The 143,523-nt window shown below is 48.7% G+C and overlaps 2 protein-coding genes, 1 long non-coding RNA gene and 2 pseudogenes across 5 annotated transcripts; 1 reads left to right on the top strand and 4 right to left on the bottom strand.

The window, feature by feature from the left end:
• Positions 1–10,041: 10,041 nt before the first annotated feature.
• Positions 10,042–12,178, bottom strand: LOC101108390 (MORF4 family-associated protein 1). Its single transcript, XM_027971225.3, has 3 exons — positions 12,119–12,178; positions 11,566–11,999; positions 10,042–11,067 (listed from the first exon to the last, which is right to left on the bottom strand). The coding sequence occupies exon 2, from the start codon at positions 11,960–11,962 to the stop codon at positions 11,579–11,581; it is 384 nt and encodes a 127-aa protein (XP_027827026.1). The 5' UTR covers positions 11,963–11,999; positions 12,119–12,178; the 3' UTR covers positions 10,042–11,067; positions 11,566–11,578.
• Positions 12,179–24,358: 12,180 nt separating this feature from the next.
• LOC101117335 (epididymis-specific alpha-mannosidase-like) lies at positions 24,359–82,307 on the bottom strand (annotated as a pseudogene).
• On the bottom strand, positions 79,115–79,858 carry LOC114115426 (large ribosomal subunit protein uL22-like; annotated as a pseudogene).
• A 5,911-nt stretch (positions 82,308–88,218) lies between the features above and the next one.
• LOC101117846 (epididymis-specific alpha-mannosidase) lies at positions 88,219–128,893 on the bottom strand. 3 transcript variants are annotated; one of them, XM_042251663.1, is made up of 19 exons: positions 128,679–128,893; positions 127,072–127,218; positions 125,647–125,752; positions 104,956–105,128; positions 104,490–104,578; positions 103,716–103,893; positions 102,837–103,215; positions 101,792–101,982; positions 100,615–100,753; positions 98,656–98,789; positions 96,696–96,970; positions 95,870–96,061; positions 95,123–95,375; positions 93,894–94,004; positions 93,624–93,816; positions 92,000–92,137; positions 90,124–90,236; positions 89,661–89,781; positions 88,219–88,461 (listed from the first exon to the last, which is right to left on the bottom strand). In XM_042251663.1, the coding sequence occupies exons 1-19, from the start codon at positions 128,814–128,816 to the stop codon at positions 88,364–88,366; spliced, it is 3,168 nt and encodes a 1,055-aa protein (XP_042107597.1). In that variant the 5' UTR covers positions 128,817–128,893; the 3' UTR covers positions 88,219–88,363. The 3 variants fall into 3 exon arrangements, with proteins under 3 accessions (XP_042107597.1, XP_042107598.1, XP_027827024.2); XM_042251664.1 differs by having other exon boundaries at positions 95,870–95,956; XM_027971223.2 differs by having other exon boundaries at positions 102,837–103,035; positions 128,679–128,892.
• On the top strand, positions 125,563–126,411 carry LOC132660026 (uncharacterized). The gene is made up of 2 exons (XR_009601177.1): positions 125,563–125,972; positions 126,074–126,411. It is a non-coding gene; the product is annotated as an uncharacterized LOC132660026 (long non-coding RNA).
• Positions 128,894–143,523: the final 14,630 nt, after the last annotated feature.

Genomic DNA, 143,523 nt, shown 5'->3' with positions numbered 1-143,523 from the left:
ATTTATATCCCCACTAACAGTGTAGGAGGCTTCCTTTTTCTCCACGCACTGTCCAACTTTTCTTATTTGTAGACTTATTTTTAATGATGACAACTAAATTAGCTTTATGGTAGGTATTGATATCTGGTTAAGTATGGCAAGTTCCTTTCCTGGTTCTTCCTTAGAAATGTCCTGACTTTTAAAAGGTTAAGTGATTATTTTCTGGCTGCAATGGGTCTTCATAGCTGCATGGGCTTTTCTCTACTTGCGACAACAACAACAATGTATTTTCATAGCATTTTATAATTTTATGCATGAAGATGTTACATCCGTTTGGTTAAAATTTCCTAGTTACTATTTGTGCTGGATTGATTAGTGATCTTTCCCCAAATTCATATCCTCTCTGACCCTCAGAATGTGACTGTGTTGAAAAGAGGTCTTTGCAGATGTAATGAGGCAAGATGAGATCTTACCGGCTTAGGGTGGGCCCTCAGTCCATGATGTGTGTCCAATGTGAAGGCCAAGCAAAAAGACACAGAAACACTGGGAAGGTGGCCACGTGACAACAGAGGCAGAGATGGGGCTGAGGCAGCACAAGTCAAGGGAGGCCACAGAGTGCCAGTGTCACCAGAAGCTGAGGGGGCACGGAGAGATTCTCTCCTAGATCCTTCAGAGGGAGCATGGCCCTGCCAGCATCTTTACTTCTGATTTCTGCCTTGCAGAACTGTGAGAGAACCAATGACTATTATTATTACTATTTGAAATTAATTAACTAATTTTTGGCTGTGGTGAGTCTTCATTGCTGCACGTGAGCTTTTCCTCTAGGTGCGTGCACAGGCTCCCCACTGCGGTGGCTGCTCTTGCGGCAGAGCATGGGCTCTAGGGCGCTCAGGCTTCAGTAGTTGGGTCATGTGCGCTCAGCAGTTATGCCTCCTGGGCTCTAGAGCACAGGCTCAAACCCGTGGTGCACTGGCTTAGCCGCTTCAAGGCATGTGGGGTCTTCCCGGGTCACAGATAGAACCAGAGTCTCCTGTGTTGGCAGGCAGACTCTTCACCACTGAGCCACAGGGAAGCCCCAATCTGTACTATTTTAAGCCACTCAGTTTGTGGCAATTATGGTATCCAAAGGAAAATAATATAGTGTTAAAAATGGTTTTGAATAAGCATGTGGGACCTTATCAAATCTGAAAGGTTTTTCACAGCAAAGGAAACCATAAGCAAAATGAAAAGGCAACTTACAGACTGGGAGAAAATATTCACAAATGAAGTGGCTGTCAGGGATTGATTTCCAAAATATACAGATAGCTCATGCAGCTCAATATCAGAAAATCAAAGAACCCAGGCAAAACATGGGTAGAAGACATAGATATGTCTGCAAAGGAGACGTACAGGTGGCCAACAGGTACATGAAAAGATGCTCAACATCCCTAATTGCTGGAGAAATGCAAATCAAAACTACAGTGAGGTATCACTTTATGCCAGTCAGAATGGCCATCATCCAAAGATCTATAAACAAGAAATGCTGGAGAGAGGGTCGAAATAAGGGAAAACTCCTACCTTGTTAGTGGGAGTGTAAATTGGTGCAGCCACTGGTGGCTCAGATGGTAAAGCGTCTGCCTGGAATGCGGGAGACCCGGGTTCGATTCCTGGGTTGGGAAGATCCCCTGGAGAAGGAAATGGCAATCCACTCCAGCACTCTTGCCTTGGAAAATCCCATGGACAAAGGAGCCTGAAAGGCTACAGTCTGTGGGGTTGCAAAGAGTCGGACACGACTGAGCGACTTCACTCACTCACTCATAGTCCAGCAATCCCATTCCTGGTGTATATAAATAGACAACTCTAATTTAAAAAGATACATGTACCTCAATGCTCATAGCAGCACTATTTAAAATAGCCAGGACATGGAAGTAACCTAAATGCCCAACAACAGATGAAGGGATAAAAAAGATATCGTACAATATGTAAAATAGGTAGCCAACGGGAATTTGCTGTATGGCTCAGGAAACTCAGACAGGGGCTCTGAATCAACCTAGAGGGGTGGGATGGGGAGGGAGGTGGGAGGGGGGTTCAGGAGGGAGGGGATGTATGTATACCTATGACTGGTTCATGTCGAGGTTTGACAGAAAACAGCAAAATTCTGTAAAGCAATTATCCTTCAATAAAAAAATAAATTTAAAAAGAAAGAAAAGAGATGTGGTTCCTATATACAATGAAACATGACCCAGCTATAAAAAAATAAAGGAATAATGCCATTTGCAGCAACATGGTTGCAACTAGAGATTATCATACTGAGTGAAACAAATCAGACAGAAAGACAAATATCACTTATATGTGGAATCTAAAAAATAATATAACTGCATTTATTTATGAAACAGAAACAGACTCACAGACATAGAAAACCAACATAGACACAGAAAACCAAAGGGAAAATGTGGCGAGAGGAGAGGGATAAATTACGAGTGTGGGATTAACAGATACACACCACTACATATACAATATGTAAACAATATGCTGTATAGTACAAGGAACTATTTTTAATAACTTATAGTGGGAAAAATCTGAAAAAGTTATATATAACTGAATCACTTTGCTGTACATCTGAAGCTAACACAGTATTATAAATCAATTATACTTGAATAAAAATTTTAAAAAAGTGTTTTTGGATTTTTTTTTTTACACACAATACCTTTCAGAAAATATATTTCTTTGAGAATTCCCTGGCTGTCCAGTAGTTATGGCCCCACAGTTTTCACTGCTGAGGGCCTGCATTCAAGATCCCACAAGCCATGCAGCGTGGCCAAAAAAGAGAAAAAAGAAAAGAAAGTATATTTTCTCTTTGTTCGTGGTGAATAGAAACACTACTTACTTTTAAATAGTGATTTTGTTTCTAGAAAACTTGAAAACTTGCTACTTGCTAAGTACTAAACTCTACTACTAATGCTGATAATTTATCTCTAGGCTCTTTCAAATCTATGATGTCTTAAAAACATTTAATCAGATTGTAATGATAATAGGTGCGGTGGTTTTAATGAGTCCACAAATTCCTTGCTATTTCCCTTGTTGAGGGGTGGAACTTTTTTTTCTGGCCGTGCCATGTAGCTTGTGGGATCTTCATTCCCTGACCAGGGATTGAACCCCAGCCCACAGTAATGGAAGCTCTGAGTCCTAACCAGTGGACCATAAGGGAATTCCCCAGAGGTGAAACTTGATTCCCCTTTCCTTGGAATGTTGTTCTGGCCTGTTGCTGACAGAGCAAAGCAGAACCGATGGTATATTTCACTTGTGATACTGAGTTGTCAAAAGACTGCAGCTTTGGGGGAATTTCTGGCAATCCAGGGGTTAGGACTCTGTGCTCTGACTGCTCAGGTGTTGTTATTGTTCTGTCGCTAAGACCTGTTTGATTCTTTGCAACCCCATGGACTGCAGCATGCCAGGCTTCCCTGTCCTTCACCATTTCCCGGAGTTTACTCATACTCATGTCCATTGAGTCAATGATGCCATTCAACCATCTCACCCTCTGTCGCCCCCTTCTCCTGCCTTCAATCTTTCCCAGCATCAGGGTCTTTTCCAATGAATTGGCTCTTCGCATCAGGTGGACAAAGTATTGGAGTTTCAGCTTCAGCATCAGTTCTTCCAAAGAATATTCAGGATTGATTTCTTTTAGGATGGACTGGTTTGATCTCCTTGGGTTCCATCCCTGGTTGGGGAACTAAGATCCCAGGAGTTCCCGAGGTGCTGTTACAAACAAATAAAAGACTGCGATTTTCACCTGTGCTTTCTCCTTGTCTCTCGGATCACTCCCTTTGGGGGAAACCTGCTGCCTCGGAGTTGGTAAAAGACCACTGATTACAAGTTCCATTCAGGAAAGGGAAGAATGTTCAGCACACAGCCACCAGAGTCCACAGGAGGAGGGCAAAGCCCCAGCTCAGCCATCGAGTGCCTCCTGCTTTGCTGTGTAAGAGGACCTATGCAGGGAGGCTCTTCCTTGTCTTTTGCCTTCTCAGGCCACAGATGAAATACACCCTGGGGGAGTGCACCCTTTTGGGGGGTAATGTAGCTTTGGAAGCCTGCTTCTTGCTGCTGCAAGTGCCAGACTCAGGAGTTCCTCCAGGGTTTAGCACACCTGGTCTGGAATTTCTTTGGCGATGTCATGTCTTCAATACCCAGGGATGCTTCCTGTTTACTTCCGGTCAGGTCAATTCTAATGGGAAGGTAATCACAGACAAAAATCTCATGAAGACGCTTGGGCTTTGTTTAGGGGTCTCTGTGCCCTGTCCCTCCCGACTCTTTCAGCCCCTTGATGTCTGTGTGAAGCAGTGGCCTTGATAGGAAGGAGACAGTAATCCTTTGGTCTTTGTTGCTTGGCAGGCATTCACCATCTGGGGAAGCACCTTTAAAGGAGACACTTGAAAAAAATCTTGGGGCCTCGGTCTCATCTCATCTGGAAGACAACTTCTTCTGGAGCCATCTCTTATAGCTGTTTCAGGTTGGGGTGCAGAAATCCTTGCCCTTGTCCACCCCAAATGACAGTGGTGGTGGCCTCCTGGACCTCCTTCATACTATTCACTGGGCTTCCCCAGTGGCTCAGTGGTAAAAAGTCCACCTACCAAGCAGGAGACTCAAGTTTGATCCCTGGGCTGGGAAGATTCCCTGGAGGAGGAAATGGTAACCCATTCCATATTTTTTAACTTTTAAAAAATTTTATTTATTTTTAATTGGAGGATGATTGGGGCTTCCATGGTGGCTCAGATGGTAAGGAATCTGCCTGTAGTACAGGAGACTGGGGTTCCATACCTGGGTTGGAAAGATCCCCTGGAGAAGGGAATGGCTACCCACTCCAGTATTCCTGCCTGGAGAATCCCATGGACAGAGGAACCTGGCTACAGTTCATGAGGTCACAAAGAGTCAGACGTGACAGAGCGACTAACACGTTCACTTTCTGCTTTACCATAATGTGTTGGTTTCTGCCGTACATCAACATGAATCAGCCACAGGTATACATATGCCCCTCCCTCCCGAACCTCCCTCCCACTTCCCACTCCAACCCATGCCAGTATTCTTGCCTGGGAAGTCCCAGGGACAGAGGAGCCTGGCAGGCTACAGCCCATGGGGCCCCAAAGAGTTGGGGCATGACTTAGTGACTAAACAACAATAGGGTTCACACCAAGGACATACCCTCCTTCCTGAGGGAGACAGAGTTCAGGACTGCCTGTCACCCCTGTTTCTCCTGTGGATGATGCAGGTAGATGTCAGCCCCGGGTGCTATTCTTCTGACAAGTTTCCCATAAAGCTCTCCTCCCCCAAACCCTCTCCTGGGCTTGTCGGAGCTGGTGAGCCACAGCTTGCATGTACCTGGCTCTGCCCACCCCCACCTCCGTCTTGCCCCTGGCTGGACTGTCCATGGAGAATTGTGCCAGCTCTGTACTCAGGCCCATGGAGGGAAAGCTGCTCAGTTCCCTGTGTCCTCGTGTGTGCCCCTCCCCTGGCTGTGGCTACACGGCTGCTATCTTCCCCTGTCTAATGGGACAGACATGCCTTTGGAGTGCTTGCTGCTCATCTGACAGTCCTCTTACTTTGTCACCCTCCAAGCCCCCTCCCCCACTGCCCTGGATCCCCCACTCACTGCAGGTTTCCCACCTGGCCCTGGCCCTCTTCCCCACCCCATACCCTGCCGCCATCATCCTAGCTGAGTTGCATGCTCACATGGCCACCATCCCACACCTCGGGCCCCAGGTCCTCAGTCTCTTCGTATCCAATAAGCAGTTCCCACTAGCTCAGGTCATTGTCCAAAAACAAAAACAAGAACAGAAACAAAACCCAACCCAACAAAAACTCTCTCTTTCTTTCCTTTGTAGCTGTTTGCTCTCCCCAAGGCAAATCCATCCTCCCCCTTCCAGGCAGCAGATAAACATATTTTCACCATCTTCCAAAAACAAGTGGGGATTTGTTATCTGCTTAACGCTGTGGCCAGAAAAATCTAAGTCCAAACAGGGCTTGCTTCTGTCACTCACTCCTAAGCGTGACTTAAGGCTTGGTACTGCCCCCAAACCTGCTTAGTACCTGCTCAGTCCTTTCTGATCACAACCCTGTCCTTTCCACCATTTCCACTATGGCGTCATTTTACCTTATTTATTTGACTGCCTTGGGTGTTAGTTGGGACACTTGGGATCTTGGTTGCCTCATGCAGGATCTTTCGTTGTGGTGCAAGGACTCAGTAGTTGCGGTGAGCAGGCACTTGGGATTTTAGTTCCCCAACCAGAGATCAAACCCATGTCCCCTGCATTGCAAGCCAGATTCTTAACCACTGGACCACCAGCGAAGTCCCCACCAGCACCCTTTTTAAACCTCACCAGGCCCTCAGCTCACTTAAACAGCTTTCTCCCCCGCTCATCCACTTAGTGTGCATGGTCATGGTTGAAATAACACCCTTGTCGTAACCTCAACCTCTTACTCCCCTTTTCTCTTTTTGCCCTTCACTTCTCTCTGTTGAAAAAATGCAGCCCTTGACTGATTGGATGTTGGAACCATCACCAGTGGGGCTGCAGGAAAGCCCAAGGCTTGGGGGGAGGTGGGGGAGTCCAGTCTCAGCTGTTACACGTGGTATAGAAACTTTGTTTGAAGAGTCAAAGAATATGGATGAGTCTGGCAATAACAGAATGGAGGATTTTATGAGTCACAGAGAGCTTGAAGGAAGAAGGAATGGGGATATAAATCAGGAGAAAAGAGCTACAGAGAAAGGGAAACAGAAAGGATCAGGGGTGGGGCTTACTTCCAGCAGCAGCAGAAGCAAGCCCTGTTTGGACTTAGATTTTTCTGGCCGCAGCGTTAAGCAGATAACAAATCCCCACTTGTTTCTGGAAGATGGTGAAAACTCATGTTTATCTGCTGCCTGGGAGGGGGAGGATGGATTTTCCTTGGTGTCATTAGAGAGCAGAGGAGAGCAAACAGCTACAAAGGAAAGAAAGAGAAAGATAATTTTTTTTTCTTTTTCTGGACAATGCCCTGAGCTAGTGGGAGATGTGAGGATAAGTGAATACACGGGCCTCAGAGAGAAGGACAAGGCTTTCATAAAAACACAGGAAAGGAAAATAATGAAAGTATCAGTCATCTCAGTCTAGACTGTGTCATCCTAACAATTTCCAAATCTCAGTGGCTTAAAACAAGCAAAGTTTTTCCTTGTTTGTGTGACATGTTCATCGTTGGCTGGCAAGGAACACAGGCTGACCGTCAACCACCATCTGGAAAGTTGTGTCCCTGAGCCAGAAGAAAGAGTTCTGGAGGGTCTCATGTTGGAGGATTTGGCTTGGATGTTTCCCTCACAACTCACACACACACACACACACACACATACACACCCTCACAACTCTCACACACACACACACACACACACACACACACACACAGAGCCCGACATAACTGCCGGGGGCCAGATGCATGCAAGGTGAAGAACTGGAATGTATTTCAACAGTACTCAGGACCTCTATGCATTTTTACCTCAGATGAGCTTTATGCCAAAGAATTTATGTTTTCTAATTGTGGTGCTGGAGAAGACTCTTGAGAGTCCCTTGGACAACAAGATCAAAACAGTCAATCCTAAAGGAAATCAACGCTGAACATTTATAGGAAGGACTGATGCTGAAGCTAACTCCAATACTTTGTCCACCTGATGTGAAGAGCCGATTTACTGGAAAAGACCCTGCTGCCGGGAAAGGGTGAGGGTAAAAGAAGAGGGCAGCAGAGGATGAGATGGCATCATTGACTCAATGAACATGAATCTGAACAGACTCTGGGAGACAGTGGAGGACAGGGGAGCTTGGAGTGCTGCTGCCCATGGAGTCACAGAGTTGGACATGACTGAGCGACTGAATGACGAAAGGGAGTCACACAGAAACCCGGGGCTGGAGACCTCAGAGACAAGCCAGTACTCGCCCAAGATCACAGAGAGCGGCAGCGGGCTGACTGGGAGCCAGGTCTCCTGTCCTCCAGCCCCCGGATTCCGAGCTTTTATCTTTGGCAAGGTTAGAAACACCTGACCCACCTTCCTTCACCTGGAGTCAGACTTTCACTCATGCTCCCCACACACCCTGCCTCAGAGTTGATAGTGTCCTTGGCTATTGCCAGTACTTCTGTAGTGTCCACTAGAATGAAATTTTCTTTCGTCCCTGGGGCCATCTCAGCTGATGAAACCAGATGTCAAAGCCTCTGTAGCACGACTTTTTGATCTCCCCAGCCTGACTGTGATCAAGTAGGACCAGCAGACTTTGAACATTCTGCACCTCCCATCAGATGTTCTATTACGAAACAACCATGTTTATCTCCTTCTGAATGCCTCTCCAGACCCCATGCTCCCACAGCCCTCATGCTTCTTTCTGTAATAGCACTTTGATAAAAAAGGTCACTTGTCTCATCTGAGTAAAGATAGGTTCCAGCTTCAGTGGGCCTCTGCAAACAGGAACCTGTCCAAGGACTCCAACAAGCCTTTTTGCACAGCTGTCTATGACCTACCTCTGAACAGCCTGGGGCCCAGGACGGACATATGGATCCATGGTAAAAATTCTGGCAACCCTAGTTAGACTCAGTCTAACATTATACAGCCGTATCAGACTGCCCGTCAGGATGGCTTCTTACCATTCTTTGCTTAGAAAAAGCAAGATTGAATTGCTCCAGTTGCTAGCAAGCCAGGACTGATTTCAGCAACCGGGGAAATTGGGAATTATTGGCTGTACTCTGTTAGTGAAATCACAGTAAAGACGAATTAAGGATTGAAAATAATCTAGGACAATTCTCAAACTTCTGGGTATGTAAGAAACCACCTCTGACTTCATAGTTCAGTGAACAAAATCCAGTCTTTAAAAAAAGAATGCAGGCCTGAACGTTTGGCTAGGGTTAACTGCCAAACTAGTTTTAGGTGGAAAAAGTCAAAGGACAGTCATAGATCAGTGTGTTCCTATTTATGCAAAATAAAACGGTTGGAGAGCTATATATGTTCAGACACACACATTTGGAAGGCTACACAAGACCCTGATGCTGGGAAAGGCACTGAAGGAGGAGAAGGGGCCGACAGAGGACGAGATGGTTGGATGGCACCACCGACTCAATGGACATGAGTTTGAGCAAGCTCTGGGAGTTGGTGATGGATAGGGAAGCCTGACGTGCTGCTGTCCATGGGGTTGCAAAGAGTCGGACGTGACTGAGTGACTGAACTGAACTGAACTGACTGATAAAAGACACTAGTGAATGGTCATCTTCAAGGGGAACTGGGAAGCTAAGGAGAGGGTCACTTTTCTTTTGAATTCTGGGCCATTTATATTACCTTTTTTAAAAATAAATCACCAAATACAATGTGATATCCTGACAGAAAAAAGTGTTAGTGGGAAACCAGTCAAATTAGAGTAAGGTGTAGTCTAGTTAGCAGTGCTGTACAGCGTTAACGTCCTAGTTTTGGCAGATATACCAAATGCAGATTTTTTGGCGACTCTTTTTCCTGGTTCTTTATTCATCATGCCCACGCTTCCCCACTCCTAGAACTCTGGCTTTTTCTCATGCTATTCCGTGTATGTGGGATGTTCTCATTCTCTCCTCCTTGGACACTGCACCCATCCTTCAAGGCCAAGTTCACCAGTTACTTGCTCCGAAGTGCTTTCCTCACCTTCCTTCCCTCAGTGCTCTAAGGCACCATATCTGGCTGTGACCCTTGGTTTACTACTGTTTCATACTTGCCATCAACTGGATTCCCCAGGAATGAGACTTTAAGGTGAAGACTGGAGTGCGGCTAAGTTCTGCAGGATGCAGAATCATGGGTACTGAGGGTTGGAGGGCCGACTGTGCTGTCACCTAACAAGGACCTTGAGAAGCCCTGGATTTGGACCCGTGGGAAGGTGGGGGTCCCAGAACCACGCCCTCCACCCGCTAGAGTGACAACTGCACTCTTTTGTGTCACACGAAGCGATGAACCTTCCCTATGAGCCAGGATTACTGAGAGCCTCAAAAACCGTAAGCAATGATAACATTATATTTCATTCTTAAAGAAACAAAACTTCTTAGTCAATAATCTTTCAGGTCTTTTGTCTTTCCAAGCAAATGAATACTTTTATTAACATGGTAAATTTTTTTTAAACACACGGTAGGGTTTTGACCTCAAATGCTTGTCAGGTCTGCTACTGAAATGAACTTACAGCTAGACAATTTACGAATCTTGAAGATACCTAGTCCCTGTCCAGTTTAGGGTCCAAAACAGCCCTTGCTTTTCTTCCCCAGACCCTTAAGGGCCTTTGCAAATATCGCTTTCATGTCCAGAACCCCCTGAAATGTATCAGGGTATCACAACCATTACAGAGAATACGGAGACCTAGCTTGTGTCCTATTCTAGGTTCCGTGTCACATAAAGCTGAGTTACCTTTTCCAAACGAGCTGACCAGACAGGTTACATCAGACGGTGTGCCGCATAAAACTTAAAACTTTGAACAAAATACACTTCTCCTCCTTTGGTCTCACACAGAAATCAAAGTCCCCAAACATAATATCATCCTCCAGCCCTTCTTCTGGTTCATCAGTCCCAGCCAGATCAGCTCCAGTCACATTCCCAGTTGAAGTCTGGTCCCTTCTTCAGCTTCTTCAGCGATTGCTGCATGGACTCATCTTCCAGAAATAATGTAGTTCCTTCAGGACCTTCAGAGCTGGAGAACCCCAACTCTTGAGTCTCATCTGTCACACACAGACCCAAAGTTCCAGGGAGCTATCAGGTCACACAAGAAAGAGCAAAGCACCTCAAAACTTAGGAACAACGAAAGCCCAGGAACAAATGTGGCTGCTGCAAGAGCTTACAATCTAGGCCCTAACTCTTGTGAGTGCATTTTCCAAATAAAAGATACCTCCCAAACAAAAACATTTAACAGTCAAAACTGAAATTGAGGTCATTAACCACAGACCATAGCAGAAACGTAGTGTAAGTGAGAACAGAGTATAGACAGAAGGGGTGGTGGGGTGGGGTGGGGAGAAAGAAAAAGAAAACAAAAGGCTCTCTGGTTTCAGCTTCTCCAGGGTGTCAGCCAATCTCCATCAGTTGACCAGAATCCATTGGCTGTACATCTAAAGTGAAAGTGGGAGAAACTCACCATTAACAGGTTAATCCGAAGTGGGGAAAAAACAACCTAATAACATTATGAATTCAGCCTCGCAGGAAACCATCTCTTCCGGAGGCCATTTGACTCCTTCCAGCAAAATCTGGGACCGTCCAATAATGGCCTTCTCTCTGCTAATTCTGTTATCTCTATCCCCGTCTGCTTGATGGCCTATACTGTGATTTTTGTTGTTTATTACCCTAGTGGTTATCCTAATGACCGTGATTTTAACTTTCAACCACTTACTAAGTCAAAACCAACCAACCGGCTTTCCCCCTATTTGCCAATTTAAGAGTAAACAAACGGTACGCCCTAACACCTCCTAACGTAAAAACTTGAGTAGAATTCTATTCTCTTCTCCCAACTCCCACCCGCCGGGCATCCCCTGTAAACAAACGTCCTCGAGGCCGACCCAACCGTCGGGCAACCGCAGGGACCCCCGTGCCGCCCCCACCCCCCGCCTTACCGCCGACCCTCCTTCAGGACGACTCGCTCTTCTCTATCCGCCGCACCAGCTCCACCAGCATCTCTGCCATCTTCGCGATCTCCTTGGCCTTCTCCTCCGCCTTCTCGCACCGTTTGGTCCCCCGGCCCTCGACTCCGTCGTCCGGATTCTGCAGATGGTTGAGCGCGCTCTCCTCCGAGGCCTCCACCTGCGTCTTTATCTGGATGAGCATATTGTCCATCTCCCACAGCTTGCTCCGGTTCCGCAGGTAGGCCCGCCCGTGCTCGCGGGAGAGTGCCGCGATGTCCTCGCGCATCTCGTTGATGACCGGCAGCAGGAACTGCTCGAAGTCCTCCTCGGGCTCCAGCACCTCCACCTCCTCCGGTTCCGCCAGCTCCACGATGTCCAAGGGCCGCATCTTCCCCGCTCTTCCCGAACCACAGGACGCGAGGCGGCTGCAGAGAGAAAATGGAGACCCGCGGGGCTTACCAACACACTTCCAGAATATTCTTTAAAACTTTCACCCCTTTTAAACTTTTCGCCTCACAGAAGCCACGGAAGACGAGCGACTTACGAGCAGAGAAGCGGAGGACAAAATGGAGGCTCAGCCGTCAACCAGCGCCCTGCGTGTTGCGGCCCCTTTCACGACACCGCCGTGCCTCTTTACGGTCACGCCGCTGGTGGAACGAGCTGCGGGCTCGCGCACGTCAGTAGAGGGCGACGCAACCCGCTTTACTGCGGCCTCCCGCGCGCACACCAAGCTCTCTCTACCCCTTCGCCTCCGGGCTGCGTCCTTCTGTTACACACGGACGCGCAGACGCACACGCACGAGCTCCCTTCTCTCCCTCCCCCTTCACCCCGTGCGGCCCGCCGCTGCTAACCCACGCAGTGTGCACGTGGGCTCTCGTCTTCTCCCCACCGTTACCCTCGTGCTGCGTTCGCCTCCGCAACCCACGCAGGGGCCGGCAAACTCCGTCTTGTCTTCGCTCCGCTTTCATCCCCAAACCTCCATCCGGCGGCTACTTTGGGCCTGGGTCCAAAGTGTGTCTCCTGAAGGGGTGGTGGGGTGGTGTGTGTGTGTGTGTGTGTGTGTGCAAAGTGTGTCTCCTGAAGGGGTGGTGTGTGTGTGTTATTGTTTACTCCCTAAGTCGTGTCTAACTCTTTTGTGACCCCCCCTTTGGACTGTACTCCCTGGTGGCTCAGATGGTAAAGCGTCTGCCTACAATGCAGGAGACCCGGATTCAGTCCCTGGATCGGGAAGATCTCCTGGAGAAGGAAATGGCAACCCACTCCAATATTATTGCCTGGAAAATCCCATGGACAGAGGAGCCTAGTAGACAACAGTCCAAAGAGTCGGACACGACTGAGCGACTTCACTTTCGCTTTGGACTGTAGCCAGCCAGGTTCCTCTGTCCATGGACTTCTCCAGGCAAGAATACTGGAGTGGGTTGCCATTCCCTTCTCCAGGGGATCCTCCTGACCCAGGGATTGAAACCCGGTCTCCTGCATTGCAGGCTGATTCTTTACTATCTGAGCCACCAGGAAGCCCCTTTTATTCATAATTGCTGAAAGTTGGAAGTGACCAAGATAGGCAACATCCGCTGTATCATTGAAAAAGCAAGAGAGTTCCAGAAAAAAAAAAAAAATCTATTTCTGCTTTATTGGCTATGCAGAAGCCTTTGACTGTGTGGATCACAATAAACTGTGGAAAATTCTGAAAGAGATGGGAATACCAGAACACCTGACCTGCCTCTTGAGAAACCTATATACAGGTCAGGAAGCAAACAGTTAGGACTGGACATGGAACAACAGACTGGTTCCAAATAGGAAAAGGAGTCCGTCAAGGCTGTATATTGTCACCCTGCTTATTTAACTTCTGTGCAGAGTACATCATGAGAAACGCTGGGCTGGAAGAAGCACAAGCTGAAATCAAGCCGGAATCAAGCTGGGAGAAATATCAATAACCTCAGATATGCAGATGACATCACCCTTACGGCAGAAAGTGAAGAGGAACTAAGAGCCTCTTGATGAAGGTGAAAGAGGACAGTGCAAAAGTTGGCTTAAAGCTCGACATTCAGAAAACGAAGATCATGGCATCTGGTCCCATCACTTCATGGGAAATAGATGGGGAAACAGTGGGAACAGTGTCAGACTTTATTTTTTTGGGCTCCAAAATCACTGCAGATGGTGACTGCAGCCATGAAATCAAAAGACGCTTACTCCTTGGAAGGAAAGTTATGACCAACCTAGATAGTATATTGAAAAGCAGAGACATTACTTTGCCAACAAAGGTGCGTCTAGTCAAGGCTATGGTTTTTCCAGTGATCATGTATGGATGTGAGAGTTGGACTGTGAAGAAAGCTGAGCCCCGAAGAATTGATGCTTTTGAACTGTAGTGTTGGAGAAGACTCTTGAGAGTCCCTTGGACTGCAAGGAGATCCAACCAGTCCATTCTGAAGATCAGCCCTGGGATTTCTTTGGAAGGAATGTTGCTAAAGCTGAACCCCAGTAGTTTGGCCACCTCATGTGATGAGTTGACTTATCAGAAAAGACTCTGATGCTGGGAGGGATTGCATACAGGAGGAGAAGGGGATGACAGAGGATGAGATGGTTGCATGGCATCACTGATGGACATGGATTTGGGTGAACTCTGGGAGTTGGTGATGGACAGAGGGAGGCCTGGCGTGCTGCAGTTCATGGGGTCGCAAAGAGTTGGACACGACTGACTGAACTGAACTGAAGATAGCCTTCAAAAGGTGGATGGAAAAGTGTGGTATACAAGAGGATGGCATATCAGTCCAGTTCAGCTCAGTCACTCAGTCGTGTCTGACTCTTTGCGACCCCATGAACTGCAGCACGCCAGGCCTCCCTCTGTCCATCACCAACTCCCAGAGTTCACCCAAACCCATGTCCATCAAGTCAGTGATGCCATGCAACCATCTCATCCTCTGTCGTCTCCTTCTCCTCCTGCCCTCAATCTTTCCCAGCATCAGGGTCTTTTAAAAATATAAATTTATTTATTTTAATTGGAGGTTAATTACTTTACAATGTTGTATCGGTTTTGCCATACATCAACCTGAATCCGCAAAGAGTATACACGTGTTCCTCATCCTGAACCTGCCTCCCACCTCCCTCCCCGTACCATCCCTCTGGGTTATCCCAGTGCACCAGCCCCAAGCATCCTGTATCATGCATCAAACCTGGACTGGTGATTCGTTTCATATATGATATTATACATGTTTCAGTGCCAGTCTCCCAAATCATCCTGCCCTCTCCCACAAAGTTGAAAAGACTGTTCTGTACATCTGTGTCTCTTTTGCTGTCTCGAATACAAGGTTATCGCTACCATCTTTCTAAATTCCATTTTTATGCATTAGTATACTGTATTGGTGTTTTTCTTTCTGGCTTACTTCACTCTGTATAATAGGCTCCAGTTTCATCCACCTCATTAGAACTGGTTCAAATGTATTCTTTTTAATGGCTGAGTAATACTCCATTGTGTATAGGTACAACAGCTTATCCATTCGTCTGCTGCTGGACATCTAGGTTGCTTCCATGTCCTGGCTATTATAAACAGTGCTGCGATGAACATTGGGGTACACGTGTCTCTATCAATTCTGGTTTCCTTGGTGTGTATGCCCAGTAGTGGAATTGCTGGGTCATAAGGTGGTTCTAAATAAGGAGTTCATGATCTGAGCCACAGTTACCTCCTGGTCTTGTTTTTGTTGACTGTATAGAGCTTCTCCATCTTTGGCTGCAAAGAATATAATCTGATTTCATTGTTGACCATCTGGTGATGTCCATGTGTAGCGTCTTCCCTTGTGTTGTTGGAAGAGGGTGTTTGCTATGACCAGCGCATTTTCTTGGCAAAACTCTATTAGTCTTTGCCCTGCTTCATTCCGCATTCCAAGACCAAATTTGCCTGTTACTCCAGGTGTTTCTTGACTTCCTACTTTTGCATTCCAGTCCCCTATAATGAAAAGGACATCTTTTTTGGGTGTTCGCTCTAAAAGGTTTTGTAGGTCTTCATAGAACCATTCAAATTCAGGTTCCTTAGCATTACTGATTGGGGCATAGACTTGGATAACTGTGATATTGAATGGTTTGCCTTGGAAAGGAACAGAGATCATTCTGCGTTTTTGAGATTGCATCCAAGTACTGCATTTCGGACTCATGATGGCTACAAGGTGATGACTCTACACATGGACATAACCAGATGGTCAACAGTGAAATCAGATTGATTATATTCTTTGCAGCCAAAGATGGAGAAGCTCTATACAGTCAACAAAAACAAGACTAGGAACTGACTGTGGCTCAGATCATGAACTCCTTATTACCAAATTCAGACTTAAATTGAAGAAAGTAGAGAAAACCGCTAGACCATTCAGGTATGACCTCAATCAAATCCCTTATGATTATACAGTGGAAGTGAGAAATAGATTTAAGAACCTAGATCTGATAGACAGGGTGCCTGATGACTTTGGACTGAGGTTCGTGACATTGTACAGGAGACAGGGATCAAGACCAGCCCCGTGGAAAAGAAATGCAAACAAGCAAAATGGCTGTCTGGGGAGGCCTTACAAATAGCTGTGAAAAGAAGAGAGGCGAAAAGCCAAGGAGAAAAGGAAAGATATAAGTATCTGAATGCAGAGTTCCAAAGAATAGCAAGAAGAGATAAGAAAGCCTTCTTCAGTGATCAATGCAAAGAAATGGAGGAAAAGAACAGAATGGGAAAGACTAGAGATCTCAAGAAAATTACAGATACCAGGGGAGCATTTCATGCAAAGATGGGCTTGATAAAGGACAGAAATGGTATGGACCTAAAGAAGAGGTGGCAAGAATACATAGAATAACTGTACAAAAAAGATCTTCATGACCAATATAATCACGATGGTGTAATCACTCTCTAGAGCCAGACATTCTGGAATGTGAAGTCAAGTGGGCCTTAGAAAGCATCACTACAAACAAAGTTAGTGGAGGTGATGGAATTCCAGTTGAGATATTTCAAATCCTGAAAGATGATGCTGTGAAAGTGCTGCACTCAATATGCCAGCAAATTTGGAAAACTCAGCAGTGGCCACAGGACTGGAAAAGGTCCGTTTTCATTCCAGTCCCAAAGAAAGGCAATGCCAAAGAATGCTCAAACTACCGCTCAATTGCACTCATCTCACATGCTAGTAAAGTAATGCTCAAAATTCTCCAAGCCAGGCTTCAGCAATATGTGAACCGTGAAGTTCCTGATGTTCAAGCTGGTTTTAGAAAAGGCAGAGGAATCTGAGATCAAATTGCCAACATCTGCTTGATCACTGAAAAAGCAAGAGAGTTGCAGAAAATCATCTATTTCTGCTTTATTGACTATGCCAAAGCCGTTGACTGTGTGAATCACAATCAACTGTGGAAAATTCTGAAAGAGATGGGAATACAGACCACCTGACCTGCCTCTCGAGAAATCTGTATGCAGGTCAGGAAGCCACAGTTAGAACTGGACATGGAACAACAGACTGGTTCCAAATAGGAAAAGGAGTACGTCAAGGCTGTATATTGTCACCCAGCTTCTTTAACTTCTATGCAGAGTACAATGTGAGAAACGCTGGGCTGGAAGAAGCACAAACTGGAATCAAGATTGTCAGGAGAAATATCAATAACCTCAGATATGCAGATGACACCACCCTTATGGCAGAAAGTGAAGAGGAACTAAAGAGCCTCTTGATGAAAGTGAAAGAGGAGAATGAAAAAGTTGGCTTAAAGCTCAACATTCAGAAAACGAAGACTATGGCATCTGGTCTCATCACTTCATGGGAAATAGATGCGGAAACAGTGGAAGAAATGATGCTAAAGCTGAAGCTCCAGTACTTTGGCCACCTCATGCGAAGAGTTGACTCACTGGAAAAGACTCTGACGCTGGGAGGGATTGGGGGCAGGAGGAGACGGGGACGACCGAGGATGAGACGGCTGGATGGCATCACGGACTCGATGGATGTGAGTCTGAGTGAACTCCAGGAGATGGTGAGGGACAGGGAGGCCTGGCGTGCTGTGATTCATGGGATTGCAAAGAGTCGGACACGACTGAGCGACTGAACTGAACTGAACTGAACTGAACCTCTGGTTTTTAGTCTTATTGTTACAGTAGCCTCAAGACTTCTCCATCCATACAGCACCAATTATAAAACATCTAGTTTAATGGTGAAAAGACTCTCCACAGTTTGGAACACTCAGAAAGGTTTGCTGAGTTACATGGAGAAGAGAAGAGGGAGGAGGGAGATAGAGATGACCATTAGGAGGAGAGTGGGGTGGTCAAAAGGAGAGAGACAGAGTTAGCCAATGATCAGTTCTCAAAGTGTTTTCCACAGCCTGGAACAGCCAAAGAGATCACAGAGTTGGGTAGAGAAGAGAAGGGGGAGGGAGGAGATAGAGGTGACCTAGAGGAGAAAAAGGAGAGTCAAAAGGGGGAGAGGGCAATCAAGCCAGTAATCAAACTCCTAGGTAAAAATGGGTACTGAAAATTGGATTTTTAAAGGTAGCAAATTGATATCAAATACCAAAAAGCAAAGATAAAAAATCTAGAGTAGAGGATAGACTCTCAAAAACACAATATTAAAAAAAAATCACAAAAATTATAAAAAATATATATGAAATTTGCTTTTAAAATAAGTTTTTTTTCTTGCAAGTTAACAATAGGTTATAAAAATGAAAATTAAAGAAGTAACAAAGGACTTAATAAAAAAATTAAAAACTAAAAAAAATGATAATAGTAAAAATATATCTAGGAATTTCTCTGGAGCTGTTGGGGGCAATGTTAGATCAGCTTAGTTTCAGATGGGTCCTTGTTCCAGCTTATACTTCTCAAGGTCTATAGGCCCCTTCCAATGTAGTCAGTGCTAACTACAGGGTTTTAATCTGTTGCGCCTGTCACTTCCAAAGTGGTTCTCTGTGCTTATTTTGGCTTCTGCTGTTTGCAAGTCTCTTCAGTGTCTAATTTCCCCCGTGACACAAGGGGGTGAAGGTGGTCACTTATTAGGGCTCACTTGTTCAGTCGTGCTGTGGGGAGGGAGGAACACTGCAAACAAATGTCACTGGCGTGTGTGGGGAGTGCTCGCAGTGTCTGGGCCACACTGGGTTTGCCCCTGCTCACGGTGTGTGTGCTTTCCCAGTCTACACTGCTAAGGCTCCAGGTTGCTTTGCAGGGGAACTGTCTAAAGTGGACCCTGGGTTGTGCGCACTTCCCAGGTCTAAGCCACTCAGGTTCAGGTTCTCGGGTACTCCACAAAGGCACAGACTCAGTTGGGCCTGCGTTTCATGCCCTTTCCAGGTTTGAGCAGCTCAGGTGACCAGGTCCTTGGCGCGTGCACTCTCCTCAGGTGGGGCGGTGTGTCTTATCACCTTCCCAGTCACAGCCGCTCGGTTTCCTGGCTGCGCAGTGGGAGCGCTATCTCAGGAGAGCCATATGTCTCCTCTGGGGAGCTGATCTCTGTGACCCTCCCTGTGGATGTCAACCATCCAGGATCCTAGGAAGACTTGGTTAGCAACTGGGAGCCTGCTCACAGTTTGGTAGAGGATGCTGTCTCTGGGGCCGAGATTGCCCCTTTCTGGCTCTGGCTGTAGGCCGCCTGCCTCTCTGCCTCCAGCGGGGGAAGGGCTGGTCCGCAGCTGGCTAGCTCTCCTCTGGGATTCGCTCAGTCCTTTCTTCTGTGAGCAGGCCCGCCAGTGCCTTAGTTTATAGCTTTTCGTGGGAAAGTTCTCTCTCTCTCTCTCTCTTTTTTTTCTCTCTCTGGCTATCCCACAGTTTAGATTGCTATGTCACATTAGCTCCCTCAGATTGTCCTCAGGGCATTCAGGCCCGGTCCCTTCCCTAAGCAATGCAGCCCGCGCCTCCTTGTTCAGCCCCCGCTTGCTGGTGGCGGGTGCGAGTGTCTGGGTTACTTCTCCACTGGGAGTTGCCGTTAGGCACATAATCTGTGGGTTTTTAAATTTATTTTTCCTCCCAGTTATGTTGCCTCTGAGATTCCAAAACTCCCCACAGACCCGCTGGTGAGAGGATTTCCTGGTGTTTGGAAACTTCTCTTTAACGACTCCCTCCCCGGATGGGTCTCCGTCCCTAACTCTTTTGTCTCTTTATCTTTTATCTTTTCCTATCTCCTTTTGAAGACCATGGGCTGCCTTTCCGGGTGCCTGGTGTCCTCTGCCAGCGTTCAGAAGTTGTTTTGTGGAATTTGCTCAGCGTTCAAAGGATCTTTTGATGAATTTGTGGGGGAGAAAGTGGTCTCCCCGTCCTATTCCTCTGCCATCTTAGGACCGCCCCCCTTGAGGGTCACTCTTTTTTGCAGCACAGATTTCTCACTGCAGTGGCTTATCTTGTTGCCAAGCATGGACTTTAGAGTGGGAGGGCTTCTGTAGTTGTGGTGCACAGGCTTAGCTGCTCTGAGGCATGCGGGATCTTCCTGGATCAAGGGTTGAACTCCTGTCCCCTGCACTGGCAGGTGGATTCTCAACCACTGGGCCACCAGGGAAGTCATGAGACAGCTCTTCTTCATCCAGCCCTCCCACTCCCCATTAGAGATAACCCCTTTTGTGACTTTTGGTTATTTATTTATTTTTGGCTTTTCTTTATTGTTTTATCAGCTATAAATGTAATCATAAATAATATGGTATAGTTTTCCCCCCATGTTTGAACTTTATATAAGTGGAATCATAATTGTTTGTTTGTATCTTGCTTCTTTTACCAGTTTTATATATAAGACTTACCTGTGTTGATGTGGGTAGGTATGTGCGTGTGTGCATGTGTGCTAAGTTGATTCAGTTGTGTCTGACTCCTTGTGACCCTTTGGACTCTAGTCCACCAGCCTCCTCTGTCCATGGGATTCTTCAGACAAGAACACTCGAGTGCGTTGCCATGCCCACCTCCAGGGGATCTTCCTGACCCAGGGATCCAACTCCGAGTCTCTTATGTCTCCCGCACTGACAGAGGAGTTCTTTACCACTAGCGCCACCATGGTGGGGAGTGTTCTCTGGCAGCAGTTCTCAGATTTGAGTGTGCATCAGAAAAACTGGTAGAACTTGTTGAAACACACATTTTTGGGCCCAAACCCTAGAGTTTTGGATTTATTTGATCTGGGGTAGGGTCTGATGGTTTGTATTTCTCACAGCTTCCCAGGCAATGCTGGTACTGCTGGTCTTGGGGTCACACTTTGAGACCAACTGCACACTTTCCTCATCTGGCTGTCAAGGGATCTTTGGGTTATTCACAATTTACAGCTGTCACAAACAATGCCACAACTTGCTCAAAAACAAATACCATGATCTGTTAGTCCCATCTGTTCCTGAAAAACAGGTCTTGGGCATGTCTTGGAAATTTTCACTAGGCTCTCCCAGAATATTTTGGTGCTTGGAAATCTCTCCACACCCACAGGGACACAAACTTTACCATGTAGGGTTGCAGTTCTTTGAATTGTATCTCCCCAGAGATTTGCTGAAGCTCTAATGCTCTGTGTATGTGAACAGCACCTTATCTGGGAATAGAATCTTTGTGGATGTAATCTAGTTAAAATGAGGTCCTGATGGCACAGGGCAGGGCCCTAATCCCATATGACTGCTTTTATGTCCTTTAAGGGGGGGTGGTGCACAAAGGGAAGATGGCTATGTGAAAATAGGGGAAGAATGGGAAGTGACGTAAGAATTGCCGGAAGTCACCAGAAGCTGGAATTGGTGAGAAACAACCTTTCCCATGAGCCTCAGAGAATCTGGCCCCACAGACACCGTAATTTCAGACTCCTGGCCTCCAGAACTGTGATAGAATAAATTACATTTTTTCTTTTTTTAAAACCACCTAGTTTGAAGTACTCTGTTACAGTAGCCCTAAGAAAACTAATATGAGGGTGTTCTTGACATGGAGCCAGGCCCTATGGCCCCCCTCCCTATATGTCCTCCGTTTGCCTTTTGCCTGTGGAAACACTTAGCCAAGTTTAATCACAGAAGTGAGAAGATGCAGAAACAAAGGAAGATAGTCCAATAAGACTAAATAATTACAGTTTTGTCATTAAGCAGAGCCAGGGACCATTAGTTCCTTCTTAAGGACTAATATTCTGAGCCATATTCTGTGAGCTTTCTCGTAGATACTGAAACCCCCACCGGGTGGAAGAAGGTAACTACATGACCAGACTGTAGCTATGGCATAGGCGGCCACAATTCCAGGAACTGGCCTCAAGGAAATGGGAACAAACCACTGCAAGAACTGAAGATTAACTGTGCTTAAAACAATCAAGCTGATGCTAAAGAATGAATTTCACAATGATGGTCAGAGCTGACTGTGCTGTTTCTTCATGTAGCCCCTTCCCTCTGTCTATAAAAGCTTTTGCCCACTGATTGTCAGTGGCAGGGGGTCAGCCTTTGGACAGGCATCTGTCCTCCCCCTACCCCTCTGGTTGTGGGGCTCCAAAATAAAGCAAGTTTTACTTTCCACTATCCTTGCTTCTTTATTGGCTTTTGAGCATCAGGCAGCTGGATCTTTGTTTTGGTTACACTCGGATTCACTTTTTCTTTCAACGATGTGTGAAGCACATTTTTCTAAGCCAATCAGTGGGTCCCTCCCCGCAGGGTCCATCGGAGCCTGATGCTCAGAATACCCTCCTCCCAGGTCTTCCCCTGGAGATTTATCATGGATATGAATAAGTTCAAGGCTCCTGTGTCCCTCTGGTGTCTGCCCTTCCTTGGTGATACTTGGAGGGATTTGTTAACTAAATCCTCTAAAATTTATATAAGTAGAAACTGAGAATTGACTTTAGGTTAATAAGTACATTTTATGATTTAACAGTTATTCTAAATTGATTATGAGTTTACAGTGGTCCACACCTGCTCAGCTGTAGTTCTGAAACCTAAAAAAGCTCTGAAAATGAAACATTGCTTTTTAACTTCTTTGCTGGTAAACATGGCCTGATGGGTGTGCGGGCATTCGTAGCACTTATTCACGCTACTTCCTGTGTATGTCATGTCCTCACTGTGTAAATGCAAGTGTTCGTGTGACTTTGCCAGGGTCAACATAACAAAGTAACAGGGACTGGGTGGGCCAGTCAACAGGATTTTGTTATCTCACAGTTCTGGAGGCTGGAAGTCCAAGACCAAGACGTGGACAGAGTTGGTTTCCTTCCGAGGCCTCTCTCCTGGATGTGTAGATGACCATCTTCTCACTGTGTCTTCACAGTCATTTCTCTGTGCATCTGTGTCCTAGTCTTCTTTTCTCACAAGGACACCAGTCAGCCTGGCTTGGGACCCATCCTAATATCTCATTGAAAGAGCTGACTCATTGGACAAAACCCTGATGCTGGGAAAGGTTGAAGGCAAAAGGAGAAAGGGTGGCAGAGGATGAGATGATTGGACAGCATCACGGATTCGATGGACATGAACTTGGGCAAACCCCGGGAGATGGTGAAGGATAGGGAGACCTGGAGTGCTGCAGTCCATGGGGTCGCAAAGAGTTGGACATAATTTAGCGACTGAACAACAACAACAAGATAACTTCTTTTATGTTAATTGCCTCTTTAAAGACCATATCTCCAAGTATAACCACATTCTAAGGTGCTAGGGGTTAGGACTTCGGCATACAAATTTTGGGGAGACACATTGAGCCTGTGATCATGGGTGCTGCCCTAGATCCACTGTTGGGTGCTCTGTGATACAGGACAGGTACCACTGATCTCTTTCTAAGATCTGAAGAAGCTCTAGGATCTGGGACACCTGGCTGGTCCCAGACTCTGTGTGAGGACCTCTGTTGCAAACAGATCCTGACAGCCTGTGGGCTGTGATCTGGTGTCATCCCCAGGTGCCCCTCCAAGGGTCCAGGTGAGGTGTCCTGTTAGAAGTGACCTGGTTAGATATCTCCTGAGAGCCCCCTACAATCCTGACATCCCCTGAACCTGGGAGTTTGGCTCCACCAACAGCCCAGATGGGAGTTTTGGGGGTTTTCTTGGAATGACCCCCAAAGGCTCTGCTTGGCCACCCCACCTCTTGCCATTCCAGGTCAAGGCAGCAAAAGATCAGAGGGCCCCTTGACTTCAGCCAGCCCCATGAGTGCTCATGGACATCACCCTTCCCAACAATTCATAATGCTGAAACAGGCTTAGCACCCATCGCAGCTGCCTGCCTCACCTCCCAGAGGATAGTGCCCAGTGGTCTCTTTTCTCAACCATCCTCAACTTTTTCAAGACTCCTCTGGAAGAGGAGACTGGAAACACCTTCCTGCATGTAGCTGCTGTGTTTCCCTTGTTCTGTTTAGGGAAAAAAATCCAACCTGAGAGAGCATTGGGGCCACCACAAGAAGCCCTCTGCTGGGTGCCTGCGTCACCCTGAACAGACTCCTCAATATGTATGCCCCAGCTCAGTGATAGATTTCCTGTCTGCATTTCTTTTTTGCAGGGAGTGCAGATGATATTTCCCAGTGCAGGATGCAGGGGACCCTACAGGAAGAGGGGGCCTCAAGCTGTATCTGTGAGGTGTTTCTACAGCTCCAGCCATGACTAACCTTTCCACAGCTTTCCCAACACAGAAACCATGGGCTGTGAAGTCCTCTTGTCCCCACCGTGCTGGCTCCTGGCACCTCAGGTCACTAGTCACACAGCAGGGCCACTGTTAACACTGGTGCACTTGCTGAGATCTAGCAAGGCTGCAGGCATTTTGGTATCACTGGAGATTATTTCCTTCTGTCTTTGGGAGAACTTCCTGGCTTTGATTCTTGCAGGTGAAGCAGGAGTGTGAGCGTGTGTGAAGCTCCCGCCTGTGATAGGAGAGGAGAGAGAGGGCTGGCTCCAGTGGGCAGGGGAAGACATAGGTCCTTAATGCAATTTTATTGAAGAAGTCAGGACACCCCCATCCATCCATTTCCTGCCCTTAGCCCACCAGATTGGCAGCGTCCCAGTCATCCCTCTAGGCTGCTTTTCTGTGTCCTGGGAGCAAGAGTCTGCCAAGGGCTCAGTGCTCTTGAAAGTGAATGAAGAACGTCTGGATCTCCTTCGGGTAGATGGTGACCTCGGGGCCTCCTGGCGGTGGCGAGGGCCGACTGGAGTTTCCTGGGAGCAGAGAGGGTCTGTCCAGCATGGCCCCTGGACCTCCCGCTTCGTCAGGTCCCCTCCTTCCGCATCCCCCTGGCAACACGGCTCCTGCTGTGTCTGTGGCTCCCACGGTGGTTATAACCCTCAGCTGACCTCTCTTGACAGGACTGCACTGCCGGGGGGACTCTTTCATTTCTGGCCTCCTCTGAGGGACAGCACAGTGAAGGCATGTACAGGGGGTCCTGGCCCCACTTGGCCTCATATCTCCATGGGTTGTGGCCCTGTATATGTGCATAAGAGCTTTCTCACTGAGGCCATGAGGGGGCCCTGGTCCCTCTTGGCCTTCTATTCCCATAGGGTGTGGAACTCAGTTCCTAAGAGCTTTATCAGTAAGGCCATTAGTGGGCCCTGCCCTTGATCTCAATGGACTCCCCTGGGGGGTCACACCCTGGGGTTTAGGCCTCCTCCTTGGGCTGAAACATGGTCGTCCATCCATCCTTCCATCCATGCATCAATCCATCCATCAAAACATTCATCATTTAATCACCCATCCATTCCCCATCTACTCAACAGTCCATCTTCTATCTTCTTTCCTTCCTTCCATCGTTCCTTTCCTCATCCATCCACCCATCCACCCATCCATTACCCATCCATTACCCATCCATCCACCCATCCATCACCCATCCATCACCCATCCATCACCCATCCATCACCCATCCATCACCCACCCATCACCCATCCATCACCCATCCATCTTCTTTTCTTCCTTCCTTTCATCCTTCCAACCATCTATCACTCAATCACCCACCTGTCCAGCATTCACTTACCTTCCACCCTTCTTTATACCCTTTTTTTCCCAACTAACCAGCCTTCTATCAATCCGTCTCTCAAGACTGACAAAGTGTCTACCTATGTAGCCAGACTATGCCGTGTGCAGTAGACAAAGAGGAGCTAAATGGGTCAGAACAAACTAAGGGAGAGGGGAGAGCAGAGGAGGCCCTGGATTCAGCCCTGGACCTGGAAGAGCCCCATTAGGAGATGCCCACATAAAGGGGACAAGGGCATTCTAGGTAGAGGGAACAGCACAGATAGAGTAGTAAAGCAGGTGGTGGTTTGCAGGAGCTAACTGTGTGTCACAGTGCAATGCACAGCAGGACAAATGTCAGAACTCCTGAGGGTATGCTTGCAAGATGCTGCTGCTGCTGCTAAGTTGCTTCAGTCATGTCCGACTCTGTGCGACCCTATACACGGCAGCCCACCAGGCTCCTCCGTCCCTGGGATTCTCCAGGCAAGAACACTGGAGTGGGTTGCCATTTCCTTCTCCAATGCATGAAAGTGAAAAGTGAAAGTGAAGACACTGAGACGTGTCCAACTCTCAGCGACCCCATGGACTGCAGCCCACCAGGCTCCTCCATACATGGGATTTTCCAAGCAAGAGTACTGGAGTGGGGTGCCATTGCCTTCTCCAGCTTGCAAGATGAGGCTCACCTAAAAAAAAGATGAGACTCACCCAAGGCAGGGAGAGCGTGTGTGGCCTTGGACTCATGCACACACAACTTGCATACATAGTCTGTGTGATGACTCTTCTGAAGACTTCGTGAATCTTCTGTGGTAGATGCAGGAAGACCTAGACTTGGGGCAGGAGGGCACCACTTCAAGGTCACACAGGCCTTAGGGGCAGAGTTGGGGTCTGGCTGGGGGTCAGCTGGGGACCCGGGGCGTGGTCAGGACCAGGGCGTCCGAACCTCTGTGGTGGTGAGGGTCCCTCGTGCTCCAGGTCCAGCGGCTCATCATCTTCATGTCCCACGTCCCTGTTAGTGAGCGCTCCTCCACGGACACCACGGAGCCCAGTCCCCCCAGCACAGACTGCAGGACAGAGCACAGGGAGGGGTGAGCACCCGGACACCAGATCTGAGCAGAGAACCCGATGAAGAAGGGCAGCCACACCAGGGCCCGGGCCCAGCATCCCCTACATTCATTGTAGTGGAAGTCCCATGGGAGGAGGGGCAGTCCCATTTTACAGATGAGGAACTGAGGCCGAAAGGAGCTGCTCCGAAGCGCCTAGCTGGATCAGCACTTCCAGAAGGTGGCAGGCAGGTGTGGCTGCCCCAGCAAACACCCAGTCACCAGGGTTTGTCTCCCAAGGGTGCCTCCTCCTGGGGGCCTGACTCAGTGATGTCACAGTACATGGGAGGGGCAGGTTACCCTCAGGTTCACTGTCACAGGCTGAGACAGCACGGGGTCCTGGTCCACCTCATACAGGTGCTGGAGCCGCAGCAGGACACGGCGGAGGTCTGCCTTGGCCTCGTGCTTTCGGTCTTGGGGACAGAAGAAGGTGGCATGAGGACACAGTCTCGGCCTGGCACTTTACACTCTCAGCTCCCTTTCACATCTTCACCCTCCCTCGGAGGCAGCTAACACAGCCCCACTTTTCAGATGACCAAACAAGGCTCAGAGAGGGGCCGGCACTTGCCCAGGCACGCAGCTGGTGTGCATAAAGAAGGAAGGGGCAGGATTCCACCTGAGGTGCACCAAAGTGACCACCTCCCACCACCCACACTGAAGCTGGCACTGATTCTTATTCACTGATGGGGTCTTCGCTGGGCTCGTCCTTCCACCTTCCAGTTTTCTGGAAGATTCTCTCTGGCTTGGCCACTGTGAAGGGTGGTATGGCCTCATAACCCTGAAGATGAGGCGCCATCTTCAGGGTTAATGTGTCAGGTCATTGCCACCAAGCCCTAGGAAATGTGTTGTAATACAGCTTCCACCTGCTGGGTCCTTGGTGACCAAATGAGAAGACCCATGCTGCCGACCCCATTGAGCACAGGGACGAAATGACCTGTGCTGTGTGAGGACTGAGAGCGTGTGGGCTCCTTGTTACTGCAGCCCAAGAGGTCTGTAATGTCTCTTGTCTCCATTCAAATGCTGAGATTAGGAACTGGAGCTCTAGAATCAGGGAAGGACTTCTCAGAGCTGAACATGAAGTTGACCAGGATAATGGTGATGAAGATGGTGATGTTGGTGATGATGGCAGTGACGGTGATGATGGTGATGGTGCTGATGGTGTGATGGTAGTGATGATGACCGTGATGATGATAATGATGGTGGTGATTGTGGTGATGGTGGTGATTGTGGTGATGGTGGTGATTGTGTTGATGGTGATGATGATGATGGTCCTGATGGTGTGATGGTGGTGGTGGTGATGATGGTGATGGTAATAATGTTGGTGATGGCAGTGATGGTGATGATGGTGGTGATGGTGATTGTAGTGATGGTGATGATAGTGATGATGGTGTGGTGATGATGGTGATGGTGACACTGATGGCGATTGTGGTGATGGCAATTGTGATGGTGATGATGATAGTGGTGACGCTGATAGTGATGATGGCGGTGATGGTGATGATGGTGGTGATGGTGATGCTGATGGTGATGATGGTGATGGCGATTGTGGTGATGATGGTGATGGTGGTGATGGCAATTGTGATGGTGATGATGATAGTGGTGACGCTGATAGTGATGATGGCGGTGATGGTGATGATGGTGTGGTGATGGTGGTGATGGTGGTGATGGTCCTGATGGTTGTGGTGATGCTGATGGTGATGATGGTGATGGCGACTGTAGTGATGGTGATGATGGTGGTGATTGTGGTAATGATGGTGATGATGGCGGTGATGGTGATTGTGGTGATGGTGATGATGATGGTGATGGTGACACTGATGGCGATTGTGGTGATGGCAATTGTGATGGTGATGATGGTGTGGTGATTGTGGTGATGGTGGTGATGGTCCTGATGGTGATGGTGATGCTGATGGTGATGGTGGTGGTGATGGTGATGGTGATGATGGTGATGATGGTGTGCTGATGATGGTGATGGTGACACTGATGGTGATGATGGTGGTGATGGTGATGATGGAGTGGTGATTGTGGTGATGGTGGTGATGGTCCTGATGGTGATGGTGATGGTGATGGTGATGGTGATGGTGGCGGTGATGGCGAATGTGGTGATGGTGATGATGGTGTGGTGGTTGTGACTGTGATGGTGATGACAATAATGGTGAAGACAATGGTCATGATGGCAATGATCATGCTGGTGGAGATTCCTTGAGCATTCAAGCATCATGAGAGGCAGCAGGCCTCACGCCATCCCCTGTGGCTCCCTTGATTCAGTCTCTACCGATGTCTCTCTAGGAGGATGGACTTGCCCAGCCCAGCCCCCTTGGCCTCCTCTTTGGCACAAGCTGCCCCCGGAAGACGCGTTCTCAGTGCACTTAGCCTGACACACGTAACAGTAGAGGAGGCTCTGTCACCACAGGTGAGGCTCCCCCATCTCACCTTCTGCGACAAGTGGAGATGCTGTGGGTCAGTGTTAGAATTCTCATATCTACAGAGTTGAGCCACAGTTGGCAACACCCCTCTATCAGGTACAAAGATAACCTTTGGCCTCTGCCTTTTTCCACCTTCTCATTTCACAGATACTTGGAGTGTGCCAGCCCTTGGTGGGTCTCTTGGAGCAGGGGAGTGGCTGAGGCACAGTCAGTCCATCTTTTGAGAAGCATGGAGTTAAGGGAGCAGATAAGGTGCAGCAACCTCAGTATGAATAATGGGTTCCTGGCAGTTGTTTCCTCCTCCAGGAAGCCCTCCCTGATCCCTTGCTGGGGGCTTCCCTCTGTACACAGTCACAGCATCTGACGTCATCCAGATGCACCTTGTTCCTGCTTGCTGAGTGACCTGCCTCCCTGAGGGCCTCAGATTCTTCTTTGGGCAGAAGGGAACCAGGTGAACTCACAGAGCCTGGACGACTCTGAGGAGAGTCCTTTGTATGGTGAAGGGCTGGGGACTGGCTGACATGGGGAGGCAGGAGTGAGTCTGGACACCTGAACACCTGCCTCACCTTTCTGGAGAGTCCGCAGGTGCTCTGTGTGGTTCGAGCTGTATTTCCAGCCGGGGATGCTGAGGATCTGCAGGTGGACACTTGAGGGGAGTGTCACAGCCTCTTGCTTCCAAGAACCATTCCAACTGCCTCTGTGGGCAGTTTCTGCAAGGCAGGTGGACAACAAGGAGAGGCTTTGGGCCAAACTCTCCTCTCAGCATTCTTAGCTCTCCACACTAAGGCCCCCATTTAATCTGATCTCTTTCCCTCAACCACACCGCAGGCACCTGGAAGCACCTGCTGGTGCAAATGCCCAAAGTGCCCTGAATCTCTAGTCCAGCTCTTTCAAAACTGCAGACGGGGAGCCTGAGACCAGAGAGAAGATGCCATTTCTTCCAGAAAATGCAGCGAGTTTACACAGAGACCTGCTCTGTGAACAATTCTGGGAAGCCAGCTCCCGTGCTGCCATCTATCACTGCCTCTGCCCAGAGGGACTGAGCCCTTCTCTTCCAGGAGATGCTCTGTTCAACCCTGGTTTCCATCTGGAGGTGCCATCCCCTTTCAGTTCCCAGGCCACAGGGATTCGTCAGGCTCGGGTCACATGATTCGATTGGGGCCAATCAGAACCTTTCTCTGAGATCTCTGCTCTTGAAAGAGGAGTTTCATTTCCTCATACTAGCTGTATGACCTTGAGCAAGTCACTGAAACTTCTTTAACCTCAGGATGCCCATGTTTACAAGGAGGGGCTTAGATCTGAGGTCCCTGGTCACTTTCTGCCCCATAGTAGCCCAGATCCCTGTAGGCACCAGCTCAGCTCCAGCGCTAGATAGGTCACCTCACCCTGGGCAGTGATGACAGGTGCACTGAAAGGACCCCCCACCTCACCGTTCATCTCTCTGAGCATCACGACGGGCCGGTGCTGCAGCGCCAGCCCGCTCCTCTGGCTCAGGCCACTGGTGAGGGTCTTGGGTCCCAGCAGGAGCCAGAGCACTGGGTGGACAACCGAGGAGTCGTTCAGTGTGAGGTCATTGTCCAGGGCCCACTTGTCATTGTTCCACAGCCGCCGGTGGAGCATGACCTGCAGGGGACAACTATCTGACTGGGCCTGCCTGGGCCCTGGGATCCCCTAGTGTGACCAGAGGGGTCTCCTCCTACCTCCACCTGCCCATTCCCTTGGCTGGAGACGCCATGCGCTTGCTCGGACAGCAGCACCAGCCTGCTTGGTAAGTCCTCAATGAAAGCCGATTGGACCATGGGGTAGTAATTCTGTGGACAGAAACATTGGCAGGCTGGTGGTGGGAGCAGAGGGCCAGGTCAGCCAGCAGGTCTGGGGTCTCCCTCTGGCCCCAGGCAGCCTCCTGCATGGGCACAGAAGCAGCCCTGGGTGGCACAGTAGTGATGGGATGGGCTCTGACTTTTGAGATGGACACACTGGGTTTCAAATCCAGCTCCACTGCCCTTATGCCCTGGGGGACCCAGCCCGGCCAAGCCTCGGTTTCCCCATCTATAAAATGTGCCCAAAAGGTCTCCCTGGTGCAGGGAGACAATGAGGCATCTGTTCCAGTCCAGTCAGGGATGGCCCCCAGCCAGGGGTTCCAAATAGAAAGGGGCTGGTGTCTGGGCAGGAAAGTGCTCATACAACCTTTTTTTCTATTTGTTTGTTCTACTGCAGCAAGATGTCCTGGGCTGATTTCCCCAGACTCTCTGGAGCCCAGGCCACAGTGGGTGAGGAACAGCTGCAGAGTTGAAGGGACAGAGGTTCAAGGAAGACAGAGCAGGGAGGAACCACACCCATTCTCAGGGCCCCAGTGGAAGGAGAGACAACTAACAGGGACGGAGGCTCAGGGGGTGGTCAGCACGGCCCTGCTCCCTGGATCATCCCAGCACTCAGCACACTTCACTTCCCAGGAGAGCACTGAGGCCCAGGGACACCCAGGGACTCAGCCGAGGTCACGCTTTTGGAGGGCGAGGCCCTGGGAGCTGACTGATTTTGGAGCCCTGCTCAGCAGCCCTGGCTCAGCCCCTCAGGCCTAGCAGATACCAGGCTTTGGGGCCCCACTGACTGAGTAGAGCAGACAGAAAGGGTCACAGCCCCATCTGAGACCAGGTCTGAACATGCCGTGCTTAATCCTCAAGCAACCCCCAGTGGGTCACCCACTGACTGAGTAGGACCTGCAGTGGACATAGGAAACCTCAGGGACACACCTCACACACGGCGGCCCCAGACTCTGAGACCAGGTCTGAACATGCCTGGGCCGCAACCCCTAGGGACAGACACAGGGCAGCGGGGTTCTGGGAGATGCTCTAGACCTAAGGGGGCTCTCATGCCTTCTAGAAAATGGCCACCAGGACTGGATCTGTGGCTGCCACACCCCAGGACAGCTCAGGGTGTACCCGAGCGATGGTGTTCCACATGTTCTGCCGGTAGGGCCTGCGCTGCATCTGGTAGCCGTTGTTGTCCGAGTGGAGGACCCGGCCCGTGTTCAGATCAGTGCTTGTCCTCAGGATGGCCTCGCGGTTCAGCTCCAAGGGGCCCGCCCGGTACTCCTGCTCTATGCGATGGCAGAGCAGCTCCCCGTCAGAGCCCTGGGGCCCGCGGGCCAGCCGGGAGTAGATGGCGAATGTGGGCTCACTGTCATTCACCTCCCTGGAGGAGGAGCAGGAGAGGTGGGTCAAGACTTGGGAGCCTTCTGGACTCCCCGCCCTTCTCCTTTCTTCCTTCCTCTCCTTCTGCTTCCCTCCCTCCATCCTTCCTGCCGCCAGGGATACAGGGAGCTTGCTTAGGCAATAGAACAGGAGGGACCCAGTTCTCGGAAGGTTCTGATGACCCAGTCATACCCGGGCGGCTCTATCTGTCCTGCTCATGAAAACACAAGAACTGCTCTCATCTCTGCCACTGTGGGCCCCTGTCCCGCCTCTGGACTTAGGTCCCACCAAGGTGACACAGCTCAGGCAAGCAGAGCAGGACGGCAGAGACTGGAGCAGCTCATGACTTCATCGAACTTCCATGGAGGAAGGAGCGTGTGCCAAGCCCAGGTCCAGGAGCTGGGTGTCTGAAGCATGACGGGCCCTCATTTCCTCATTCCCCTGCCTGTGAGCACCTCCATGAGCTGAGCACAACCAGGGGGCCGCCCTCACCTGTAGAAGTACTGCCGGATCTCAGTCACCAGCGGCCCCTCCACGATCTCCATCCTCACAGCCTCCCACGCTGGCTCCGCTGCACCACTGGGTGTAAACACATAATTGTCTGAAACAGAGCCATGATCGACATCACTCTTCACATGATACTCCATGAAACTCTGGGTCACCCGTACTGTTCGGTTACTCCCCCTGCATAGAAAGGAAAGAGAAAAGAGTGTCATCGTCATGGCCATCTCATCCTCATTCTGGGACCCAGGCTGATAGAGCCTGTGGAGATGCCAGCCTGGGCCAGGGGGGGAACACAAACAACCTCCTAAGTGCAGCAGTGACATTTGTGAGCTCACTCAGTGAAGCTCATGCACTTGGTTTGGAGAAGAGTGGTATGGACCCACCTGAGCTCACATGACATCAGATCCTGTCCCTTTCCTGGTTGTTGCTGTTGTTCAGTTGCTAAGTCATGTCTGAATCTTCTGACCCCATGCACTAAAGCACACAAGGTTTCCCTGCCCTTCACTATCTTCTGGAGTTTGCTCAAATTCATGTCCATTGAGTTGGTGACGCTATCTGACCGTCTCACCCTCTGCTGTCCCCTTCTCCTTTTGCCTTCCATCTTTCCCAGCATCAAGATATTTTCCAATTAATGGGCTCTTCCCATCACATGCTCAAAGTATTTGAGCTTCAGCTTAAGCATCAGTCTTTCCAATGGATATCAGGGGTTAATTTCCTTTTAGATTGACTAGTTTGATCTCCTTGCAGTCCAATGAACTCTCAAGAGTCTTTTGCAGTACCACACTTCAAAAACATCAATTTTTCAGCACTCAGTTTTCTTTATGGTCCAACTCTCAAACCCTCACAAGACTACTGCAAAGACCAAAGCTTTAAGGATACGGATATTTGTTGGTAAAATGATATCTCTATTTTTTAATATACTGTGCAGATTTCACATAGCTTTTTTTGCCGTGGAACAAGGATCTTTAATTTCATGTTACCTCATGACCTGCTGCAGTAATTTTTGAAGCCCAAGAAAATAAAATCTGTCACTCTCTCCATTTTTCCTGTTTTTATTTGCCAAGACATGATGGGATCCGATGCCATAATCTTAGTGTTTTGAATGTTGAGTTTTAGGCCAACTTTTTCACTCTCCTCTTTCACCTTCATCAAGAGGCTCTTAGGTTCCTCCTTCACTTTCTGCCCTTATAGTAGTATCATCTGCATATCTGAGATTGTTGATATTTCTCCCGGCAATCTAGATTCCCCCTTGTGATTCATTCAGCCTGGCATTTCATGGGATGCACTGTGCATATAAGTTAAATAGTCAAAGTGACACTATATAGCCATGAGGAGCTCCTTCCCCAATTTTGAACCAGTTGCTTATTCCACGTCCAGTTCTAACTGTTGCTTCTTGAGTTGTATACAGTTTTCTCATGAGATAGGTAAGGTGGTCTGCTGTTCCTATTTCTTTAAGAGTTCTCCACAGTTTCTTCTGATGCAAATCCAAGGCTTTAGTATAATTAATGAAGCAGAAGTAGATGTTTTTCTGGAATTCCCTTGCTTTTTCCCTGATCCGACGTAAGTTGGCAATTTGACCTCTGGATACGGGAAGTTCTCAGTTCACATACCACTGAAGCCTAGCTTAAAGGACTTTGAATACATCCTTGCCAGCATGTGAAATGAGAGCAACTGTACAGTAGTTGGAACATTCTCTGGCATTGCCCCTCTTTGGGACTGGAATGAAAGCTGACCTTTTAAGGTCCTATGGCCTCTGCTGAGTTTTTCAAATTTGCTAACATACTGACTGCAGCACTATAACAACATCATCTTTTAGGATTTTAAATTGATCAGCTGGAGTTCCATCACCTTCACGAGGTTTGTTCACGGTAATTTTTCCTAAGTTGAAAGAACTCTTACAACTCCACAGTAAAGAACGGCCAAGTTTTGAGATGGGCAAAGCATCTAAAAAGACATTTCACCAGAGAAGATGCACAAATGGCCAAGAGGCCCATGAATGGATGCTTAACATCTACAGTCCATAGGGCTGGAAATCAAAGCCACAATGAAATAGCACATCACAAGCACTAGGGTAGCTATATGGAACGGGCAGCTAATACAAATGTAGGGGGGATATGGGGAAATCAGACCCTCCTAGTTTTGGATAAGATGGAAAAATGGTGCAGCTGGGTGGGACACAGGCCAACAATTTCTCAAAGTGTTAAACATAGAGTTTCCTGTGACCAAACAATTTCACTCCTAGGAAATGACCCAAGAGAAAGGAAAGCTTTTGTCAACACAAAATCTTATACATGCACGTTCACAGTGGACTTATTCTCAAAAGCCCCAGAATGAAAACCACCCACATGTCCATGAGGTGAGGACTGGATAAATGAACCCAGGAATATCTGTCAATGGAATATAAATCAGCCCCACAGAGGAACTGGGTCTCACTCACACTGCAATGTGAGTGAAACTTGGAAATATGATGCTGCGTGGAGGAGTACATCATGCAAAACGTCAGGCTGGATGAACCGCAAGCTGGAATCAAGACTGCCATCAGAACAACAATCTGAGATATGCAGATGAAAGTGGAAGTGAAAATCCCTAGCTGTGTCCGACCGTTTGCAACCCCATGTACTTTACAGTCCATGGAATTCTCCAGGCCAGAGTCCTGGAGTGAGTAGTTTTCCCCTTCTCCAGGGGATCTTCCAAAACCAGAGATTACACCCAGGTCTCCTGCATTTCAGGTGGATTCTTTACCTGCTGAGCCACAAGGGAAGCCCAAGAATATTGGAGTGGGTAGCCTATTCCTTCGCCAGGGTATCTTCTCGACCTAGGAATTGAACTTGGGTCTCCTGCATTGCAGGTGGACTCTTTACAAACTGACCTATCAGGGAAGCCCTACATATGTAGCTGATACCACTCTAACGGTAGAGAATGAAGAGGAACTAAAGACCCTTTTGATAAGGGTGAAAGACGAGAGTGAAAAAGATGGCTTAAATCTGAACATTCAAAAACTAAGGTTATGGCATCTGTTCTCATCACGTCATGGCAAATAGAAGAGAGAAAAATGGAAACAGTGACAGACTTAATTTCTACCTCCAAAATCACTGCAGATGGTGACTGCTGCCAAGAATTTAAATACACTTGTTCCTTGGAAGGAAAGCTATGACAAACCTAGACAGCATACTGAAAAAGCAGAGATAGCACTTTGCCGACAAAGGTCTGTATAGTCAAAGCTATGGTTTTCCCAATAGTCATGCAAAGATGGGAGAAGTGGACCATAAAGACATAGATTTGATGCTTTCAAATTGTGGTGCTTGGGAAGACTCTTGAGAGTCCCTTGGACCGCAAGGAGATCAAACCGCAAATCAACCCTGAATATGCATTGGAAGGACTGATGCTAAAGTTGAAGCTTCAGTACGTTGGCCATCTGATGAGAAGTGTAGACTCATTGGAAGAGACTCTGATGCTGAGAAAGATTGACGGTAGGAGGAGAAGGGGGTTACAGAGGATGAGATGGTTGGATGGCATCACTGACTCAGTGGACATGAATATGAGTGAACTCCCGGAGGGAGTTGAGGACAGAGGAGCCTGGGGCACCGCAATTGATAGGGTCACAAAGTTGGACACGCGGTGGCAACAGAACAGCAACAACCGTGTGAAGGCTACCAGGCTCCAAAGGGCCCCAGAGGGTGCGATTCCATTGAATGAAATCTCTTAACTAAGCAAGTCCAGGAGATTCCACTAGCTGGGTAGCCCTGTGTGTCTGCTTAGTTGCTCAGTGGTGTCGGACTCTTTGCATCCCCATGGACTCTAGCCTGTCAGGCTCCTTTGTCCATGGGATTTTCCAGGCAAGATTACTGGGGTGAGTTGCCATGTCCTTCGGGGGATCTTCCCAATCCAGGGATTGAACCCAGTTCTCTTGCATTGCAGCTGGATTCTTTACCATCTGAGCCAGCAGGGAAGCCAGGTCCCTGAAGGAGGTGAAAAGACGACATGTGAGGATTCTCTTGGGGGTGATGTAAATGTCCCAATCTGTGTGGAGATGCCTGTACAACGCTATGATCACAGGGAACAGCACAGATGTGTACAGTGTAAAGTGATGACCCGGACAGTATGCGAATTTCAGCAACACCCTTGATGTATATAAAAGAACAAAGGCCCTCCTCCTGCAAAACTGCCCTGGGGTGGTCTGTGCACATGCTGGCTCCCTGCCTTAGGCTTTGCACATGTGGGTCCTTCCCAGGAACCACTGCCCCCTCCTCTGACCCACAGACTCCCTCCTGCCCTTCGGCCTCACATCTGGCTCCAGGGGCCTCATCCCTGCCATGCCCACTCTGCACCACCCTTTCTCAGTCCCCGCAGCCTCCCCTCTTTGACTCTGCAGCGGGCACTGGTGGTTCCCCTAGTGGGATGTGGAGTGGCCCCATAAGGAACACGCTGTCCTCCCCAGAGACAAAAGCACCTGAAGACAAACAGGGTAAAGAAGGTGGCCAGCAGGACATGTGCCCTCCCCCTGGGGAGCGCCATGTGGGGTCCTGGCTTAGGGACAGGGTTCCTGAGGGAGGGAAGAATGGGGTGGCGAGGTGGACCTGGCTGTTCAGGGGTGTTGCAGAAGGGGCATGGGGCCTGAGCGATGACAGAGCTTAAGCTGGCCTGCAGACTCCACCTTTCAAAGCATGACCCCTCGGAGGAGGGGGGGCAGTCACTCACAGCCTGCTGGGGTGACAGCCCATTTCTTCTGCTCCACCACACTCTCTGCAGTCAGCCCTGACTATGTGCCTCATGCCCTCTCAAGAAGGACCTGTGGGCTGACTGGAGGAGGGAGCCCCAAGTCCAGGTCTGTGCTTGCAGACTGCTGACAGATGACAGGGCTGAGCTGCAGGTGACACTCGCCTCAGACCAATGTGCCCTGTCTTCCTCCCTTTCTCTGGCTGCCTCTTCCTTCTCTTTCCTTACCTCTCTTTCTGCCCAGTGCCCGGCCCCCCACCCCAGTTTCCTTGCCCCTCTCCCTGGCAAACTTCTGCTCCTGTTAGGAGATCACATCAAGAAACAGAAGTAGGTGCATTGGACAAAGAGCTGAAGAGGTATCGAAACCGCCTATGGTGTGACCGCACCATGGACAGTGCTGACTTCAAACTCTGGGGGCCTTTCCCGGGGCTCAGCTGCCCTCTCTGCTCCCAACGAATAGCTTGTGGTGAGTGAATAGTTCAGTGGATGGGTGGACGGACAGATGGATGGATGGATGATGCATGGCTGGCTGGATGGTTGGGTGGATGGAGGATGGATGGATGAGGGATGGAAACCAGGAAGGTTAGGTGCGTAGATAAGTGGTTGTGTCAGTGCATAGTGGATGGGACCATGGGTGAATAGATGGGTTTCATGTGGCTCTCAGTTTTAAAAAAGGTGATCTCATGATTAGTATATTTTCCCAGGGTGTATTAGTAAATACCCCATTTTCTGAGGATTAAAATCTTTGGAATAAACAAGTTCAAGAAAGGCTGTATGGACCTGGCTTAGATTTCCACAACTAGACATAAACCTGTTTGCACTGCAGGGAGCTCCCCCACCATCACACCCTCGCCCTGCAGCTGAGGAAATGGAGACCCATGTGGGGCATCACCTGCCCAGGTCCAGGGTCCTCCTGGCCTCAGAGGCAGCAATGACTGCACCTCACCTCTCCCAGATGCTGTGCATCAGGTTGGTATCTGTGTCCAAGAACACGGTGTAGCAGTCATTCTCCACAGGTACCAGGTGGCAGCCCACTTGTCCGCCATGTCTCCTGAGTCTGTGTCCAAAATGCTGGGTGCTGGCCACAAAGGGTGCAGTCTCCCCAGTGGCCTCCTGGGAACTCCTGCTGGGCCGGATGCTGTAGTGCTGGTAACTGAGTCCTGGGATCGTGGTCAGCACGTGCAAGTCATAGGCAGAGGGCATCTCCTTTGAACTCTGGACCTGAAAGGCCTGAGGGACAAGATGAATGATAGATGTCAGGGACGGAAGGTGCCTCAGTCTCCTTGGAAATCCTGGGCTTACACACCTGGCGGATGGAGTGCTTGCTCTGCACAGAGACAGTTGTGTCACTCAACATGGGGCTGAGCTGGCTCCCCTCCTGCACCCTCCCTGCTCAAAAGGGTTCAACCTCTTCTCCCTCCTTCCTCTTTCTCCATCGGGGCTGCAAACCACCTGTCCTGTTTGCACATTCCCTCCTGTTCCTGCCTCTGAGCCATTGTTCATGCTGTTCCCTTGACCTCTTTGAAAGGGGCTCCCTTGTCTCTTAATCCTCCAATTTTCCCCAGGAGGGAGGTTTCCAGATTATCCTGCAGGACTTTCTCCATCTCCATGTCATCTGATTCAAGAAAGGGAGTTGGATGAGGACACTGGGTCCATGCAGCAGGTCCTTCACTTTCTAGGGAACACATGTCATTTCTGAGTCCTGTGCAGAGGGTTTGGGGGAATCTATGAAGAAACTCATGTTCACTTCACAGTCTCCAGCACAGCCTTTCTCTGAGCTAAAGAAGACACCTGTTGCCACCTCACACCCCAAACCTGTCCTGAAGGATTTCCTCCACCACAGTTGTCACCTGTCACTCTTACACATTCTTATTTTCTTCTTTCCTGTATCCCCCCACTGGACTAGAAGCCCCATGAGAGCAGGGATCATTGTCTACGTGATTATTAAAGTTTCTCTGGTGCCTAGAGTAATGCCTGGCACATATTAGGTGTTCAGTAGTATTTAAGAGCATTTAGAGCATTTAATGGGTGGTGTCTTTGGGTGGGCAGGGGGATGTTATGTGTTGGGTCTACTCAACCCAGCACCCTCATGTCTCCCAACCCTGGCATAGAGGAATCTTCCTCCTCTGTCTCAGCTAAGGATCACTGCCCTGCCTGCCAGGTCATCACCCCACACCTTAACTGTCCATTTCTGTATCTGTTTCTTGAATCCCAGGACGGTTCCAGAGTCCAGGGGTGAGCATTCATCTGGGGCCGGGCCTGGAATGATGGACTGATGGCATTGCCTCTCTCACCTCTTCAAGAAATGGCTGGCTTGGTAACAGTAGGGTCACCTCTAGAACCAAGTCTAGCTCCAGGTCTGGGAAGGAGATGAGGAGGGACCACACAGGATGTGGGTGTCATAGCTGGGGACTTCCCCTATGACAGTATCTCCATAAAGATGTACAATGAAGACTATTGCTGGCTTCCCCATGAGAAGTAGAAATGTACACAGGAACACACACATATATATATATATATATTCCCAATGGGAGGCTGGACAGTGGATGGATGCCTCCCATGGAGCTGAAGATACCATAAGACCTTCCAAGGCAGGAAAGGTAGAGCAGACTTCTGGTCAACTCAGATGCCCAAAGCCCAGGGTCAGTCCTCGGGTGGATCCACTGACCCTGATGGTGACTCAGCCATTGGACACTCCTCACAGTGAGGGTAGCGTGTCACCTCTTCCCTTTAGATGCCCACTTCTGGGGGCCCCGCGCAGAGCAGGGGCAGCAACAGGGCATGTACCATAGACGGGATGTCCCTCTTACCTGTGCAGGCACAGGGTGGCCTGAGTCGTCTGTGATGCTGACATTAGGGAAGCCCACAGTCAGGGTGATGATGGTGGTGACCGTCCAGGCCAGTGGGTTGTAGACCACCGCAAAGTGACCCCCAGGCTCTGGGCATGCACACAGAGAACAGGCTCTACTGCTGCCGCCTAACCCACCCCTCACCCCTGGTGCCCCTCAGAACAAGAGAAACTGAGGCAGATGGGACTAGCTCTGCAGAATCCAAGGGGAAGGACAAGCAGAAACATGGGCTCTGATGTCCAACCCCCTCCTCATCTGTTCAAGCTGGGTCCTGGTTCCCAGGATGGGTGGGAGAGTGTCCACCCAGAGATGAGGGTCCATGAGCTCCTCACTCATCTCTTCCTGTCAGCCCACTTTACTGGTGCAGACACTGAGGTGCAGAGAGAAGGGTCAGCTGTCCAAGATGACCCATGTTCTAAGGTCTGGTTCCAAAGCTAGAGAGCTTGGAAATGTATAGCAAGTTCTCTGGAGCTTGAAGGGTCAAGGTCAATCACCAAGGTCAGCACTGGAGGTCTCTTTGGTATGAACCGGGATTCTCTTTCTGCTCCGTCCTCCACCAGATGTGCCCCAGGATGAGAGCATGTCCAGTGACTCCCAGATCCCTGAACACCGCACACACTGTCCAGTCCCCAGCCTCTGCCCAGGCAGCTCCCATGGCTGGATGCCTTTCTGGGGTCTCCACCTACACCTTGCTTGGGGAGTCAGTCACTCGTCTGAGCTCATGGGAATAGCCAGCCCCACTAGGAACCGGAAGAACCCAGTTCTAAGTCCCTTACTGAGAAAGTCTTCCCCTCCCAACACCAGTCTGCATGGGCAGAGTTCCTAGATGCTGCACCCCTGGTCCCCAGGGCCCTTCCAGACTCTGAAGGTAGGATGGGACTGCACACAGACACAGAGCGGAGGGCAGAGCTGGGCAGCGCAACCGGGCAGATGCCTGCCATGGCCCACTGTGCCCCCAGGGACCTCGCGTACCTGAGTTTGCTGGAGACCTGTCCTGGATGATGGAGGCCATCAGCTTGTGCACCCCTTCCATCCCGGTGCTCAGGTGCTCCACAAACATGTCACCAACCTTGACGGCGTGAGTCCCGGTGATGGCGTCATGGTGCTGGACCTGGACCCCCCCAGGAACAGGACAAGAGTGGGGTCAGGCCGGCCTCTGCTCAGCACCTGCTGTCCTGACACCCACTGGGCCCTGACTCCCCTTCCCTCTCAGCGGCTGCTGCTGGAGAATTGGGGGTTCCTCCCACTTTACAGGAGAGGAAACTGAAGTCAGAGAGGTCGATGCACTTGCCCAAGTGTTTTTGACCTTGGGAAAACACATAACTGTGTCCCTGACTCTGGACAGAAAACTGACTTCCAAAAAGGACCATCCCCAGCTTCCCTCCATGACCCAGTCATCCCATAATGAGAGGGTAACAAGCAGGAAGGCCAGGGGTCTCCAAACGGAGGAGTGTCAAACATTTTTATCTCTCTCTTAAGGGGCAGGAGGAAACAAACTAGTGTTATATTTTTTCCCCTTCTCTATACAAATTTAAAAAGAGGTTTCTCTTAAAATTCTGTATTTCCATGATGACACCTGGTTCCACCTGAACTTAACTTTTCTCCAACCTTGAGCTAACCAATGCATTTTTCTTATGGAAATGTTTGTCTTAAACTATGTTAATGTACTGTGCATTTACCCTAGACTCTGTCTTCAAGTTGGTTCCCCCTAAAGACTCAGAACCCACTCGACAAACCAGTACGTTATACTCATACATTGTTCTCCTAATCTATGTTAATGAAACTGTATACATGTATGAAAATCTGCCTTTCTTCAAGATTCATGTCAATTGTTTTATGGCCCGGGGTGACTCACCTGGTGCTAATGTTATCTCAATGAATGTTGTGGGTGAGGGGCCTGGTGCCATTCTCTGAGTTTTGAGACATTTCCTTTCTCTAATTAGCAGATTTCTAGTAGCTATATAACATCCAGCTAAAGACTGGCAGGGGGTTGCTCTTTCTGCCCACTTCTGATCTCTATCTCTTTTATACTTTTATAAAAATTTATTACACAAAAGCTCTGAGTGATCAAGCCTCATCTCTGGCCCCAGATTGAATTCTCCTCCAGAGGCCAAGAAACCAGTGTTTTTCATATTTCAGCAACAACCTTTCAATAAGTGCTGATAACCTGCTCCAGAAAAGCCCCATACACGGCCTATTACTTGTCTGCACCATGTAGGGTTGGATGACCTCCTCTTCACAGAAGGGAAACTTGAGTCCCGGTGAGGTGAAGCCACATGGCCACCCACTCTGATGGATGCTAAAGTCAATCCCCTTCACCCTCCGCACAATGACTAGTCCTGGCAGCAATTCTTTTTAGTGACTATGAATGTCATGAGCAGTGTGGCCCATTTCTGACTAGTGAAGAGACAAGTTGTAGGAGATCTTCAGCCTCGGTTTTCCCATCTGTACAGTGGGGACAAGTAAGATGCAGAGTTACAAACAACTTCCTTTGTGGCAGCACAGAGCCCAACAACTTATGTGTATTATTGATTTGGATATAGGGTTCTTATTTTCCAAGGAGGAAATTAGAGCTCAGAGAGGGCAAGTCAATAGCCTGAGCTCACAGAACTGAGCTGAGATTTGAGCCCAGGATTGGCTTGCTGGACATCAATGCTACTCCACTTTGCCCTTTTCTCTCTGTGGCAATCTGGCTGTATATCTTCCTTAACCACAAGCTTGACCCAGGCAGGCCATGGTCCTAGCCTTGGGGCAGCTTCATCATGCATGTGTCTTGTGATCAAAGGCGACCTTTGTGCTCTCATCTATAAAGTGGACGTGTAGTGACCAGGGACTGGGAGGTGTGCTGACCTAGGGGAAGAGGAAAAGTTTAAATTTTACATAACCTCCTGCTCCTTCTGCCTCTGTAACTCAGCATGCTCCTTGCAAAGTCTGGATTATTTAGGTCATGTAGTCTCAGAAAGTGGGGACTCACAACACTAGGAACTGGATCATATTTCACTCACTTTTGTCCTGCTCTTTGCAATCACCCAGCCCCCTGCAAATGCACTTAACCATCACTGTGTATAAAAACTCTGTATGCCCCGTGTTCGGGGCTCAGAGCTTTGAGTGTTAACTCCTCTGGAAAACCTGAGTTCTCCAAATCTCTGAGTGTGGTGCTTGGTTTCTCGAGTACTGGTTTCTGCAACATTTCTGGAGGCCCCAGCAAGATTGCAACCATTCCATCCCCTGAGCCACCAGACTGGGTGCTCGGCTGGGTTGGAGTAGAGAAGCCCTGAAACGGACGAGGTGGCACACCACTTGATGGCATTCTGGGTTCTCTTTCGGACCAGTGTTCTGACTCTCCAGGTGGCTGAGCCCTGTCCAGACTCATTGGAGGAATGGACCAACTCACCAAGAACGGCCACAGGATTAAGTAAGGCCCCGCAGCCAGTGCCCAGTCAGGCCCTACCCTAATGGGGAGAAGAGGAGACTGATCACCTCCTTGGAGATCCCAGGAAGGGAGCATCAGATAGGGAGACCTGGGGACTCAGGAGAAGGGAGGTATTGTGATAACCTTTTGAATTGCTGTCTATGCATGATTGCTGATTGAAGGAAGTGGAAGTGAGCTACGCAGTCCTCGGACTACAGAGCCTGAGAGCATCCAAAACCTGCAGTTCTGTGACGGCCTCACAAGGCTGAAAGGCAGGGCCAGCCTGTGGGGGATTTGATCCCTCCCTGTGGGGCTGGTCTGGGTCGGTAGTTTATACCAACCTGCCAAAATTCAGAGGCATCTTAAATCTCCCTCAAGAGAGCAGCCAGGAGGATGAGACAGGAATGTGAATGAATGTGATTTGCTTGTGCTTCCGGCTCAATTGCGTGGCTTCACGGCCTTCATGGCTACGGAGTCCGTGTGGGCCCTAACTTGCGGTTCCATGGTGACCTCATGTGGCTCAAGGCGGTGTCTGCTCTGAGGGACCCAGTTCCTCATTGTGAGACAGAACTGGATCAGGGGCGTATACTGATCTGCCAATGCTAAGAGGCACCTAGGTTCCCCCCAAGGACGCAGCCAAGCAGTCACCTGAATGGTATTCTCTTTTGATGGGCCACCCACCCTTGCTTGTCTTTGCACCACTGACTCAGGGAGGGATATACAGTGAGGGGGAAATTATTGGTTACTGGTTTTTCTTCTGTCGACTGACTCCTTGAGCTGACAGGTAAGAGATTAGGTTTTCCTCAAAATCCTGCCAGGTAGATTACACTTGTCAACATAGGTGGCAGTTCCTCTAAAGCAACAGTATTAGATTGCATGATAAAGAACTTTAAGAAGGGCTTTGCAGGAGATTACAGAGTCAAGATGACCCCCAGGAAACTTAATTTATGTGAGCTCAGTTGGCTATGCTTTGATGTTGGATGGCTGCCAGAGGGCAATCCTGATCTTCCCACTGTCCAAGCAGTGAACCAGGAGGTCACTGGGACTCCAGGCTTCTCTATCCATGGGATTTTACAGGAAGGGTACCAAAGTGGGTTGCCATTTCCTTCTCCAGAGGATCTTCCTGATCCAGGGATCGAACCCAGGTCTCCTGCATTGCCGGCAGATGCTTTACCCTCTGAGCCACCAAGGAAGCCCCCATACATAGAACCCTGGCTTCTAATAGCACAGATCCTGCCCCCATGGGCAAGATTTTGCATGAACGGATAGGGACAGAGTAGGGTATTTGTTCCCCAACCAGAACTCAGAAAAAGAAAGAAGAAGAGAAAAAACATATATTCCAGGGAGATCCAGTGAAAGACCCACAGCTGCCCCTGCCATACATTCCTCTGACTCCAGATGCCCCGGCACAGTCAGCGCCAGACCCATTGCCAGACAGTGCACCTCCCTCCACGTCCTCCGCACCACCTCATGAGCACAACACCAGCCCTGAGCCAGTAGGGAAGCGGCTCCGTTTGGCCAAACAAACTAACCAGCTGCCCACAGCCCACGAGACACCACTGCAAGAAACTCAGTGTCCTCAACAAGTGGATGAGGCTCAGTCCAGCCTGGACGCTCCCTCCTGTATCACCAGCCTTTCAGCCCTACTGATCTCCTCAACTGGAAACACCATAACCCAGCATACTCTGATAAACCACTGGCTATGACTGACCTCCTAGGGTCCATTTTCCACACCCGTCAGCCTACATGGGATGACTGTCACCAGCCCCTTCTGTCTCTCTTCACCACTGAAGAAAGGTGACTCATCTCAACAGACACCCAAAAATGGCTCCGAGGACAAGTATCCACAGAGGTCTCAGATCCAGAAGGGTGGGCACGAGAATTGATGCCAGAGATGAGGCCTAGTTGGGATTTCAATTTCAGAGAAGGATAAGAAACCCTGGGTCACTACTGTGATACCTTTCTACATGGATTTCAAGCAGGAGCCAAAAAGCCCACTACTATGTCCAAAATTACAACACCCGTCAAAAAAAGCAGATGAAATTCCCACCAATTTCTACGAAAAACATGTGTGAAGCATTCCAGACATACAACCTGTTCGTCCCCCAGACAATAGAGAATCAACCGATGATTAACGCTGCCCTTGTGGCTCAATCCTGTGCAGACACCCAGCGAAAGCTCCAAAAGCTGGAAGGCTTCACTGGGATGAATCCCTCACACCTACTGGAGGTAGCAAATAAAGTCTTTGTGAACCTAGACCATGAAGCCCAACGAGAATCAGATAAATTAATGAAACAGAAAGCAGCCCTGCTAGCAGCATCATTGAGGAGCTCAGATCAAGCGAAACAGAATGTTCCCTCATGGAAAGGGGAAACTAAGAAGAGACCAGCTCCACACCACGACCAGTGCATTGCAAAGAGACTGGCCTCTGCAGGATTGAGTGCCGCAGTCACAGAGGACATCTAAAGGGTCAAAGAAGTTTGGTCAATCCAAAAAGAAAGGTACCAGCCTGAGCTGGCTCTCCAAAACCTTGTTGGCCTGGCTGGAGCAGAATCAGACTAAGGAAGACTGGGCTCGCTAATCCTGGTCATGATGAAAGTAGGAAGCCAATCAATGACTTTTATGGTGGATACTGGAGCTGAACGCGCCATGGTAACCACACCTCTGGCTCCCCTCACAGGCCGAACAGCAGCTATTGCTGGGGCTACAGGGACACGGCAGCCTGCTCATTTTGCAAGGCCCCATTCGTGTCAGCTAGGGGGCCATCTGGTGACTCATGAATTTCTCTACTTACCTGAACGCCCCATTCCCTGGCTGGGTAGAGACTTACTGACAAACCTGGGGGCACAAATCACCTTTGCCTCTGGAAAGCCTGCGAGCCTCACTCTGGGGAGCCAGTCAGCTCTGATGAAGGCCGTGACTATGCCCAGGGAAGATGAATGGAATCTCTGCAACTTATGGAGGGAAAAAATAAATCCCACCAGCTTGCTAATAGAATTCTCTGATGTCTGGGAAGAGAAGAAATCCCCAGGTTTGGCTACAAACCATGTCCCCATTGTAGTGGACCTGAGGCCAGGAGCCGCTCTTGTTAGAAATAATATCCAGTACCTACAGGAGGCATGCCTGGGAATTCGGGACCACATCCAGTGCCTACAAGGTACCGAGATCCTAACGGAATGTCAGTGTCCCTGGAACACCCCGCTCTTACCAGTCAAAGAGTCTGGAAGGAATGACTACCGCCCCGTCCAGGGCCTCTGTGACATCACCAGTGCAGTGGTCACCGTCCATCCAGTGGTCCCAGATCCCTACCTTCTCCTGCGTCTCTTGCCCTCTCACACAGGCTGGTTCACCTGCCTCGATCACAAGGCTACATCCTTCTGGCTCTGGCTCTTGCCAGCCTGCCAGCCAGCCCTTCTTTGCCTTTGAAAGGGAAGACCCACCTACTGGGAGGAAGACACAGCTGACTTGGACCCGACTGCCGCAAGGCTTCAAAAACTCACCTACCCTGTTTGGTAAAGCCCTGGCTGAAGACCTTGCTGCCTTTTACAGAGAAACTTTCAATTGCACCCTGCTCCAGTATGTGGATGTCCTGTGGCTAGCCAGTCCCACCCAGGGGATTGCTGGAAAGGCACCAAATCCCTGTTGACTTTTCTTTCCAGCGCAGGGTACAAGGTGTCATGGAAAAGGTCACATCTGTATATAGGAAGTCAAGTACCTGGGGATTGCCATCTGAAAAGGGCATCAGGCACTGGGACCGGAGAGGAAGCAGGCCATCTGCTCACTACCTCGGCAGAACACCAAGAAAGAAGTCCGTGAGTTCCTCGGGCTGGATTCTGCTGGATCTGAATACTGAGTTTCTCTGAAATTGCCAAGCCTTTGTTGAAAGCCACAACAGAGTGGTAAGGACCCCCTGGAGTGGCAACCTTAACAGGAAAAGGCCTTCAAGGAGATAAAGAGACTCTAGACCACTGTTCCTGCATCAGGGCTGCCAAATGTGACACAGGACTTTAACCTCCTTGTACATGAGAAAATTGCACCGCAGTGGGGCTCCTCACACAAACAGGCCACGGCAGCGCCCGGCCACATACCTGTCAAAGTGACTGGGTCCAGTGGCTGTGGGATGGCCACCATGCCTCCGGGCATTAGCTGCCACTGTGATTTTGGCCAGAGAAGCAGATAAGCTTACTCTAGGACAAAATATGAAAGTAAAGGTTCCCCATGTTGTTACTGCCCTGATGAACAGCCAGGGCCATAAGCGGCTGACCAGCTCTAGGATGATTCACTATGAAGGACAGCTCTGGGAAAACAAACAGGTGCAACTCGAGACTGTGCGGACGCTGAGCTCTGCCACCATTTCACCCGTGTAAGTGGGAACCCCCGACCATAACTAAAAGGAGGTCACAGATGAAATTCACTCGAGCAGGTCAGACCTCATGGACCTTCCCCTCCAGAACCCAGAACTGGAACTTCTCACTGACAAAAGCAGTTTCATCCAAGAAAGGCCAGCACAAAGAAGGCTCTGCCATAACAACAACTGCTGAGAAAGTGAAGGCTGAGGCCTTGCCACAAGGGTGGTCAGCACAACGGGCTGAGCTACGGGCATTTGCCCAGGTGCTAAGGCACACCAAAGGGAGACGAGTCAGCATCTATACTGATACAAGGTATGCCTTGGATATTCTACGTGTACATGAAGCCATTTATAAAGAAAGGGGACTATTGACAGCAGGGGAAAAGAGATTAAAAACAGAAAAGAAATCCTTTAGTTGTTAGACGCAGTCTGGAAGCCTTTCCAAATAGCAGTCATCCATTGTAAAGGCCGTCAGCGAGGAACTGATCCAATCAGCAAAGGAAAATTGGTCGGCTGACCAGGCAGTCAGGGAGGCAGCGACCCAGCCGATCCCCAGAGTCAGCCCTGAGGCCACCTTTAAGGTCTTCTTGGCACCAGAATTGCCTCTGTCCCTGAGATACATGAAGAAAGAAGACCAATGGGCTCTAAATGATGGAGGAATGAAAGAAAAGGCGGGCTGGTGGACGCTCCCAGACCACAGACTCGTCCCCAGCAATCATGCAGTCCAGCTGGTAAAACAACATCATGAGACAACTCATTCAGGAAAAACTGTGCTGGAGAGCTTACTGAGCTGCTACTGTTTCATTTTTAAGCTCCCGATCCTGTGTGCCCAGATCAGTACTAGAGGTGTGATTTGTACACAAAACAACATCAGCCAAGGACCAAGACCTAACCCAGAGGTGGAGACTGTTGGGACTCTGCCCTTTGAAGACCTAGAAGTGGACTTTACTGAAGTCAAGTGGTATAGGGGCTATTAGTACTTACTTGTGGTAGTCTGCACCTACTAGGAATGGGCTGAAGCCTACCCCACATGCACTGGACAGACACAAGAAGTGTCCAAGGCCCTACTAAGAGACATAATCCTGAGATACAGGCTGCCTCGCTCCATAGGGTCTGACGATGGGCCAGCTTTTGTGTCTGATAATGCAAACTTTATCCAGGACACTGGGAATCGAATGGAAGGGTCCCACCACTTACAGGCCACAGAGCTCAGGGAAAGCTGAGCGCATGAATCGGACCCTCAGGACTACATTAGCCAAACACTGTCAGGAGACTCAGTTATCTAGGGTCGACACATCGCCGCTAGCCTTAGTCTCAGTCAGATGTATCTTGTGGTCCTCAGGCAATTCTCTCCTTGAGATCTTATACGGGAAAATGCCCCCAGTGATGGGAAAACTCAAGGGAAACCCCCAACAACCAGCGGACCTGGAGGTGTACTGACATGTCCAGGCTCTGGGAAAAGTCTTCCACCATATAGCCCAAGAAAGCTTAGAAAGGACCCCCATTCCTTTGGGCAATTGGATTCATCTCTATCAGCCCAAAGATGAGCTATGGGTTAAAGACTGGAAAAAGAACCACTTCCACAAGATCGGACAGGCCGTCCCACTGTCGTCCTGGCAACCCTTACCACTCTTAAAGTTACAGACTTCATCCCTTGGATCCGCCACACCAGAGTCAAGAAGGTGGTGGCTTCCTGTGATGAGGACATCTGGAAAGCAGTCCAGGACTCTGAAAATCCCCTCAAGGTCGGTTCCAAATACAGTGGCCCTCACCCACAAAGGGCGCTGAGCTCTGCTCTAGCTGCTTCAGAAGCTGACTAGTCAACGCACAGCAGAAGCTTGAGGATTGTTCCAGCCACACTCCGACAGCTGACTGGTCATCCCCTGGTGAAAGCTTGAGGATCTGGCTATCAAAATATCAATGGATTTTCACTGTCAACCTTGGTCTTTATCCCTGATTGGAGTTATTGCTGTGCTCTTCACTCCAGGACTAGCTTCAGTCGCACTCCAGGACTGGGATTTGGGTCAGAAGCTGCAGTTAGCTGTCTGTTATCTCACTGAGTGGGAAGCCTCAGAGATCACGTCTCTTAGGATCAATTCTCCCTACTAACTAAATCGCTCACAGTATAGCTGACCCCTTTCACGATAGGCTCAGTTGCTATAGCCATGACAACCCAAAGATGGGGAGAAAACCTTTTGCTAGTGTTCAGTTATCTGTCATGTGCAGGCTGCTTTGCAACCTTTTGCTCTCCCTTGCTGTAACAGATGGTGCCATTCCTTACCCATCATGCACCGGTCAACATTACATTCAACCCTTGGAAAACTGCTTCCTTAACCATCAGCTTGAACAATGTATAGATAGCCAATCCTATAGGTTGGTCACCTACTGCCTTCCTAACCATGTGACGTATATCCAGAGGCCTGGGCACCAAAATGTTCTCCATTCACGTCCCCCATTGCTGCTACCTTTCCCCCACCAGGTGGTCCAAGCCCCAGGGGTATCGTGATACCATGCCATTGCCATCATGCCCCCGTGCCTCCATTTACCCCCAAACACCACACAGACGTAATAAAAGAGAACAGGTGTGTCTGCAAATAAATGGAAAAACCTACTGGACAGGAACAATAATGCAGACAGACAAAATCACGGACTGACTTCGCCCTGAAAACTCAGGCTCTCAGTAGGACTCAGGTTACAGACTAAACTCCCCTTTAGACCCTCGTCTGTACCAAGTTCTCAATGCAACCCATTGCCTTCTCAAAGACACCATCCTCCAGCTGGTCAGGGACTGCTGGCTTTGCTTATCGTAAGGAGCGCCATGGTGCTTAGCTACACCAGTACCATTGACTAATGCCACAGCCATGGGACCTCCCATGTATTCACCCTTACAAGGGCCGGTCTTAAGGACAACTGAGTTAACTCAAAAGGCTCCAGAATGCTTTACAAATAATGCAGGAACTGAACCTGTAGGCAATTTAGCCAGGGACCAGTGCAATCAACCTCTAAAAGGTGAGTGGCCCACTCATCCTCCCACAAACACAGTATAGTGCTGCCCCCATCAAGGCCTTTTCTTTGTGGGACAGATGCTTGCTTATGCCTACCAGTCAATTGGATGGGTATCTGCATCTTAGCTTTCCTCACTCCGCCAATGAATATTGCCCCTAACAGCCAGACTTCCACCTTACCTCTGGCAGCAAAGACATGGTCAAAAAGAGCCATCCAGTTTATACCTCTACTAGTTGGTCTGAAAATTACTCCTGGGATAGGTATGGGAATAGGAGGAATTGTTTCATCAACCACCTCCTACCATACACTATCCAAGGACTTCACAGACAACATTGAGAGAGCAGCCAAATCTTTAGTGGCTTTACAGGACCAAACAGATTCTCTGGCTAAAGTGGCTTTACAGAATAGGAGAGGACTAGATTTACTGACAGCTGAAAAGGGAGGACTCTGCCTCTTCTTGAACAAAGACTGCCGCTTTTATGTAAACCAATCAGGAATAGTCAGGGACAAGGCCTAATATCTAAGGGAATGAATGATGAAAAAGAGAGATGATGCTTTCTACAATGAATGATAGAAGCATCAAGAGGTGGGGGAATGCAGAGGATAAGTTAAAGTTTTACATAACCTCCTGCTCCTCCTGCCTCTGTAACTCAGCTTGCTCCTTGCAAAGTCTGGATCACGCAGGTCACGTAGTCTCAGAAAGTGGGGACTCACAGTACTAGGAACTGGATCTTATCTCACTCACTCTTGTCCTGCTGTTTGCCGTCTCCCAGCCCCTGCAAACCCACAGAGTCATTCCTGTCCATGTTTAAAAACTCTGTAACCCCTTTGTTTGGGGATCATAGCTTAGAGTGCTAACTCCTCCAGGCCTGCCAGCGTAGTAAACCTGACTTCTCCAACTCTCTGAGTGTGGTGCTTGGTTTCTCAAGTACTGGCTTCTGCAACAAAGCTCAGAGAGGGAAACTCAGTAGCCTGAGGCCACAGAACTGAGCTGAGATTGGAGCCCAGCCTTGGATTGTTGGACATCAGTGCTACTCCACTTTGCCCTTTCCCCTCTGGGTCAATCTGGCTCTGAATCTTACTGAAACACAAGCTGAACCCTGGCAGGCCATGGTCCTAGCCTTGGGGCAGCTTCAACATGTACAAGTCTTGTGACCAAGGCGACCTCAGTATTTTCATCTGTAAGGTGGACCTGTAGTGACCAGGGACAAGGAGGTGTGCTGACCTAGGGAGGGAGAAGCACACAGCCCAGCAGGGTCCAATCCTGATCTGTCTCTGGGAGGCATTGCGTTACCTCGGAGACTGCCCAGCGGAGCTGCTGGAGCTGCTGCAGGCCCCAGGCCGGGTCCAGGAACCGGTGGGGAGCCAACAGCACGTAGCGTGTGAACATGGACTCCCCAGCGTACAGCAGAGCGCTGGCTCTCCTCGCCAGCCCCTTGAGACCACTTCGGGAGGCATAGAATCCAGTCCAGGCGTGAAATATTTCTAGAAGCAAAAGGTCAGTAGTGGGTGTGAGGTCCTGCCCACGGAGGCCCCTGAGCCTCATCTGGGAAATGCTGAGGAAGATGAGGTCAGAGACAGATCTGCCTGGGTCCCCAGGGACACAGCCTAGGTCAGAGGAGTGATCTCAGGGCTCCTGTTCCAGCCAGGTCAGCAATGGTACAAGATCCCTGGATGGCTGGGCAGCTGGCAGGGTCAGGCTGGGCTGAGGTCCGGGCGCTGAAGCACAGTGATGACAAGAATTCAGTGTGCACCTGAACCCTTGGTACGGCCTGTGGGGAAAGGCCCTGAGTACCTCAGGGGAGGAGGGAGAGGGAAGAGGGCGAGGACGGAGGGACCCAGAGGGGAGGAACTGGAGTGCTGGCAGCCCCTGTGTGCCTCTGGAGAAAAAGTGGGTCCTGGAAGGCATGCATTTCGGCAGTTCTCTCTGGATGCTCAGCAGGGAAGGGTGGCAGCAGGGTGGGAGCTGGGAGAGCCCTGGAGCCTCCATCCTGACCCTGGACTAGGAGTGTGAGGCTGGTGGAAGGGGCGAGAGTCTGAGCACCTTGGGGCTGGGATGGGTCTCAGCAGGTGGTTCAGGGTTCCTGACTTCCCTCCTCCTGCCTCCTCCCCAGCCTGGGTTGTGCCTCCATTCTCTGTCTTCCCTCAGAGAACCTTGGCTAGACAAGGAAGGGAAGCCAGGAGGGCTGAGGAGAGGCTACAGCCGGAGGGGCCAGACACAGGAGCCCTCCGCAGCTCCTCCCGGAAGCTGAGCACACAGGTCAGGCACCAGCTCACCACAGCCTCAGCTCTAAGCAGGGACCCAACTAGACAGAGCTACCAAGATAATCCTGCACTCGGATCAGGACCAAGTCTCCTCCTTGAACTTTAGTCTCCGACTAAATGGTGCCTTTCTAGAGGAAGGCTAAGTGACCACACCCACCTTGCTTTTCACTGGACCTTTCAGCATACCTTCCCACCCAGACACAGACGCTGCTTCCTGCCTCCTGGTAACCAGGCCCACATTCTCCATCTCCTCCCACCTCAAGTGTGACCACGCCCACACGGCAGTGTCTCACCCACCTCAGTTGGAACCCCACCCACATTTTTGTAGCCCCTCTCACCTAGTCCAGGAGCCAGCCCTCCCCTAGTCTGATGAGGTCCTAAGGGAAGTGTCCTGAGAGGCATGTAGCTCCCCTTTCTCACCACCCAGGCAGAAGACCAAGGCCAGAGAGGCACTGCAAACCCAGGTCTGGGGCAGTCAGGGTGGCACCCAGCCCGGTATCAGCCCTGCAGCTGGAGGCCCATCCTGCTGTCTCTTCGGAAGGGAAGGAAATGAGAAGGTTGTATTTGAACTGCCATGTGAGGGTCCCTCCAGTCCTCTGAAAATCCATGTTATGGATGACAAAATCAAGCCTCAGACGTCACTTACCCAAAGCCACCCAAGCCGGTGGGGTCAGGAGCTGCGAGCTCAACCCAGGTGAGCATCTGAGTCACCGCCTGGGGCCAGCCCTGCTGAGACACTGTGCCTGCTGAATGGTGAGGGTGGGTAGGGGACAGGCCCTGGAGAGGCGCAGCTCAGGCACCCTGGTCCCCCGGAGGACGTTCAACCAGTGGATGCTGCTGTGAGCCTGGGTCTCCTAACTGTCCATGGAGACAGACACCTCACCTTTCCCTTCTAAAATGACCTGTCCTGCTGAGTAATCCCACCGTGGACCTATGGCTGGGCAAACCTGGCTGGGAGGTAGGGCCTGATCAGGGTCCCTGGGCTGCCCTGGTTCATGGGGTCCCCCCATGCTGATACCCCTCAGCTCCTCTTTTTTTTGGAAAAGGGGAGCAGGACAACAAGGTTTCTTCAAGGTTTCTGGCATTCCTTCCAGTAAGGGTATCAGATGTTCAATAAATTGGCCAACACCATCCCCCGTGGATGCCCTGAGCAAGGGCTGGACTGGGCTGTGGAGGGCATTTCTGTCTCCCCAGCTGTCAGTGGGAGGCTGTGTGTGCATAATTCCTGTCTGGCTTACAGATAGAGGAGCTGGACCTTCTAGAGGGTCCGCTTGGAGGTGGGTAGGGCTGGACCGGGAAGAGGCACTGATGCTGGGCTTCCTTCAGGGCATCAGGCCCTGGGCTAGCTTCCTCAGCATGGAGTGCCCACAGCATGTCCAGGATGGCGCCTGGCCTCCCAGGATGGAGATGCTGCTGTCAGTGTTAACAGCTGCATCTGCTGAGCCCTGGCTCTGGCCCAGGCACTAGGCTAAGGGCTCTCCTCATCTCACTTCATTCTCACACTGGATGCGCTAACCAAGATGAACGTCCCCGCTTTCCTGACACAGAACGGTTCCACGGTGCACACAACCCACCACAAGGCTCAGTCCATGACCTTTCACCCTGAGCCTTGCCGGCCACAGCCAAACCCGTCCTGGCCTCCAGGACACAGGTCTGTGGGAGACAAGGTCCCCCAATAATGCCTCTGTGGCAATAGGTGAAAAGCGGGACCCTGAGGGGAAGAGGAAACAGCCGATCGAGACTTAAGGTCAGGAAAGGCTTCCTGGAGGAGGTGACACGCATGCATGCATGCTCAGTCGTGTCCGACGCTGTGGCCCCACGGACTGTAGCCCACCAGGCTCCTCTGTCCATGGGATTTCCCGGGCAAGAATCCTGGAGCGGGTTGCCATTTCCTCCTCCGAGGGATCTTCCCGACCCAGGGGTCCAACCTGCATCTCCTGTGCCTCCTGCATTGGCAGGTGGATTCTTTACCACAAGCACCACGTGGGGATCAGAGGAGGCGACACTACAGGACAATTGGGACTTTGCAGGAAGAGGAGGTGGGCACGGGCCAGTCCTCCGGCAGCACTGCAATAAAAGGCAGAGACGGGACCTGCTGCGTGTGGACAGCGTGCGAGGCTCCGGGAGCTAGGAAGTGGGCAGAGTGTGGAGGGAGTCAGGCAGGAGGGTCAGGACCTGTACCTCCCCCAGAGCCCCTAGCAGGCTCCAAGCAGAGGCCTGAGCAGGCACCGAGTTTGGGGGCCCCTTTCCTCCCTGGCACCGAATCCCTCCCTGATCCCCCACCAGAGGCTCCTACCTGAGGAATAAGGCAGGAAGTCTTGGTGGTCTCGGACCTTCCAGGAGAGCTGGTGAGCGTGCACAGCCTGGAAGTAGTTGCGCAGCGTAGCGTACTGCACCGAGATGCCATGCTGGTATGTGAACTTGTTGACCTCCTCCATTACACGGTCCATGTTGATGAATTGCAGTGAGGCGTTGAAGAACTGCCTGTCACATCCCTGCAGGCCCGGGGACAGAAGCAACGCCCTGCCCTTCTGGGTGTAGAGCCCAGCCTGCAGGGGGAGAGCCCCTCCTATCCCCATGACCACCCGCACTCCCCGTGGCGGGCATGGATCCCGGGCCCTGCGCTGGGTGTGTCTGCTCTCTGCCATGTTAAAGGTGTTTGTCTCACAGCTGCAGCTTTGTACCCTTTCTCAACATTCCCCAATTCTGCACACTCTCTAGGGCCACCTTTGGCTGCTGAAATCTGATCTCTTTCTCTATGAGAATGGTTTTGTAAAATTTCACATAAGTGTGATGATTTAGGTTTTGGTTTTCTGTGTCTGACAGATTCCATTTCCTGACAATTTCTTAAATCCCAGCACTGCTATTAGTTATCAATAAGCTTGATTATGATAAGATACTAAACAAGAATAAAAAGCAGAATGGCTTCCTTGAATTTACTGACTTTGATCCCATCCTCAGAAAGACGTCAAAGTAGAAAAACTGATAAATTCCTGGAAATATATAACCTGCCCAGTCTGAATTATGTGTAAATAGAAAGCCTGAACAAATGAATACTAGAACCAAACTGAGCCAGGATCCAAATACTTCTCAAGAAAGCAAAGATCAACATTCAGTGCTGATGTCTATCGAATGTTGAAGAAGAATTTATACAAATCCTTATTCAGTCAGTTCAATCACTCAGTTGTGTCCAACTTTTTGAGACCCCATGGACTGCACCACACTAGGCTTCCTTGCCCATCACCAAAATCCCAGAGCTTACTCAAACTCATGACATCGAGTTGGTGATGCCATTCAACCATCTCCTCCTCTGTCATCCCCTTCTTCTGCCTTCAAATTTTCCCAGCATAAAGGTCTTTCCCAATGAGTCAGGTCTTTGCATCAGGTGGCCAAAGTGTTGGAGCTTTAGCTTCAGGATCAGCCCTTCCAATGAATATTCAGGACTGATTTCCTTTACTATTGACTGGTTTGATCTCCTTGCAGTCCAAGGGAATCTCAAAAGTTGTCTCCAACACCACAGTTCAAAAGCATCAATTCTTCAGTGCTCAGCCTTCTTTATGGTACAACTCTCATATCCATACATGACTACTGGAAAAACCATAGCTTTGACTAGATGAACCTTTGTTGGCAAAGGAATGTCTCAGCTTTTTAATATGCTTTCTAAGTTGGTGATAACTTTTCTTCCAAGAATCAAGCATCTTTTATTTTCATGGCTGCAGTCACCATCTGCAGTGATTTTGGAGCCCAATAAAATAAAGTCCTTCAGTGTTTCCATTGTTTCCCATCTCTTTGCCATGAAGTGATGGGAACCAGATGCCATGATCTTAGTGTTTTGAATGTTGAGTTTTAAGCCAGGTTTTTCACTCTCCTCTTTCAGTTTCCTCAAGAAGCTCCTCAATTCCTCTTCACTTCTTCCATAAGAGTGGTGCCATCTGCATATCTGAAGTTACTGATATTTTTCCAAGCAATCTTGATTCCAGCTTCTGCTTCATCCAGTCTGGCATTCTGCATGATGTACTCTTCATATAAGTTAAATGAGCAGGGTGACAATATACAGCCTTGATTTACTCCTTTCCCAACTTGGAACCAGTCCATTGTTCCATGTCCGGTTCTAACTGTTGCTTTTGACCTGCATACAAATTTCTCAGGAGGCAGGTAAGCTGGTCTGGTATTGCCATCAAGGATTCGGGAATACAAATCCTTGTTGGTCTCTTTTACAAACTAGAAGGGGACTGAAAGGTTTCAATATAATTTTACAATGCCAAGATTACCCTGACACCAAACCAGGCAAAGAAGCCTCAAGAAAAGAAAATTATAGCTGAATATATCCTAGGAACATAGATGCAAAAATCCTCAACATATAATAACAAACAAAATCAACAGTATTGAAGACGATATTGCATCATCATGAAGCAGAATGCAAGGAATTTATTCCAGGAACGTAAGGATCGATCAACATCCTTAAATCAATCAGTGAGAAAATGTGAGATAAAAATTATATGATCATCTCAACAGATGCAGAAAAGGCTTAAGACAAAATTCAAATTCCATTTGTGATAAAAACTCTCCTGAAAGTGGGTGTGGATGAAAATTACCTCAACATAGCAGAGGCCATATATGACAAACTGACAGCTAACACCAACTCAAGGAAGATTCCTGATTCCCGGGAGATCAGGAAAAAGACAAGGATGATCCCACTCACCACTTATTTAATGTGGTATTATAAATCAGAGCTGCAGCAATTAGTCATGAAAAAGCATGGAAATCAGAACAGAAGAAATAAAATTCTCACTAATGGCTACTGTAATGATGTCATAAAAATAGTGACTATAGAAAACACTAGAGACAAATCTTAAAATTTTTTAAAATATAAATTTATTTATTTTAATTGGAGGCTAATTATGTTACAATATTGTATTGGTTTTGCCATACATTGACAAGAATCTGCCACGGGTGTACATGTGTTCCCCATCCTGAACCCCCCTCCCACCTCCCTCCCCATCCCATCCCTCTGGGTCATCCCAGTGCACCAGCTCCGAGCACCCTGTATCATGCATCGAACCTGGACTGGCAATCCGTTTCACATATGATAATATACATGTTTTAATCCATTCTCCCAAACCATCCCACCCTTGCCCTCTCCCTCAGAGTCCAAAAGACTGTTCTATACATCTGTGTCTCTTTGCTGTCTTGCATACAGGGTTATCATTACCATCTTTCTAAATTCCATATATATGTTTTAGTATACTGTATTGGTGTTTTTCTTTCTGGCTTACTTCACTCTGTATAATAGGCTCCAGTTTCATCCACCTCATTAGAACTGATTCAAATGTATTCTTTTTAATAGCTGAGTAATAGTGCATTGTGTATATGTACCACAGCTTTCTTATCCATTCGTCTGCCAATGGACATCTAGGTTGCTTCCATGTCCTGGCTATTGTAAACAGTGCTGTGATGAACGCTGGGGTACACGTGTCTCTTTCAATTCTGGTTTCCTCAGTGTGTATGCCCAGCAGTGGGATTGCTGGGTCGTATGGCAGTTCTATTTCCAGTTTTTTTTAAAGGAATTTCCACACTCTTCTCCATAGTGGCTGCACTAATCTTAAGTGAATAACAGCAGTAAAGTTGCAGGATAGAATATAAACAGACACAGTCACCTGCTGACTAGTGTTTCCACATACTAACAACAAACCATCAGAAAGAGAAGTGAAGGAAGCAATCCTCTTGATAGTTCCATCAGAAAGGTAAAATGCCTAAGAATACGTTTCACGGAGATGGTGACAGCCCTACACACTGAAAACTAGACGACGCTGTGATGATCAAAATGGAGGAAGACACGAGTTAAGTGGGAAAATATTCTGAGCTCATGACTGCAAGAGGAGGGCTGCATTTTCCAAAGCAATTTACAGATTCAAGGCAAAACCTTTTAAAATGCCAATGACGTTTTTCACAGAAACAGAACAACCAATCCTAAAATTTATGGGAACCACAAAGACTGTGAGTGGTCAGAGCAATCTTTAGTAAGAAAAACAACACCAGAAGCATCGTACACCCTGATTTCATACTTCACTGCAAAGTCATAGCAATCTAAATAGTCTGGTACTGACAATAAAAGATACAGATAGATCAATGGGATAGAATACAGAGCTCAGAAATAAAGCTGTGTGTATATGGTAATCACATTAAAGCAAAAGGGCAAGAATATAAACTGGGGAAAGGACATCTTCTACCAGAAATGGTCTTATGAAAACTGAACATCCTCAGGTGTAGAATGAGGTTGGACCGCTGCCGGTCCTGTACTCAAACAGTAAGTCAAGCTAATTAAAGACTTGATTGTAACTCCTGGAACTACAAGGGCTTCCAGAAGAAAACATAACTGTAAATTCCTCCTCATCAATCTTGATGATGAGTTTTTGGACTTGATATCACATGGAAAGAGAACACAGAGAATAATAAACAAGTAAGACTGCATCAAACTAAAAGCTTCTGCACAGCAAAGAAACTTCATAAATAAAGACAGCCTATGAAATGAAACATTTGCAAGTCATAAATCTGAAAAGGTATAATACACAAAGTATATAAGAACACATATAGATCAGTGCTGGGAAAACTGGTCAACCACTTGTAAAAGAATGAAACTAGAACACTTTCTAACACCATACACAAAAATAAACTCAAAATGGATTAAAGATCTAAACATAAGACCAGAAAGTATAAAACTCCTGGAGGAGAACATAGGCAAAACATTCTCCAAACATAAATCACAGCAGGATCCTCTATGACCCACCTCCCAGAATACTGGAAATAAAAGCAAAAATAAACAAATGGGATCTAATTAAAATTAAAAGCTTCTACACAACAAAGGAAACTATAAGCAAGGTGAAAAGATAACCTTCAGAATGGGAGAAAATAGTAGCAAATGAAGCAACTGACAAAGAACTAATCTCAAAAATATACAAGCAACTCCTGCAGCTCAATTCCAGAAAAATAAACGACCCAATCAAAAAATGGGCCAAAGAACTAAATAGACATTTCTCCAAAGAAGACATACAGATAGCTAACAAACACATGAAAAGATGCTCAACATCACTCATTATCAGAGAAATGCAAATCAAAACCACAATGAGGTACCATTTCACACCAGTCAGAATCGCTGTGATTCAAAAGGCTACAAGCAATAAATGCTGGAGAGGGTGTGGAGAAAAGGGAACCCTCTTACACTGTTGGTGGGAATGCAAACTAGTACAGCCACTATGGAGAACAGTGTGGAGATTCCTTAAAAAACTGGAAATAGAACTGCCTTATGACCCCACAATCCCGCTGCTGGGCATACACACTGAGGAAACCAGAATTGAAAGAGACACGTGTACCCCAATGTTCATTGCAGCACTGTTTATAATAGCCAGGACATGAAGCAACCTAGATGTCTATCAGCAGACGAATGGATAAGAAAGCTGTGGTACATATACACAATGGAGTATTACTCAGCCATTAAAAAGAATACATTTGAATCAGTTCTAATGAGGTGGATGAAACCGGAGCCTATTATACAGAGTGAAGTAAGCCAGAAAGAAAAACACCAATACAGTATACTAAAACATATATATGGAATTTAGAAAGATGGTAATGATAACCCTGTATGCAAGACAGCAAAATGTATAGAACAGTCTTTTGGACTCTGAGGGAGAGGGCGAGGGTGGGATGGTTTGGGAGAATGGCACTAAAACATGTATAATATCATATAAGAAACGAATCACCAGTCTAGGTTCGATGCATGATACAGGGTGCTCGGGGCTGGTGCACTGGGATGACCCAGAGGGATGGTACAGGGAGGGAGGAGCGAGGGGGGTTCAGGATGGGGAACACATGTACACCTCTGGTGGATTCATGTTGATGTATGGCAAAACCAATACAGTATTGTAAAGTAAAATAAAAAGTAAATAAATAAAAGACCAAAATAATAAGTTTGGTCTTTTCAAAGACTTCCATTAAAAAAAAAAAAAAAGATTAGTCGTAATAATGAAAACAATCCAGGTAAAAAAATAGGCAGAGGTCCTGAACAGATATTTGTCCAAGGAGACATGAAGATGCCAACAGACACAGGAAAAGATGCTGAACAAATCAAAACCACACAGAGGTACTACCTCACACCTATTAGAATGGCTATTGTCTAAGTGAAAAGAAACAACCAATGTACATCAGGATAAGGAGAAATTTAAACATTCATGCACTGTTGATTTAAAAGTAAACTGTTTCGGCAGTTACGGAAACCAGTGCGGAGGTTCCTTGAAAAACTAATGATAGAGCTACCACGTGATTCAGTTGTTATGCCCAGTGTCCGAGTCCCCAAAACTGAGAGAATAAGACATCCACAGCAATGCAAAAGCATAAAGGGGTTTATTGCTAGCTTGACCTAGGGCTCAAGTCTCATCCAGTGCAGTGGAGTCTTGATGAGAGCCCCAAGCTCTGAATCACATCTACTTTTATACAGACGGTTCTTTGTTCTTGTAACAGCATAGCTGATTGGTTAAACCGTACGCGCGTGGGGGACTTTTAAACCTTGCATCCCTATCTGGATTGGCTCAGGTCTGGCACAGGCGGGGGGCTATGGGGATTTTTTTCTGATTGGTCGAGCTACACTGCCTGCGGCAGTTCCCAGTGCCTCAGCTTTCCTAGAGACTAAACCTCAGGCCTAGCCTGCCCCTTAGAGCCTGTCCTGGCTTCAGTTTGGTCCTAACACAGTCATCCCACTTCTTTGTATTTATTCAAAGAAAACAAAAACACTAACTTGAAAAGACTTCTGCAACCCTATGTTCATTGCAGCTGTATTTACAATCAGCCAGAAATATGGAATCAACCTACATGTGCATCACTGGATGACGAGATCAAGAAAATGTCATATATGTACACAGTATTATTCAGCATGAAAAGAGGAAATCCTGCTGTTTTTAACAGCATGGATGAAACTTCAGGGCATTGTGCTCAGGAAACAAGTCAGACAAGGAAAGATGAAATACTATATGGTCTCAGGTATACGTGAATCAAAGGAAAACAAAATACGTGGACAATAACGTCATGTATGGAGAGAACATATGGGTAGATCCAAAGACGGGCTGCAGGGTAGGCTAAATGTTTGTCGGAGGTCAGAAGTTATGTTTCCATCTGAGAAACAAGTCAGAGTGAGAGGGTAACAGGCAGGAAGGCCAGAGGTCTCCAAATGGAGGAAATAGCCTGCAAGTGTCAGACATTTTTTTCTCTCTTAAGCGGCAGGAGGAAACAAAGTAGCGATATTTTTCCTTCTCTATACAAATTTAAAAGGAGGTTTCTCTTAAAATTCTGTGTTGCCATGACAGCTGGTTTCACCTGAAGTTAACAAATGCCTTTTCTTATGGAAATGTTTATCTTAGGCTCTGCTAATGTACTATGCATTTACCCCAAACTCTGATGTTATACACCGATATTGTTCCTCTAATCTATGTAAATAACACTATTTGTATGGTGCTCTGCCCTTCTTCATGATTCAAGTTAATCCTTTTATGGCCCAAGATGAACCATTTGGAGCCAAGATTATTCCAAAATACATGTTATGGGTGAGGCGCCTGGTGCCATTCTAAGTTTTGAGACATTCCTTTCTTTCATTAACAGACTGCTGATAACTATATAACTGAAAGGTCAAGGCGAGGTCAGGATGAAAGGTCAGGGCGAGGTCAGGATGAGAGGTCAGGGCAAGGTCAGGCATGCTGAGGCATGCCTGGGCATGCCCGGGCGTGTCGGGACATGTCCCGGCAGAGGGCGCTGCAGATAAGCCCCGGAGACGGCCTGGCAACCAAGCCGACCAATCAGGAGCCGACACGCAGCCCTCGCCATCCAATCAGGAACCGACACGGAGCCCTTGGACACCAATCACCGCTGAGCCCGCGTTTTCTTCCTTATATGGGAGGCCCGGCCGGGACTATAAAACCCTTCCCCACCCTCACAGACTTTGCAGACTCCCTCTACCCCACAGACTCCCTTTACCCCACAGACTCCCTTTGCTTCGCAGACCCCCCTCGCTTCCTTGCTTACCAGCCCCCGGGAGTTCTGCCCGAGAGTGACCGCCCAATAAAAGGCCCTGATCAACGGTCTATAGGGGTGGCTCCTTCTTCCCGCGGCATTTCTTACAATAACATCCAGCTAAAGACTAGCAGGGGGGTACTCCTTCTGCCCCCTTCCGATGCTTATGTCAGAAGCTTTCTCTATCTCCTTTATACTTTAATAAAACTTTGTTACACAAAAGCTCTGAGCGATCAAGCCTCGTCTTTGGCCCCGGATTGAATTCTTCTCCTCCGGGGGCCAAGAATCCCGGTGGCGTAATTCAACAACAACCTTTCAAGAGGATGTAATGCGCAGTATGCTGAATGCATGCACAGGTGGCTTTCTCACTTGGGAGCTTTTCTGACGCCTCTGAGCACAAATTCCACTTTCTTAGGTGCCCTGCTAAGTACCGATGTGGCCTCAGGAAGATTCCTTAACCTCTCTGGTTCTCAGACCCTTATGAGTAGACAGGACACCACAGGCCCTGCCCTTACGCTCAGTGGGGCAGAGAAAATGGGGGAGACACACACATCCCATAAAACAGGGGGTGCTCCATATAGTTTAGCTGTGACAACAATGGTGACTGGGTGTTGGGCACTGTTCCCTGGGGGTGTCTTTCCCACTTGACCTCAAATCCAGCCTATGGAGCAGGTCCTGTCACCATCCCCATTTCACAGATGAGGAAAGTGAGGCTCCGAGTGTTCCCAGTCTCACAGCCCCTGAGCAGGAAGCCAGGATTCAGGCCGAAGCCTCTGCTCCCAGCATTGAGAAGGAGAAAGGAGGGGAGAGCTGGGGAGAGGCTGGAGCCTGCATGGGAGAGGGGCTGCACGGGAGGCAGAGGTTGTTGGGGTGATCCAGGGTGGGGTGAGGAGCCGGTAGACTGGGTGAGGACTCGGGGTACAGGGAAGGAGGACTGAGCCGGGGCTGGGATGGCCCACTGCCTGGAGGGACATGGGCCTGATTAGAACAGGACACACAGTCCTGGGGTGGCCCCAGCTGCTGGGCTCAGACACGTGAGAGCAGCCCTCGTGCAGAGCTGAGCGATCAGGGCCAGGGACCCCCACTTACCCAGGGCCAGAGGACGTGTGGTGTCCGGAACCAGGTGGCTCGAGCCAACACGTTGTTCACCAGGAGACTGGAAAAGCTTGGGATGGTGTCCTCAGTGACGGGGATTTCCATGCTGGGGTACAGGCCATCCGTGGGTGGGCCTGGGAAGACTGGGTCACCATCCCAGTAAAATCCCTCACTGAGAGAGAGACGAGTGTTAGGGACCAGCCCTGAGAAAGGCAGCAGCCCGAGGCCTAGGAGGCCAGGAGGACTTAGCAAGGCCAGAGCAACTGTGCCTGCAGACCCTGCTCGGGGCCTCTGTCTCCCATCAGAGGGCGGAGGGCAGTGGGCGGATGAGAGCTATGTGGACAGAAGGCGTTACCTTTCAGCCCTGCAGGGCCTTGGGCACATGACCCTACAAGCCCGTATTGTTTCAGCTGTTCCGTGGAGCCCACAACCTCCGGGCCCCACTTCCTCCACGTGGATCAGGAGCAATTCATGTGATCACTCATTCTTCAGGTCATCCTTGTGCCCTTCAATTCTGATTCCAAGAACCCTGAGCAGGGTTGCAACCAGAATGAGGCAAGTGAGATACTTGCCTTCACACAAAATTCTGCACTTGTAAAAATCTCAGTAACAATATAATGAGATTTTCACACTTTTCAAATAAAAAAATAATGCAAAAAACATCGTGATGAACAGAATCATAAAATTCTATATAAAAACAGAGCAGTATTACAAAATCCTCAGACTCAGGGAGACTGAGGACACGGAGGCCTTGGTGCTGCCTCCAGAGCCCAGTGCAGCTGCTGTACAGCTGCTGCTGTGGGACCTTGGCTGGGTGTCCAGGCCTCAGTTGTTCTTTCTGTAAGATGGGTGCTCAGTGCGTGCCCTCAGGGCTGGCCATGAAGGGCGTGGCTGAGGTGGTCCAGGGAGGGTGCTGGGACAGGGACTGGCCCGAGCCAGGTGCTCACGAGCAGTAGCTGAACTGGTCCAGGACATGTGTGAAGATTTCCTGCTGCACCGACAGGGATCTGGACCCTCGCCACACGAACTGCAGCTGCTGCAAACCCAGAGGGATGGAGTGAGTGCCCAGGGGTGACATGGCTTCCGGCTCCCCCTCTCCAGGTCCTGCCTGAGTCTCCTCACTGCCCCTGCTGCTCTCAGGGGTTCAGGTCAAGATCCCCCTCTGCTGCCCCCTCCTCAACGTTCCCCCTGACCTCCCAAAGCCACAGAAGGCGGAGGAATCGGCCCTCCAGACGGTGCCTCTCTGCACCTTCATCTGACTCTCCTCAGGGCAGGACTCTCTGCCAGGGCCTGCCAGCCAGGCTGTCTGTAACTCGGCTTGAATGTCCCCAGACATGGGGAGCTCGTTATGGATCATTATAGGTGCAGCAGTTCTGACGATGAGAAAGTGGATGAGTAGATGCGCTCACCACTCACCCGGTTATCCTGCATGGCCTCCTTCAGGTTGTAGTCGATCCTGGAGATGACGTGGGCATTGAAGCCCGCCAGAGCCAAGAGGGTGGGGGTTGTGGAGGATGCGCCAAATGGGTCCACCTGCCAGGAGAACTGCGGCCGGACCCCAAATGTTTCATAGAGAAAGCTGTGTCCTTCTGCAAAGAGACAGCCAGGCGGTTGGCCTTGGGGTGGGCTCTGAGAACTCAGGGACCAGTGGGAACAGCAGAGGGGGCTCAGGAAGCAGAGGAGGCCAGGGAGGAGCAGCTGCAGAAGAGGGGGAAGACTAGGGGTTGGGGGTCTGAGATGGGGGCTCAGCAATCTGTGGAGGGCACACCCTGTCCCCATATCATCTGCCTGAGGAGGGCAGGTCTGATGGCTGCTGATTTGCTGGCCCCTAGTTCCACACTCAGAATCCTCACTTCAATCAGGGAACACTGACCCGGACCCAAGGGATGACTTAGCACTGGTCCCACAGGTCATGGAAAGAACATCCACCTCTGCCCGATTCTTGTCTTCTCCACCTCTGTGGGAACTGGAAGTGGGCATGCAAATAGTTATAGCCGAAAAGATGTATGGGCTTAACTGGCCTGAGTTTCAGGGCAACAATCTGCACATTTTCTATTTTAAAAAGGTTCAGCAAGAAATGTCCCCTTGTACCCCTTTCCTTTCCTGATGACTGGAGCTGTAGCAGCCATTCTGTGATCATGTGGGAAAGGATATGAGAATATGAGAAACATCAGTGGGCTGCAGAATCAGTCCCTAAATCCTCCCCCTTCTTTGTAAGGAAGCAGTAAATATCTTAATGACAACTCAGTGTACCTCAGGTTTTCTCAACACTGTTAGAAAACCTTCCTGAGGTCCAGATGAACAGGTGATTAACCCATAAAACAATTAATCTTTGTACAACATATACTCTCCCCTCTGCCTTTTAGGAACAGAACCACACAGCCCCTCCTAACTAGGACAGGGTAACAGACTCCTGGCAGGAAACTGCATTCCCCTGCCTCCTGACGATGACAGACCATGTGACGAGTTCTGAACAGTGGCTGTGCCCAGAAGCGATGAGGGTAGCTCAGGGCCACCTTCTCGAGGATGCACTGCCCTCTTCCCTTCATTCCCCTCCCCTTCCCAACTGATATGGTATTTCAAGGGAGTGAGGCACCTTCAGCCTCGCAAGGAAGGCAGGGACACCCTATAGGGTGGCTGAGCAAAACACAGCCACTGCTGGAAGCCTCACTGCTCCGTGGAGCAGTGACCCCGAAGGCTTAGAACAGCCCACAGTGTGGACTCCACACCCCAGCCCTGTGCTGAGAGAAGTAACCTTCCCTCTTGCTCGAGTCCTTGTCACTCAGTCACCTTCATGCAGCTGAGCCAGCGTCCTAATGCGCACAAAGACCAGGTCCGGATCCCTGCCCAGTAATGGAGGGCGGGGCCAGAGTGCAGGGGCCAAGGTGCCTGAGAGGCCAAGGGGACACTGGAATTGTGGTCTCCGCCTCAGCTGGAGAGACCTTCTTCCTTCCTCCTCAGGAGAATGTTAAGCAGTTTTTAACTCTGCTGAGGAGGAGTCAGAGAGAAGCAGGGTAGTGGAACAGAGGCGCACCCAGGAGACAGGGGATTACTGGTATTGGGAGGGGGAGGGGGTGGGCACAAGCTGAGAGCTGGGGCAGGAACAACCAGGACAGCAGAGTCCTCGCAGGACTGTCCCAGGCGTGTCCTTCCCTCTTGGAGACATTTGCTTCTGTCACTGCAGTTAGGGGAGCCCCAGCCCCCATGTGACCTGAGCTGGACTCCCTCCCAGAGGATGGGGTGGCTGGGGGCACCCCCTTGTGTCCCGCCTCTCTTCCAGGCCTCTGCTGAGAATCCCAGCTGGGAAGTGTCACTTCAGGGAGGGGATGAGCTCGCATCCCCAGGGCCTGCTGCCCACACTTAGCTCGTCCTGTCCTCTGAGCTGCTGGGAAAACTGCCACCCCCTCATAGAGATATTATATCTGAAACAAAGTCTCAAGAGTGTTTATCAAGACCTAGGAGAATGAAAACACAGTGATTCAAAACCCATGGGATGCAGTAAAAGCAGTGCTAAGAGGGAGGTTTATACCAAGACAAGCCTACCTCAAGAAACAAGAGAACCATCAAATAAACAATCTAACTTTGCACTAAAGCAACAGAAAAGGAGAACGAAACCCCCCAAAGTTAGTAGAAGGAAAGAAATCATAAACATCAGAACAGAAATAAATGAAAAAGGAATGAAATAGATAATAGCAAAGATCAGTACAATGAAAATCGATTCTTGGAGAAGCTAAACAAAATTGATAAATCATTAGCCAGACTCATCAAAAAAAAAAAAATAGAAAGACTCAAATCAATAAAATTGAAAATGAAAAAGAAGTTAGACAACACAGAAATACAAGAGATCATAAGAGACTACTATGAGGAAATATATGCCAATAAAATGGGCAACATGGAAGAAATGTACACATTCTTGGAAAAATATTACTTTCCAAAACTGAACCAGAAAGAAATACAAGATATGAACAGGCCAGTCACAAGCACAGATTCCCAAAACTGTATTCAAAAAATCTTTCAACAGAGAAACACCCAGGGCAAAAGAATGTCTCCACAGGTGAATTCTGTCAAAAGTTTTGAAAACAGCTGTTACCTATCCTGCTCAAACTCTTCCAGAATATTGCACAGGAAAAAATCATCCCAGTTCATTCTACTTGGCCACCATACCCAGACAACAAAACCAGACAAAGATGCCACAAAAAAGAAAAATACATACCAATATCACTGGTGAAAACAGATGTAAAAATACTCAACAAAATTCTAGCCAACTGAATCGAGCAACACATTTAGAAAGATGGTAATGATGATGCTGTATGCGAGACAGCAAAAGAGACACAGTTGTATAGAACGGACTTTTGGACTCTGAGGGAGAGGGAGAGGGAGAGGGTGGGATGATTTGGGAGAATGGCATTGAAACATGTATACTATCATGTAAGAAATGAAGTGCCAGTCTATGTTCGATACAAGATACAGGATGCTTGGGGTTGGTGCACGGGGATGATCCAGAGAGATGATAGGGGGTGGGAGGTGGGAGGGGGGTTCAGGATTGGGAGCTCGTATACACCCGTGGCAGATTCATGTCAATGTATGGCAAAACCAATACAGTATTGTAAAGTAAAATAAAGTAAAAATAAAAATTTTTTAAAAATATTAAAAAAAAATAAAACACACACACACACAAAATAAAAAGATCATACTTTATGATAAAGTAGACTTTATCTCAGGGATGCAAGGATTCTCCAATATACAGAATATTACCCTTACAGGAGAGACGAATCAATCAATATGACATGCTATATTAACAAAATGAAAGATAAAAGCCACATGGTCATCTCAGTGAAAGAAAGAGAGAAAGAAAAAAAAAAAAAAAGAAAAAAAAAAAGAAAGAAAGAAAGAAAGAAAGAAAGAAAGAAAGAAAGAAAAAAGAAAGAAAGAAAAAAGAAAGAAAGAAAGAAAGAAAGAAAGAAAGAAAGAAAGAAAGAAAGTGAAGTCACTCAGTCGTGTCCGACTCTTTGTGACCCCATGGACTGCAGCCCACAAGGCTCCTCCGTCCATGGGATTTTCCAGTCAAGAGTACTGGAGTGGGGTGCCATTTCCTTCTCCAGGGGATCTTCCCGACCCAGAGATCGAACCCGGGTCTCCCCCATTGTAGGCAGACGCTTTTACCCTCTGAGCCACCAGGGAAGTCCCTGGTCATCTCAGTAGATTAAGAGAAAGCTTTTGACAAGATTCTACACTTATTTATTATAACTCTTCAGACAGTAGACATAGAAGGAGCATCAGTTCAGTTCAGTTGCTCAGTCGTGTCCGACTCTTTGCAACCCCATGAATTGCAGCACACCAGGCCTCCCTGTCCATCACCAACTCCCGGAGTTGATTCAGACTCATGTCCATCGAGTCAGTGATGCCATCCAGCCATCTCATCCTCTGTCATCCCCTTCTCCTCTTGCCTCTAATCCCTCCCAGCATCAGAGTCTTTTCCAATGAGTCAACTCTTCGCATGAGGTGGCCAGACCACTGGAGTTTCAGCTTTAGCATCATTCCTTCCAAAGAAATTCCAGGGCTGATCTCCTTCAGAATGGACTGGTTGGATCTCCTTGCAGTCCAAGGGACTCTCAAGAGTCTTCTCCAACACCACAGTTCAAACGCATCAATTCTTTGGTGCTCAGCCTTCTTCACAGTCCAACTCTCACATCCATACATGACCACAGGAAAAGCCATAGCCTTGACTAGATGGACCGTAGTCGGCAAAGTAATGTCTCTGGTTTTGAATATGCTATCTAGCTTGGTCATAACTTTTCTTCCAAGGGGTAAGCATCTTTTAATTTCATGGACGCAATCACCATCTGCAGTGATTTTGGAGCCCCCAAAATAAAGTCTGAGAGTGTTTCCACTGTTTCCCCATCTATTTCCCATGAAGTGATGGGACCGGATGCCATGATCTTCGTTTTCTGAATGTTGAGCTTTAGGCCAACGTTTTCACTCTCCTCTTTCACTTTCATCAAGAGGCTTTTTAGTTCCTCTTCACTTTCTGCCATAAGGGTGGTGTCATCTGCATATCTGAGGTTATTGATATTTCTCCCAGCAATCTTGATTCCAGCTTGTGTTTCTTCCAGTCCAGCGTTGCTCATGATGTACTCTGCATAGAAGTTAAATAAGCAGGGTGACAATATACAGCCTTGATGTACACCTTTTCCTATTTGGAACCAGTCTGTTGTTCCATGTCCAGTTCTAACTGTGGCTTCCTGACCTGCATACAGATTTCTCAAGAGGCAGGTCAGGTGGTCTGGTATTCCCGTCTCTTTCAGAATTTTCCACAGTTTATTGTGATCCACACAGTCAAAGGTTTTGGCATAGTCAATAAAGCAGAAATAGATGTTTTTTTGGAACTCTCTTGCTTTTTCCATGATCCAGCAGATGTTGGCAATTTGATCTCTGGTTCCTCTATCTTTTCTAAAACCAGCTTGAACATCAGGAAGTTCATGGTTCACGTATTGCTGAAGCCTGGCTTGGAGAATTTTGAGCATTATTTTACTAGCATGTGAGATGGGTGCAATTGTGCGGTAGTTTGAGCATTCTTCGGCATTGCCTTTCTTTGGAATTGGAATGAAAATGGACCTTTTCCAGTCCTGTGGCCACTGATGAGTTTTCCAAATGTGCTGGCACATTGAGTGCAGCACTTTCACAGCATCATCTTTCAGGATTTGAAACAGCTCAACTGGAATTCCATCACCTCCACTAGCTTTACTCCTAGCGATACTTTCCAAGGCCCACTTGACTTCACATTCCAGGATGTCTGGCTCTAGATTAGTGATCACACCATCATGATTATCTGGGTCGTGAAGATCTTTTTTGTACAGTTCTTCCATGTATTCTTGCTACCTCTTCTTAGTATCTTCTGCTTCTGTTAGGTCCATACCATTTTTGTCCTTTATCGAGCCCATCTTTGCATGAAATGTTCCCTCGGTATCTCTACTTTTCTTGAAGGGATCTCTAGTCTTTCCCATTCTGTTCTTTTCCTCTATTTCTTTGCGTTGATCACTGAAGAAGGCTTTCTTATCTCTTCTTGCTATTCTCTGGAACTCTGCATTCAGATGCTTATATGTTTCCTTTTCTCCTTTGCTTTTCGCCTCTCTTCTTTTCACAGCTATTTGTAAGGCCTCCCCAGACAGCCATTTTGCTTGTTTGCATTTCTTTTCCATGGGGATGGTCTTCATCCCTGTCTCCTGTACAATGTCACGAACCTCAGTCCATAGTTCATCAGGCACTCTATCTATCAGATCTAGGCCCTTAAATCTATTTCTCACTTCCACTGTATAATCATAAAGGATTGGATTTAGGTCATACCTGAATGGTTTAGCAATTTTCCCTACTTTCTTAAATTTGAGTCTGTATTTGGTAATAAGGAGTTCATGATTGAGCCACAGTCAGCTCCTGGTCTTATTTTTGTTGACTGTATAGAGCTTCTCCATCTTTGGCTGCAAAGAATATAATCAATCTGATTTCATTGTTGACCATCTGGTGATGTCCATGTGTAGAGTCTTCTCTTGTATTATTGGAAGAGGATGTTTGCTATGACCAGTGCTTTTTCTTGGCAAAACTCTATTAGTCTTTGCCCTGCCTCATTCTGCATTCCAAGGCAAATTTGCCTGTTACTCCAGGTGTTTCTTGGCTTCCTACTTTTGCATTCCAGTCCCCTATAATGAAAAGGACATCTTTTTTGGGTGTTCGTTCTAAAAGGTCTTGTAGGTCTTCATAAAACCGTTCAACTTCAGTTTCTTCAGCGTTACTGGTTGGGGCATAGACTTGGATAACTGTGATACTGAATGTTTTGCCTTGGTGATGAACAGAGATCATTCTGTCGTTTTTGAGATTGCATCCAAGTACTGCATTTCAGACTCTTTTGTTGACCATGATGACTACTCCATTTCTTCTGAAGGATTCCTGCCCGCAGTAGTAGATGTAATGATCATCTGAGTTAAACTCACCCATTCCAGTCTGTTTTAGTTTGCTGATTGCTAGAATGTCAACGTCTACCCTTGCCATCTCTTGTTTGGCCACTTCCAGTTTGCCTTGATTCATGGACCTGACATTCCAGGTTCCTATGCAATATTGCTCTTTACAGCATCGGACCTTGCTTCTATCACCAGTCACATCCACAGCTGGGTATTGTTTTTGCTTTGGCTTCATCCCTTCATTCTTTCTGGAGTTATTTCTCCACTGATCTCCAGTAGCATATTGGGCACCTACTGACCTGGGGAGTTCCTCTTTCAGTATCCTATCATTTTGCCTTTTTATACTGTTCATGGGGTTCTCAAGGCAAGAATACTGAAGTGGTTTGCCATTCCCTTCTCCAGTGGACTACATTCTGTCAGACCTGTCCACCATGACCCTCCTGTCTTGGGTTGCCGCACGGGCATGGCTTGGTTTCATTGAGTTAGACAAGGCTGTGGTCCTAGTGTGATTAGACTGACTAGTTTTCTGTGAGTATGGTTTCAGTATGTCTGCCCTCTGATGCCCTCCTGCAACACTTACCATCTTACTTGGATTTCTCTTAGCTTGGGCGTGGGGTATGTCTTCACGGCTGCTCCAGCAAAGCACAGCCGCTGCTCCTTACCTTGGACGAGGGATATCTCCTTACCACCGCCCTTCCTGACCTTCAGCGTGGGATAGGTCCTCTAGGCCCTCCTATGCCCATGCAGCCACTGCTCCTCAGGTTGCTCCTCCCGGCCACCACCCCTGGCCTGGGGCGCGGGGTGGCTCCTCCGGTCCGCCACTGAACTCAGACGTGGGGTAGCTCCTCTCGGCCGCCACTGCTGACCTCGCATGCGGGGTAGCTCCTCTCAGCCACTGCCCCTGACCTCGGACTTGGGGACGTATACGACAAAGCCATAGCAAGCATTGTTCTCAACAGTGAGAAACTGAAAGCATTTCCTCTAAATGAGGAATAAGACAAGGGTGCCCATTCTTGCCACTATTATTCAACATAGTTTGGGAAGTCTTAGCTACAGCAATCAGAGAAGAAGAAAAAAAGAATCCAGACAGGAAAAGAAGTAAAATTCTCACAGTTTGCTGATAACATGATAATATACAGAGAAAACTCTAAAGATGCCACCAGAAAATTACTAGAGGGAATCAATGAATATAGTAAAGTTATGGGATATAAAATTAATAAACTGAAATCCCTTGCACTCCTATACCCTAATAATGAAAGACACATGTACCCCTAATGTTCACTGTAGCACTATTTGCAATAGCTAGGATATGGAAGCAGCCTAGATATCTGTCGACATGGATAAAGAAGTTGTGATACATACATGCAATGGAATATTACTCAGCCATAAAAAGGAACACATTTGGAGGAAAGGGAACCCCAATGCCATCGTGATGTCCTACACACAGTCCCTCTTTAGTGGAGTGAGTCTGGGTAGAGCTCAGCACACACTGCAGTCAATCCTGGCTCATCCGCTGACTCTGTGTCCTTCTTGTATTCTCCATTCTGCTTGTGTTCTCTATTCTATACTCTATGCTGCAGAGGAGCCTGGAAGCCATGATGCCCCCGGCACACCCTGCCTTTAGTGGTGAGTGAGGTGATGTGTGTAGAGAACACTCGTTAAATGGAGAGGAATGTGCCCATTAGTCCCCGTGTGAGTGGTGATGGAGGGGACGATGGTGACAGTGGTGGTGCTGGTGGTCGCAGGGACACTGGTGTTGGAGGTGGTGCAGGTGTAGATAGTGCTGTTGGTGGTATGGTTGTGATGGTGATGGTGTTGGAGGAGCTGGTGTTAGAAGTGATGCAATGACGTGCTGAGCTGTTAGTGGTGGTGCTGGTGGTGGTGCTGGTGGGTGAGGTGATGGCAGAGATGGCATCTGACCTTTACTGACCCTTTACTAGGGACCCACACCCCATAAACTATGTGCTCTGTTGGAATTATCCCAATTTAATCTCGATAACCTGATGCTGGGAGGGATTGGAGGCAGGAGGAGAAGGGGAAGACAGAGGATAAGATGGTTGGATGGCACCACCGACTCAATGGATGTGAGTTTGAGTGAACTCGGGAGTTGGTGATGGACAGGGAGGCCTGGTGTGCTGCGGTTCATGGGGTGGCAAAGAGCTGGACACGACTGAGCGGCTGAACTGAACTGAAATGAATCTCGATGACACCCCTTTAAGGTAGATCTTCCATCACCATCAAGCACTATCACAGAGGAGGGAACTGAGCCCTAATGAGGCTGCATCACGTGCTAGGGTCACAGGGCTGGGAGTTAGCAGAGTCAGGAACCAGCCAGGCTGGCTCGTCTAGAATCCACACCCTCAGCCCCTGCACTCAGGCACACATGAGCACGGTGCCAGCAGTCACAGTGCTGACTGGTCAGTCTCCTGCTGAGAGGGGAAGATGGACTCCAGGACGAGGGCTCAGACGCCCAGTCCCAGCCCCACAGGAGGCCACAGGGACCCTGATCTGGGAAAGGGTAATCGAACCTGTGAGCTGGAGGATCTGGTCATCAAAGTGAGTCACGGCCTCGTCGTGCATGACCTGGCCTCCAAGGACAAACTCCAGGCGACCTTCGGCCACGAGCTGGCGGACCTTGGCATAGTGGGCAGAGAGAAAAAGCCAGGTTACACCTCCCAGGCTGAGCCAGTTGTATTTTCTGGGCACATGCCCATAGCATCTCATGATCCTTCCTTCAAACTCCACAGCCTCATTTATTCTGCAAAAGCAGAACGCTGTCTGCCCTGGTCAGCACTGCTTCCAGCTCCGAGAACAGCACCTGTCTCTGGCTGCTGCTTCGTCAGGCGTATACACAGGTACATATGTCCACGGCTTTTGCTTTTGAATGAAGCCAAGATTATGGAAAACTTGCAGGAACTGTACAAAAAACTCCCATAAATTCTCCAGACTATCTCATTGCTAACATTTTTTACCTCTTTATGTTCACACTCCCCCGTGTCATCACACACAGTCAGTTTTTTCTAAGCCTTTTGAAAGTACAAGTTAGCAACTGTATGCCTTTATCTGAATAGTTCAGGTCATTTTTGAAAGAAAAAGATCATTACAGCAGCTCTAGAATGATCACCACTCAGGCTGTTTCACGTTAGTAATGCGCGCATGCATTCATGCTCAGGTTCTCAGTCATGTCCGACTCTTTGCCACCCCGTGGACTGTGCCCCACTGGGCTCCTCTGTCCATGGGATTCTCCACGCAAGAATACTGGAGTTTATCCTCTAATTTCCAACACTTCCTGAGCATTTCTGTTTCATAATTTTTATGGTTTCAGGCTAGTACGTTTGTAGAATGCTCTTCAAATTGCATTTGGCACATGCTTGCCTAGCAAATATTTTAGAATACAGGAATGAAGGAAATTTCCTGGGACTTCAGTGTGTAGGATGCATTTTCAGTGCTGAGGATGTGACTCTGATCCCTTCTTGGGCTTCCCTGGTGTCTCAGGTGGTGGGGAATCTGCCTACAATGCAGGAGACTCAGGTTTGATCCCAGTGTTGGGAAGATCCCCTGGAGAAGGGAATGGCTATCCACTCCAGTATTCTTATCTGGAGAATTCCATGTACACAGAAGACTGGCGGAGAAGGCGATGGCACCCCACTCCGGTACTCTTGCCTGGAAAATCCCATGGACAGAGGAGCCTGGTGGGCTGCCGTCTATGGGGTCACACAGGGTCAGACACGACTGAAGTGACTTAGCAGCAGAGAGAGAAGACTGGCAGGATACAGTCCATGGGATTGCAAGGAGTTGGACATGAGTGAGTTGCTTTCCTTTTTACTGTAACTAGGGAGCTAACAACCCACAGACCTCATGGCACAAAAATAAAGTATATCCATGAAAGAAGGGAAGAGCGGAAGCATAAATACAGTCAGAGACCGTGACACTGAGCACACCATGCTCCTGGCAGACTGTGGCGTGGATCTGATCTGAAAGGACTGTCTTTGCAGACCGTTCATTTGAGAAATGTGGAATGACACCTGCTGCGTACTGTTTCAAATGTGTACCTGCTTCATGTTGGGCCCCATCCAGGACCTGGAGTCAGCTCACACAACTCACGGAAAATTGCTAGTTTCCAGGGACTTCCCTGGTGGCTCAGATGGTAAAGCGTCTGTCTACAATGCAGGAGACCTGGGTTCAACCCCTGGGTTGGGAAGATCCCCTGGAGAAGGAAATGGCAATCCAGTCCAGTACTATTGCCTGGAAAATCCCATGGACAGAGGAGCCTGGTAGGCTACAGTCCATGGCGTCGCAAAGAGTCGGAGGCTACAGTCCATGGGATCGCAAAGAGTCGGACACGACTGAGTGACTTCACTTTCACTTTCACTTTCAGGGACATATTATTGAATTTCCTGTCTAGGTCTTAGCCAGCACACCTAGCTGTGAGAGGAGGATTAAGTGGTTTGGGTCTGGGGTTGTCCATATAAAGAAGGAAGAACTGCCCAGTGGACACCAGAGAGCTATGCTTTGATTAACAATACTGACCCAGAACCCACCTGTCAGGTATAAGCTGTGTGACCTTGAGCCAGATGCCTGCCCTCTCTGAACCTGGACTAGCTCTGTGCAGTAGGATAAGGGTCCTCACCGTGCAGGCTGTGGGGAGGAGTCAGTAGAGTAACCTGTACAAACCTGAGCCCATCACCTGGCCCATGGCAGAGCCCATCAGATGGGAGGCCCATCCTCTTGGCTCCACAGGCTGCAGGGTCACATCCCCTCTGGGGACCTGGTGGACATCTGGCTTCACCGTCTGAGCTCTCTGACTTGAGCAGGTGGCTGGGCCTCTGAGTTTCACCATCAGCGACTGCTCTGAGGGCAGGTGATGCCTGGAAGGGACCATGCCCCAGGCACCCTAGGTGCTTACATCCTGGGCACAGCCTCTCTGAGGAAGGAGGTCACTCCTGCTTCCAGATGTGGGACCAGCAGCTGCAGAGCCTGCCCCACCTGTGACCACACAGGGATCGGGGAGGACCTGGCCCCAGGCTGCCCTTCCAAGGACCAGGGCCTCTGACCCCCTGTGATATGGAGTTAATCAGCTCCAGAGGCTAATCCACAGGGATTCCTGCACCCCTGGCTGGTCCTGGGCTCTGGTGCCCATGGGGGCCACGCAGATCCACAAATGAAGTCAGAAGGTGTGGACACAGGGTCACCCCAGAGTGCGCAGTGTCAGAGGTGACCCCATTCATACCAGCTGAGTGCCTGGCTGGGCTGCCAGAGCTTCAGTTATTCAGGAAAAACCGGAAAGGCAGGATCAAACACAAACCTGTCCCCTGGGTCTGGGGCTGACCACAAACCTGTACTAAATGGACCCTGGGTATAGCCCCGCCAGGTTGGGGCCTCCTGGTTTATGCAGCCCCACCCTGGACTCATGGAGCACAACCTAGGAGCCTCCTGAAGGGTCGTCCCCAGGATCCCCAGGGCATCCGCTCTCATCTGCCTGGTGAGCACGCCCTGAGGGTAGTGTTACCTGGCCTTTCTGCCCGTCCGAGGCGACGCCATCCCACCACAGCCGGAAATACTCCTGCTCCACGGCGATGAACTTGCGCTTCTTCTCAAGGGTCAGTGCCTCCACCACGGAGTTGTAGACATTGGTGACATAAGCCTGCATGCTCTCCTGGGGTGGGGAGGGGGAGAGACCATCACTCCAGACCCTTGGGGGAAACCACAGGGCATGGACCAGGGACTGAGGAGGAATGTCCAGGGAGACATGGTGTCCAGGGGCCACTGGCACTCCCCGCAAGCCTGTCCAGGCCCTGCAGTTGGCTGCCCCTGCTCCTCAAACAAGGGAGCCTCGTGTCCACTCTGATGGACACACGGTGAGCCCTGCACTGAGACAAGGACCCAGGCAGACAACTTTTGATGGGAGCCTGCCCCTGAGGGGAGTCATGAGGAGACAGACACTCTACGTGACAGACGGTCGTGCCAGTCCAGCCAAGGCCCTGGGCCAGCCTAGAGGGTCCTGCTGACCACTCCTGCCTTGGAGGACAGACCAGTCAACAACAGGGCCCCGGGAGTGAGGTCTAGGAACCCTGATGGGCCTTCTTGGGATGAAATGATGGGAAAGTGTGTGTCAAGGGCTGAGGCTGAGAGGAGCTGACAGCTTGAGCATCTCTCTGGATCGATTTACCCCTGCACCCCGAGGCTGGGAGTTCCCAGGATGGAGCTCTGTTTGCTCCCATCTGGATCAGGCTGGCTCAGCATGGTTCCCAGAGATGCTGATAAAGGAATGCAAGGAGCCTTGGGAGGGGGTGAGTGGGCAAGGCGGCGATGTGTGCTGACTTGGGCAGCACCCCAGCCCAGGCTACAGTGTCCCTTCTCTAAACTGGGGGTGACGAGCATGCTTCCCCACACGTTAGCAGTTCCACACACAGGTGGGTGACCATCCACAGAGGCTCCCTGACAGGAGCCAGCATGAGGAACTCCGCCCACGGCAAAGGTCATGAGGAAGGAGGCTTGGCATACGCAAAGGCGTGATCAAGCCTCAGGAAACCCCCTGTTCCCGAGCATCTGCCCCCAAACCAGAGTCTATCTACTTTACTGTTTCATGCTCTCGCCTACACCTGACTTTATACGGGGCTGTTCCCCACCAGTTTTCTCAGAGAAGGAGTAAACGTGCAGCTCCAAGTCAATAAAAATTCCTGGGCATGACAAGAGTGTTTCAACTTACAAACTCCTCTGAAGGTTATCTAGCCCACCTGTATAGGCTCATCTGGCCACATGTGATTGTTTACAGCCTCCCAACCTGAGAGGGACGAGTTTTTTTTTTTTTTTCCCATGTTCTCAATTCCATTTTATACAAGTACCAAAAGATGCAAAACAACCTGTTAATGAAAACTCATTTGATCCATTTTGTGCTAATGCTTGAAATACATTTACTAATTAAGACAACCAACAATTTTAGTTTTATTTGCATTTATTTTTTGTGGCATTTATTCCCGGGCCATAAGTTTTTGTTTCTTCAGTTTCTTCTGGGATATCTTTTTCTTCTGTGCAACCTCCTCTTCTGGTTTAGGAACAATCTGTTCTTTTTCAGTAAGGATCATCTCAGTGTGGCAGGGAGAGCTCATGTAGGGGTTGATCCGACCGTGAGCTCTGTAAGTCCTGCGTCACATCTTGGGGGCTTTGCTCACTTGGATGTGCTCAATGACCAGAGAATCTACATCTAAGCCCTTAAGTTCAGCATTACTCTCTGCATTTTTGAGCATGTGTAGTAAAAATTCAGCACTCTTTTTGGGCCATCGACCCTGAGTCCAGCCCCACTGTTTGGCCTGTGCACACCTGCCAAATCCACCGTTGTAGCGGCGGAGCGGCACACGCTGCTTCTTTAACGTGACGTCCTTCAGATACTTGGTGGCTTTTCGGATATGCATACCCTTTATGGCCTGGGCGGTTTCACGAGTGTTCTTAACGTGTACACGAAGATTTGAACCTCTTGATTTGCATGATTTTGTGGGGTTTTCTGGGTCAAGTGAATAGCGCACCATTTTTAGGAGTCACCTCAGGCCGCTTACCGGAAAAGTGGCACGAGATGTTTTATACTTACTAAAGGCAAATTCTTTTGGGATGTTAGAAATTATTAGCATAGTGGGTTGGTTAGGAATTATATTGGTGAAGGGTTTTTCATTTGTTGTGCCAATAATTGCTGCTAATTCCCTGCCCTGGGTGTGACAAGGGTGTCTCAGGTCAAACCTCTCTGCTGGCAAATTAGCTTGTGTGACAGGATTATTCATACTCCTGCCACTATGCACATGATTGTTTACTACCTCTCAACCATAAACAGCACAGAGAGTTTGAAGTATTTTGAGAATCTTAATTAGCATAGGGCTTTTCTCATTGTTGAGTCAATGATTGCCGCCAGGCCTCCATATCCTTAGGCACCTGGGAATATATTAATTAATGTATTTGGAATATAGAAAAGGAAATATAGTAGTTTTTAAGGTTAGCAATACTGGACTTTTTGAGTTAATGAATTTTCTCTTTTGTAATAGATCACTGTAATTTGTTATAAATCACTGTGTCCTTGTTATGTAAAAATGTAACTTTATCACTATCTTAAGACTAAATAGATCTTAAGGGGAACATTGGTGAAAGGATTTTCATTTGTTGGGCTGATGTTTGCTGCTAAATCTCCATATTCCCTGCCCTTATAATGAATATAACTAACATATAGGAGAAATAAGTGTTAACCTTTAAGCATATAGGAGAAATAAGTATTAACCTTTAAGATTAATCATGTTAACCTTGGGTTAAATAAATTCCTTTCTTGATTGTAACTCACTACACCCTCACCCTATAGGAATGTAACTTTATTTGGAGGGTGGTGCCTGGTTTAAGAAAAAAACACCCTCGGAAAAAATGAGTTTTTTGGTTATCAGAAAGAAAGGGTCGTAAAATGTCAGCAGGCCTCATGGCCAGAAGATGATGTAAAACCCCTAAGATCTTTTTTTATGTAAAGCACCTGATTTTGATAAAGGTCAGGACTGCTGACCCCCACATGACTCTGTATTCATCCCTATGTGTAACAAAAGGTATATAAGCAAACCAAAAAATAAAGAAATCGGATCAGTTTCCAGAAAGACTGATTCCCCCGTGTCGTTCTTTCTAGCTCCCCGTTTTTTCTGGCTGAATTCCCATCTGGACCGTGGGTGCTCGCCATGTCTACTTACTTGTCCCAGCTTTCAAGCCCACGTGAGAAGGAGCCCAAGGAGGGGCACCTTCCGATATTCAAGTGGCGCTGGTGGCCCAACGTAGATGGTGCAAAGTCCTTGTCTTGGAATTTTATTGGTATCCCACGTAAACCCAGTTATCCAGCCTCTTTTTCTCTCCTACTATTTTCTGGCCGAATTCCCATCTGGTGCATGGGTACCCACCAAGCCTGCTAATTTTTCCTGGGCTTCTAAGATCAGACCGGGGGGGGGGGGTGGCTCAGTGCCTCCTCTCCTTTGGGAGAATGGGAAGACCCACGTAGATAGTGATTGGTATTCCATGTAAACCAAGTTATTCAGCCTCTTTTTCTCTGCTAATTTTCTAATCCCTTTCTATCTGTAATTAAATAAGTTATTTCCAAGGAGGCTGACTCTGTCCCCACCTTCGAATCACCCTGGATCCACCAGGGCTGGACCCCGGCAGCTGCCCAGTGACCCGGGACCAGACTCAACCCTCAGCCTCAGCGCCTCTTGCTGCCCAACTCCCTTTAAAATGAGCGACTCACTTATTAACGTCTCATGGAAAGCATTGTATCCATGATCACAGAGTGGTCGTATTCACTTATTTCCTTCCTCCTGCCAGAAAAGAGCTTGTGCAGGCCTGGGTAATCATTTCAGTTACCTGCCCCAGAAACTTATGGAAATCAGTCCTGACCTCTTTTCCTCTGCTCTGTTTCATTCGTTCACTCAAGGAATATTTGAGGAACACCTTCCACCCATTGCAGCAGGGGACACATTCTCACCCCTGCCCACAGCCAGCCCATGTGAGTTGCTCATCGTGCCCGACTCTTTGTGGCCCCATCGACCATATCCCGCCAGGCTCCTCTGTCCATGGAATTCTCCAGGCAAGAATACTGGTGTGGGTCTCCATTCCATTCTCCAGGGGAACTTCCTGACCCAGGGATCAAAGCTGGGTCTCTGTCACTGTAGGCAGATTCTTTACCATCCGAGCCACCAGGGAAGCCCTCAGCCAGTCCATAGCCCAGTAGTGATGGATCCCAGGCTGAGACTCCTGATGGCAGAGACCCAGGACACAAACCCACTCTGGAGTCCAGATGGAAAAAGGACCACAGCTTCAAGAGGTGTGCAGGGGTCACTCGGGCCACCTACCTGTACGGTGTGCAGCCAGCCCACGTCCATGTGGCTGTGGGGAACCACAAATACCCTCAGTCGGGGCTCAGAAAGAGCCCCCAGGGGCCACATCAGGCCCAACTGCAGGAGTAGAGGTAGCCAGCCCCGTGGCTCCATCTCCTTGGCCGGCTCAGGGGCTGGAGGACGTCTGCCTACCTGCAGGGCCCAGCCTCCTGCCAGCTGACTGGGCCTCAGAGTTTGGTGGATGCAGTGGGAAGGAAACCAGAAGTGACGCCCACACGGATGTTGTCACCTGAGCAGTGCAGGCAGGTGGCATTCGCTTACTGCCTGGCAGCGCTCTGCTCCTATCTGTGGTTTCCTGACCACCTGCCTTTAGACAAACCCCAAATGCCACCTCCCCTGGGGGGACAGCCAGCTTCCCTCTGGCAGGGCCTGGCTCTCCTCACCCCAGTCCTCATGCCTTTCCCTTAGGCCTCTCCCGGTATTTCCCACTGGGCATCTTACCCTTCCCTGCCCCCAACCCACTGGACTGGCTCCTTGACACTGCCCTGCAAAACGTAACACTCAGTGTGGGGACTGCCACCACCAGGACGCCCACTGTGATACACTCTCCTTCACATGAAACCCCAGACTGAGCCTTGCAATAGCAATTGTAATCTCCCTTTTAAGGAGAAAAGTGGGCTCCCACAAATAGGACCTGACAACCCGAGGTTGCAATGCCAAAGAATGCTCAAACTACCGCACAGTTTCCCTCGTCTCACACACTCGTAAGTGAAGTGAAGTCGCTCAGTCGAGTCCAACTCTTTGCAACCCCATGGACTGTAGCCTACCAGATTCCTCTGTCCATGAGATTTTTACATGCTAGTAAAGTAATGCTCAAAATTTTCCAAGCCAGACTTCAGCAATACGTTAACCGTGAACTTCCTGATGTTCAAGCTGGTTTTAGAAAAGGCAGAGGAACCAGAGATCAAATTGCCAACATCTGCTGGATCATTGAAAAAGCAAGAGAGTTCCAGAAAAGCATCTATTTCTGCTTTATTGTCTATGCCAAAGCCTTTGACTGTGTGGATCACAATAAACTGTGGAAAATTTTTCAAGAGATGGGAATACTAGACCACCTGACCTGCCTCTTGAGAAACCTATATGCAGGTCAGGAAGCAACAGTTAGAACTGGACATGGAACAACAGACTGGTTCCAAATAGGAGTATGTCAAGGCTGTGTATTTTCACCCCGCTTATTTAACTTCTATGCAGAGTACATCATGAGAAATGCTGGACTGGAAGAAGCACAAGCTGGAATCAAAATTGCCAGGAGAAATATCAATAACCTTAGATATGCAGATGACACCGCCCTTATGGCAGTAAGTGAAGAGGAACTAAAAAGCCTCTTGATGAAAGTGAAAGAGGAGAGTGAAAAAGTTGACTTAAAGCTCAACATTCAGAAAACGAAGATCATGGCATCTGGTCTCATCACTTCATGGGAAATAGATGGGGAAACAGTGGAAACAGGGTCAGACTTCATTTTTTTGGGCTCCAAAATCACTGCAGTTGGTGATCGCAGCCGTGAAATTAAAAGACGTTTACTCCTTGGAAGGAAAGTTATGACCAACCTAGATAGCATATTGAAAAGCAGATACATTACTTTGCCAACAAAGGTCCATCTAGTCAAGGCTATGGTTTTTCCAGTGGTCATGTATGGATGTGAGAGTTGGACTGTGAAGAAAGCTGAGTGCTGAAGAATTGATGCTTTTGAACTGTGGTGTTGGAGAGGACTCTTGAGAGTCCTTTGGACTGCAAGGAGATCCAACCAGCCTATTCTAAAAGAGATCAGTTCTGGGTGTTCTTTGGAAGAACTGATGTTAAAGCTGAAACTCCAGTACTTTGGCCACCTCATGCAAAGAGTTGACTCACTGGAAAAGACTCTGATGCTGGGAGGGATTAGGGGCAGGACGAGAAGGTGATGACAGAGGATGAGATGGCTGGATGGCATCACTGACTCGATGGACATGAGTTTGGGTGAACTCTGGGAATTGGTGATGGACAGGGAGGCCTGGCATGCTGCAATTCATGGGGTTCCAAAGAGTCGGACATGACTGAGCGACTGAACTGAACTGAACCTGAGGTTGCACAGCTAGTGGAGGAGCAAAAAGGCCTGAAACTCAAAATTACATCTGGATCAGGGATAGTGACCTTGGCAGGAAACCTAAGCTCTCTGGGTCTCAGCAGCCCATCTGTAAAATGGGACGCCCTTACAGGAGCTGGGGCCTTTGAGGGAATGCACGTGAGATGACAACCACAGGATCTCCTTACTGGAGGACAGCTGGCACGGAGGTGCACCTGCAGGGGCCAGAGTGTTGCCTGGGGGTCTCTGTACCCCTCGCTCAGGAGCAAGGGAGTGGGCTCTTCTGTCTGATACCCAAACGCCTGAGTGGCTCTTAATACCGCTGCCAGACCTGAGACTCACTGTCCCTTCTGGCCACCGTGTCCTCTCCCCCAGCAAATACATGTGGAGAACACGGTCTCCAAGCAGGTCTCCATCCTCTCTCTCCCATCCCCTCCCTGGTACCCAGCTGACCTGATTTGACCTGCACTTTCCTCCCATTGAGGGTCTTAAACAGCAGACATGTATTATCTCACAGATCTGGAGACCAGAAGGCTCCTGGAGAGTTAGGGCTTAGGGCAGCTTCTGTAAGAACCTCAGGGCTCGCTGTCCTTCACTGGGTGCTTGCTAAATCTCTTTAGTCAAGTCCAATTCTTGGGGACCCTATGGACTCTAGGACCTCTGTCCATGGGACTCTCCAGGCAAGAATATGGGAGTGTGTTGCCATGCCCTATTCCAGGGTATCTATCCAACACAGGGATCAAACTTGAATTGCTTATATCCCCGGCATTGACAGGCAGGTTCTTTACCAGTAGGTGGCTCAGATGGTAAAGAATCTGCCTGCAACACAGGAGATGGTGGTTCAGTCCCTGGATAGGGAAGATCCCCTTGAGAAAGGAATGGCTACTCACTCCAGTATTCTTGTCTGGAGAAATCCATGGACAGGGGAGCCTGGTGGGCTACAGTCCTTTGGATCACAAAGAGTCAGACACGACAGAGTGACTAAGACACTTCAAGAGAAGGTATCGGTTCCTTGCAGGGACAGGCTACGGCACAGGAGCGGTTCTTTCTGGATCAGGCTCTGTCATGCTGAGTGGTCCAGTGGAAGAGGCTACTTGAGGTTCTGGGACACATGACCTTGGTTCCTGGCAGCAAAGTGTTGTCCAGCGAAAGGGCAGGTGCACATGTGTTCAGCTCCAACGAGAGGCACCAGGAACTGCACACCGAGCCCGGGCACCATGAGAACACACGGTCCTGGCAGGACCCCACAGCAGGGCCAGCTTGTCCCCAGTGTCACACATGGGTGTGCGGCCTGTGCCCTCTTCCTGATCTGGGCCATAGTGAATCCTGAGAGCGTGAAGCATGACTCGTGCTGGGTGTTCCAGAGAAAGAACGGCCCGACCCTCCTCTGTGCTGCGTGGGAGTTTGTAAGATGGGCCCACCAGCACCACTTCCATGCATTCTTTGTGACATAGCGCTGTCTGTCCTCTAGGGCGTGTGACCAGCCTGGGGGCTCAGGATGCCCTGATGGACAGACTGCCTGCGCTACACCCGGTACCAAGATCCACCCAACAGCAGCAGGGCCCAGGCATCCTCTAGCTTCCAGCCTTCCATGGCTGCCCTGTCTGCCCTCTGGGAGCCTGACCCGAAGCCTGCACCTAGGCCCTCCAGCACATGTCTCCCCCTGCCTTTCTGGCCTCACCTCCCACCCACTCTTCTGCTCAGTCCACCCTGAAGCTGCTGGAAGCTCCACTGCCCCCCATCCTCACGACCCTTTTCCTCTGCTGAGTCCTGGCCTCTGTGCTCCTGGCCTGGAAGGAGCCCCGTCCTCCCAGCACCACAGCTGCAGGGTCAGGGCCTCCATACAGGTTGAGCCCTTTCCCAGGTCAGGCCCTTTGAGGTGCTGCTCCCTCTGCTGGGAAGCATCTTCCCCCACTTCCTGTCTAGCAGGTGCTATTCCCCCTTTATGTCACCTCATCTCTGAGAGATTTTCTGTGGGCCTCCCATCCCACCTCCATAGCATTTACTGATGAATATTATTCTGTATTAACTTGTGTGTTTGGTCCACATGGGTCCATTATGTCTTTTCCGGATCAGCCCCAGGAACAAAGCAGGACCTCTTGATCTTTTGAGAGAAAGAACTCAGGGATGTAACTGTCATGGACATGGCTGCCCCCCTTCTACCATGGACGACATGGGTGATACCCACAGCACAGCATATAGAGCTCAGCTCAGCAACTCCTCCCAACTCCGCCTCCACTTGCTGTGTGACGAGCCCCTCACTCCTGGAGCAGGGCAGTGCACACCTCCTGACAGCCTGACTCAGAGCCCTGGGCTCCTGACCTGCACAGCGGGCACTCGTAGGTCTGTCCGTAGGGTGGTTTGGATACTAAGCTGCTGGAGATGTACGTGCGCCCCAAGTGCCTGACCACAGAGGTAACTCTCCTCATACACAGCAGGTCCACCCCACCCCAGGCTGCAAGGCTGCCTGCACCCCATTCTCAAGTTTCCATCAGTTAACAGCCACTGAACCGTGACTCTGTGCCAGGCTCTGTGCTGGAGGTGAGGGGACAGGAGTTGTGCTGCCCCCAGGATGCCCTTGTGGGGATACAGGACTTGGCTGCGGTGTTTCTGCCCACAGGAGAATCTGCTCTGCTGGTTTGGACGTGCTTGGAGGACCCTGGAGGGCTTCCTCCAGGAGGGGTGGAGGGCACAGGGTGCTGGGGAGATGGCTGGTCCTGGGCCAGGGTGTGGTAGGAGAGCCAGGGCGAGGCTGGGTCTTGCAGGCTCTCTCTCTCTGCTCTGGCTCCCTCTCTTTATAACTCCACCTGTTCCCTCTCCCTGGCCTTCTCTCTTCTAATCTCACTCTGGGGCTGGGAGATGGGTAGGCAGGGTTTTCAAGTCCATCCACACTCCTGCACTCTAGGGGTCATTAGTGTCCAGAGGGGAGGCTATTGTTCTGCACTGGGTGAGGCAGCTGGAATCAGAAGGTCAGCCCTCCACTCATCTGTCAAGATTACACGGGGAGCAGCTCTATTTTCCTCCTTGGAACTGGCTTCCAGGGCTTTGTCCAGCTCTACAGGGCATCCCTGGGGAGCAGGGGAGTTCAGACAGCTCTCCCCCCAACAGAGGGCATTTGGGGCTGGGGAGAAGGAAAAGTTTTTCAGGGCAGAGTCAAACATCCGCAGTTTGAGAACCTTCCTCTCTACCCACTCCCGTTCAGTCTGTCTTGCATACAATGGGCTTCACACTGAGGCAGGCAACCCCAGGGCAGAACCTGGGCACAGAGGCCACCGCTGCATGGCATGACACGCTTGCATATGACCATCTGGTCCTGCCATCTCTTCTTCTCCCCTTCTTGCGCCAACCCTTCTGAGGGTACCCACCAGCTCCAGAGCCCCTCCGTGTCCTGCTCTGTCTCATAATGGTCACCAGGGGCACAGAGTCCTGAGGCAGCTGCTGTTCTTGGTCCTGAAATTATGAGGCCAAGGGCTTCCTTAATATTAATAATCCTTACACTGGGTTTTCCATGTTTCACTTGCTACATGATTTCCTTCCATCTTTCGGTGGCCTGAGCTGTAGGAACTTCCTGTAGGGCAGGTGTGCCCAAGCGCCAGGGCAAGAGTATGAGATTGGACGCAGAGCCTGGCATCACACATCCGGGTCAGTAGGCCAGTGCTGTAGCTCCCTCCCGTATATCTTAGGCATATCCCTCCACAGCAGGGGCGTCTCCACCCTGGGATGAGCCCATGAAGGTGCCTGGGACACAGCAAGGCCAGTGGTAACGCTGGTGGACTTGCTGAGATCCGGCAGGAGGCAGGCAGATGCATTTTGCTATCCCTGGGGATTGTTCCTTCTGTCTTTGGGAGAACTTCCTGGCTTCGACTCTTGCAGGCGAAGCAGGAGTGTGAGCGTGTGTGAAGCTACCATCCGTAATAGGAGAGGAGAGAGAGGGCTGGCTCCAGTGGGCAGGGGAAGACATAGGTCCTTAATGCAATTTTATTTAAGAAGTCAGGACAACCCCCCATCCACCCATTTCCTGCCCTTAGCCCACCAGATTGGCAGCTTTCCCCTCATCCCTCTAGGCTGCTTTCCTGTGTTTTCGGTCCAAGAATCTGCCAAGGGCTCAGTGCTCTTGAAAGTGAATGAAGAACGTCCGGATCTCCTTCGGGTAGATGGTGACCGTGCGGCCTCCTGGTGGTGGCAAGGGCCGACTGGAGTTGCCTGGGAGTAGAGAGGGTCAGTCCAGCACGGCCCCTGGACCTCCTGCTTCGTCAGGTCCCCTCCTCCCGCATCCCCCTGGCAATACGGCTCCTGCTGCGTCTGTGGTCCGTGGTTACAACCCTCAGCTGACCCCTCTTGACAGGACTGCACTCCCGGGGAGCCTCTTTCATTTCTGGCCTCCCCTGAGGGCACAGCACAGTCAAGCCAGGTACAGGGGGCTCTGGCCCTGCTTTGTCTGGTTTCTCCGTGGGTTGTGGACCTGGATATGTTCATAAGAGCTGTCTCACTGAGGCCATGAGGGGCCCTGTCCTTGATCTCAGTGGGCTGTCCTTAGACACAGCCTGGGGTTTAGGCTTCCTCCTTGGGATGAAACTGGCTCCTGCATCCATCCCTCTATCCATCCATCCCTGCAGACATCCAGTCACCCACCACACCCTCTCCCATCCTTTCATGCTGCCCTCCATCCTGCGTCCTCCTGTCCATCTGTTCACCCTCCGTCTACACAACAGTCCATCTGCCGTCCATGTCCCTCCCTTTCATGCATCCTTCACTCATTCCCTTTCCTTCCTTCCTTGCTCCTTCCATCCATCCATCACTCAACCATTGACCTGTCCATCATCCATCCACTTTTTTTCCTTCCCTCCATCCTTTTTTCTATCAAATCTTCCCTTTATCCATCTGTCTATCATACATTGACTACGTGCCTACCTATGCAGCCAGGCTATGCTGTGTGCAGTAGGCAGAAAAGGAGATAAATGGGACAGAGCAAAGTGAGGGAGAGGGGAGAGCAAGGGAGGCTACTGACTCAGCCCTGGGCCAGATAAAGGGCCAAGGGCTTTCCAGGCAGAAGGAGCGGCCGGGGCACATGTCTCCAGGCAGGAAGCAGTGTGTGCGTGCAGCACAACGCAGAGCGGGGCAGCCGTCCCAACACCTGGGCTGCGCCTAAAGTCTGCGGTCACTCGAGGCCGCAGAGGGGTGTAGTCTTGGACACACCAGTGCATGCACGCACACACACAACCTATCTGTGGCTCTGGCACGTGGAGACTGACCTGAAGCCTAGAGTCTATAACCTTCTGCAGCTGATTCAGGAAGACTGAGACCCAGAGAAGGACGGCCAGCTCCAGGTCACACAGGCCTTAGGGGCAGAGCTGGGGTCTGGCTGGGGACCCGGGGCCAGATCAGGACCAGGGAGCCCGGACCTCTGTGGTGGTGAGGGTCCCGCGTGCTCCAGGTCCAGCGACGCATCTCATTCACGTCCCAGGTCCCTGTGAGTGAGCGCTCCTCCACGGACACCACGGAGCCCAGTCCCCCCAGCACAGACTGCAGGACAGAGCACAGGGAGGGGTGAGCACCCGGACCCCAGATCTGAGCAGAGAACCCGACGGAGAAGGGCAGCCACACCGGGGCCCGGGCCCAGCATCCCTCACGTTCATTGTAGCGCAAGTCCGTGCAGGAGGAGGGGCAGTCCCATTTTACAGATGAGGAACTGAGCCTGGCAGGAGCCGACCCCCAGGGCTGGCTGGATCAATACTCCCAGCAGGTGGCAGGCAGGTGTGGCTGCCCCAGCAAACACCCAAACACCAGGGTTTGTCTCCCGAGGGTGCCTCCTCCTGGGGGCCTGACTCAGTGATGTCGGAGCAGGACATGAGAGGGGCAGGTTACCCGCAGGTTCACCGTCACAGGCCGAGACAACACCGGGTCCTGGTCCACCTCATACAGGTGCTGGAGCCGCAGCAGGACACGGCGGAGGTCTGCCTTGGGCTCGTGCTTTCGGTCTTGGGGACAGAAGGAAGGTGGCATGAGGACACAGTCTCGGCCTGGCACTTTATACTCTCACCTCCCTTTCACATCTTCACCCTCCCTCGGAGGCAGCTAACACAGCCCCACTTTGCAGATGAGCCAAACAAGGCTCAGAGAGGGGCCGGCACTTGCCCAGGCACGCAGCTGGTGTGCATTAAGGAGGGGGAGGACTCCAACCCAGGTGCAACCAAAGCTACTGCCTCCCACCGCCCACACTGAGGCCGGTGCTGAAGTGTGGCAAGTCTTCATTCTTATTCACTGGTGAGGTCCTCATTCGGCCTGTCCCTCCAGCCTCCTGTTCTCTGGAAGATTCTCTCTGCCCTGGCCCCTGTGAAGGGGAGTGTGGCCTTGTAACCCTGAAGATGAGTCACCATTACAAAGGTCATGTGTCAGGTCATTGCCACCAAGACCTAGGAAATGTGTCGTACTAGAGCCTCCATCTCTGGTCGTTGGAGAACAAATGAGAAGGGCCACCCTGCTGGTCCCACATAGCAAGGGGTCGAAATGAACTGTGCTGTGTGAGGCAGAGAGCGTGTGGGCTCCTTGTTACTGCAGCATAAGAGGTCTGCGAAGTCTCTTGTCTCCATGCAAGTGATGGGTTTAGGGACTGGAGCTCGAGAATCAGGGAAGGATTTCTGGCACTGGAAAATGATGCTGGAGATGATAATGGTGATGCAGGTGACGATGATAAGGGGGTTGTTTGTTTCTGGGGAGGCAGGCGGCCCTCTTGCCATCGCCAGTGCTCCCCTCGGTCAGCTTCTTACTCACCTCCCTGGGAAGAGGGTCTTGCTTGGCCCAGCCCGTGTCTCCCTTACTTCAGTACAGCAGCCTCCAAGAGGTGCTTTCTCAGTGGCTTGGCCATACACTCTCTCTCTCTCTCTCTCTCTCTCTCTCACACACACACACACACACACACACCACACACCCACACACCCACCTACACACATCCACACCCACACCCCACACACCCCCACACCCCGACACCCCTGCACACACACACACACACACACACACACACACACACACACACACCCCGTCCACCCCGTTAGATGAGTCAGGTGGGCAGTGGTGCAGGGATGCTGGAGGTCAGGTCAGGAAACCACGTGGCTTCAGGCGTGACCCAGCCTTTCATAGATCCAGTTTATCAGGCACAAAGGTAACTTCTGGCCTTGACCTCTTTCTGTTCCTCCTTCTTAATTGGGCTGACACTTATATGGGAACACCCTAGGCCCTGAGTGCGGCTTTGGGGACACAGCAGTGGCTGGGGCACAGTCAGCCCTACCCTGGAACTTCTTAGAGCCTAAAGGGGGAGGTAAGGGGTACAGGACCTCTTCGTTTCTGGAAGATCTTGCCTCCACCAGGAAGCCCTCAGTGATGCCCAGCTGGGACCTTCCTTAGATCACTGTCATTGCTCTCTGATGAGCTGCCCGCTTCCGTCTGTGGACAGGGGCGCGCTGAGCACAGGGATGTTTCCTGTGTCATCCATGGCTCAATCCACAGTGCCTGACATTAGAATCATTTTTCAATGCAAGAACGGAGCCTCATCAAAGTCATGCCTGAGCCGAAAATACAGGCGGGACACCAGTGTCTGAGGCTCTAGGAGAAGGCTCTGGAAGAAGCAGGACGTCACAGAGCCTGGACAACTCTGAGGAGAGCCCCTCTGTCCAGTGATGGGCTGGGGGACCGGGCTGACATGTGGAGGCAGGAGTGAGTCTGGACACCTGAACACCTGCCGCACCTTTCTGGAGAGTCCGCAGGTGCTCTGTGTGGTTTGAGCTGTACTTCCAGCCGGGGATGCTGAGGATCTGCAGGTGGACTCTTGAGGGCAGCGTCACGGCCTCTTGCCACCTGGAGCCTGAGCCACGCGGGACAATCTCTGAAAGGCAGGTGGACAACAAGGAGAGGGTTTGGGCCAAATTCTCCTCCTGACTCTCACAACTCAGCACACTAAGTCCCCCACTTCATCTGATCTCACTCCCTCCCACCTGTGGCCCACACGGCAGGCAGCCTGATGCACCTGTCGGTGCAAACGCCCCAGCCTGCCTTGAATCTCTGGTCCAGCCGGTTCAAACTGCAGACTGGGAGATGGGAGCAGAGAAGACACCATTTCTTCAAGAACTTGCAGGGAGTTCACACAGAGACCTGCTCTGAGAAGAAGGTCTCAGACCCCAGCTCCCATGCTGTCATCTACAGCTGCCTCTGCCCAGAGGGACTCAGCCCTCCTCTTTCAGGAAATACTCTGTTCAACTCCGGGCTCCAGCTGGAGCCGCCATCTCGTTACAATTCCCAGGCCTCAGTGATTGGTCAGGCTTGGGTCACGTGATTCGATCAGGGCCAATCAGAACCTTTCCCTGGGGTCTCTGCCCTTGACAGATGTAAAGCAGTATAGGCAGATGCCTATAATGCGGGAAACCCGGGTTCAATCACTGGGTTGGGAACATCTCCTGGAGAAGGAAATGGCAACGCACTCCAGTCTTCTTGCCTGGAAAATCCCATGGACGGAGGAGGCTGTTAGGCTACAGTCCATGGGGTCGCAAAGAGTCGGGCAGGACTGAGCGACTTCACTTTCACTTTCGCTTTTGTCTCAGACCCAAAAGATGTGTTTACTTAAACTCTGAGGTGTTAGGACAACAAAGTTTAAGACTAAGTTTCTTTAAGCCCAGAGCTAATTACACAACAGAACAACTTATCTTGCTCAAGAGTGTGTTTTTCTTTAAACTCGGTGCTAACTATAATATAATAAAAAGTATCCTGCTCTAGGACATGTTTCTGCTTCTTAACAAGTCCCTTCTGACTAATCTTATCCTTCCTTGTGGCAGTGGATCTGGCGAAAGTGAAGTCACTTAGTCCTGCCCGACTCTTCGCAACCCCATGGACTGTAGCCTAACAGCCTCCTCCGTCCATGGGATTTTAGGCAAGAATACTGGAGTGCATTGCCATTTCCTTCTCCAGGAGATCTTCCCAACCCAGGGATTGAACCTGGGTCTCCCACGTTGTAGGCAGATGCTTTACTATCTGAGCCACCAGGGAAGTTCTGGTTAATTCTAACCTTGTTAATTTAGGATGTCTGTTGTGGGAGTGGGTCTGGTGAAAGTATATAAGTCGTTGATAAAACTACCAAGTGGGGTTCTCCCCCGCCACCTTCTGATGTCCATGTCAGACACTTCCTCTGTCATTTTTCAGTGTAATATAACTATTGCCACACAAAAGGTCTGAGTGATCAAGCCTGGGCCGGGATCCCAAAGCTAAATCTTCTTCAAGATCAAATCAACATCATTCACCCTTAGCTATCAATACGAGCTCGGCCCCATCCCTGGAAAGGCTGGCTCCCCTGAGGGCAGTGATGGCAGGGGCACGTTTACCGCTCAGCTGCCTGAGCATCACGACGGGCCGGTGCTGCAGTGCCAGCCTGCTCCTCTGGCGCAGGCCACTGGTGAGGGCCCTGGATCCCAGTAGGAGCCAGAGCACTGGGTGGACAACCGAGGAGTCGTTCAGTGTGAGGCCATCGTGCAGGGCCCATTCATCATTGTTCCACAGCCGCCGGTGGAGCATGACCTGCAGGGGACAACTGTCTGACCGGGCCTGCCTGGGCCCTGGGGTCCCCAAGAGTGACCAGAGGGGCCTCCTCCTACCTCCACCTGCCCGTTCCCTTGGCTGGAGACGCCGTGTGCCTGCTCAGACAGCAGCACCAGCCTGCTGTGTCTGCTCTGGATGAAGGCCGATTGCACCATGGGGTAGTAATTCTGTGGACAGAAACATTGGCAGGCTTGTGATGGGAGCAGTGGGCCAGGTCAGCCAGCAGGACCAGGGTCTCCCTCTGGCCCCAGGCGGCTTCCTGCATGGGCACAGCAGCAGCCCAGGGTGGCACAGTAGTGATGGGGTTGGGGGTGGGGGCTCTGACTTGTAAGATGGACATACTTGTATTCCAGTCCAGCTCCACTGCTTCCTGACCTTATGCCCTGGGACAGCCAGCCTGCCCAAGCCTCAGTTTCCCCCTCTGTAAAATGTGCCCGAAACGTCCCCCTGGTGCAGGGAGACAGTGAGGCATTTGTGCCACTCCAGCCAGAGATGGCCCCCAGCCAGGGGTTCCCAAATAGAAAGGTGCTGGTGTCTGGGCTGGAAAGCACTCACACAGCTCTGCCCTTTCCTGTTTTGAAGGAAGATGTCCGGGGCGGATAGCCCTGGACCCTCTGGAGCCCAGGGCACAGTGTGTGAAGAACAGCTGTAGAGATGAACGGACAGAAGCTCACGGAAGACAGAGCAGGGAGGAGCTACACCCCTTCTCCAGGTCCCTCTGGAAGGAGAGACAACTAACTAGAGGAAGGCTCAGGAGGTGCCCAGCACGGCGCTGCCCCTGGATCATCCCAGACCTCAGCACAGCTCTGGGGGAGGTCGCTCTCTTCCCAGGAGAGCACCGAGGTCCAGGGACAGCCAGGGACTCACCCAAGGTCATGCTTCTGGAGGGCGAGGTCTGGGAACTGAATGATTTTGGAATCCAGCCCCTGCTCAGCTCTCCCTGGAGGACAGGCTGTGGCTCACCTCTGAGTAGCCAAGGAGGGGCACACCCGGTTCAGGCCTAAACAGGCACCACGTGCTTAACCCTCAAGCAACCCCCAGCTGGTCATCCATCTGACCGAGGAGGACCCGCGGTGCACACAGACCTCAGGGAGACAGCTCATCCGCGGTGGCCCCAGAGCTCTGAGACTTGATCTGAACACTCCTGGCCACAGGCCCTAGGGGCAGACTCAGGGCAGTGGGGCTCCAGAGATGATCTGGCCCTAAGGGGACTCTCCTGCTTTCTGGAAATTGGCCATCAAGATTGGGTCTACAGCAGCCAACTCCAGGACAGCTCAGGACGTACCCGAGCAATGGTGTTGCTCTTGTAGTCCCTGTAGGGCCTGCGCTGCATCTGGTAGCCGTTGTTGTCTGAGTAGAGGACCCGCCCCGTGTTCAGCTTGGTGCTTGTCCTCAGGATGGCCTCGCGGTTCAGCTCCAAGGGGCCCACCCGGTACTCCTGCTCTATGCGATGGCAGAGCAGCTCCCCGTCAGAGCCCTGGGGACTGCGGGCCAACCGGGAGTAGATGGCGAATGTGGGCTCACTGTCGTTCACCTTCCTGGAGGAGAAGCAGGACAGGTAGGTCAAGCGCAGGGTGCCTTCTGATGTACCTCCCTTATTCTTTCCTTCATGTCCTTCCATTTCCCTCCCTCCATCCTTCCTGCAGGTTGGGGGCCGGGTAGCCTGCTTGGGCAATAGAACAGGAGGGACCCTGTCCTCTGAAGACTCTGGTTACCCGACCAGGCCTGGGGGCTCTGTCTGTCCTGCTCATGAAAACACAAGAACTGCTCTCGTGTCTAGGTCACTGCCACCGTGGGCTCCTGTCCCGCCTCTGGACTTAGGTCCCACCAAGGTGACACAGCTCAGGCAAGCAGAGCAGGACGGCAGAGACTGGAGCAGCTCATGACGTCATCGAACTTCCATGGAGGAAGGACCGTGTGCCAAGCCCAGGTCCAGGAGCTGGGTGTCTGAAGCATGACGGGCCCTCATTTCCTCATTCCCCTGCCTGTGAGCACCTCCATGTGCTGAGCACAAGCAGGAGGCCACCCTCACCTGTGGAAGTACTGCCGGATCTCAGTCACCAGCGGCCCCTCCACGATCTCCATCCTCACAGCCTCCCACGCTGGCTCTGCTGCACCGCTGGGTGTAAACACATAATTGTCTGAAACAGGGCCTTTCCTGACATCACTGTTTGTGTGATACTCCATGAACTGCTGGGTCATGTATACCTTTCGGTTACTCTGCCTGCACACAGAGGAAAGAGAAAGCATTGTCATCATGACAGAAAACATGTCATCCTCATGCTGGAACCAGGCTCACAGAGCCTCCATGGAGACACCAGCCACGAGCCAGGGATGAAGAGACCCTTCAACAGGATGAAAGTTGTCTGTCTGTACAACAGAATATTATTGAGTCTGCAAGAAGAATGAGGGGTCTCATTCACCCTTCAACGTGCCGGAAAGTTGGAAACATGACGAGAATTGAAAGAAGGCAGCCTGCCAAGTACCACATATGGAATAATCTCATTGCATGATATGTCAATGTAGGCCAGTCTGGAGAGACAGAAAGGAGGTTCGAGTCACGAGGGCTTGATGGAGGTGAAAGATGCGTGGGGCTTGAGCCATGATGGAGCCTAAGTCCACACTCTGACTGCACCTTTCCCAGCCTGAACAGGGAGACTCAGAATGTTCTGGGGCTGTACTCCATTTCTGCTGCTCCCCACACCCTCCCCCTGACCACCTCTGCTGGATCCTGTAGGTCCTGGCTGCTTCTTTGTCCTGGCCTAGACTCACACACTTAGAAATAGAGCTCGATGCACTACAGGGAGCTTCAGTACCATCACACCCTGGCCTCAGAGACAGCAACGACTGCACCTTACCTCTCCCAGATGCTGTGCATCAGGTTGGTGTCCAGGTCCAGGAAGACGATGTAGCAGTCATTATTCACAGGCACCAGGCTCCCACCCACTTGCCGGGCACTTCTCCTGAGTCGGCCTCCAAACTGCATGGTTTTGGCTACAAAGGGCTCAGGCTCCCCAGTTTTCTCCTGGGAACTCCTGCTGGGCTGGATGCTGTAGTGCCGGTAACTGAGTCCTGGGATCGTGGTCAGCACGTGCAAGTCATAGGCAGAGGGCATCTCCTTCGAGGGCTGGACCTGAAAGACCCAAGGGATGGGATGAATGATGGCTGTCAGGATGGAAGGTGCCTCCGTTCCCTTGGAAACCCTGGGCTTACACACCTGGCAGATGGAGTGCTTGCTCGGCATGGAGACAGCTGGTCACCCAACATGGGGCTGAGCTGGCTCCCCTCCTGCACCCTCCCTGCTCAACCAGGTCTAATCTCCTCTCCCCTCTTCCTCCTCTCCTGGGGCTGCAAACCACCTGCCCTCCTCCCACACTCCCCTCTGTTCCTGCCTCTGAGACTGCTCACACTGCTCCCTTGACCTCTTTAGAGGGGGCTCCCTTGTCTCCTAGCCCTCTGATTTTTCCGAGGAGGGAGGTTTCCAGGTCAGCCTGCAGGTCTTTCTCCACCTCTGTGTCATCTGACTCAGGGAAGGGATTTGCATGAGGGCACTGGGTCCAGGCAGGAGGTTCTTCAGTCTCTAGGAAGCAAGTGTCACTTCCAGGTCTTGTGGGAAGGTCTGGGGCACTACGGGCAAGCCCATGCGGCTCCTCACAGCCTCCAGCCCGGCCTTTCTCTGAACTAAAAAGCAGACACCCATCCCCACCCCACAGCCCTAACCTGTCCTGATGTTTTCCTCCACCACAGTTGTCATCTGTCACTCCTATCCTTTCTGATTTTCTTCTTGCCTGGATCCCCCACTGGAATAGGAGCCCCCCAAGTGCAGGGACTTCTGTCTATTTGGTTATTAAATTTCCTCCAGTGCCTAGAGTAACTCCTGACACATACTAGGTGTTCAGTAGTATTTAAGAAAGAGCATTTGGGCTTGGTGGGCGGTGCCTCTGGGTGGGGAAGGGAGATGTTCCATGTCGGGTCTACTCCACCCAACACCCTTCCCTCCCCTGACCTTGACATAGAGGAATCTTCCCCCTCTCTCTCTCAGCTAAGGATCGCTGCCCTGGCTGCCTGGTCATTACCCCACACCTTAACTGTCCATTTCTACGTCTGCTCCTTGAATCCCAGGATGGCTCCCGAGTCCAGGGATGAGCATTCATCTGGGCCAAGCCCAGCACAGGCTTCAGGAATGTTTGCTGAATGGCTGACTGATGGCATTACTCGATCCATCTCCCCAAGGAAGGGCTGGCTTGGTAACAGGAGGGTCACCTCTATAATCAAGTCTAGCTCCAGGTCTGGGAAGGAGATGAGTAGGGATCACACAGGATGTGGGTGTCGTAGCTGGGGCCTGCCCCTATGACAGCACCTCCATAAAGATGCGCAGTGAAGACTATTGCTGGCTTCCCCATGAGAAGTAGAAATTGACACAGGGTTGTATACATATACACCAAGTCACCTCAGTGTTGTCTGACTCTTGGTGACCCCATCGACTGTAGCCCGCCAGGCTTTCTGCCCATGGGATTCTCCAGTCAAGAGTACTGGAGTGGGTTACCATGCGCTCATGCAGTGGATATTCCCGACCGGGTACTGAACCCATGTTTCTTGTGGCTCTGCATTACAGGCGGATTCTGGTCAACCCAGGTACGCAAAGGGCAGGGTCAGTCTGCTGGGTGGATCCGCTGACCCTGATGGCGACTCACCCATAGGACACCCCTCACAGTCAGGCAGCGTGTCACCTCTTCCCTTTAGATGCCCACTTCGGGGGCCCAGTGCAGAGCAGGGGAAGCAACAGGGCCTGCACCATAGACGGGATGTCCCCCTTACCTGTGCCAGGACAGGGTGCCCTGACTCGTCTGTGATGCTGACATTAGGGAAGCCCACAGTCAGGGTGATGATGGTGGTGACCGTCCAGGCCAGCGGGTTGTAGACCACCGCAAAGTGACCCCCAGGCTCTGGGCCTGCACACAGAGAACAGGCTCTAGTGACGCCACCTGACCCACCCCTCACCCCTGGTGCCCCTTGAAACAAGAGAAACTGAGGCAGATGAGACAAGTTCTGCAGAGTCCAGGGAGAAGGACAGGTAGACACATGGGCTCCCACATGCAACTCTTTCCTCATCTGTACAAGCTGGGTTCTGGTTCCCAGGTGGGGTGGGGGAGCATGCCCCTAGAGATGAGGGGCTTATATCCTTGTCAGCCTACTTTACTGGTGAGAAGACTGAGGTCTATAGCAAAGGGTTAGTTGTCCAAGGTGACCCATGTCCTAAGGCCTGGCTCCAAAGCTGGAGCGCTTGGCAATGTACAGACAATTCTCTGGAGCTTAGAGGGTCAAGGTCAATCACCAAGGTCAGCACTGGAGCCCTCTTTGGTATGAACCTGGATTCTTTTTCTGCTCTACCCCCCACCCCAGGTGACCATCTATGACCACATTCAATGACTCCCTGATCCTTGAACACTGCACACACTGTCCAGTCCCTGACCTCTGCCCGGGCAGTTCCCATGGCTGGATGCCTTTCTGGGGTCTCCACCTGCCCCTTCCTTGGGGAGCTGCCCCCGTGAGCTCATGGGAATGGCTGGTCTCACCAGATACTGGAAGGACCCAGTTCTACCTCCCTTTCTATGACTATCATCCTCTCCCACCACCAGTGCCTGTGGACAGGATTCCAGTCTGCTGCACTCCTGACCCCGGGGCCCTTCCAGTGTCTGAAGGTAAGATGGGACTGCACACGGACACAGAGCCGAGGGCAGAGCAGGGCAGGTGAGGGGAGGGGCGGAGTGGGGAGGGCACAGTGAGAGAGAGCAGGGTGAGTGTGGACCCTGGGAAGGTGGGCGGGCCACATGCTCCTGCAGGGAAGGCACCTATCTCTGATTGCCCAGGATTTGCAGGGGTGAATCCCCTCAGGCAAACAGGGTGATCACTCGTCCTCTACCTGTGAAACCCGCAAAGTCAAAAGAACATGTGCATCCTGTCTGCGGAGCCGGGCAGCACAGGGGTATGGGTATCATCCTCCCCGTGTGAGCCTGGGCAGCTCAGGGGTATGGGGACAATTCCTACCTGTGTGACCCTGAGCAGCTCAGAGGTATGGGGACCATTCCTATCTGTGTGACCCTGGGCAGCACAGGGATATGGGTATCATCCTACCTTTTTGATCCTGGGCAACACAGGGGTATGGGTATCATCCTACCTGTGTGAATCTGGGCAGCTCAGGGGTGTGGGTATCATCCTACCTGTGTGACCCTGGGCAGCACAGGGATATGGGTATCATCCTGTCTGTGTGACCCTGGGCAGCTCAGGGGTATGGGGACCATTCCTACCTGTGTGACCCTGGGCAGCTCAGGGGTATGGGTATCATCCTCCCTGTGTGACCCTGGGCAGCTCAGGGGTATGGGGACCATTCATCCCTGTGTGACCCTGGGCGGCTCTATGACCTCTCTGTTCCATGTGTGTCCTCAGCTATGAAGTGAGGACAGTAACACTTCCAGCTATTCAGAGATGTGAGGTGTTACGCTAAATTGTGCAAGCCGTGTGCTTGGCAACATCTAGACTGCTTTAGCATTTATTCCTGCCTCTAGTTGGCATATCAGCCTTTGCTGAATCACAGAGAGGAAATGGCTCAGTGAAGTGAAGGCACCTGCCCAGTTCACGCTGAGTTGAGAGCCTCCCCTGGATGGGACTCAAGTCTGTAGCTCAGGTGTCCCGGCCCGTCCCCTGACCCTCAGGCTCTCTTCCCAGACTGAGGTGGACCCCTCCATGGCCCACTGTGCCCCCAGGGGCCTCGCTTACCTGAGTGGGCTGGAGACCTGTCCTGGATGATGGAGGCCATCAGCTTGTGCACCCCTTCCATCCCGGTGCTCAGGTGCTCCACAAACATGTCACCCACTCTTGGAACATGAGTTCCGGTAATGGCATCGTGGTGCTGGACCTGGGCCGTGCCAGAGCAGAGCAAGAGTGGGGTCAGGCTGGCCTCTGCTCAGCACCTGCTGTCCTTATCTCCACTGGGCCCTGACATCCCTTCCCTCTCAGCAGGTGGTGCTGGAGAATTGGGGGTTTCTCAGAAGAGGAATCTGAGGCCAGAGTGGCTAATGATCTTGCCCAAGTGTTGTTGACCTTGAGAAAACACATAGCTGTGTACCTGATGCTGAACAGAAAACAGATTTCTGAAAAGGACCCTTCCGCCCTGTTACCCTGTCATCTCATAAGTGCTCATAATCTGCTCCAGACAAGCCCCACACATGGCTTGGTGCTCATGACCTCCACTTCCCAGAAGGGAAACTTGAGTCCCCGTGGGGTGAAGCCACAAGTCCGCCCACCCTGATGGATGTTAAAGTCTATCCCATCACACACCCACACAATGACTGGCCCTGCCAGTAATTCCCTTTAGTGACTATGAATCTCATGGGCCGTGAGGCCCATTTCTGACTGGAGAGGAGACAAGTTACAGGAGATCTTGTGTCTCAGTTTTCCCTTCTGCACAGTGGGGAATAAATAATATGCAGATTTATGAACAGCTTCCTTTGTGTCAGCTACAGAGCCCACCAGCATATGTGTATTATCACATTCAACTGTCCTATTAATGTCCTGAGTGAGCATGTAGTTCTCATTTTTCAAGGAGGAAATTAGAGCTCAGAGAGGGGAATCCTGAGCTCATAGAGCTGAGCTGAGATTTGACTCCAGCCAGGACTGTTGGACACCAATGCTGCTCCACTTCGCCCTTACTGCTCTGGGACAGTCTGGCTTTAAATCTTACTGAACCACAGCTGGGCCCTGGCAGGCCATGGTCCTAGCCTTGGGGCAGCTTCATCATGCATGGTCTTGTGACCTCGGTGGTGACCTCAGTGTTCTCATCTCTAAAAGGGACCTATAGCAACAAGGGACAGGGAGGTGCGCTGGCCTAGGGAGGGGGAAGCACACAGCCCCGGAATATCCAATCCTGTCCTGTCTCTGGGAGGCACTGTGTTACCTCGGAGACCGCCCAGCGGAGCTGCTGGAGCTGCTGCAGGCCCCAGGCCGGGTTCAGGAATCGGTGGGGAGCCAACAGCACATAGCGAGTAAACATGGACTCCCCAGCGTACAGCAGACTGCTGGCTCTCCTTGCCAGCCCCTTGAGCCCACTTCGGGAGGCATAGAATCCAGTCCAGGCATGATGCATGTCTAGGAGAAAAAGGGCAGGAGTCAGTGGGAGGGCCTGCCCTTAGAGGCCCCTGAGCCCCACTTGGGAAATGCTGAGGAAGATGAGGTCAGGATGGATCTGCCTGGGTCCCCAGGGACACAGCCTAGGCCAGCAGGTGATCTCAGGGTTCCTGGTCCAGCCAGGTCAGCAATGGTACCAGATCCCTGGAAGGCCTGGGCCACTGGCAGGGTCAGGCTGGGCAGGGGCAGGCCGGGGGAGGCCTGACACTGTGACGAGGAAAGAATCCCAGTGAGCACCTGGGCCCCTGGGATGGCCTGTGGGAAGGGGCCCTGGAGGACTTCAGAGGAGGAGGTAGAGGGATGAGGGCCAAGAAGTCAGGACATAGAATGGAAGGGCTGGAGTGCTGGCCGCCCCTGTGTGCCACTGAGGAAAATCAGGGTCTGGAGAGGCATGCCTTCCACCAGGTCCCTCTGGTTGTCCATGGGGGCAGGCTGGCAGGGCCACTGGGAGCTGAGATCCCTGAAATCACTCTCCTTACCCTGGACACAAAGGTCATGGCATGACGAAGTCCCCACAGGGCATGACCAACCCCCGCCAGTGCCCCAGCAGAAACCAAGGCTGCCTCTGGACATCACTCAAGCCTCTCTTGTGAAAGAAAGGAACCGGCAAAGGAACAGTGGACAACACTGAGCCCGCCTGTATCTGTCCCCACCCCAGGCGGTCCACAGGAGGTAGGCGGGTGAGGGAGGGCTGTCTGACCCAGTGGCCCTGTGGGCTCCACTGGCAGAGCTGAGGAGACTGGGAAACCACATGTCACTGCTTTGGTGACATCTCCCTTGCACCGAATCCCTCCCTACCCCCCAGAGGCTCCTACCCGAGGAATAGGGCAGGAAGTCGCGGTGGTCTCGGACCTGCCAGGAGACTTGGTCAGAGTGCACAGCCCGGAAGTAGTCGCCGAGCGTGGCATACTCCACTGATAAGCTGAGCTCCGATTCTTCACTATTGATGTACTCCATTATAATGTCCATGTTGGCAAATTGCAGCGAGGCGTTGAAGAACTGCCTGTCACATCCCTGCAGCCAGGGGACAGAAGGAATGCCCAGCCCTTCTGGGTACAGAGTCCAGCCTGCACAGGGATAGTGTCTCTTCATCTGCACGACCGTCCCTCTCTCCCCATGGTGGACACCGAAGCCCTCCACGGGGCTCACTAGCTCTCTCCTCTGGGAGCACAGAAGGTGCTCCGTCCAGTTTAGCTGCAACAACAATGTTGACTGAGTGTCCAGCACTGTCCCATGAGGGTATCTTTCATTATAAGACAAATTCAGCCAATGGAGCAGGTCCTGTCATCATCCCCATTTCACAGATGAGAAAAGTGAGGCTCACAGGGTCCCAATTCTCACAGCCCCTGAGTAGGGAATCAGGATTCAGGATGAGGCCTCTGCTCACAGTATTGAGAAGGGGAAAGGAGGGGAGAGCTGCGGAGGAGCTGGAGCCTGTGTAAAGGAGGGGCTGCCGTGGAGGTGGAGACTGTGGGGATGATCCAGGGTTGGGGGAGAAGCTGGTAGACTGGGTGAGGACTTGGGGTGAAGGGAAGGAGGACTGAGCTGGAGTTGGGATGGCCCACTGCCTGAATGGACACTGGAATGGTTAGAGGTGGACACACAGTCTTGGGAGGAGGCAAGTGCTGGGGTCAGACCGAAGAGAGCAACACCTGCACAGAGTTGAGGAACAAGGGCCAGGGACCCCAACTTACCCAGGGCCAGAGGACGTGTGGTGTCCGGAACCAGGTGGCTCGAGTCAACGCATTCCTCACCAGGAAACTGGTAAATATTTGGATGTTGTCCTTGGTGACAGGGATTTGCATTTGGAGGTACATGTCATTCGGGGATGTACCTGGGAAGATGGCTTCGCCATCCCAGTTAAATCCCTCACTAAGGGAGAGAGGAGCATTAGGGGGCCCTGCCCTGAAAATGGCAGCAGCACAAGGGTGGGGAGGCAGGCAGGGCTCAGGGAGGCCAGAGCATCGAGGCCTCCGTCTCCCACCAGGGGCTGGACAGTGTGGTGGCGGGTAGACGAGAGCTGTGTGGACAGAAGATGCCCCTGTGTGAGCCCTGTGGGCACTTGGGCACCTCACCCTGATCCTACAGGGCACCCAGAACCTGCTAGTGAGTCCCCCTTGCCTCTTCTGTCAGTTGCTGCTTCATCCCACCTCCTTTGCTCAGGGGGGCTCAGTCCCCACCCACAGCCCCCCCGGAATAGAGGGCAGAGGGACTGGACCCAGGGCCCCCCACCAGACAGCCCACAGGAGGGCTGGTGCCAGAACTCGGAAGTTTTGACTCAATCGCCTGAGCCACTCCATCTGCCCCATGGCTGCTACCGTGGGACCTTGGCTGGGTGTCCAGGCCTAAGTTATTCTTTCTGTAAGATGCGTGCTCAGTGCATGCCCTCAGGGCTGGCCATGAAGGGTGTGGCTGAGGTGGTCCAGGGAGGGTGCTGGGATGGGGACTGGCCCGAGGCAGGTGCTCACGAGCAGTAGCTGAACTGGTCCAGGACGTGTGTGAAGATTTCCTGCTGCGCTGACAGGGATCTGGACCCTCGCCACACGAACTGCAGCTCCTACAAACCCGGAGGGATGGAGTGAGGGCCCAGGGGCGACACGGCTGCCGGTTCCCCTCCGCAGGCCCCACCTGAGTCTCTCGCTGCACCCACTGATCTCAGGGGTTCAGGTCTCCCTCTGCTGCCCCCTCCACAAGGTTCCCCTTGACCTCTCAAAGCCACAGGAGGCGGAGGAATTGGCCCTCCAGATGCTGCCTGTCTGCACCTTCATCTGACCCTCCTCAGGGCAGGACTCTCTGCCAGGACCTGCCAGGCTGTCTCTAACTCAGCTTGAATATCCCCAGACATGGGGAGCTCATCACCATCACTAAAGGTACAGAGCTTTTTTCAGTTCTGATGGTGAGAAAGTAGATGAGTAGATGTGGCCCACCACTCACCCGGGTATCCTGCATGGCCTCCTTCAGGTTGTAGTCGATCCTGGAGATGACATGGGCATTGAAGCCCGCCAGGGCAAACAGGGTAGGGGTCGTGGAGGATGCACCAAATGGGTCCACCTGCCAGGAGAACTGTGGCCGGACCCCAAATGTTTCATAGAGAAACCCATGTCCTTCTGCAAAGAGATAAGTTTTGTCACTCCCTCAGGGCCCTGTGCCCTTCTCCAGGGCTGAGATGCCACCTAACAGGCAAGGAGGGGTTTTGAAATAGATGGTAATATTAGGACTTCTTCCCCGAATCATTGGTCTATTCACATCTTAATGCATGATTTATAAGCCAGCCCATAGAAGCACGAATCAGGTGACTGCAGAAAGTTCCAAATTTGATATGCCATTGATTCCAGCTCCCCAAGGGTTTCCCCTCAATATAATCTCATCTCTGGCCAACCCCCCACCACATCTTGGCTACACATACACTGGCCTGGTTACACTCAGATGGGCTATCTTGGCTGTTGTCTGCCCTTTATGACTCACTGCTTCTACTGCGGTCAGGACTGTGCTCAGGAATGCACACAGGCACGCGAAAGATGGATGCTTCCCCTAGGAGCCCGAGCTTGGGAAACATTCTGGGGAAACTACTCTGCTCCACCCCGGATGGCATCAGAGAAAAGGGCCAGTCAAACAAAGGTTTTGGTGGTATGGAACTACATCAGCCTGGGATGCTATCAGGTCTACCCCCTGTGCATCTCCACCCCGCCTCAGTGGTAGAACCGAGAGGGATGAGGAAGATGCCTGCGTCGGTAAGGGACTGACAAAGTCTGACCAGGGAAGGAAACCTTTGGTGGAGAGTCTGTCTAAACCCCCATTTAGAGCAGGGAAGGATGCTTCTGGTGGAAAAAAACCATGGTTGTGGATGGCGCTTTTTTCTCTCTAACAGATGGAAGTTAACAGTTCCAGAACCACTCCTTAAAAAAAAAAAGTATATATTTTTTAAATACTGGGAGAAGTTTGATTCTCAGAGGTTAGGAAGACATGCCTGATCTTCTTCTGTGATACTGAACGGTCATGGTATCCTGTGAAAGATGGGGAATCCTGGCCATTTGAAGGGTCTCTTAAGTACAGTACTGTTTTACAAGTAGACTGGTTCTGAAGAAAGCAAGAGAAATGGGTAGAAATGCCATCTGTCTTGCTCTTTATCTCTCTGCAAGACATTCCAGACTTGTGTCCTATGGGTACAGATTTGGGTGGGAAACCTACAGCTCCCTCCTGTTCTCTTACTTTGCCTCTGTATCTGAGGCTTCCAAATGAACAGGCTGAGAATCAGGGTACCCTTCTAGGAGGGGTTGCCTCAGTCTCAGTAGACTATTTAGAGGATCCAAAAGGTACATGGAAGACTTTATGGGACTAATTTTACCTTATGATATTATTTGGTGAGATGTAGTACATGTTTTGGGACAGACACTGACTCAAGACTCAAGAGCTTGAGTTTTGGGGGAAGTTACTACTTTTAGAGATGAGTGGCTCTAGCCCTTCTCCCTATGGGAGCCAAGCAGTTCCCATAACAGACTCCCTTTGCTGGATGTATTCGTGCAGGACTCAAGCGAGTGTGCACTGACTTTTAAATATGCTAAATGGCTGAGATAGAACAGGGAGGGAACTCCTGGTAAATTCCTTGATAATTATGGGAGGCTCTCGATACGTTTACTGATGTTGACCCTGAAAGTTCAGATGGAGAAATGATCTTAAAAAATAGATTCCTCGCTCAATCAGCTCCACATATCTGCCATAAGTTACTAAAACAGGCTTTTAGACCAAATCAGTCTTCAGAAACACTGTTGCAGCTGGCTCAGACAATATATTATGGCAGAGACGATGAGGAGGAAAATAAGGAAAAAGAGCAAGTCAGAAGACTGATGCCCCAACAATGGCTGTTAGACCTGCTCTGAAACAGCCTGAGAAAAATGCCAAGAGGGACCCAGGTAAAAAGGGATGGGCTTACTATTACTGTGGAAAGGAGAAGTGTCTCAAGTGGGATTGGCCTGCAAAGACCATACTGGAGAAGAGACTACCCTCTGAGGTGTAGCCCCCAGGGGCTGGACTCTCAAGATAATCGTGACTGAAGGTGCTTTGGGTCCCCATACAAGCTCCCATCCTAATAACACCTGAGAAATTCCAGATATTAATAACTGTGAAGGGCCAATCAGTCGATTTCTTTCGGAAACTGAGGAGAATTTCTCTGTGCTCAGTGAAGACCTCGTCCAGTTTCCTCCCAGTTCACTACTGTAATGGACTGTCAGGATGAGTCACATGCTATAATTTCAGTCATCCTTTAAGCAGTGACTGGGACTCGGTGCTGTTTTCTCACGAGTTTCTTGTGATCAAGTCTCCCTCACCCCTTCTGGGGAGGGAAATACTGAACAATGTCTAGGCATCTGTTTTCATGCATATGGAGCTTTCTCTTTCTCTCCCATTTGTTGAACAAAATGTAAATCTCAAAGTGTGGGTTGATGGAAAAACTGTGTGTTGAGCACACATGGGTTAAAGCCAATCATTAAAAATGTGAAGGAACAAGGACTGTTAATTCCCTGCAACAGTCCATACAAGACTCGTATTTTGAGTGTAAAAAACGTCAAATGGTAAATGGAGACTTGTTCAAGACATACAAATAATTAGTGCCTAATCCTTATACTTTATTGTCTAAAATTGCTGAAACAGAAAATATTTTTCAGCCACTGATTTGAGTGGTATTTTCTAGAGTTAAACCTATATTAAGTCATCCCTTACCTATGACTTTAAGACAAGAGAGGATTTTTAGGAATCAGGCAACTGCCCCATTTGGATTCTGGGTTATGCAGAACTTGCCTGGCCTTTATATTGACTTATAACTGAGACTTAGCAGGTCCAAACTGACAAGCTGGTGTGGTCCCCAGAAACTCAAAAGGCTTTTAAGACTCTTTAAACTGCTCTCTGGCAGGCTCCCGCTTTGAGCTTACCCATAGGATCAGAGCTTATTTCCTTTGTTACTGAAGAAAAGGCTATGGCTACATTGCTTAAAGGATAATTGATGCTATTGTTTTGCTAATGCATAAAGCTCCTAAGCTTATTAATAGACAAAATCTTACTGTACTGACTTCTCATGATATAAGTGGGGTCTTAAACTCTAAATCTCAGAGTGACAATGGCTCCATCTTTAAAACTACTATAACTCAAGGCGTGTCAAAAGCTCTAGGAATAGAATACCACTTACACTGTTCCTGGAGACCCCAATCTTCAGAAAAAGTTGGAAGGCTAATGACATTATTAAGAGGCATCTGTGTAGGAAACTCAGAAACATGAGACAGTTGGTTTAATGTTTTCCCTGTAGCTTTAACGAGGGCTCAAACTCCCCCTAAGAAGAAGGACCTGTCTCTATGACAGACTGGTTTTGTGAAGATATTGTCATAGTTCCTGAAGGCTTAAAATTAACTATGTGACTCAGCTTTCAACTTTTCAATCTCCTCATCAATTGAGGGCTTTCCATGGTGGGTTTCTTCACTTCAAGGAAAGACTTTCTTTAACTCTTCTTCATCTGATGACATCAACCAATTCTAAGAAGGACTGATATAACATATTGTACCTTAACTGTGGACATAATGTAACTTTTAATTTTGATTATATTTTAACTTGGTTTAATGCCTATTTTGCCTTATATCTATAACTGTTAAATGGGGTTTGTTTCTAACTGTCTGAAAGCTTTTAAGTTACAGGCGGTTGTCCAAGCTCCTGTAAGAGCCACAACCTCCTCCAACTACTACTTGGGTCCCCTGGATCAGAGACCCTCAGTATGAGGGTGAGGAGAATATGTTACATCAACAATTTAGGGACAATGCCCCTCAACAGCAGGAAGTAGTTATGGAATGAAAATGATGCCCCTTCCCCTTGGCAACATAATTTTCCCAAAAGAAAAAGGGGGATTGAGAGAGTCAGTCCCTGGGCAGGTTGATCAGAAGTCCAGGGTCTCCGAGGAGGAGACAGGTGTCTGGGGCTCTCAAGGAGGAGATAGGGGTCTGGAGTTCTCAAGGAGGAAGAAAGGACAAACGCTATTTTCCTTATGTTTCCTTACTAAGGGTTATATAACAATAATGTACCCTGCTTGAGGTCATGTTTCTCCTTCCTGAAAACCTTCTGACTAATCCTGTTATCTTAAAATGTATGTTATGGGAGTAGATCTAGAAAGGACTTTATAACCTTGGGACATTCTTTTGATTCATTGTAATAACCAATTAAAAACTATACAATTCCTTTGGCGAGACCAGAGAGGGGGGCATTCTCTGAACCCTTCTGATGTCTATGTCAGAAGCTTCCCCTGTCCCTTTTCATAGTTTAATGAAACTCTGCTACACAAAATCTCTTGAGTGATCAAGACTGGTTCCTGGTCCTGAAGGAAAATCTTTGCCTTCGGAAATCACCAATCTGATATCGTTCACAGTAAGCTATCATGTAGGCTTTAGCTGGCCAGGCTCCTCTATCCATGGGATTTCACAGATCACAATACTGCAGTGGAATCTTCTCCAGTGGGCTCTTCCTAACCCAGGGATGGAACCCACATCTCTTGCATTGGTAGGTGGATTCTTTACCCTTGAGCCACCAGGGAAGACCCCCACCCCACCCAGTTAGGTCAGGGGAATAGACTTCTAGCTGGAGCCTGCATTCTCAAGCCTCTCACAGTTTCACAGTGGCTAGAACAAACAGCACATTACAGAAAGTTAATCAGGGTGAAAAGCAGAAAGATAATGTCCCAGAATAAGGGACAAGATAAAACTCCAGAAAGACAACTAAATGAAGTGGAGATAGGCACGTTTCCAGAAAAAGAATTCATAATAATGATAGTGAAGATGATGCAGGATCTTGGGGAAATAATGGAGAAGAGGCAAAAAATATTTTCTAAAGACCTGGAAGAACTAAAGAACAAACAGCAGTGAACAATACACTAGAAAGAATTCATCGCAAAATAACGGAGGCAGAAGAATGGAAAATGACCTGGAGGACAGGACGGTGGAAATCATTGCCTAGAACAGAATACAGAAAAATGGTGAAAAGAAATGAAGGCAAACTAAGACACCTCTGGGACATCATTAAATGCACCAAAATTTGCATTATATGGGTCCCAGTAAGAGATGAGAGAGAGTCCCAGGAAGGATAAACTCAAAGAGGAGCACACCAAGATACATGGTAATCAAACTGACAAAAATTAAAGACAAAGATAAAATATTAAAAGCAACAAGGGGAAAATGACGGATAAGATACCAGGGAACTCCCATCAGGTTATCAGCTGATTTCTCAACAGAAGCTCTGCAAGCCAGAAGGGAATGGAATGATACATTTAAAGTGATGAACGGGAGAAACTACAACCAGGAATACTCTACCAGCAAGACTCTCCTTCAGATTTGATGGAGGAATTGAAAGCTTTCCAGACAAGCAAAAGCACCATCAAGCCAGCTGTTTTTTTTTAAAAATTGGAGGCTAATTACTTTACAATATTGCAGTGGTTTTTGTCATCCTTTCACATGAATCAGCCATGGGTGTACATGTGTTCCCCATCTTGAGCCCCCCTTACTCTTCCCTCCTCATCCCATCCCTCTGGGTCATCCCAGTGCACCAGCCCTGAGCACCCTGTCTCATGCATCAAACCTGGACTGGCGATCTGTCTCACATATGATAATATACATGATTTAGCGCTATTCTCTCAAATCATCCCAGCCTTGCCTTCTCCCACAGAGTCCAAAAGACTGTTTTATACACCTGCGTCTCTTTTGTTGTCTCGCATATAGGGTTGTCATTACTTTCGTTCTAAATTCCATATATTTGTGTTAGTTATGGAATTGGTGTTTTTCTTTCTGACTCACTTCACTCTGCATAATAGGATCCAGCTATTAGAACTGATTCAAATGTATTCTTTTTAATGGCTGAGTACTATTCCATTGTGTATACGTACCACAGCTTTCCTATCCATTCGTCTGCTGATGGACATCTAGGTTGTTTCCATGTCCTGGCTGTTATAAACAGTGCTGAGATGAACATTGGGGTACACGTGTCTCTTTTGATTCTGGTTTCCTCAATGTGTATGCCCAGCAGTGGGATTGCTGAGTCATATGGCGGTTCTATTTCCAGTTTTTTAAGGAATCTCTACACTGTATAGTGGCTGTACTAGTTTGCATTCCCACCAACAGTGTAAGAAGGTTGGTTCCCTTTTCTCTACACCCTCTCCAGCATTTACAGTTTGTAGACTTTTGGATGGCAGCCAATGAGATGGTACCTCATTGTGGTTTTGATTTGCATTTCTCTGATAATGAGTGATGCTGAGCATCGTTTCAGGTGTTTGTTAGCCATCTGTATGTCTTCTTTGGAGAAATATCTGTTTAGTTTTTTGGCCCATTTCTTGATTGGGTCGTTTATTTTCCTAGAATTAAGCTGCAGGAGTTCCTGGCATATTTTTGAGATTAGTTCTTTGTCAGTTGCTTCATTTGCTACTATTTTCCCCCATCCGAAGGCTGTCTTTTCACCTTGCTTATAGTTTCTTTCATTGTGCAAAAGCTTTTAAGTTTAACCAGGTCCCATTTGTTTATTTTTTGCTTTTATTTCCACTACTTTGGGAGATGGGTCATAGAGGATACTGCTGTGACTTATGTCGGAGAGTGTTTTGCCTATGTTTTCCTCTAGGAGTTTTTTAGTTTCTGGTCTTACGTTTAGATCTTTAATCCATTTTGAATTTATTTTTGTGTATGGTGTTAAAAGTGCTCTAGTTTCATTCTTTTACAAGTGGTTGACTAGTTTTCCCAGCACCACTTGTTAAAGAGATTGTCTTTTCTCTATTGTATATTCTTGCCTCCTTTGTCCAAGATAATGTGTCCACAGGTGCATGGATTTATCTCTGAGCTTTCTATTTTGTTCCACTGATCTATGTTTCTGTTTTTGTGCCAGTAACATACTGTCTTGGTGACTGTAGCTTTGCAGTATAGCCTGAAGTCAGGCAGGTTGATTCCTCCAGTTCCATTCTTCTTTCTCAAGATTGCTTTGGCTATTTGAGTTTTTTTGTATTTCCATACAAATTGTGAAATTTTTTGTTCTAGTTCTCTGAAAAATACCTTTGGTAGCTTGAAAGGGATTGCATTGAATCTATAGACTGCTTTGCGTAGTATACTCATTTTCACTATATTGATTCTTCCAATCCATGAACATGGTATATTTTGCCATCTATTTGTATCATCTTTGATTTCCTTCATCAGTGTTTTATAGTTTTCTATATGTAGATCTTTAGTTTCTTTAGGCAGATATATTCCTAAGTATTTTATTCTTTTCGTTGCAATGGTGAATGGAATTGCTTCCTTAATTTCTCTGTTTTCTCATTGTTAGTGAGTTGGAATGCAAGGGATTTCTGTGTGTTAATTTTATATCCTGAAACTTTACTATATTCATTGATTAGCTCTAGCAATTTTCTGGTGGAGTTTTTCGGGTTTTCTATGTAGAGGATCATGTCATCAGCAAACAGTGAGAAGTTTACTTCTTTCCAATCTGGATTCCTTTTATTTCTTTGTCTGTTCTGATTAGTCCATTATTTCAATTGATCAGTCGTGTCTGACTCTCTGTAATCCCATGAATCGCAGCACGCCAGGCCTCCCTGTCCACCACTGTCTTCTGGAGGTCACTCAAACTCATGCCCATCGAATTGGTGATGCCATCTAGCCATCTCATCCTCTGTCGTCTTCTTCTCCTCCTGCCCCCAATCCCTCTCAGCATTAGAGTCTTTTCCAATAAGTCAACTCTTCTCATGAGGTGGCCAAAGTACTGGAGTTTCCGCTTTAACATCATTCCTTCCAAAGAACACCTAGGGCTATCTCCTTCAGAATGGAGTGGTTGATCTCCTTGCAGTCCAAAGGACTCTCAAGAGTCTTCTCCAACACCACAGTTCAAAAGCATCAATTCTTCGGCACTCAGCTTTCTTCACAGTCCACCTCTCACATCTGTACATGACCACTGGAAAAACCATAGCCTTGACTAGATGGACCTTTGTTGGCAAAGTAATGTCTCTGCTTTTCAATATGCTATCTAGGTTGGTCATAACTTTCCTTCCAAGGAGTAAGCGTCTTTTAATTTCATGGCTACAATCATCATCTGCAGTGATTTTGGAGCCCCCAAAATAAAGTCTGACACTGTTTCTACTATTTCCCCATCTATTTCCCATGAAGTGATGGGACCGGATGCCATGATCTTCGTTTTCTGAATGTTGAGCTTTAAGCCAACTATTTCACTCTCCACTTTCACTTTCATCAAGAGGCTTTTTAGTTCCTCTTCACTTTCTGGCATAAGGGTGGTGTCATCTGCTCTGATCACTGTGGCCAAAACTTTAAAAACTATGTTGAATAGTAGTGGTGAGAGTGAGCACCCTTGTCTTGTTCCTGACTTTAAGGGAAATGCTTTCAGTTTTTCACCATTGAGGATAATGTTTGCTGTGGGATTGTCATATATAGCTTTTATTATGTTGAGGATATCTTCCTTCTATTCCTGCTTTCTGGAGGGTTTTTAATCATAAATGAATGTTGAATTTTGTCAAAGGCTTTCTCTGCATCCATTGAGATAATCATATGGGTTTCATCTTTCAATTTGTTAATGTGGTTTATTACATTAATGGATTTGCGGATATTGAGGAATCGTTGTATCCCTGGGATAAAGCCCCCTTGGTCATGATGTATGATCTTTTTAATGTGTTGTTTGGTTCTGTTTGCTAGAATTTTGTTAAGGATTTTTGCATCTATGTTCATCGGTGATATTGGCCTGCAGTTGTCTTTTTTTGTGGCATCTCTGTTTGGTTTTAAAGTGATGGTGGCCTCATAGAATGAGTTTGGAAGTTTACCTTCCTCTGCAATTTTCTGAAAGAATTTGAGTGGGATAGGTGTTAGCTCTTCTATAAATTTTTGGTAATATTCAGCTGTGAAGCTGTCTGGTCCTGGGCTTTTGTTTGCTGGACGATTTCTTATTACAGTTTCGATTTCTATGCTTGTGATGAGTCTGTTAAGATTTTCTATTTCTTCCTGGTTCAGTTTTGTAAAGTTGTACTTTTCTACTAATTTGTCCATTTCTTCGAAGTTGTCTATTTTATTGGCATATAGTTGCTGATAGTAGTCTCTTAGGATCCTTTATATTTCTGTGTTGTCTGTTATGATCTCTCCACTTTCATTTTTAATTTTGTTGATTTGATTATTCTCCCTTTGTTTCATGATGAGTCTGGTTAATGGTTTGTAAATTTTATTTATAATCTCAAAAGCCAGCTTTTAGCTTTGTTGATTTTTGCTATGGTCTCTTTTGTTTCCTTTGCATTTATTTCTGCCCTAATTTTTAAGATTTCTTTGCTTGTACTAACCCTGGGGTTCTTCATTTCTTCCTTTTCTAGTTGCTTTAGGTATAGAGTTAGGTTATTTATTTGATTTTTTTTCTTGTTTCTTGAGGTATGCCTGTATTGCTATGAACCTTCCCCTTAGCACTGCTTTTACAGTGTCCCATAGGTTTTGGGTTGTTGTGTTTCCATTTTCTTTCGTTTCTATGCATATTTTGATTTCTTCTTTGTGATTTGTTGGTTATCCAGCAGCATGTTTTTCAGCCTCCATATGTTGGAATTTTTAGTAGTTTTTCTCCTGTAATTGTGGTCAGAAAAGATGCTTGGAAAGATTTCATTTTTTTTGAGTTTACCAAGGCTAGATTTATGGCCCAGGATGTGATCTATCCTGGAGAAGATTGCGTGTGCACTTGAGAAAAAGGCAAAATTCACTGTTTTGGGGTGAAATGTCCTATAGATACCAATTAGGTCTAACTGATCCATTGTATCACTTAAAGTTGTGTTTCCTTGTTAATTTTCTGTTTAGTTGATCTATGCACAGGCGTGAGTGGGGTATTAAAGTCTCCCACTCCTGCTGTGTTATTGTTAATTTTCCCTTTCATCCTTGTTAGCATTTGCCTTACATATTGCAGTGCTCCTATGTTGGGTGCATATATAATTGTTATATCTTCTTATTGGCTTGATCCTTTGATCATTATGTAGTGTCCTTCTTTGTCTCTTTTCACAGCCTTTATTTTAAAGTCTACTTTATCTGACATGAATATTGCTACTCCCATTTTCTTTTGGTCTCTATTTCCATGGAATATCTTTTTCCAGCCCTTCACCTTCCATCTGTATGTGATCTTACAACATATATTGGAGTCTTGCTTTTGTATCCATTCAGCCAGTCTTTGTCTTATGGTTGAGGCATTCAACCCATTTACATTTAGGATAATTATTGATCAGTATACTCCTTTTGCCATTTACTTTGTTGTTTTGGGTTTGAGTTAAACACCCTTTCTGTGTTTCCTGTCTAGAAAAGATCCTTTAGCATTTGTTGGAGAGCACCACCAAACTGGCTTTACAGCAAATGCCAAAGGAACTTCTCTATGCAGGAAACACAAGGGAAGAAAAAGATCTACAGAAAATAAACCCAAAACAACTAAGAAAATGGTACTTGGATCAAACATATTGATAATCACCTCAAATGTAAATGCATGACAATCGCCAGCCTCCACTTACCAGGTCACTCTGCTTCACCCTTGCAAATAATTTGTTCCTATTTTATATTGTTAGGTTAATCATGTTTCCATAATCATTTGCAATTGTAACAGTCTTTTATTTTTTGTCTGGCTATTTATTGTGAAAACTGACAAGAATCTTTTACCTTTGTGATTATGTAGTTCAGTTCAGTTCAGTTCAGTCACTCAGTTGTGTCTGATTCTTTGCGACCTCATGAATTGCAGCATGCCAGGCCTCCCGGTCCATCACCAACTTCTGGGGTTCACTCACACTCACATCCATCGAGTCGGTGATGCCATCCAGCCATCTCATCCTCTGTCGTCCCCTTCTCCTCCTGCCCCCAATCCCTCCCAGCATCAGAGTCTTTTCCAGTGAGTCAACTCTTCACATGAGGTGCCCAAAGTACTGGAGTTTCAGCTTTAGCATCATTCCTTCCAAAGAAATCCCAGGGCTCATCTCCTTCAGAATGAAGTGGTTGGATCTCCTTGCAGTCCAAGGGACTCTCAAGAGTCTTCTCCAACACCACAGTTCAAAAGCATTAATTCTTCAGCACTCAGCTTTCTTCACAGCCCAACTCTCACATCCATACATGACCAGTGGAAAAACCATAGCCTTGACTAGATAGCTTCTCCTGGCTGCCCCTGATCTTGGACGCGGGGTAGCTCCTCCCAGCCGCCACCACTGACCTCGGACGCAGGGTAGCTCCTCTCTGCCGTTTCTGTGCTGTTGCAGCCTAGCACTCTAGGCTGCTGCCTCTGACCTCGGATGTGGGGTAGCTCCTCTTGACTGCGCCTAGTGAGCCAGCTCGCAGCTGCCTGGAGAAGCCACCTCGCGCCCGAGGCCAGGGGTGGTGACCTTGAGGAGCCACCCCGAGCAAGAGGCCAGGGGTGGCAGCTGGGAGGAGCCACCACGCCCGAGGCCAGGGCCAGCGGCCAGGAGGAGAAACCCGAGGAGCGGTGGCTGCGCAGGCACAGTAGGGCCTAGATGAGCTATCCCACATTGAAGGTCAGGAATGGTGGTGGTAAGGAGATAGCCCTCGTCCAAGGTAAGGATCAGCAGCTGTGCTTTGCTGGAGCAGCCGTGAAGACATACCCCATGCCCAAGCTAAGAGAAACCCAAGTAAGATGGTAGGTGTTGCAAGAGGGCATCAGAGGGCAGACAAACTGAAACCATACTCACAGAAAACTAGTCAGTCTAATCACACTAGGACCACAGGCTTGTCTAACTCAATGAAACCAGCCACGCCTGCGGGGCAACCCAAGAAGGGCGGGTCATGGTGGAGAGGCCTGACAGAATGTAGTCCACTGGAGAAGGGAATGGCAAACCACTTCAGTATTCTTGCCTTAGGAACCCCATGAACAGTATAAAAAGGCAAAATGATAGGATACTGAAAGAGGAACTCCCCAGGTCATTAGGTGCCCAATTTGCTACTGGAGATCAGTGGAGAAATAACTCCAGAAAAAATGAAGGGATGGAGCCAAAGCAAATAATACCCAGTTGTGGATGTGACTGGTGATAGAAGCAAGATCCGATGCTGTAAAGAGCAATATTGCATAGGAACCTGGAATGTCAGGTCCATGAATCAAGGCAAATTGGAAGTAGTCAAACAAGAGATGGCAAGGGTGAACATCGATATTCTAGGAATCAGCAAACTAAAATAGACTGGAATAGGTTGATTTAACTCAGATGATCATTACATCTACTACTGCGGGCAGGAATCCTTCAGAAGAAATGGAGTAGTCATCATGGTCAACAAAAGAGTCCGAAATGCAGTACTTGGATGCAGTACTTGGATACAATCTCAAAAACGACAGAATGATCTCTGTTCATCTCCAAGGCAAACCATTCAATATCACAGTTATCCAAGTCTATGCCCCAAACAGTAACGCTGAAGAAACTGAAGTAGAACGGTTTTATGAAGACCTACAAGACCTTTTAGAACGAACACCCAAAAAGATGTCCTTTTCATTATAGGGGACTGGAATGCAAAAGTAGGAAGTCAAGAAACACCTGGAGTAACAGGCAAATTTGGGCTTGGAATGCAGAATGAAGCAGGGCAAAGACTAATAGAGTTTTGCCAAGAAAATGCACTGGTCATAGCAAACACCCTTTTCCAACAACACCAGAGAAGACTCTACACATGGACATCACCAGATGGTCAACACCGAAATCAGATTGATTATATTCTTTGCAGCCAAAGATGGAGAAGCTCTATACAGTCACAAAAACAAGACCGGGAGCTGACTATGGCTCAGATCATGAACTCCTTATTGCCAAATTCAGACTTAAATGGAAGAAAGTAGGGAAAACCTCTAGACCATTCAGGTATGACCTAAATCCAATCCCTTATGATTATACAGTGGAAGTGAGAAATAGATTTAAGGGTCTAGATCTAATAGATAGAGTGCCTGATGAACTATGGACTGAGGTTCATGACATTGTACAGGAGACAGGGCTCAAGACCATCCCCGTGGAAAAGAAATGCAAACAAGCAAAATGGCTGTCTGGGGAGGCCTTTTCACAAACAGCTGTGAAAAGAAGAGAAGCAAAAAGCAAAGGAGAAAAGGAAAGATATAAGCATCTGAATGCAGAGTTCCAAAGAATAGCAAGAAGAGATAAGAAAGACTTCTTCAGCGATCAATGCAAAGAAATAGAGGAAAACAACAGAATGAGAAAAACTAGAGATCTCTTCAAGAAAACGAGAGATACCAAGGGAACATTTCATGCAAAGATGGGCTCAATAAAGGACAGAAATGGTATGGACCTAACAGAAGCAGAAGATATTAAGAAGAGGTGGCAAGAATACATGGAAGAACTGTACAAAAAAGATCTTCATGACCCAGATAATCATGAGGATGTGATCACTCATCTAGAGCCAGACATCTTGGAATGTGAAGTCAAATGGGCCTTAGAAAACATCACTATGAACAAAGCTAGTGGAGGTGATGGAATTCCAGTTGAGCTATTTCAAATCCTGAAAGATGATGCTGTGAAAGTGCTGCACTCAATATGCCAGCAAATTTGGAAAACTCAGCAGTGGCCACAACATTGGAAAAGGTCAGTTTTCATTCCAATTCCAAAGAAAGGCAATGCCAAAGAATGCTCAAACTACCGCACATTTGCACTTATCTCACATGCTAGTAAAGTGATGCTCAAAATTCTCCAAGCCAGCCTTCAGCAATACGTGAACCATGAACTTCCTGATGTTCAAGCTGGTTTTAGAAAAGGCAGAGGAATCTGAGATCTAATTGCCAACATCCGCTGGATCATGGAAAAGCAAGAGAGTTCCAGTAAAACATCTATTTCTGCCTATTGACTATGCCAAAGGCTTTGACTGTGTGGATCACAATAAACTGTGGAAAATTCTGAAAGAGATGGGAATACAGACCACCTGACCTGCCTCTTGAGAAATCTGTATGCAGGTCAGGAAGCAACAGTTAGAACTGGACATGGAACAACAGACTGGCTCCAAATAGGAAAAGGAGTACGTCAAAGCTGTATATTGTCACCCTGCTTATTTAACTTATATGCAGAGTACATCATGAGAAACGCTGGACTGGAAGAAGCACAGGCTGGAATCAAGATTGCTGGGAGAAATATCAATAACCTCAGGTATGCAGATGACACAACCCTTATGGCAGAAAGTGAAGAGGATCTAAAAAGCCTCTAGATGAAAGTGAAAGAGGAGAGTGAAAAAGTTGGCTTAAAGCTCAACATTCAGAAAACGAAGATATGGCATCTTGTCCCATCACTTCATGGGAAATAGATGGGGAAACAGTAGAAACAGTGTCAGACTTTATTTTTTTGGGCTCCAAAATCACTGCAGGTGGTGGCTGCAGCCATGAAATTAAAAGACGTTTACTCCTTGGAAGAAAAGTTATGACCAACCTAGATAGTACATTCAAAAGCAGAGACATTACTTTGCCGACTAGGTCCTTCTAGTGAAGGCTATTGTTTTTCCTGTGGTCATGTATGGATGTGAGAGTTGGAATGAGGAGAAGGCTGAGTGCCGAAGAATTGATGCTTTTGAACTCTGGTGTTGGAGAAGACTCTTGAGAGTCCCTTGGACTGCAAGGAGATCCAACCAGTCCATTCTGAAGGAGATCAACCCTGGGATTTCTTTGGAAGGAATGATGCTAAAGCTGAAACTCCAGTACTTTGGCCACCTTATGTGCAGAGTTGACTCATTGTAAAAGACTGTGATGCTGGGAGGGATTGGGGACTGGAGGCGAAGGGGACGACCCAGAATGAGATGGCTGGATGGCATCACGGACTCGATGGATGTGAGTCTGAGTGAACTCTGGAAGATGGTGATGGACAGGGAGGCCTGGCATGCTGCGATTCATGGGGTCGTAAAAAGTCGGACATGACTGAGCGACTGAACTGAACTGAACTGACTAGACGGACCTTTGTTGGCAAAGTAATGTCTCTGCTTTTCAATATACTACTAGGTTGGTCATAACTTTTCTTCCAAGGAGTAAGCGTCTTTTAATTTCATGGCTGCAGTAACCACCTGCAGTGATTTTGGAGCCCCAAAAAATAAAGTCTGACACTGTTTCTACTGTTTCCCATCTATTTCCCATGAAGTGATGGGACCAGATGCCATAATCTTTGTTTTCTGAATGTTGAGCTTTAAGCCAACTTTTTCACTCTCCTCTTTCACTTTCATCAAGAGGCTTTTAGCTCCTCTTCACTTTCTGCCATAAGGGTGGTGTCATCTGCATATCTGAGGTTATTGATACTTCTCCCGGCAATCTTGATTCCAGCCTGTGCTTCTTCCAGCCCAGCATTTTCATGGCGTACTCTGCATATAAGTTAAATAAGCAGGGTGACAATATACAGCCTTGATGTACTCCTTTTCCTATTTGGAACCCGTCTGTTGTTGCATGTCCAGTTCTAACTGTTGCTTCCTGACTTGCATATAGGTTTTTCAAGAGGCCAGTTGGTCTGGTATTCCCATCTCTTTCAGAATTTTCCACAGTTTGTGATCCACCCAGTTAAAGCCTTTGGCATAGTCAATAAGGCAGAAATAGATATTTTCTGAAACTCTCTTGCTTTTCCATGATCCAGCAGATGTTGGCAATTTGATCTCTGATTCCTCTGCCTTTTCTAAAACCAGCTTGAACATCAGGAAGTTCATGGTTCATGTGTTGCTTAACCTGGCTTGGAGAATTTTGAGCATTACTTTGCTAGCTTATGAGATAAGTGCAAATGTGCGGTAGTTTGAGCATTCTTTGGCATTGCCTTTCTTTGGAATTGGAATGAAAACTGACCTTTTCCTATTTTTGGCCACTGCTGAGTTTTCCAAATTTGCTGGCATATTGAGTGCAGCACTTTCACAGCATCATCTTTCAGGATTTGAAATAGCTCAACTGGAATTGCATCACCTCCACTAGCTTTGTACGTGGTGATGCTTTCTAGGGCCCACTTGACTTCACATTCCAGGATGTCTGGCTCTAGAAGAGTGACCACATCATCATGATTATCTTGGTCATGAAGATCTTTTCTGTACAGTCCTTCTGTGTATTCTTACCACCTCTTCTTAATATCTTCGGCTTCTGTTACGCCCATAACATTTCTGTGTGATTATGTAACTATTACTCAATACCATTGTGTCGTGATTGGTGAACAGAAAAATAATAGTACTCTGTATCACCGAAACTACCATTTCATAGAAAAACCTGTAATCACTTTTTAAAATGCAGATACATAACAGAATTTTCTTCGAATTTTTTTTTAAATACACATGCACAGGTATTGCTTTTTTTCCTCCAGAGCTCCAGATATGTTTCTAGTGAACCACCATAGTTAAAAAACAATTGGACGATATGATGATTTTTTACTTTTATCTAGTTTGTTCACTTCTGATATTTACTATTCACTGTTCCCATTTCGTTTAGTCTTTGTTTTTCAGTTTCTTAACCTCTTTTTTTGCTCTTTTTCTCCCCTTCTTCAAGTGTAGCAGAAATGCTTTTGTGTATGTGTATATGCATGTATATATAATATGCATATCATATACTTATATATTCTAGAATATTCACGAATTTGTGCCTAAATAAAAAATGTATAACACTGCGATTTCAGTTGTTTAACTAAGTATGAATAGAATGCTAGACTTTTAATTAAAAAATAGATATGCAACAAACAAGAAAGGTGTACTGTACAGCACAGGGAACTTTACTTAATGCCTCCGGAGAAACCTGCATGCAGGTCAGGAAACAACAGTTAGAACTGGATATGGAACAACAGACGGGTTCCAAATAGGAAAAGGAGTACATCAAGGCTGTATATCGTCACTCTGCTTATGTAACTTCTATGCAGAGTACCTCATGAGAAACGCTGCGGTGGAAGAAGCACAGGCTGGAATCAAGATTGCCGGGAGAAGTATCAATAACCTCAGATATGCAGATGACACCACCCTTATGGCAGAAAGCAAAGAGGAACTAAAAGCCTCTTGATGAAAGTGAAAGAGGAGAGTGAAAAAGTTGGCTTAAAGCTCAACATTCAGAAAACGAAGATCATGGCATCTGGTCCCATCACTTCATGGGACATAGATGGGGAAACAGTGGAAACAGTGTCAGACTTTATTTTTTGGGGCTCCAAAATCACTACAGATGGTGACTGTAGCCAAGAAATGAAAAGATGCTTACTCGTGGAAGGAAAGTTATGACCAACCTAGTAGCATATTGAAAAGCAGACATGTTACTTTGCCAACAATGGTCCATGTAGTCAAGGCTATGGTTTTTCCAGTGGTCATGTATGGATGTGAGAGTTGGACTGTGAAGAACACTGAGTGCTGAAGAATTGATGCTTTTGAACTGTGATGTTGGAGAAGACTCTTGAGAGTCCCTTGGACTGCAAGGAGATCCAACCATTCCATTCTAAAGGAGATGAGCCCTGGGATTTCTTTTGAAGGAATGATGCTAAAGCTGAAACTCCAGTACTTTGGGCAGCTCATGCAAAGAGTTGACTCATTGGAAAAGACTGTGATGCTGGGAGGGACTGGGGGCAGGAGGAGAAGGGGACACCAGAGGATGAGATGGCTGGATGGCATCACTGACTCGATGGATGTGAGTGTGAGTGAAGTCCGGGATTTGGTGATGGACAGGGAAGCCTGGTGTGCTGCGATTCATGGGGTCGCAAAGAGTCAGACACAACTGAGTGAATGGAACCTAACTGAATTACCTATAATAGAAAAAATTTCAAAAATAATATTTGTGTGTATGTACTCCTGAATCACATTGTTCTGCACCTAAAGCACTCTTAGCCAACCGTACCTCCATAATAAATATAATAAGAAAAAGTAAGTAACTTTTTAAGAAAATAATGTGGTCATTACCTGCTGGCAGTGTGATTCATGTAAATTTCAGCAGCTTTTTTGCCTCATATTCAACCCCCAAGAATGGGGTTTTGTAAGTCTCCCCATCTCCAGGACTGCGACCAGGACTGAAGGAAGGAAGTGTATGCCTTGTTCTTAGAACAGGAGGTCATCATGAGATGAAGTCAGAGCCCATGCTCTGAGGCTCCCAGAAGCCTGACGGTGTTGGGAATGGAGGCTCAGAGAATCCCCTGGGGAGGATCGAGAGGTCCACAGCCCTTCCTGCCCCAGTGACGGAAAGCTGTCTTAGCTTAGATTCTGGCTGCTCTGGTCTGGCTTGCAAGGTCAGCTGTGCAGTGTTCAAGAAGGTGAAACTGGTGGTCTGAGACCAGAGATGAGGAATGGTCATTCTGTAGGTACCGGGAGGAAGACAGCTCAGTGCCCTTTCCCTCCCTCTATGCCCACCAGCCCTGCTCTGGTCAAATCCTGGACTGAGCCCTGGGGACCCAGACAAGAATCAGACACCGGTCACTGCCAGAAGCAAACTGTAGGTCACCATGAAGAGGGGAGGTGCTTGAGCACTGTGGCCCCAGTGGAAGGTTCCTGGACATGAGACTCCATAGGCGCGTCTGGCTGGAAACAACAGGAGACCTTGTTCTGAACCACAGGAGGCCTTGTCTTAGGGGCAGATCTGGGAAGCAGGGAGCAGAAGGAACAGGAGGAAGACAGGAGGTGAGGCCTGAGGCTGCATTTTGCAGACGGGGGAGTTTATATGGTCAAACATAAAGATTCCCATGAGCTTATCACTTACATCTAGAAATAAGGCAGTAGAAACTCAGAAGGAAGCAAGCACAGATTAAAGAGTTGAAAGGAGAGACGGTAAGAAAATCCAAAGGGAGAGCCAGGTGCCATCGTGATGTCCTGCACAGGGTCCGGCTTTAGGGGAGTGACAGTGGGCTAGAGCCCAGCCCACACTGCAGTCAACCTGGCTCTCCCAATGACACTTTGCACTTCTTGTAGCTTCCGCCTTAGTGTCTCTTCTGCGAAAGAGACTGAGAGCCTGATGCCCTCTGGACACCCTGCCTTCTCGGGTGAGTGAAGTGATGCCTGTGAAAAACACCTGTTAAGTAGAGGAGAATGTGCCCTTCGTGACAGTATATGTGATGATGGAGGTTGTGAAGGTGATGGTGGTGCGACAGTGGTGGTGTTAGTAATGCATGTGGAAGAGACGATGGTGGTGGTAGTGGTGGTATTGACGATAGCTGTGTTGGTGATGATGGCTGTGATGACAGTGGTTGTGGTGTTGACAGGGATAATGATGATGCAAATGGAGTTGGTGGTGATGATGATGGTAGTGAGGATGGTATAGGCGGTGGTAATGATTATCAGTTTCCTGTTAACGCTGTTGGCATGGATGATGGCAGTTGTCCAGTGGTGGTACAGTTAGCCCTGGAGGTCTTGGTGGTGCTGCTGGAAGCGATGGTGCCGGAAGAGGTTGGAGTGTTAGAGGTCACCATGAAGGTGATAGTGCTGGTGATTCTGGTGGTGCTTGTGGTGGTGGAGATAGTGTTGTTGGTGGCAGAGGGGGAAATGTCAGCGGTAGACGAGCTGCTGTTGGTTTTCATGGTGGTGAAGGTGGTGAGATTTGGGTAATAGTAGAGGTGTTGGTGTTGTGATGGTGTGGATGTAACCGTTGAGAGAGTTCTTGTATGCACTGGTGTTAGAAGTGGTATTGATGTTGGAGGTGAAATGAGAAATGGGGAAATGGGAAATGAATACATTTTCAATAGGTTTCCCATATTTTTCTACCTTTGCTTCTTTTTTTTTTTTTGGTCCTCCTTCTCTACAAGAATGGTGTTTAAAAAAATTAATACGCTTTTAATTTTGATGGTGGTAGGAATGCAAATAGTGATAAAGAATGTGGTGGTTTTGGAAGAGGTACATGATGGGTAGGCTGTGGTAATGGTGGTAATTTTGGTGTTGCTGTTGGAGGTGTTGGTGTTAGAAGTGATGCAATGATGGGCTGAGGTGTTAGTGGCGATGATGGTGGTGCTGGAGGATTCATTATGGACTTGGAGGCAGTGGTATTGGAGGTGGTACAGGTGGAGATAGTGGTGGTGACATTGGTAATGGTGGTGGTGGTGATGGTGATGGTGCTGATGTGGGAGGTGTTGGTATTATAGATTATGCGATGACATGCCAAGATGTTAGTGGTGGTGATGGTGGTGTTGGGGCATTCATAACAGACTTGCAGGTGTTGGAGGTGATACAGGTGCGAGTATTGCTGGTGGCAGTTGTAATGGTGGCAATGGCAGTGGTGTTGGAGGTGTTGGTATTGGCTGAACAGTTGGCGGGTGAGGTGATGGCAGAGATGGCATCTGACCCTTATTGATCATTGATTAGAGACCCACATGCTGTACTCAATGTGATCTATTTGAATTATTTCTATTTAAACATTATAACACCCCTTTGAGATAGATCATACATCATTATCAAATATTTTTATACAGGAGGCAGCTGAGGCTTATTGAGGCTGCCTCACTTGCCCAGTTTCACAGTGTTGGGAGTTAGCAGAATCAGGAACCAGCCAGGCTGGCTCATCTAAAAGCCACACCCTCATCCCCTGTACTCAGGCACACATGGACACATGTCAGTAATCACAGTGTTGACTGGTGACAGTCTCCTGCTGAGGGCGGAAGACAGAGCCCAGGACCAGGGCTCAGACACCCAGTCCCAGCCCCGAGGGAGGCCACAGGGACTCTGGTCTGGGGAAGAATAATCAAACCTGTGAGCTGGAGGATCTGGTCATCAAAGTGGGTCACGGCCTCGTCGTGCATGACCTGGCCTCCGAGGACAAACTCCAGGCGACCTTCAGCCACAAGCTGGCGGACCTTGGCATGGTGGGCAGAGAAAAACGCCACGTTACGCCTTCCGGCTGAACCATTTTTGTTTTTTTGTCTTATGTCTACTGCGTCTCCTGGTCCTTCCTTCAGACTCCTCAGCCTCATTTCTTCTGCAAATATCAGGACACTGTCTGACCTGGTCAGCCCTGTGTCCAGCTCTGAGAACAGCACCTGGCCATGGCTGATGCTTCATCAGGCATATATTCAGGTACACAACTTTTGTTTTGAAATAATTTCAAGGTTATGAAAGTGTTGCAAGGACTGTAAAAACGCCCCCCTCCCATAAATGTTTCCACGATTATTTTTCAGTTGATCAGTCATCTCTGACGCTTTGTAACCCCATGGACTGAAGCACTGCAGGCTTCCCTGTCATTCACTGTCTCCCAGAGTTTGCTCAATCGGATGTCTACTGAGTTGGTGATGCCGTCTAAGCTCCTTATCCTCTGACATCCCCTTCTCCTCCTGCCTTCAATCTTATCCCGCATGAAGGTCTTTTCCAATGAGTTGGCTCTTCTCATCAGGTGGCCAAAGAACTGGAGTTTCAGCTTCCCCCAATTATCTCACTGTTAATATTGTTTTCCCATTTCCTTAACACTATTTATTTATTTTAATCCAAGATATGGTTTACTTGAACCAATTGAAAATAAACGTTAGCAGCTTCATGTCTCTAATTCCATAGTTCGCTATGTGTTGAGCAAGAAGATCATTACAGCTCTTATATAATTAACTAAATCAAGAATTTAACATGAATCATGTTACTGATGAATTCACGTGCAGCTGCAGAGGCCAGCCCCATCCTGTGATGACACGAAGAGAGGGGAGGATCTGGATCTAGACTGCCCCTCCAAGGACCATGGCCTCTGACCCCCTGTGATACAGAATTAATCAGAAGGTTAAACCACAGGAACTCCTGCACACCATCCAGGAGCCAGTGTCTGTGGGAGCCATGCAGATTCATAAATGAAGTCAGAGGGTGTGAACAAAGGGTCACCCTGAGGTTGCCAGGGTCAAAGGTGACCCCATTCACACCAGCTGAGTGCCCAGCTGGGCTGCCAGAGCTGCAACTTTTCAGGAGGAACAAGAAAGGCAGGATCAAACACAAACCTGTCCTCTGGGCATGGGGCTGACCACAAACCTGTACTAAATGGACCCTGGGCATAGCTCAGCGCGATTGGGCTTCCTGGTCTATGCAGCTCCAACCTGGTCTCACAGTGCACAACCTAGGAGCTTCCTGAAGGGTCGTGCCCAGGACCCCCGGGGCATTGGCTCTCAGCTGCCTGGTGAGGACCCCCTGAGGGCAGCATTACCTGGCCTTTCTGCGTGTCTGAGGTGACGCCATCCCACCACAGCCGGAAATACTCCTGCTCCACGACGATGAACCTGCGCTTCTTCTCAAGGGTCAGTGCCTCTACCACGGAGTTGTAGACATCGGTGACATAAACCTGCATGCTCTCCTGGGGTGGGGAGGGGGAGAGACTGTCACTCCAGACCCGTGGGGGAAACCAGAGGGCATGGACCAGGGACCGAGGAGGAACATCCAGGGAGACATGGTGTCCGGGGGCCACTGGCACTCCCCCCAAGCCTGTCCAGTCCCTGCAGTTGGCTCCCCCTTCTCCTCAAACAAGGGAGCCTGGTGTCCACTCTGTGATGGACACACGGTGAGCCCTGCACTGAGACAAGGACCCGGGCGGACAACTTTTGATGGGAGCCTGCCCCTGAGGAGAGTCATGAGGAGACAGACACTCTACGTGACAGAGGGATGTGACAGCCCAGCCAAGGCCCTGGGCCAGCCCAGTGGGGTGTGCTGACCACTCCTGCCTTGGAGGACAGACCAGTCGACAACAGGGCCCAAGGAGTGAGATCCAGGGACCCTGATGGGCCTTCTTGGGATGAAATGATGGGGAGGCATGTGTCAAGGGCTGAGGCTGAGAGAAGCTTATCCTGCGAGTCATCTCTCTGGATTTATTTCATCCCCAGAAGCTGGGAGCCCCCAGGATGGAGCTGAACATGCTCCCATCTGGGTCAGTCTGGTTCACCATGGTGCCCGGAGATGTTGATAAAGGAATGCAAGGAGCCCTGGGAGGGGGTGAGCGGGCAAGGCGGCGATGTTTGCTGACTTGGGCAGCACCCCACCCTGGGCTTCAGTGTCCCATCTCTAAACTGGGGGTGACGAGCATGCTTCTCACACATCAGCAGTTCCACATGTAGGTTGGTGACCACCCACAGAGGCTGCCCAGTGAGCTGGAACGAGACTCAACCCTCAGCCTCAGGGCCTCTTGCTGCCCGACTCCCTTTAAAATGAGCGACTCACTTATTAACATCTCATGGAAAGTATTGTATCCACGATCACAGAGTGGTCCTATTCATTTATTTCCTTCCTCCTTCCAGAAAGAGCTTGTGCAGATCTGGGTATTCATTTCCGTTACCTGCCCCAGAAACTTATAAAAATCAGTCTTTCCCTCTTTTCCTCTGCCCTGGTTCATTCATTCACTCAGTGGAATTTCGAAGGACACCTTCCACGTGCTGTGGCTGGGGACACATTCTCACCCCTGCCCACAGCCAGTCTACCTTAGTTGCTCTGTCGTGTCCGAATCTTTGTGACCCCATGGACTATAGCCCACCACACTCCTCTGTCCTTGGGATTCTCCAGGGAAGAATACTGATGTGGGTTACCATTTCCTTCTCCAGGGGGTCTTCCTGACCCAGGGATCGAACCTGGGTCTCCTGCATTGTAGGCAGATTCTTTACTATCTTAGCCACCAGGAAAGCCAACATCCAGTCCATAGCCAAGTACAGGTGGGCCCAAGGCCAAGTTCCCTGACAGCAGAGACCCAGGACACAAATGCACTCTGGAGTGCAGACGGAAAACGACCACAGCTTCAAGAGGTGTGCAGGGGTCACTCAGGGCACCTACCTGTACGGTGTGCAGCCAGCCCACGTCCATGTGGCTGTGGGGAACCACAAATACCCTCAGTTGGGGCTCAGAAAGAGCCTCCAGGGGCCACATCAGGCCCAACTGCAGGAGTAGAGGTAGCCAGCCCCGTGGCTCCATCTCCTCGGCCAGCTCAGGGGCTGGAGGACGTCTGCCTGCCTGCAGGGTCCGACCTCCTACCAGCTGACTGGGCCACACCCTTTGGTGGATGCAGTGGGAAGGAAACCAGGAGTGACACCCACACAGATGCTGTCACTAAGCAGTGCAGGCAGGTGGCAGTCGCTCACTGCCTTGCAGCGCTCTGCTCCCATCTGCGGTTTCCTGACTATCTGCCTTTAGACAAACCCCAAATACCGCCTCCCCTGGGGGGACTGCCAGCTTCCCTCTGGCCTAGCCTGGCTCTCCTCACCCCTATCCTCATGCCTTTCCCTTAGGCCTCTCCCAGTATTTCCCACTGGGTATCTTGCCCATCCCTTTCCGCAACCCACTGGACTGACTCCTTTACACTGCCTTGCAAATCATAACTCTCAGTGCGGGGCCTGGCACCCCCAGGAAGCCTTCCCTGATACACTCTCCTTCACATGATACCCCCAGTCTGAGCCTTGCAATAGGAATTGTAGTTGCTCTTTTAAGGAGGAAAGTTGGCTTTCACAAATAGGACCTGACAACCCGAGTTTGCACAGCTAGTGTAGGAGCAGAAGGCCTGAAATTTTCAGAATTAGGTCTGGATCAGGGATAGTGACCGTGGCAAGATGCCTAAGCTGTCTGCATCTCAGCAGTCCATCTGTAAAGTGGGATGCCCATAGATGTGCTGGAGACCCAAGAGGAAATGCACAGGAGATAACGACAGGCTATCTTTGAGACTGGATCTGTTATGCCCAATAGCCTAGCAGAAGAGACTACTTGAAGGTCTAGGACCCGTGACCTTGGTTCCTGGCAGCAAATTTTGTTAAGCAAAAGAGCCAGTGCGCATGTGTTCAGGTCCAATGAGATGCACCATAAACTCCACACTGAACCCAAGCACCATGAGAAGAATGCAGGGTGCTGGCAGTGCCTTCTTGTCCCCTGTGTCAAAGGTGGGTGTGTGGCCTGTGAATCTCTTCCTGATCTGGGCCATAGCAGCTCTTGAGAGCATGAAGCATGACTTGTGCTGGGTGTTCCAGAGAAAGAACGGCCCGACCCTCCTCTGTGCTGTGTGGAGTTTGCAAGATGGACCCAAAACACCACTTCCGTGTGGTCTTTGTGACATAGCACTGTCTGTCCCCTAGGGCGCGTGACCAGCCTGGGGGCTCAGGATGCCCTGATGGACAGACTGCCTGCACTACACCCGGTGCCAAGATCCACCCAACAGCAGCAGGGCCCCGGCATCCTCTAGCTTCCAGCCTTCCATGGCTGCCCTGTCTGCCCTCTGGGAGCCTGACCCGAAGCCTGCACCTAGGCCCTCCAGCACATGTCTCCCCCTGCCTTTCTGGCCTCACCTCCCACCCACTCTTCTGCTCAGTCCACCCTGAAGCTGCTGGAAGCTCCACTGTCCCCCATCCTCACGACCCTTTTCCTCTGCTGAGTCCTGGCCTCTGTGCTCCTGGCCTGGAAGGAGCCCCATCCTCCCAGCACCACAGCTGCAGGGTCAGGGCCTCCATACAGGTTGAGCCCTTTCCCAGGTCAGGCCCTTTGAGGTGCTGCTCCCTCTGCTGGGAAGCATCTTCCCCCACTTCCTGTCTGGCAGGTGCTATTCTTCCTTTATGTCGCCTCATCTCTGAGAGATTTTCTGTGGGCCTCCCATCCAGCCTCCATAGCATTTACTGAAGAATATTATTCTGTATTAACCTGTGTGCTTGGTCCACACCCTCCTCACCCACCAGACAGGCTTCATGGGTCCATTATGTCCTTTGCTGGATCAGCTCCAGGAACAAAGCAGGACCTCTTGATCTTTCGAGAGAAAGAACTCAGGGATGTAACTGTCATTGACATGGCTGCTCCCCTTCTACCATGGACGACATGGATGATACCCGCAGCACAGCATATAGAGCTCAGCTCAGCAGCGCCTCCCAACTCCACCTCCACCTGCTGTGTGACGAGCCCCTCACTCCTGGAGCAGGGCAGTGCACACCTCCTGACAGCCTGACTCAGAGCCCCGGGCTCCTGACCTGTACAGCGGGCACTCGTAGGTCTTTCCATAGGATGGTCCGGATACTAAGCTGCTGGAGATGTATATGCCCCCCCCCCCCCCAGTGCTTGACCACAGAGGTAACTCTCCTCATACACAGCAGGTCCACCCCACCCCAGGCTGCAAGGCTGCCTGCACCCCATTCTCAAGTTTTCATCAGTTAACAGCTACTGAATCCTGACTCTGTGCCAGGCTCTGTGCTGGAGGTGATGGGACAGGAGTTGTGCTGCCCCCAGGATGTCCTTGTGGGGAAACAGGACTTGGCCATGGTGGCTCTGACCACAGGAGAATCTATTCTGGTGGTCTGGAGGTGCTTGGAAGACCCTGGAGGGCTTCCTGGAGGAGGTTTGGAGGGGACAGCATGCTGGGGAGATGGCTGGTCGGGGACCATGGTGTTGGAGGAGAGCCGGGGCGAGGCTGGGTCTTGCAGGCTCTTTCTGCCCCTGTGCTCCCTCTTCCTCTCTTCATAGCTGAAGCTGGACAACTGCTGTGCCCATCTCCTCTCTACTTCTTTACCGAGGCTGGAGGAGGGGCAGGAAAGGTATTCAAGTCCATCCACCCCAGCACTTTAGGTACATTTGTGTCTTGAATGATAGACTTTTGCTGTCATGTTAAATGAGGTAGCTGGAACAGGCAGTCCACCATGTGGCCTTCAGGATCACTCTGAGGCACCTCTATTTTCCCTCCTCTTAATTGCCTTCCTAATCCTTGCTCCACTTTATAGATTATGCCAAAATCACGGTGGGGAGAACTGTAACCCCATCCCCAGCAGGCATTATGTTTGGGTGGGAACAGTTAGTTTGAGTTCTGGTTTGGCCAGCTGCTCTGTTTTTCGCTGTCCTCACCTCAGTGTCTTCTCCATGGGATGGGAACCATAAACAGGCACGTGATACAGTCACTGAGCGTCGGAGAAGTGGCCGCAGTGACTACTTGGCAGAGCACTGTCATCTGGGACCCAAGGCTCCACCCTCCCCACCACCTTGTGACCAAACCCTGGAGTTGTCCTCTGACAGGTGCCCCGTACTCCCCATCCCTTGCTTGGAGCAGAGTCACAGCCAGGAGATGGAGATCAAGGGAGGGGGGCATGGCGTGTGGGTGGGGGAGGAGATGCAGGAGTAGGTTGGGAAGAGCTTTCTTCACCCTTCAAAGTTTCTTTCAGCTGATCTAACAGTCAAATAGACATGAGACAGACTAAGAGGAGGAAAATAATTTCAGACATCAGGAATCCTGCATACTTCAGAAGTTCAGTGACAGTAGGTAAAATAAAGTATACATGTCCTTCTGAGCCAGGGGACTGGAAAGAGACCTGGGGCTTCGAAGGGAGTTATTCAAGACAATTGGAAGAAGAACAAGTGTTTGTTAGTAAGATGTGTGACGTGCTATACAGATAGGTCACTCAGATAAAATTTATCACTGGTAGTGATTCTTATTCTGAGAAACACCACTCCCCGCCACTCCCCACCCACCCACCCTGCCAGCCGCCCCACATCCCACAATTTCAATTCTTCTAGGTAGTTAAGTGAGGGGTGTAAGTGTCTCTTGCCTACAGGGTCTTGATTGCTTTTAGCTCAAAATAATCCACATGCAAAGTGGCACATCTTGTGGAAGCTTATTCTGATCACCTTCAGTCCAGCCTTTGAAAATTCTCCAAGAAATTCACAGTCCAGAAGTTGAGTTGGTAGATGCTTCATCTCATTGAACCAGTCTCTTAGTCCCCAGAATAGTTCAGTTCAGTCAAATGGCTGTGTCTCATTTCAAGAGGTGGTGATGAAGGCAGGCTCCCAAAGTTAGAACTGTGGTACAAGTAATCAGGTACTTAATAAGAGGCATTTCTGTGGAAGGGCTTCCCCGATGGCTCAGTGGGCAAGTGATCGATCTGCATTTCTGGAGACACAGGAGATGTGGCATTGATCCCTGGGAAGGGAAGATCCCTTAGAGGAGGAAATGGCAACCCAATCCAGTATTTTTGCCTGAAAAATCCCATGGATAGAGGAGCTCGGCAGGCTACAGTCCATGGGGTAGCAAAGAGTCATACACGACTGAGCAACTAAGCATTTCTGTGGAAACTAAAGGGGAACAATACTGACTGGAGCTAATTATAATCCTGGTTTCTGAGTTCTGAAGAAAACCAGCCAAGATTTCTAGATGTCCAGCTCAAAGGACATTCAAATGGAGTGAAGATATGGAGACAATGACATATTGATAGGTTTTGTTAATTTGTAATTGGAATGTCTCCAGTCATCTTTCTGAGCAGCCACACAGCAGCAGGCACAAAGATTGTCCACACATGAACCACTATGCTGATCTCTAGGCAGTTTACATCAATTTGTCCAACATTACCTTGAACAGCTTTTAAAAAGGTCAGTTTTAGTTCTCAGTGATTCTACATCAGAAAAGTGGGAGAAAAAATTTAAAATGTTAGTTTGGAGTGTTTGTGCACAGTCACTCAGTCATGCCTGACACTTTGCAACCTTATGAAAACTAAGATCATGGCATCCGGTCCCATCACTTCATGGCAAATAGATGGGGAAACAGTGGAAACAGTGGCTGACTTTATTTTTTTTGGGGGGGGGGTCTCCAAAATCACTGGAGGTGGTGATTGCAGCCATGAAATTAGAAGACGCTTATTCCTTGGAAGGAAAGTTATGACCAACCTAGACAGCATATTCAAAAGCAGAGACATTACTTTGCCAACAAAGGTCCATCTAGTCAAGACTATGGTTTTTCCAGTGCTCATGTATGGATGTGAGAGTTGGACTATAAAGAAAGCTGAACGCTAAAGAATTGATGCTTTTGAACTGTGGTGTTGGAGAAGACTCTTGAGAGTCCTTTGGACTGCAAGGAGATCCAACCAGTCCATCCTAAAGGAGATCAGTCCTGGGTGTTTATTGGAAGGACTGATATTGAAGCGGAAACTCTAATACTTTGGCCACCTGATGTGAAGAGCTGACTCATTTGAAAAGACGCTGATGTTAGGAAAGATTGAGGTCAGGAGGAGAAGGGGATGACAGAGGATGAGATGGTTGGATGGTATCACCGACTCAATGGACATGGGTTTGGGTGGACTGTGGGAGTTGGTGATGGACAGGGAGGCCTGGTGTGCTGCGGTTCATGGGGTCGCAAAGAGTCGGACATGACTGAGTGACTGAACTGAAATGAACTGAACTGTAACATGCCAGGCTCCTCTGTCCATGGAATTCTCCAGGCAAGAGTACTGGAGTGGGTTGCAACTTCCTACTCCAGGGGATCTTCCTGAAGCAGAGATCAAACTTCCATCTCTTGTATCTCCTGTATTGACAAGAGGATTCTTTCCCACTAGAGCCACCTGGGAAGTCCTAGTTCTTAATGATTCCATGTCAGAAAGGTGGGAGAAAAATTCAAAATTTTAGTTTGAAGAGTTGTCCTCAAATAGGAGGAAACTAGAATTCATGATCCAGTTGAGGTTAGTGGTGGAAAACAAAATGTTAAAAGACTGTGCACAGCATTTAAATGTAATAGCCAAAAGGTTTATTACTAAAATGTAATTTTTCTCTCTAGAAGTAGCCCCCTTTTAACCAAAGATAGCCAAATTAAGACTAATTTGTTAGCAAGTTAAGTCTAAATTCAGCAAATTTGTCCTCTTTATTTACATAATTGCAGCAAGAAAGGGCTTCATAAGTGGCTCAGTGGTGAAAGAATCTGCCTGCAATGCCACAGCCACAGGAGATGCGGGTTTGATCCATGGGTTGGGAAGATCCGCTGGAGGAGAGCATGGCAACCCACTCCAGTATTTTTGCCTGGAGAATCCCATAGATGGGGAAGCCTGGTGGGCTACAGTCCATGGGGTCACAAAGAGTTGGATACAACTGAAGTGACTTACACACAACAGGAATAGTGAAAGATCATATGTATGTATGTGGGTGCTCAGTTCAGTTCAGTCGCTCAGTCGTGTCTGACTCTTTGCGACCCCAAGAATTGCAGCATGCCAGGACTCCCTGTCCATCACCAACTCCCGGAGTTCACTCAAACTCACCTCCATCAAGTTGGTGATGCCATCCAACCATCTCATCCTCTGTCGTCCCCTTCTCCTCCTGCCCCCAATCCCTCCCAGCATCACAGTCTTTTCCAATGAGTCAACTCTTCACATGAGGTGCCCAAAGTACTGGAGTTTCAGCTTTAGCGTCATTCCTTCCAAAGAACACCCAGTACTGATCTCCTTTAGAATGGACTGGGTAGATTTCCTTGCAGTCCAAGAGACTCTCAAGAGCCTTCTCCAACACCACAGTTCAAAAGCATCAATTCTTCAGCGCTCAGCTTTCTTCACAGTCCAACATTCACATCCATACATGACCACTGGAAAAACCATAGCCTTGACTAGACGGACCTCTGTTGGCAAAGTAATGTCTCTGTTTTTGAATATGCTGTCTGGGTTGGTCATAACTTTCCTTCCAAGGAGTAAGCGTCTTTTAATTTCATGGCTGCAATCACCATCTGCAGCGATTCTGGAGCCCCCAAAATAAAGTCTGACACTGTTTCCCCATGTATGTCCAATTCTTTGTGACCCCATGGACTATAGCCTACAAGTGTCCTTGTTCCATGGATTTTTACAGGCCAGAATACTGGAGTGGGTTGCCATTTACTCCTCCAGGGAATTTTTCCTATTCAGGGATTAGATTGGCATCTGATATGTCTCCTGTATCGGCCGGCAGATTCTTTACCAGTGAACCATCTGGAACTATCATAGAGGGTCTTTTAAATCTGATTTGCTGAAACTTTTTCATAAGGAGTCTCAGATTGAACTTTTAAAGGCCTCTTGCTGCCAGGAAGCCAAGCCAAAGGATTGCCATCAGACTCATCTTCAATGCCTAAAGATATGAGCAAATTGCTCTCTTCTTGAGGTCTCCTAAATAACCTGAGGTTCCTGCAGACACCAAGAAGTGACCTTCCCTACTCATCTGCTAAAGCCACTGAGAAACCTATAGGCAAAGGACTAGTTTATTCTTTTAAGGACATTTATGCTCCCATAACATCAGTCAGTTCCTTAAAGTTTGTCTATTTATATCTGAATTTATGAACATTTTCAAACTGGGTATTCCAACCAAAGTGTTGGCACTACAAAAAATATTTTCAATTATGTTCTGTTATAAACAAAATCGAATCTTATAGAAATTATGCAAATACTTATATTGCCACAAAAATAAGAATACTCACTAAGAGTTTCCAAATTCTGGAAGGATTAGGTAGAGAGAATAAGATGAATGTTTCAGTTCTTCCTACAAAGTTAGAAGGTACCAAATTACTTTAAGTCATATTTAACTTAAGAGGAAAAGTTTCCTTATATCTAGAAAAAATATTAGAGAACCAGCATAAAGAATCATAAAAATGATAGTCATCCTCATTGAATCATTTAATCTCCTGTAATTGATTCTTGCTGATATTTTTCTAAAATTTTATTGGAGTATAGTTGATTTACAAAGTTGTGTTAGTTTCTGCAATACAGCAAATGAATCAGTTATATATATATATATTTGTATTTGCATATATATGTATATACACACATATATCCAGTAATTTTAGATTCTCTTCCCATATAAGTCATTACAGAATATTGAGTAGAACTCTCTATGCTATACAGTAAGTCATCTATTTTATATAGAGTAGTGTGTATGTGTCAATTCCAATCTCCCAATTCACCCCTCTCCCCTCTTTCCCCCTTGGCAGTCATCAGTTTATTTTCTACATCTCTGATTCTATTTCTGTTTTGTAAATAGACTCATTTGTGCCATTTTTAGATTACACATATGTGATACCATATGACATTGCCTTTCTCTGTCTGACATACTTCACTCAATATGACAATCTCTAGGCCCATCCATGTTGCTGCAAATGGCATTGTTTTCTCTTTTTATGACCAAGCGATATTCCATTGTATATAGGTACCACATCATCTTTAGCTATTCCCCTGTTGATGAATATATAATAGGTTGGTTCCATGTCCTGGTTATTGTAGATAATTCTGAAATGAACATTATGGTGTATAATTCTTTTCAAATTATATATTTTTCTGGTGTGGCTAGGCTGGTAAAGAATCTGCCTGTCATGTAGGAAACCTGGGTTTGATCTCTGGGTTGGGAAGATCCCCTGGAGAAGGGAAAGGCTACCCACTCCAGGATTCTGACCTGGAGAATTCCATGGACTGTATAGTCCATATGGTTGCAAAGAGCTGGACACAACTGAGTGACTTTCACTTTCACTGGATATATGACCAGGAGTGGGATTGCTGGATCACATGGGAGCTCTATTTCTAAATGTTTAAAGAACCTCCTTACTGTTCTTCATAGTGGCTGTACCAATTTACATTTCCATCAAGAGTGTAGGAGGGTACCATTTTCTCCACATCCTCTCCAGAATTTATTGTTTGTAGATTTTTTGATGATGACCATTCTTACCACTGTGAGGTGATATCTCAGTTTTAACTTCAGTTCAGTTCAGTTCCGTCTCTCAGTCGTGTCCAACTCTTTGCAACCCCATGAACTGCAGCACTCCAGGCCTCCCTGTCCATCACCAGTTCCCGGAGTCCACCCAAACCCATGTCCATTGAGTTGGTGATGCCGTCCAACCATCTCATCCTCTGTCGTCCCATTCTCCTCCTGCCTTCAATCTTTCCCAACATCAGGATCTTTTCAAATGAATCAGTGCCGGGGGCCAGCGTGAGGAATCCCGCCCGTGACAAAGTCATGCGGAAGGAAGCCTGACAAAACGCAAGGACGTGATCAGGCTTCAGGGACTCCCCCTGGAATTTCCTGAGCATCCACCCACCAAGACCAGAGTCTGCCTGATTTACTGTGTTATGCTTTCCACCTGCTCTTCTGTCATTAACAGGGGGCTGTCCCCCCACCACCTTTTTCTGGAAAAATTAGAGCTTTTAGATAATAAATCTCCTGGGCATAATATGAGTGTTTCAATCCCAAAACCCCTGTGATGGCTTTCTAGCCTGCCTGCAGGACTCGTACAGCTGCGCATGTGATTGTTTGAGGCCTCCTGAAGGCAGGAGGCACAGGAAGCTAAAAAAATCCTAGGATTGCTGGGGCTTCCGAGGTGTCAAGATCATTAGAATAAAACTGATTAAGCGTTTCATTGTTGAGCCAATACTTGCTGCCAAATTTTCATATCTTTTATTTGTTGATATAGTTGGTATATAGAAAAAACAAGTAGCAACATTAGATCTTTGAGTTAAGTACTTTCTTTGTTAACCCACTGCGCCTTTGTTCTATAGAGATGTAACTTTAGTGCTTTAAGGAGATGCAGATTAAAGAAAAACACTTCAGGGGAAACGAGATTAACATTCATTAAGGAAGAGAGCCAAAAAGTGTTAGCAAGCCTCTTGGCCAGAAGATAATGTAAATCACCTGAGACCTTTTGTATACAAAAAGATATACAGAAAGGGTCAGGACTGCTGCCCCTGCATAACTCTGTATCTTTCATTATGTAAAATTTAGGGTATATAGTAGTTTTGATGTTAGCAACCCTAGACTTTTGAGTTAATTACTTTTCTTTTGTTATAAATCACTGTACTCCTTTTACTTGTTATAAATTGCTGTATCTTTGCTATGTAAGAATGTAACTTTAATTAGTGTTTTCTGAGAGTGGCACCAGACTTTGGGAAGAACAACACAAATAAGTCTTCTGGTTGACAAACCCTTATCAGGAAAGGGCCGTAAAATGTTAATTGGCCCTCTGGCTAGAAGATGATGTAAATCACCTAAGACTTGTGTATACAACTAGGTATGCAGAAAGAAAGCCTGGTTTTGAAAAGAGTCAGGGCTGCTGATGCTGCATAACTTTATATTATCCATTGATGTCTATGTACAAAAAAAAAGGTATAAAAGGTCTTTCTGGACAATAGGGGCCGGGCCAGTCATTGGAAGGACTGGTTTCCCCTGTGTCTTCTCTTTAATTTCAGGCTGAATTCCCATCTGGGGCATGGAGGCTCGCCATGTCTACTTACTTGTCCCGGCTTCTAAGATCCATAAGAGAGAGAGAGCCCAAGGCGGGGCACTCTGCGATATTCAAATGGACGCCTATGGCCTAATGTAGATGGTGCAAGCTCCTTGTCTGGAACTTTATTGGCTTTCCACGTAAACCAAGTTATTCAGCCTCTTTTCTCCAATTAATTTTCCTACTACACTATTTCTTCCTAATCTAGTCTTATATTAATAAATAAATAAGTTTTTTCCCTCTTCAATGCCGTTCCCGCTTCAAATTCCCTGGATCCACCGTGGCTGGACCCTGGCAAGTCAGCTCTTAGCATCAGGTGGCCAAAGTATTGGCGTTTTAGCCTCAACATCAGTCCTTCCAATGAACACCCAGGACTGATTTCCTTTAGGATGGACTGGTTGGATCACCTTGCAGTCCAATGGACTCTCAAGAGTCTTCTCCAACACCACAGTTTAAAAGCATCAGTTCTTCTGCACCCAGCTTTCTTTATAGTCCAACTCTCATATCCATACATGACTACTGGAAAAACCATAGCTTTGACTAAATGGACCTTTGTTGGCAAAGTAATGTCTCTGCTTTTGAATATGCTGGCTAGGTTGGTCATAACTTTCCTTCCAAGGAGTAAGCGTCTTTTAATTTCATGCAATCACCACCTGCAGTGATTTTGGAGCCCCCCAAAATAAAGTCTGACACTGTTTCCCCTGTTTCCCCATCTATTTGCCATGATGTGATGGGACGAGATGCCATGATCTTAGTTTTCTGAATGTTGAGCTTTAAGCCAACTTTTTCACTCTCCTCTTTCACTTTCATCAAGAGGCTCTTTAGTTCTTCTACACTTTCTGCCATAAGGGTAGTGTCATCTGCATATATGAGGTTATTGATATTTCTCCAGGCAATCTTGATTCCAGCTTGCGCTTCCTCTCATGATGTACTCTGCGTATAAGTTAAATAAGCAGGGTGACAATATACAGCCTTGACGGACTCCTTTTCCGATTTGGAAGCAGTCTGTTGTTTCATATCCAGTTCTGTTGCTTCCTGACCTGCATACAGATTTCTCAAGAGACAGGTCAGGTAGTCTGGAATTCCAATCTCTTTCAGAATTTTCCACAGTTTATTGTGATCCACACAGTCAAAGGCTTTGGCATAGTCAGTAAAGCAGAAATAGATGTTTTCCTGGAACTCTCTTGCTTTTTTGATGATCCAGCAAATGTTGGCAATTTGCTCTCTGATTCCTCTGCCTTTTCCAAAACCAGCTTGAACATCAGGAAGTTCATGGTTCACGTATTGCTGAAGCCTGGCTTGGAGAATTTTGAGCATTACTTTACTAGCATGTGAGATGAGTGCAATTGTGCGGTAGTTTGAGCAATTTTTGGCATTGCCTTCCTTTGGGATTGGAATGAAAACTGACCTTTTCCAGTCCTGTGGCCACTGCTGAGTATTCCAAACTTGCTGGCATATTGAGTGCAGCACTTTCACAGCATCATCTTTTAGGATTTGAAATAGCTCAACTGGAATTCCATCACCTCTACTAGTTTGATACTTCCTAAGGCCCACTTGATGAAAGTGAAAGAGGAGAGTGAAAAAGTTGGCTTAAAGCTCAACATTCAGAAAACGAAGATCATGGCATCCGGTCCCATCACTTCATGGCATATAGATGGGGAAACAGTGGAAACAGGGTCAGATTTTATTTTTGGGGGCTCCAAAATCACTGCAGATGGTGACTTCAGCCATGAAATCAAAAGACGCTTACTCCTTGGAAGAAAAGTTATGACCAACCTAGATAGCATATTCAAAAGCAGAGACATTACTTTGCCGACTAAGGTCCATCTAGTCAAGGCTATGGTTTTTCCTGTGGGCATGTATGGATGTGAGAGTTGGACTGTGAAGAAGGCTGAGTGCCGAAGAATTGATGCTTTTGAACTGTGGTGTTGGAGAAGGCTCTTGAGAGTCCCTTGGACTGCAAGGAGATCCAACCAGTCCATTCTGAAGGAGATCAGCTCTGGGATTTCTTTGGAAGGAATGATGCTAAAGCTGAAACTCCAGTACTTTGGGCACCTCATGCGAAGAGTTGACTCATTGGAAAAGACTGTGATGCTGGGAGGGATTGGGGGCAGGAGGAGAAGGGGACGACCGAGGATGAGATGGCTGGATGGCATCACGGGCTCAATGGATGTGAGTCTGAGTGAACTCCGGGATTTGGTGATGGACAGGGAGGCCTGGTGTGCTGTAATTCATGGGGTCGCAAAAAGTCGGACACACTGAGCGACTGAACTGAACTGAACTGAACTGAACTGAAGGCCCACTTGACTTCACATTCCAGGATTTCTGGCTCTATGTGAGTGATCACACCATCGTGATTATCTGGGTTGTGAAGATCTTTTTTTTAATAGTTCTTCTGTGTATTCTTGCCACCTCTCCTTAATATTTTCTGCTTCTGTTAGTTCCATACCATTTCTGTCCTTTATTGATCACACCTTTGCATGAAATGTTCTCTTGGTATCTCTCATTTTTTGAAGAGATCTCTAGTTTTTCCTATTCTATTGTTTTCCTCTATTTGTTTGCATTGATCGCTGAGTAAGGCTTTCTTATCTCTCCTTGCTATTCTTTGGAACTCTGCGTTCAAATGGGTATATCTTTTCTTTTCTCCTTTGCTTTCGGGTCCTTTCTTTTCACAGCTATTTGTAAGGCCTCCTCAAACAGCCATTTGATTTTCATTTCCCTAATGTTTGGTGATTTTGAGCATCTTTTCCATGTGGTTTTAAACCATCTGTATGTTGTCTTTGGAGAAATGTCTATTTAGGTCTTCCACCCAGTTTTTGATTGTGGCTTTTTTTTTTTTAATTGATACTGAGATGCATGAGGTATTTGTGTATTTTGGAGATTAAACCCTTGTTTGTTGCATACGTTGCAAATATTTTCTCCCATTCTGAGGGTTGTCATTTCATTTCACTTATGGTTTCCTTTGCTGTGCAAAAGCTTTTAAGTTTGATTAAGCTTTGTTTGTTTATTTTTGTTTTTATTTTTATTATTCTAGGAGGTGGACCAAAAAAGATCTTGCTGTGATTTATGTCAGAGAGTGTTCTGCTTATGTTTTTCTCAAAGAGTTTTATAATATTTGGCTTTACATCCAGGTCTTTAATCCATTTTGAGTTTATTTTTGTGTAGGTTGTTAGGGTGTGTTCTCATTTCTTTGATTTACACATAGCTGTTCAGTTTTCCCAGCACCATGTACTAAAGAGACTGTTTTTTTCTCTGTTGAATATTCTTGTTTTGTTTGTCATAGATTAGGTGACTATGGGTGCAAGGGTTTATATCTGGACTGTCTACCCTCTTCCATTGATCTGTATTTCTTTTTCTGCATTCATACCATACTTTCTTGATTACTGTAGCTTTGAAGTATGGTCTGAAGTTGGAGAGCCTGATTTCTCCAGCTCCATTTTTCTTTCTCAAAGTTGCTCATGCTATTTGATATCTTTTTTTGTCTCCATACAAATTGTAAAGTGTTTTATTCTAATTCTGTGAAAAATGCCATTGGTTTTGATAGGGAATACATTGAATGTGTAGATTACTTTGGGTGTATAGTCTTTTTGAAAATATTGATTCTTCCAATCTCAGAACATGAGATATCTTCCCTGCTGTTTGTGCCATCTTTGATTTTTTTCATCAGTTATTCTTGGGATAAATGACCCTTGCGCATGGTATATGATCATTTTAATGTGTTGTTGGATTCAGTTTGTTAGTATTTTGTTGAGGATATTTGTAACTCAACAGTGATATTGGCCTATATATATATTTTTTTTGTGTGGTCTTTTTATCTGGCTTTTGTATCAGAGTGATTGTGGCCTCACACAATGAGGAGAGTGTTCCTTTTGCAAGTTTTTGGAATAGTTTGAGAAGGATAGATGCTAACTCTTCTCTAATTGTTTGATAGAAGTCACTTATGAAGCCATCTAGTCCTGGACTTTTGTCTGTTGTGTGAAATGAAATATTCCTGCCATGTCAGCAGGCAAGAAATATCACAGCCATTGGCAATTTTGGGCCTCCAAATGTGAATGAGGGCTCCCCAAGTGGAAAACAATGCCTGCGATCCAACAGATGCTGCCATCCCCACCCCCATGGTGGTTTCTGAGGAATTCAGGGGAATACAAGCAGTAGCCATCCACCCAGGCCGTAAAGAGTCTGCCTGCAATGCAGGAGACCTGGGTTCGATCCCTGAGTCGGGAAGAGTCCCCTGGAGAAGGAAATGGCAACCCACTCCAGTATTCTTGCCTGGAAGAGCCCATGGATGGAGGAGCCTGGCAGGCTATAGTCCGTGGGGTCACAGGGTCGGACACGACTGAGTGACTTCACTTCACTTCTTCAGTGAACAAGGTATTAAGGGTGGGAACAGTCAAGAAACAATCAAGGATTTGGCTCTGGAGGTGCGTATGAAAGGAATGAATTCAGTGAGTCTGGAGGCTTGCATTTTCCCACACATAGAAGTGAGGTGAAGTGAAGTCGTTCAGTCGTGTCCAGCTCTTTGTGACGCCAATGGACTGTAGCCCACCAGGCTTCTCCATCCATGGAATTTTCCAGGCATGAGTACTGGAGTGGGTTTCCAGATAAGTTTCTTAGCTTGGTGTCTGGTTTTCCTTCCTCAACAATAATCTTTGATGCTTATACTGCCTTTCCCCTTTGTTGAAA

This window comes from Ovis aries, chromosome 6 (assembly GCF_016772045.2).
Source record: "Ovis aries strain OAR_USU_Benz2616 breed Rambouillet chromosome 6, ARS-UI_Ramb_v3.0, whole genome shotgun sequence".
NCBI lineage: Eukaryota > Metazoa > Chordata > Mammalia > Artiodactyla > Bovidae > Ovis > Ovis aries.
Note: the sequence above shows the minus strand (reverse complement) of the source record. Positions and strands in the feature narration are given on the sequence as shown.

Bases quoted from the DNA above. Each gene is read 5' to 3' on its own strand.
- LOC101108390 (XM_027971225.3), bottom strand. From the start codon at position 11,962: ATGCGGCCCTTGGACATCGTGGAGCTGGCGGAACCGGAGGAGGTGGAG.
- LOC101117846 (XM_042251663.1), bottom strand. From the start codon at position 128,816: ATGGAGCCACGGGGCTGGCTACCTCTACTCCTGCAGTTGGGCCTGATG. The intron at 104,579-104,955 runs GTGAGTGGTGGG...CCGGGTTTGTAG, and splicing joins AGGCCATGCAGGATACCCGG to GAGCTGCAGTTCGTGTGGCG. The intron at 93,817-93,893 runs GTAGGAGGAGGC...TGTCCCCTGCAG, and splicing joins AAGGGAACGGGCAGGTGGAG to GTCATGCTCCACCGGCGGCT.